We start from the raw sequence: 105,708 nt of genomic DNA, 5'->3' as shown, positions 1-105,708 counted from the left end.
TGCTGGATTAACCAGATCGTTTTATATTTAGTTACCTGGTTAAAATATGTGATGCAATATTTATTATTATTTAGATAAATCGTCCAGCTCACAGCTTTGTAGGGGTATGAGGCGGGACCATCATCATCATCATCATAATAATTCGATCATTGAAACTCATCATCTAGATACTCGATTTTCCCATATTCAATATCAGAGTCCGAATAATCATTGATTTCGTCATTGTTGGCCTTTTGGTACAGTCTTATGTTCATAGGATCGAATACACCTTCAAAACGACGGTTAGATACTTGGTATCCATCTAAATCGGAAATTACATATCTATTGTGATCAAGAACCTTCTTGACAACGTATGGGCCTTTAAACTTTGGCATTAATTTTCCTCTAATTCCTACTTGCTTCACGTTACGGATCGAGAGAAGATCTCCTTCGTTGTAACGAGTACGAACTTTGAATTGTTTATCATACTGCTGTTTATTATAATCTTGCAGCTTACTAATCGATCGCGATGCTTTCTCACGAATTTCAGTTAAGTTCCGATCGTCATTCGAATTCAACTCAATCACGTATTTTGTTAAATCATCTTCAACGTAGCGCTTCTGCAGTACACCAAAAAGCAAACGTGAAGGTACACAACTAATAGCGCGGTTAACTGTATTATTAAGCAAAAATTCAACATCAATGAGAACTGTATCCCATTGTCGGTTACGAATTTCTACTATCTTACTAAGTAAAGGAATGAGAGTTCGATTGTAACGTTCTATTCGACCGTTAGCCTGCGGACACGCAGTCGCCACGAGCTGATGTCGAAAATCGTTATCTTTACTGAAAGCTTTAAACAAATCTGAAGTAAAAGCTGCTCCTCTATCCGAAACTACAATGTCTGGCGTTGAATACGTAATAAAATATGATTTCAAGTGCTTCATCGTTTCGCGTGAATTCGTTGTCTTCGTCAGGTACAATTTTAGAAATTTTGTAAATGCATCAACTACTGCTAGAATATGCTCGTTCTTCCCGTTAGTTTTTTCTAATGATCCTAAATGATCAATATAGATTGTAACGAATGGTTTATTAGGTTTGTTAACAATATTCAACGGTCCGTCTAGTTTTCTCTGTTTCGGGTTAAATGATATACACGTTACACATTTCGCGATATGTTCCTTTAGTTTGCTACGTAAACAAGGAAACCAATAAGTACGTTTGATAAGCTCTTCGACCTTGTCAATACCAAAATGACCTAAATGATCGTGGTATTTGAAGATCACTGAATTTTCCATATTTTCGGGAACGTATAACAGAAGACGATACTTGTATTTGCGGAAAAGTATGTTATCGGGTATCTCGTAATCCTTACTCTCCGTTAATTCTAATTCATTTTTATTTTCACTATTTTTGGATCCTTTAGCTGGTTCACATATAACGCGTTTTCAAAAATACTATTCGATTCACACGCTTTATCCACAACGAGACAATACATACGCGATAAAGCATCCACGTGTTGCATTTTTGTTCCTGATCGATGCTCGATTGAATAATCGAATTGTTCGAGAAAAAGAGTCCAACGTGCCATTTTCGGGTTAACATCTTTTTTATCTAGAGTCGCTCTAAGAGAATTGCAATCGATCACAATCGTAATGTGAATCCCAAATAAATAAACACGAAAACGTTTGAGGCTGTATACGATAGCTAACGTTTCGAGTTCAAACGAATGAAGTACCGATTCGGCCGCAGTCGTTTTAAGCGAAAAAACATCGTTGGGTGAAACTTATTGTCATACGTTTGTCGCTGTACAAGTATTCCACCGAAACCGTTCGATGACGCATCCGTATGTAGCTGCGTTTCTAGTTTTGGACTGTAAATACTCAAAACTGGCCTAGATTTAATTTGAGAAATCTGTATAAAATCTGTATGCGTATGTAAAAATCTGTATAATACAGATAAATCTGTATAAATGGCATCTCTGCGTGGAAGCTCGAATGACAGATACACTTCAAACAAGATTAGGCAAAACTAGGTTGGATTAGTTTTAAATTACCCAAACTTATCTAGACTAGTTGGGATTAAATGAGATTAGAGAAAATTATTTTGGAATGACATGAGTTTATTAGTATGAGATTGACTAGAGTTTAGAGTGATTTGCCCCTTGCTCTAACGCTATATTAATAAAGTGACAGTTAACGCAAAATTTTATTGGAGGGGTAAAACTCTACTGGGAGATAGGATTTTTAACGTTGCTACAATATGCATGAGAAAATTTTATGGTTTGATTTGTTACGATACTTAACAACCTATACATTCTATTGTAAAAAGCATGTTCACAATTCATTGAATAGTGTATAACGGTTGTACGACTTTCTCCCGAAAACCATTTCCCAGAAAATAGAGCAACTAAGCGTTATCCCCAGAATATCCCGTTCTCCAGAAAAACATATTCACGAAGGTACTAATTAGTAGAAAGACATACAACAGAATGTACCATTTCCCAGAATGCCATCTCACAGAAGAAGCAAATACCTAGAAACTGTTTCCCCAAAATGGAAAATAATACATAAAGCCAAACATAGCTTCTTTAAATTGGGTATGTGTTTTCGCATATAGTATTGTTGTACTTCATTATAATTGAAGCAACCTTCGTATTCAAAAAAAAAATGGGTCTTTATTCATCCAGTTCAGAGTACAAAGTAAAAATTCTTTATTCCTGTTTCTACCTTGTTGCTAGGGTTAGCTATGGTAAGTCCAAAGGTTGTCTCAACAAACAGCAAATGTCGTCACTTGCTATGTTAGTGGCCAACATTCCTCCTTCGTTATTTCCAGAATACCAGAAAAGGTTCAAGTCTTGATGGCATCTTCATCATACGTTTCGGCCGGCTTGTACTTGGTTCCTGATTAGTATTCGACTAAACAATCGGCTGTTTCGTTTCGTTCAGATTGGAACCAGAAGCTCCTAAATCAAGATGAACTGAATCATTGGGATTTGGTTCGTCTTTGGATTCAGGATTTTCTTCAGGTTCTTGAGGTACTGGAATCGGGGTAACTTGCAATCCAAACTCATCGACGAAAATGTTGAGAGGAGATTTTTTTTTGAGATTCGTCTTCTTGCTCACTATAGCGATGCTTAATTTGATTTGCATGTGATCTAATGAGTTTCCTTCTCCCATGCCAGTCATTCAGAAGAACGTTAAAGTTTACTTTGCCGATAGCTTCAATGATAACCTCAGAAGCCCATTTCCACTTGAGTTACTTTGGTAGACATTTGCATAAACTTTGTTACCGGTCCGAAGTACTGCACCATGCCTGCGGTACTTCGGCTTATTGTACGTGTACTAACAATTTTGTTCCAAAATGGTCCAGTTTCTGATTGGCTGATTTTGATGTTGCTACTCGCACTTTGCGAAAAGAAAAAAACTTTTGCAGGGTACGCGAACAATGATGCCAAGTATAAAGAAAATCAGAAAACAAGTTTATTAAAATGTATAATTTCAGCTCACCAATGAAAATAAAAATTTTCAGAGAATGTTGCACTTTTTTCAATCTCATTTGTAATAAATGTTTATAGTGGCAGCACTGTGTAATTAAAATCATCATCAAGCCGTTTTTCTTTTTAGTGAATTAAAGTGTAACCAAAAAAGTTTTGTTAAATTAGTGTAAACTCGAAAGTGTGTTTAGTTTTACGAGAAGAATGAACTGTTGTGTTCCACACTGTGGTCGCACTAAGCATTTCTATACAAACTTGACTTTTCCGGTTTACAAAAGATCCGGTAATACGTCAACAATGGAATCGATTTTGAGTTCAACATGAGATATTTCGTGTTTTGTCATCTAATTGTTTTTAAGCATCAATATATAATGAAAAATGCATTCACCAAAACATTTTTCATGTTTATTACAAATCAAAAACCAAGTCTAAAAATTTAAATCAAATAAATATTTTTTCTTAGCATAAAATTATTAAAAATCTGTAAATATGGCTACACTGTAGCCGATACGTTGGTATTTATTCCACAGGGCGAAAATGACGAGAAGGATGATTCGAAAGAAGAATAAGAAGCCAGTGTTCGGTTGATTTTTCATTAGGGCGTATAAGCAAGTGACAGTTTCCTTTAATCACTCTCTTTTTCGATTATTGTGATGTGATTAATTAGATTTTTTTTAATATCACTATTCTGTTAGAAGGTCGAAAGTTTCGGGTATCATTTCATGCAAAGAGTTGAGTGATAAACGTGGAAACCGCTTGGTAATTATTAGAAGAGAAAGTAAACAAAGAGAAACTGTCCCTTGCTTATACGCCCTTTTGAAAAATTAACCGAGAGTTGTCTGGTCTTGTCTTATGCGGCCCTTAAAGGAGCATTATTTTTGTCATTTTTAATTATGAATAAGTAATGATGTATTTCAAATTTGATAGCGGCCCTTACACGAGTCATTAAAAATGTCATTACTAAAAAAGAATATCATTTTAATGAATGTGTAATGGTGCAGTTATGACGAGATTTCTATCAAATTTGAAATACATCATTACTTAGTCATCATTAAAAATGCCAAAAATAATTCTCGTGTAAGGGCCGCTGATAGAAATCTCGTCCTCGCTTGTGAGGAATTCTGGCAACAGTCAGAAGGCTGGCTGCATTCGGGCTGCTGTTAAAATTGTCCAGGCGAAATTGCCTCATTTTTCCGCCGTACGTGTCTTGTTTATTTCCCTCCTCTTTTTTTTTATTCAACTTCATTTGATATTCGTCAATCCCGCATGTACGTACAAAAAAAAAAGAATCTTGAGACGAGGTAAAGGAGATTGAAATATGGGTATGTTTGGTAGTGAGAAAGCAATGTTATTGGCAATAACATTTTCCATGATTAGTACATATTGAGGGCAATAAATTATTGCCTCTAATAATCATCTTTTAATGAAAAAATAAAACCAAGACGCTTAAAATGTAGAACCGATTCAAAACAGTTCTGCCAATCTTGTATGGCAAGAATCCGACAGAAAAAAACCGTTTATAACCGCTAGGCGAAATTTTCTGCCGGAAACGGTTGTTGCATTGTTGCCAAAATTTTGCCGGATTTCTGGCAGAACTCCGGCAAAAATGGCTGGCAGACATAGCCAGCCGTCTGGGGGGAAATCTGCCCTCCGCGTGCAAGTGGGTCATTACTGCACCATACACGTTCATTAAAATGATATTATTTTTTAGTAATGGCATTTTTAATGACTCGTGTAAGGGCCGCTTTAGGGTAATTCATGAAAGCATACACTCAGAAAAATATTATGGTAGCAGTTACTATATAGAGGGCCAACCTGACCATGCGAGTATAGTGGTTTTCAGCCGACTATTAAATCAGATGATTTCAACAACAGTCAAGTTCATGTTTACTATAAATGGTATCGGCTCTAGAATAGTAATATTGAACTGTATATTGTATGAATAACTAATATGATTGAGATGGTTAAGCTAACCATGACCGAATCTTTATTTACATTGTAGTTTTCGCTATAACCAGAGCCATTGTATTTTTGACATTTCACTTCTAGTTATTTCGAAACTAAAGGCATTGGTTGATTCAACAATGCTGAAGATCAGCAACACACGAGCCAAGGGGCAAATCACTCTAAACTTTGTCTGAACTCAAACAAGTTTTACCGGGAGTAAAAAAGTTTAGCAGGGATCTCGTTGGATTAGAATGGGATTAGAGAAGTTTAGCCGAGATCTGGAAAAGCATTATTTTGACATAAGAAGCTGTAAACGTGGGAGCAGAGATGCCAGATATTTTCATAGAAAATCTGTATTGCTTTGTATAAAAAACTGTATTTATCTGTATTCAGTAATGAAAGGAAATTTCGGAAATAAAATGATGTTTAAAGATGTTATTCCATTAGATTATTGTTATAGAATGGCAGATGCAAGGAGCATTCCTTTATATCGTAAGTCCTTACCGCACTGACAAGAACATTCAACGACGAAATTTAATTGTTTTTGTTATCAACCACAATTGAATTTTAAATCCATATACTTTTTTCGTTTGAAAATGATGACTTGGAATTCAAGCAAGGAATTCAAACGCCCAATACGCAACGTCAAGTCAGGTCATACAACTTTTCAGTCTGACAATAAAGTTCCATGACGCCATGACTTCCTTGAACATCAGTTCAAATTGGTTTCAAATTATGATATAAATGTATTTCAGCGTTCATCATTAAACAGCTGCACGAAAATTTTTTCATTTTAATATGGGCAATCAAACACGCTCAGACGGAAAAGTTTCATTATTTCTTTCTTACTTTTTGTGGTATCTGTATAAATTTGTATTTAATTTGAAAAATCTGTTTAAAATCTGTACTCTGTATTAAATCTGTATGCGTATGTAAAAATCTGTATAATACAGATAAATCTGTATAAATGGCATCTCTGCGTGCGAGCTCGAATGACAGATACACTTGAAACAAGATTAGGCAAAACTAGGTTGGATTAGTTTTAAATTACCCAAACTTATCTAGACTAGTTGGGATTAAATGAGATTAGAGAAGATTATTTTGGAATTACATGAGTTTATTAGTATGAGATTGTCTAGAGTTTAGAGTGATTTGCCCCTTAACATGAGCTAATGTTAAAAAGTTTTATGAATTTGAATTCTAGAACAATACCCACCTGCCATATATTGTTATTTTTTCCGTCGGATTCGAGCGATTTGAATCCGCGAATCGGATGATGTTCGTCGTTTTCATCAATCGATTGATGTTGTTTCTACAGCGACCGATAACGAATAATAAAAATTATACAGGACATCGATTTCACTAGAAAACAGCCGTTACCCGTTACCGGCAAAATTGTTGAAAAATTAATTTCAACGGCGGAAACTAGTAAGGCTACAAAATGTACTCACCTGCAAGACCTTCCAAATTGCACAATATAAGTCATAATATACATTTCTTTTCAAATCAATCACTGATGTGTTACGAAATCGTCTGCTGTATTGTAACTTTATGTGACAATAACAAAGTACATCCGTTTATTGACAATTTGTATAGTCAGCACAGATGAAAAACATAGTCGGTTAAAAAACACTATACGATAATGTGCTTACTACATAAATTCTGTTGATATGGACTACATGAATAGTGTTTTCAAACTTCATGATTTTTTTTAAACCATGTATATATTTATAGTAACATTATTATACTGTGGACATATTTACTTGGTAGCAATAACTATTTAGCTCCTCATATATATTAAGGCTCGAGAGCAATTTCACCTTACTAGAAATTGTGATTTTAACTATTTCGATGTCAACATTTCATAAGGGCACATAAACCAATGAGAGTTTCTCTTTGTTTACTTTCTCTTTTGTGAATATCTCCTTAATTTTCACGTGTACCTACAAAGTATTCGTGTAGAATGAAGGAAAAATTCCCATGTTTCCAACAGTACCAAATATGTAACGAACGTTTTTATAATAACGCAGATATAGTCGAAAGAGGAAGTAAACAGAGAGAATCTGTCAATTGATTTTAGGCCCTTTTGAAATGTTGACGTCGATTTGTTCTTATATTTGAGATGACTACCATTGTCGGGATGACCATGCCAGAAAAGTCATAAATACAAATAGTTTAGTCAAGTCGTAGTCTTTGTTGTCTAGTAATTTATACAATACAGATGGTGAATAGTCATATATTATTGCTACTATCATAAATGAAATAAACATAGATTTCCCAGTGTAATAGTAATGTAGTTGAGCAACCCGTGACAGCAAAAGAACCGTCTGGTGGAGAATGGGTGCGTAAATGTGCCCGCAAATATTGTTTAACATTTATAGCATTCCCTGCTCTTTTTAATAGCAAATGGCATTGTCATGGACACAGGTATGATTTGTTTTGTTTCTCTTCAGAATGTAAATACGAATGGAACGATTAATCAAAGAATGGTGACCGCAGTCTCAGTGCTAAGCTTGTAATAATTTCTCTACGCTTGTGGAAAGGGAAAGTAATCAGCTGGAAAATACAATTACAATTTAAACTAAAATAGATATATGATATTAATTGCAATACCATAGAGTGCTTTTCGGGAAAATTTGACTTGATCTAATTGAGAAGCCCTCTTCTCAATAAGTTCAAGGTACAACATTTCGTAGTCTAATTATTCTTTTGTATTGACAGCCAAATAAAATTTTTTTATGTGATAAGTCAGTTATTGTATTTCAAATTTATTTGCTTCGTGATTATATTGCACTTCAAATCAACTCTCAATCATTTGTTATAAGTTATTAAAAGATTTATAATTCTATTTTCTGTGTGATTTTGAAGAAACATCACAAGTAACAAATTTCTAGTCTAATGAAAATATTGTTATAACAGCTTTTTTTAAATTTACGAGGGTGTGAAAATTTATCCAAGGGAGGTTAATTTATAATTCAATTCCAAGAGCTGTTGAGCCATGAACACGTATCGTGTAGGGTTCGGGAGGTAGTCGTGATCGTTTTTAATTGAACTTATTGTTAAATTCTCGGTGTTTCTTTTACCATGTAATTCTATTTCATCTTCTGATTCATGATTCTGATCGTTGTGATTTCCTGAATCATCCCAAACAATTTCACCTGCTATTTCCAACTCGCATCTATCGGTCACAATGCTTTCTGTTTCCATAGGCTCTTCTGAAGAAACGCTTTCGGTTGTTAAATTTTTTTCGTATGGAGGGGTTAAATTTTCTCGTATGAAGGGGAGGGCAGATTTCTTCAATCTATCATTAGTATAAAATTATTGAAAAATGATATACTTCAATTTTAATCTCGTGTTCTCACCCTTGTCTTCTATTGAGATAATTTTTGAAATCATTTTCGGTAAAGTGAGCGGAACACACATAGTCCTCATTAGTGAACTGGGAGACTCCACATAACTTTTTCCATGCCTCTATATTGCGTGTCCTTTAGACCCAAAATTTTATTACCTTGAAATCCTATAGATAAACATTACCTTACTTGTTCTTTATCAGCACTTTAAAAAACGAAATTCGCGACGGCCCAGTTGGAATATCCCCACAATTTCGCACTGCACATCTTCGGTAGACAATTTTGGAAAATCGACACCCGACGTATTTTTTGTTGATTACATTTTGTCAGATTGTCATAGCTATAATCATAGTAGACGCATGGATATGTAAGACTTAAGGCAAAGAATGCGCACGGTGCATCATTATTAACGCACTCATTTGCCGCCTTCAGAAAATGATTGCGCTGATTCAGTGTCATCAGCACTTCCTCATTATGAGGCCTCTAGGTTTATTTTCTTTATGCTACTATTTAAGCGTATAGTTGAAATGACAATTAAAAAAAACAGGCTACGTTTACTATGGTATTTTGCTCAGTGTAAAATGTCATTTGCAGTTAGGCCCTTTATTCGTGAGACAACAGAATCATGATTGTTTCGCCAAATAATCGATTAGTGTTGAATTTATCGAATAAAATTACATCACCACACATATTCGTAGCAGCGATGTCAGATCTACGGAAATCTCCGTAGATCTACGGATTCGAACATTTTCTACGGATCTACGGATCCGTAGACAAAATCTACGGAAATTGGATTTTTTCTACGGAAAAAAAGCTTTCTACCGCGAGAGCTTCCGAGGAAAATGCCAATCTACGGAAATGATACTACTACAATCTGGTATCACTGATTCGTAGCTTGTTCAGTCTTCAGTCATTCACTCATTCATTTGTTGTGTAGTTGAACCGGGCATAAATGTGAATAATAATCTTCGTACCAAGAGTAGTTAAAGTTTCATAAAATATTTGCTGTGATAATTGGAAATATTGGTGATTCCGAATTACTGAACTGATTATTAAAGGAAATAGGTTGATCACTAAATTTTTCGATTTACAAGTATCAAAATAATAAAAATATCGTTCTACTTCGTGAAACATTCGCAGTAGGACGTGGAAACAAGGAAAACCTGCTCCGCTTACTGTGACTGTAATTATTGTTCCTAAATTAGCAAGTTTGGATTCAAGAAAATAATTTCAGTTTATTCCTGTGTATATGTCAGTTATTAACTAGAATTGAATAAGAATGTCGAAGTTTCTGTTGGCGAGAAAATGTCTCGAAGTTTTGACAACACTCGGAGGAACTATTCCCGAAGGAGCCGCACAATCTACAAAACTTGTTCGAGCCCTTGCAACTCAAGCCGGCAAAGTGCGACAGACAACGGGTGGCATCGAGCAGCAACAAACAAGTGATCCAGAAACAATTCATGCTCGCTTACATCAACGATTAACATCATTGTTTGAGGATGAATGCAGGCGGGACTTGATTGTGCCGTCCTTCAAGCGAGCATTGCTATACGGTGAAAAATCTGCTATAAGAGATCAGACCAGAGACTACAGTTTCATCCAAATCTACGAAGCAGTTAAGCGACTTGCTTTGCAAATTTCCAATAGTTGTGGTAAGAGCATAAAACAATATTTTTATATTTTTTCCTACATTAAAAAATGACGCAATTCGTGTCACAATAGAGTTGAAGGACGTTTGTGGTATAACCGGTTTTTGGATGTGCGATTTTTTACACAGGCATTTCGGGTGTTGATTGACAGCGTTTATTTTTCCACATTTTCGTTAAATACCTGCAAATGCATCTAATTAGATGCGTCAAAATAAAAAAAAAATGTCCGGACAATACGGCACCTTGATACCACAAGCTTGACAACGATTGTTTTTGATTTGCGTTCAATCTGCACCTCTAAAATAGATACAATAATTATGTTCGGTAGTTTGTCAGCTACGACTTTAGAGTTTTACTAGCAGCAAAAGAAGTGGCGTAAATAATTTTGTTTACAGCTTGCTGTTCGTTGGGAGGGAGTATTGAGAAGAAATCTAAAAATATCATGCTTGGAACAATGTTTGCTAGTGTAAGATTCAGTTTTTGTTGTTGGCTACAGAAGATTGTACACTGCATGACATATGATATACTTGGTTCTTAGATGCTCGTTTTTGTTTTGTTTTTGAAACGTTTTCCATGTTACAAATTGTTTTGTATATTGCTGTTTTTTTAGCGATTTAATATTCATCTAACATTTTAAATAATATATTTATAAGATTTCTACTTTGTGAGTTTGTTTCTGTGGAACAGGACTACCTATAGTTGTTATGGATTCAACTTAAATTGTACATAATCTGAACATTTTTTGCATCCGTTAATTAATTATTTCAAATCGAATTTGATTATGTGATAAAGGTACTTATTTTTCTCGTAAATATGTTTATTTCAAAGGCAATATACATAAGTTTTTCCCCGCCGTGGCATCCACAATACATAGTACTTTAAACCTAATACATATCGAATATCATATTAGTCTGTTGGTATTAATTTGTTAATCTAAACACTGTTTTTATCAAGCAATTTGCTATTATAAATTACAATAAATAAAATACATTTATTTTCCACATGATCCTATAACTATTTCAGGTTTGTTTGTATCAGTTCATCACTTTTATTCAATATAAGATAGCTGGCTATTGGTTGAACTTATGGAAGAGAAAGTAGTCTAACATAAAATAAAATTTAAATTGGAACTCCAATGGACTTAATGAAATGATAAATAAGTTTCATGTAAGGAGGGTCACGACAAGCAATAATGTCGCGAACTGGGACATTGGATAGTCTACCTTGAGTACTCAAGGAATTATTAAGTTGAGATCTGACATCACGATACTCCACGCAAACGACATGATCAATATCGCGATAAGCTTCGCCACAAGCACAATCATTAGTTTCGGAAAGTCCAATCCGAAGAAGATGTGTATCTAACGTGTAGTGATAGGACATGAGTCTGGACATCACACGAATGAAGTCCCTACTCACATCCAGTCCCCTGAACCAGGCCATTGTCGATATTTTGAGAATAATTGAGTGCATCCACCGACCCATATTATCTTCATCCCATGAAGCTTGGCAAGTGTTCTTTGGCGAGAGGCGCTATAGAAAGCTTTGAAAGTAATCGATCTCTCATAAATTTCACCCTCAAAAGCACCACGTTTGGCTAAAATATCGGCTCTTTCATTGCCTGGAATGGAGCAATGAGCCGGGACCCAAACTATTGTGATTTGATAATTATTATTCAATATGTCGTTCTAGCACTGTTTTTTTTTGCCCGAAAAAATGGTTCCTTTTTGCCAGCAGTGTTTGAGCGAATGGCTTCAATTGCATTCAGACTAGACTGTCTGTAAAGAGAAAATAATGGTTTGGAGATAATGTGACGATTATACTCATATACAGACACCATTTGTTGTTTTTGAGCGAAGCCAATTTAGATGTCAGACGAAAGTAATGCAAGGCAATCATTCGTCCCTTTATTTGTTCGGAAGCCAAACTGAGTATCTGACAACAAACCGTTTATCGATCAATAATTTTTTCGAACGATTTTCTGATGTAGGACAACATTGGTCTATATGAGTTGTGATTGGAATCTGGTTTCCCCGGCTTTTGAATGGCGATAACTTTCACTTGCCTCCAGTCAGGTGGAATAATATTTTGCTCAAGAAACTTGTTGAACAATACCAACAAACGTATTTTTGCGAGGTCGGGCAGATTCTTCACCAAGTTGAATTGAATTCTGCCCAACCCAGGAGCGTTATTGTTACAAGACATGAGTGCTATGGAAAATTCCATCATTGAAAAGGGGCTGTGAATTGAACCATTATTTGGAGAAGACTCCCTAATAATGCTATGCGTAGGAACAGAATCTGGACAAACTTTCCTCGCAAAATCAAATATCCATCGGTTCGAGTATTTCTCACTCTTATTTCCTACATTACGATTCCTCAATCGTCTGGCCGTATTCCAAAGTGTGCCCATTGAGGTTTCTCTTGACAAACCTTCGACAAAATGTCTCCAATAGCTAGCTGGTCCGAAGTATGCTCTTGTATTTGGTATCTGAAGTCAAGAATTTTTCAAAATTCTGCAGAGTTCCTCCTTCTCGTTTTAAAAACGTCTTGAAAGCATTTTGTTTCGAGTGTTTAGCATCTGAGCACTCTTTGTCCCACCAAGAGTTTGGAGGCCTTCTGTTAGACGATGGACCAATGGGGGGGTACCTCTTTCTCTTAATAGAACCTTGAGGAGTGACTTCACTATTTTCATCAGAGCCAGATTCCTCTGGCTCTAGATTTGAAAAATCTTTTTTTGTTTCGAGTGGGGGACATCAATAATTGTTTTAAGCAATTCTGCATATGTGCGGTTAGACCGTGCTTTTAAAGAAAGCTTAATTTTATCTACGCAACTTAAATGCAGCGCATACTGAAAGATCATGAGGACTCTCCCCACAATAAACACATTTTTCAATATCTTTGTCGCAAAGATTATCTTGATGGAGTCCTTGACATTTGATACATTTAGACTTATTACTGCAATAAGTAGCTGTATACCCGATTTTTTTACAGTTCGTGCAATTCATAACATGCGGTACGATAAGCCGAACAGGAAGACAAGTTTTATCGATATAGACATGGCTAGGCAACGTAGATCCGTCACTCGAAACGAATCTGAGGAACGATGAGACTTATTTCCATCAACAATAGATGCTAAGTACAATTGCTTGCACTCGAGTATCTTAACTCCTTCAAGCATGGAGTTTTTGAAACGACCAACTCCATTTTAAAGTAAATCATCGTCTGTCAGACTTGCTTCAGTGACAACACCGTCAATTTCCACCTCCTTTGATGGAATGTAAACTCTATATTCAATAACGGATAATTTATAGGTAACAATTTCGTTTGCCTGTTTTAAATCGTTAACAACAACTCGAATTTTATCTCTATAACTTTAGAGATTTCTACAACTACAGAGAAATGCGATGTCAAATCCTTTATAATTGGCGTCAAATTTAATGCCTTTTCTTTGCATCTAAAATAGACTATCCATGGCCCTGTGGTACCCTCTAGATAATGTTTAGTCCTTGGAGTATTTAAGCTCTTACTAGTATCCGAAATCGGATTATGATGATCTTCCATGAGATCATCCATTACATTAACTGTTTTTTTTGTAAGCTAATGATATCAAAATGAAAACTTAAAAAAGCAAAGCCTTGGTATTACATTCCTGTAGTGGAATTTGACCTTCTGTTTCAGCAGACTTCGCAGCCGATTCAGAGTGTACAGAACCATTGCATGGCTGGTGCTACGATACTACTGACACTACGAATCCTTCCAGGTCGGGGCTCGATCATACGACAACTAGTTTGTAAGACCAGTACCCTATGCATTGATCCGCCAACCAAGGGACCTTATGTATAGTAAAATTTCAGTTATAAGAGAAAAAAAAATTAAATTAAATCTATCTTGTTACTCTTGTCTCTGTACCTCTGTCGTGAAGAACGACGTGAAGCGCTCCCAACGATTTCGAATTGGCAGTCTTTTGGTATCGTTTCTGCTATCTCAGTTGCTCTGCCGTCGTTGTGATCACCACTGAATTTGGTGTGCTGCCATGTACAGTGCTATTTCTCTTCATGGCGATCAAATGTGATGCTTGCAGTGTAGCACTTCGCGATATATGTCGTTTCTTTCGATCCTACGCACCGTACATATTCTGGTACCTGGTAGATCAGCACTGGGTTGCTTTAGCACCTCTGTGCCTTTGTACCCCTTCGTCTTCGCACCTTTATGCGATGGTACATCTGTGACTCGTCACTTCTATGCGCTCGCACCTCTGTGTTTCTATACCTCTGTGCGTATAAACTGGATGGCCTTCGTTGCTAGCCTTCCAATCGGGAAACGCCCCGAATATTGCTTTTGCGATTAGCACAAGCAGTTTTAACTACCTGCAGCTTAGAGTAGCAGTCGTTAACTCACAAGTCAATATAATCGCAACACAACCTCGTTGCTTGAATGGTTTTTATTTAATGAAAGGTACTTATATTTGAAATTAAAAAATCAACAATGTATAAATTATGTACAACTAAAGATGTAAGGATAAAAAAAATTCTCAAAATAATTTGATAAACATTCCTAAACAAGGTAAATAGTAAATGGAAATAAAAAAAAAAATCAACATTTTTTGACATGATTATGCAAGTATTCCAACTCAAAACTCATGGATAATGTTCAATGATCATATTGGAATAAATGAAATAAATACTCGTATCATTGAAGTGGTGTAATCGAAGATTTTAACTCAGAATATATTTGTTTTTGTTTCAGGAAGTGCATCGCAGTCACGTGTAGCATTTATTTGTCCTAATGATGTGACATATGTTATCAGTCAATGGGCATGTTGGTTTTCGGGACAAATTGGTAAATGTGTACATATCTATCTATTTAACTGCATAATACTAAACACTTGTATATCTTATATTTCAGCCGTCCCATTGAATCCTAGCTATCCATTAAATTTGTTGGAATATTATATAAAAGATTCGGATGCATCACTGCTAATAGCTACACCAGAATTACAAAATATTGCTCAACCATTGGCAACAAAGCTAGATAAACGTCTTCTTCTTGTTAATCACGATTTGCTGAATTCTAGCAAACCGTATACGCAAGAACCGGAAATTTCGCATCTAGATCCTAGGAAGGAGCATCTTCTACAACTTCACGATACCATGGTAGTGGAAGGTTGCCTAAACGGAGAGTTCTATCGTGATGCGAATGCACTAATTCTCTATACTTCCGGCACAACTGGAAATCCGAAAGGAGTGGTTTTAAGCTATGCCAACTTGGACGCACAATTTAATGCCCTTTCTCATGCTTGGCAAGTTACCGGGGTAGACTCAGTACTACATACACTTCCGTTGAACCACGTTCATGGTACAGTGGTTGCACTTAATTTGCCATTGTCAGTGGGAGCCAAGTGTGTAATGCTACCAAAGTTCGACAGTAGTAGCGTGTGGAGTTATCTATTAAATGTGAACATGACTACGAAGGAAAGAGTAAACATCTTCTTTGGTGTTCCAACTATGTACAGTTTGTTGATCAAAGAATATGATAGTGTTTTTGGTAAAAATGCGAGAATGTGTGATTATGTGAAAACACATTGCAAGAATAAGATCAAATTGATGGTATCTGGATCCGCTCCACTGCCGGGAAGTATTTTCAATCGCTGGCATAGTATTAGCGGTCATCATTTATTGGAACGGTATGGAATGACCGAAACGGGAATGATTATTTCAAATCCATATATTCAAGATAAGTCCCGTACTCGCGAACCAGGTTGCGTCGGAATGCCTCTTCCTGGCGTTAGTGTGAAAATTGTGGAGACGGAATCTCGCAAGGAACATATCTTCGAAGGAACTACAAATCAAGGATTTTGGGACAATTCGGTAGATGCGAATTTACACAATTCAGCAGAATGTCTACCACCAGCGTCTGGTGAAATTTACGTTAAAGGTCGTTCCGTGTTTCAACAGTACTGGCAAAAGTTGGACGAAACAAAGGCAGCGTTTGAAAATGAATGGTTCAAAACAGGGGATACGGCTGAATACGTCAATGGTACTTTCAAACTACTGGGTCGCGCTTCTGTAGACATCATCAAATCAGGTGGATACAAATTGTCTGCTCTCGAAATCGAAACCGCGCTTCACGAATATCCAGAGATCACAGATGCCGCTGTGGTGGGAGTACCAGACGAAACATGGGGAGCCAAAGTAGTTGCAGTAGTTAGTGTGAAAGACATCGAAACATTCAGTATACCACAACTATTAACGTGGTTAGAGCAAAAGTTACCTAAACAGGCAATTCCGAGAGAGATAAAAGCGATTACAGAAGTTCCACGGAACGCAATGGGTAAAATCAACAAAAAAGACTTAATTCAGAAGTTGTTCAGCGATGTCAAGCCTGAGCAAGAAAAAGTTGTGAAGTAAAATGAAACATGATACCGAAACTTGGTATGTCATGTGTTCGATGTTATTAAAGTTTCACTTATTACTAGTGAGGCAACATTAATATTAGGTTCTTGTGAAAATTGAAAGATAGTGGCAAGCAGATTACTAGTCATAGTTTTTCGACTGTTTTGCAGCCATCACTAAAATAGTTATTCGACTAATATTGACTGTTTGTACTATTTCCTCAAACGTATCGGAGTGAGTGTTAAACTCTGTGTTAAACAGCAACTGGCAATGGCGAATAAAATTCGGATCAACTTCATAAAGTAAAATAAAACTATTTGATTTTTTTCGTTTCTTAGAAAAAAAGAAAACCTATTCGAAATCTGCATAAAATGTTCAAAACGACGAATGTAACAATGAGAGATTCTCTTTGTTTACTCTCTCTTTCGATTGTTACGGTACTCTTAGCAATCCTTCTCTCTAACTATATATCGTTAATAATAACTAAGGCTATCATCTTTCAATCTGCACTGAAGAAATTACCGGAAAAGCAGGAATATTTCGCAATAATTGAAAGAGAAAGTAAACAAAGAGAGTCTCTCATTGTTACATTCGTCATTTTGCGTAGAACGGTAGTGCGCCACTTAAGATATATGTCACACAGAATAGAAATTTTATGTCTTTTCAAACATTTCCGAACGTGTCTGTGCACGGATGTCAATAGTGCGTGTATTTACACTTGTCCGGAGCCGTTTAGAGTAGTTTGCATTACAAATGTTTCGTGAAAAATGTTAAAATATACAATGCGAAGCATTATAAATGATTGCACAGCATTCGATTGTAAACATACAATTTGACATTCAATGAAAGCTCTACACAATTACCGCCTGTGACGAAACCCAGTAAATCCGAACATCGGACGCATCGTGCAAGAAAGCTTTTGATTGCGTTTCGAGCTTGCATAGTGTATCGGTAGAACAAAAGAGTGAAGATATACCAAAGCAGAGAGCGGATGTCTGATTACTCAGGTGATGAGATATATCGGGGTTGGATTTCCAACCTCGAACATAGGGTCAGAGTTTTTCTGGCCCTAAGAGGCGAATGACCTAAAGGTTAAAGCCTCTATGATCGAAACAAAAGAATGTTTAACACTCTTTCACACCCTATCGGGAAGATGTCGGCTCGAAAATGCCTTGTTTGATATTCCTTCGCTCTGTTTCTCTAGCGATGCATAATGTAAACATAAAGCTTTTTTTTATGTCGACGCGGTTGTTGCAAATGGTGCAGAATTGTCCGATGACGGGCCGATTGAAGCGCTACGATCGGCCCTATATCGTGCTCAATCGGTCCGATAATCGGACCGATGATCGGACTTATGCGGGTCTACAAATTTCACTGGGAACAATGTTATGAAAGCTTTATAGTGAAAGCTTCAATGTGACATTCGCCTTCCCAGTAAATCCGAGCATCGGACGCATCGTGCAAGAAAGCTTTTGACTGCGTTTCAAGCTTACATAGTGTATCGATAGAACAAAAGAGTGAAGAAATACCAAAGCAGAGAGCGGATGTCTGATACGCAGAGGATGGGATATATCGGGGTTGGATTTTCAACTCCGAACATAGGGCCAGAGTTTTTCTGGCCCTAAGAGGCAAATGACCTTAAGGTTAAAGCCTCTATGATCGAAACAAAAGAATGTATTTCACACCCTATCGGGGATACGTCGGCTCGAAAATGCCTTGTTTGATGTTACTTCGCTCTGTTTCTATAGCGATACATAATGTAAACATAAAACTATTTTAGGTCGACGCGGTTGATGCAAATGGTGCAGAATTGTCCGATGACGGGCCGATCGAAGCGCTACAATCGGCCCCATATCGTGCTCAATCGGTCCGATAATCGGACCGATGATCGGACTTATGCGGGTCTACAAATTTCACTGGGTTTGGGTAGACTTACACGCTGCATGTAAACACATTAATATAGGGTATATATTAATGTCAAGTAGGACGGTGTACATTGTATCATAAGTAGGGCAGTGTTAATATAATGCATGAAATGAATTATATATCGATAATGTACTTTGTTAGTAGTTAGAGACTTGACGAATTGAATTCGAATAAAATTACCTTTTAACTTCAAACCTGTTACCAAAAGCGTTTTCGATATTCATTTGGTAATTTTCAACAGGTTATGGGCCCAGAGCTTTACTGGAGCAGCATTGTGTAGATTGTTAGATAAACAATCTCTTGAATCAGCGCTTCGGTTAGAAGTAGCGAGCAGCGACGTTTCGGGAAGAAACGAATTGTTGTAACATCCGGTTAGGATGGATCCAGTGTTTCACTGGAACAGCTAAATCGAGATTGTTGGATAAACAATTATTCTTGATTTAGTAGTGGCGCTTCGGTTAGAAGCAACGTTTCGGAAAGAAACGAATAGTTGTAACATCCGGTTAGGATGAACCCAGTGTTTTACTGGAGAAACTATATACAGATTGTTTTAGAAATAATAGTTAGCAGCTGAACTTCAGTTAGAAGTGGGATATAGTAGTTTCGGACAGAAACTAAGATCGCCGAACAAAGAAGTTTCGGACAGAAACTGGTAGTCGCAGTATCCGGTTAGGATGAATGTAGGTTTTTCCTGGTATTGACCACATTGATTGTTGGAAAAACAATCGGTCGTATTATTAACTTCAGTTAGAAGTGGAAGGAAGCACCAGTACTTCGGTTAGAAGGGGGATCCAGTAGTTTCGGACAGAAACTAAGATCGGCGAACAAAGAAGTTTCGGACAGAAACTGGTAGTCGAAGTATCCGGCTAGGATAAATGTAGGTTTTTCCTGGTATTGACCACATTGATTGTTGGAAAAACAATCGGTCGTACTATTAACTTCGGTTAGAAGTGGAAGGAAGCACCAGTACTTCGGTTAGAAGGGGGATCCGGTAGTTTTGGATAGAAACAGAATCCAAGGAAAAACGTTTCGGACAGAAACGGGAATTGGCCAGCAGTGACGTTTCGGACAGAAACGGGGTTCGTCAACAGTAACGTTTCGGACAGAAACGGGAATTGGTCAGTAGTAACGTTTCGGACAGAAACGGCGAGAAGTAAAAGTTTCGGATAGAAACAGAATTTAAGATGCAAGGTTTCGGACAGAAGCGGAATCGCCAAGAGACGGAGTCTCAAATGGAAAATGAGCTCGATCGGTGTTGTCGCAACAAGTTTGGAATTCAGTTATGATAAGCCCAGAGTTTTACTGGCAATAAATAGATTGTTGGATAAGCAATCGGCGATAATAATATTGATTCGGTTAGAAGTGGGATCCAGTAGGAAACAACAAAGCTTCGGTTAGAAGTGTGAACCGGCAGAAAGCAGCAGAAACGTTTCGGACAAGAAGCAGGTGCAATGAGCAATGACGAGCTGCGGGATGTACAAGTTTTGGACTGAAACAGAATTACTCTTAGTGTTGGTGATATGGCGAATCAACAGCAGGTCAGTGGATCTGACCTAGCGAAAAGCAGTAGTGGCTACGAGAGGGGAACTCTCGAGCGCACCGATCCGATAATAGTGGTAGCTGCGAAAGATTCTTCGATGTTTCGAAGAGTACATTTGCTGCATGAAATGACGGAGGAGCACCATTCAACAAAAATGCAGCTGATTCGCACACCAACAGAAGAAGACTTCTACGAACCAATAGAAGGGGTCTCGAAACAACAAGAAAATGCGAGAAAGGTCATCATGAAGAAAAGGCTGGATATCGAAGCCTTAAACGAAAACTTTATGCTTGTGAAGAACGACGTCTTAAACAAGTTGGTTGGCTTAGAGTATGCTAAGCAACCCATGGATACTCTGGTAAAAGTGTACCAGGAGATGGTAACAACGACAACGAAGATGAGAAAGCAGATCTTCACGATAAAACATGGGATTTTCGGATCAATTGAGATTTTTGATGAATATGATAAAATCATTCGAGATCTAGAATAGATGGGATACATCGTAGGCAGCGAGAATACACGCTCTAATCATCGCTATACCAGAAAGGTACAATAACGTTGAAGGAGCCTATCTGATACTTTCCAACGAAGAGTTGTATGTAAAACAGAAATCTGAAATCAAAAGAATGTTCCTGAATATAGAAGCCGGGGAAGAGAAGCAGATTGAGCAGAAGAATATCTATCTAGCTTCTAAGTACGCAACAAAACGACGAGTTGCACGGTGCTTTGGATGCAACAAGATCAGAGACTTCAAAAACAAATATATTTTTAATAGAAATGTTTCTGGAAAAAGGAGAAGGAGGAATTCTTGAAGCAGAAGAATTGTGCAATGACTACCAGCGTGAATCCCAACAAAAGGATTAGAAAGGATTCAAAAGTGAGCAATGATGTTGTCAACTATTACAGAATGCTGGATGACGTCAGATTCAAAGAAACAGATCAACATCTCTACTGCATAACCGGCTGAGAATCTTCGGGTTACGAAGATTGGTAAAACGAAACTAAAGTGCTGTCGATAGCAGTACGATTAGAGTTTCGATTTTGTGCAACATTTTCTTTACTTTTGATGTTGTATTTACTTTCGGTTAGAAGGGTAGGAAAACACTATAAAAAAAAAAAAAAAATCTCATTTATCGATGAAAAGGTCATTTTCATGTACACAGGCGAAATTATCGCTTCGAGAAGTCTCGTGGATGAGTTGTTCCACTTGGTTTATCTCGGGAAGAAAAGTCTAAGAAAAATGCTACAACTTCTGCATTTTTGGGAAACAAGTTAGTTTTGACACTTGGCATAGAAGGCTCGGACATTTGAGCAAAGTTTAGAGAAACAAGAATGGTTGAGGGAATCAATCTAACTTCGAAAGATATACGTACGAAAAACAACCGAAACTGAATCATTAAAGAGTCTTTGAATGCCTACCAACAAATATTATATTTGTAGGTTATCCAATTAATAGTTTCGTGGAATGGAACCAGCATACACGTTTAATGAGAGAAAACTATCTGGTGAACATTTAACATTATTTAAGTAGTTATTGTAAAAAAAAAAAAAAATACAAAAATCGCATAGTGAAGATATGAAGTTGTGTCACTAGGACTAATGTTGAATATTTAGTCAGCGATGATTGAGAAGATGATGGAACACTCATCAAAGAAGATCAATGAGAAACACTTGGAAAAAGTGATTTTGAAAGCAGATGTAAAATTCAAACTGAAAGCCGAGATGACGAAAATGGAGGGAATTCATTACGTGGAATCAAGAGAAAGAAGAAGTTCCCTACTTAGTACTGGAATTACTCAGCAGAAGTAGCTATACTTTGTGAAGAAGAAATTCCTCGCAACATTTAAAGTTTAATGAAAACTGAAAATTTGAAGCATGCGATTCAAAATGAATTTGACGCATTGCAATAAAATATCTCTTGGACAGTGGTAAACTGTGTATTCGAGGGACTGGAAGCAATATATTAAAAATGGTTTTTCTTAAACAAGAATTCCAAATGAATGATATGTTAGAAGTAAAACGATTTCTAGAAATGGAAATAAATCGTGATTTTAGGAATCAGATGAATGAAATTTTTCTGAATCACATACATAGAAAACTATGAGCGGTTTGGAGTGAGTGATTGTTACCGCTACTAAATGGTCGAAATCTGAGGCAAAAATTACAGAAGAACCATTTAGGGAATTGCTAGGATGTCTACAATACCTTTCGTGGACATCCTGGCCAGATATGTGCGTTGCGGTAAACAGATTGAGTAAATATTCCAATAAAGTTACTGACTGGAATTGGTCAGGTTTAAACCGAATATTGCGATATTTTCGAGGAACGATTAATACAAAAATCATTTATTTAATTAAAAATGGTTATCATGACTTCATAGGATTTGTGAATGCAGACTATGAAATGATCCTAATGAGAGGAAATCTGTTTCAGGATACGTGTTTCGATTATACGGTAATTTAGTTTCGTGGTTAACGAAACGGCAACCAACAGTCAGCTTATCTACAACCCGAACTGATAGCGCTTTGTTCAGATACGAAAGAAGTTGCGTGGTTAACTCAACTTCTCTACGAATTGGATGTAGTCATAGAGCCATTCGTTATAATGGAGGACAGTATTCCATGTATAAACATCGGGCAGGAGTCAAGATCACATCAAAGGATAAAAGAACTTGGACATCAAATGCTTCTTCATTTGTGAACTCATCAAGAAAAGGAAACTGAAATTCATCGCGAAAGTCGAGCAGCCATCAGGTGCTTTCATTTAGGGGTTACCTAAAACCATAGGAAGTTTTTAAGTGTATTGAATGTTCAAATTGCGGGGAAGTGTTAAAATATACAATGCGAAGCATTATAAATGATTGCACAGCATTCGATTGTAAACATACAATTTGACATTCAATGAAAGCTCTACACAATTACCGCCTGTGACGAAACAATGTTATGAAAGCTTTATAGTGAAAGCTTCAATGTGACATTCGCCTTTGGGTAGACTTACACGCTGCATGTAAACACATTAATATAGGGTATATATTAATGTCAAGTAGGACGGTGTACATTGTATCATAAGTAGGGCAGTGTTAATATAATGCATGAAATGAATTATATATCGATAATGTACTTTGTTAGTAGTTAGAGACTTGACGAATTGAATTCGAATAAAATTACCTTTTAACTTCAAACCTGTTACCAAAAGCGTTTTCGATATTCATTTGGTAATTTTCAACAAAAAAGTGATATGATGTAGTGCTCGTTGCTCAAAAAAATGACAAGAAAAATTGAAACGTCTTTTTCTCAACATACCGAATTTGCAAAGAATAAATTACAGATAGGTCTTAATGTTTCACAAAATGAAAAGTTGTGATCAATGCAGCGAAAACTCAGGTTTCCACATTTGCAAACATAGCTTTGGTTCAAGAACCATATTTCCAAAAGGGAAACTTCTACGTTGGAAAATTGTTAAACCCAGTCTTTGTTGCCTTCAACAAGAACGGTGTGACTAATCCACGTGAAATGCCTCGAGCATGCATACTTGCAAATAGTGCTCTCGATGTTTCTCTCATATCGGAGCTCACAACTCGGGATATTTGTGCTGTCACAGTTGGTATGACTATTGATGGCATAGACAGAAAATATGTCTATTGTTCGGCATATTTGCCGCATAACCAACCTTCGCCAAGCGATGATTCAAAAAGGTTGTATCATACTGCTGCAAAAGTGATTTACCGCTTGTAATCGGCAGTGACATAAATGCTCACCATATCATTTGGGGCAGCACATATAAATTTGAGAGGATCTGATATGATGGAATTTGTGAGCAGTACAAACCTGCACATAGTCAATTCAGGAAACCGTCCAACTTTTGCGAGATCTGGTTTTGGACGTAACTCTCTGCTCTGATAGAATTTCGCATGAGTTGGTGAATTGGCTCGTCTCCGACGAGCTCGAACCTTCATTATCTGATCATAAGTACATCTTTTTTGATCATTCAAACGTTAAATTTGATATTATCACATATCGTAATCCCAAATCTACAAACTGGGACTGGGACTGAAGAGGGCTTGGTGACTAGATTTTACGGGTACCAACCAACAATTGTAACCCCAATTGATTTGGAAAATGTTGTCGACGAGACAAACTCACTCATAGTTGCAGAGGCTTGTCCACTTCGGATTGTGCGAGCTACTAGAGGAACTTCTTGGTGGAATGCTGAACTTGCTAGACTAGGAAAACTATGCAGAAGAGCTTGGAACCACCGGCGCAGAGATGGGTCGGGGGCATTCGTGTCGGCTCGAAGGGCTTACAAAAATGCTCTTCGATCGTCTGAGCAAAGTGGTTGGAAAAGCCTCTGCACAAATGTCTCTAGTCTCAACGAGGCTAGCAGATTAAATAAGTTACTTTCGAAGTCTAAGGACTTTAATGTCAGTTTCTTGAGAACTTCAGATGGTGAACACTTGTCTGATGAAGGTGATGTACTTCACTATCTTTTTAACACTCACTTTCCAGGATGTATGGATCCATCACCGACAGCTCTTCCCAGGCTTTTCAGGTAGTTACGATTCTTGGGCCCTTGCTCGAAGCGTTGTGACGATTGAATCGGTCAAATGGGCAGTTGAGAGTTTTGCTCCGTACAAGTCTCCTGGAAAGGATGAAGTTTTCCCAGTGTTACTGCAGAAAGGGTAGGAACATTTCAAACATGTTTTGAAGAAAATACTTACTTTTAGTCTTGCGACAGGATATATTCCAAGAGCCTGGCAGGAAATAATTGTCAAATTTATTCCCAAAGGCGGTCGCTACACTTATGAGGAAGCGAAGAGTTTCAGGCCTATCAGTCTTAGCTCATTTCTTCTTAAAACAGTGGAACGCATAGTCGATCACTATATCAGGAATGTTAGTCTGGGCGTGCATCCGCTACATGGAATGTAACATGCTTACCAGTGTGGAAAGTCCACTACAACCCTGTTACATGATGTTGTGTACAACATTGAAGAAGCTTTCTCACAAAAGCAATCTTGCTTGGGTGTTTTCCTAGATATTGAAGGTACCTTTGATAACGTGTCTTTCAGTTCAATTCTGGAAGCAGCCCATGGTCATGGCATACCTTCAAGTATCACAAATTGTATACACGCGATGCTTAGTAATCGACTTCTTTGTTCATCGTTTCGGCAAGCAGAGATTAAAAAGCTGAGTGTCTGTGGGTGTCCTTAAGGTGGTGTACTATCCCCACTTTTATGGAACCTAGTCGCTGATGGTTTGTTAAGGAAACTTAATAACCTTGAATTTCCGACTTATGGTTTTGCCGACGATTATCATATATTGATGACCGGTATAAGCATTAACACTCTCTTTATTTAATGCAGCAAGACCTGCGATCTGTTGAACAATGGTGTTGTCAGGTTGGATTATCTGTAATTATTCTTGATTCAAAACCGAATTGGTCTGCTCACATTGACTTCAGGATTAAACGAGCTTGCATGGCTTTCGGATACTTTCATTGGATCTATTGTTAGACCAATTTTAGCATATGGATGTCTTGTGTGGTGGCAGAAAGGAGAAGTCGCGACAGTTCAGTCAAAGCTAAATCATCTCCAAAGGATGGTCCTAATGGAGATGACAGGAGCATTCACGACAACTCCTACTGCCGCTCTAGAGGCGCTACTGTGCATTAAACCACTACATGTGTTCCTAAAACAAGAAGCATTATCTTGTGCATACCGTCTTAAGGTTACAGGGCTTTGGAACAGTAACCCTATAGACTATGCTACTAGCCACACTCGCTTGTGGTCTCAAATGGTTACGTGGGATGAGTATTTACTCGCTCCTTGTGACCTAACTCTCACATGCAGTTTTCCTTTCAAAACATTCAATGTGAGCTATCCTTTAGGAATGGTTGTCTGGTTGTTTGGAACGACAACTTGATGAACACATAGTTTGTTATACGGACGGTTCTCTGTTAAATGGTCGTGCTGGTGCTGGTGTCTACTGTCAGGCTGGAGCAGTCTCATTCACTTGGTAGATACTGTACTGTGTTCCAAGCAGAAATCTACACGATTCTGTGTGGAGTACAATCGGCACTTCAGCAGAAGATCTGTGGTAAACGAATTTATTTTTGTTCCAACAGTCAGGCTGCTTTAAAAGCACTTAGTTCGAATGACTCACGGTCGAATCTAGTGATCGCATGTCGAACTCAAATTGAAGACCTCAGCATTTCAAATGCTGTTTACTTCTTATGGGTACCCGGCCATTCTGGTACTACTGGAAATGAATGGGCAGATGAGTTGCTAGAGCTGGTGCAACGAATGATTTCGTTGGTCCTGAACCAGCTTTACCACTTTCAACTGGTTGGATGAAGCACAAGATTCGTTCTTGGGCTGCATCCAAACATGCCAGCTACTGGCTACCAGATTTAAATCTGAAAATGTCAAAGTGTCTACTGCATTTCTCCAAGCATCATTGCAGTATTTTGGTCAGAGCTCTGACTGGACATTGCAAACTCAATTATCACATGGCTACTATTCAACGTGCTGAGTATTATTTGTGTGAATGCGATTATGGTACTTCATTTCATCTGATATGTGACTGTCCCGCATTGACGCAACTACGTATCCGGGTTTTTGGTTCTCCATACATGGTTGAGTCTGTGTATGCGGAGCGAAAATTAAAGGATATTCTTTCCTTTCTCACCCAATGTGGTAAGGAGCTGTAGTCAGAAGGGTTCATCGTTCTTCCTGGAGTGAATGCATCCTTTCTGTATTCACCTTAAAAAGGGTTTAGCAAATTGTTTGGCATCCTTTAGGGGGTACCGAATTTACTTCTGCTCGTACATACTGCGAATCGTTCTGCATTCTTCCGGGAGTGCAGAATGGTGTCGCTTTTGTAAGATCTCTAAATCCTCTCGGGGGTTAAAGGTTTTATTAACAGCAGACTGCTTCCACTAAATGTGATCCCTAGCAGATTGTTCAGCATCCCTTAGGGGTACAGAATTTACTTCTGCTGTTATGTGTTTTTGTGTCCTAGTCCAACCCTTACCATTTCCTTTCAACCTTTCCCTCTTATATATCGGAAAAATGATGCTAAAACAAATTGATGGCAAGGCACAAATCTCCAAATATCAAGGGGAACGTGACATTTGAGCCAATTTGTTCTGATTCCTGATTCCAACATACCGAATTTGCATAGAATAACATGTCGGCTGAAAAGTTCGTATCGTTTAATAGAAACACACATTTTTTTACCAAAATTCGTTTTTATTATTCAACATAATTGCCATCAGAGGCGATACAGCGATTATAGCGATCTTCCAACTTTTCGATACCATTTTTGTAGTACGATTTGTCCTTTGCCTCAAAACAGGCCTCAGTTTCAGCGATTACCTCTTCATTGCTTCTAATTTTTTTACCAGCGAGCATTCTCTTGAGGTCTGAGAACAGGAAAAAGTCACTGGGGGCCAAATCTGGAGAATACGGTGGATGAGGGAGCAATTCGAAGCCCAATTCGTTCAATTTCAGCATGGTTTTCATCGACTTGTAACATTGCGATTGTGTGCTCACGCGGCACCCATTTTGCACAAAGCTTTCTCATATCCAAATATTCGTGAATAATATATCCAACACGTTCCTTTGATATCTTTAGGGTGTCAGCTATCTCGATCCACTTCATTTAAAATCATTTTGTGGATTTTTGTCACGTTTTCATCGGTAACAGCCTCTTTTGGACGTCCACTGCGTTCATCGTCTTTGGTGCTCATATGACTAGTACGAAATTTTGCAAACCACTTACGAATTGTTGCTTCGCCCGGTGCAGAGTCTGGATAACACTCATCAAGCCATTTTTTGGTATCGGCGGCACTTATTTTCATCAAAAAGTAGTGTTTCATCAACACACGAAATTCCTTTTTTCCATTTTTTTCACAATAACAAAAGTAGCTTCACTCAAAATGCAATATCTCACATACTAATAATCAGACAGCTGTCAAATTTATACACGTATCTTTTGAAGGTTGGTACTAACTGAAAATGGTATGGATTTAATTCTAATGGTGCCCTCTCATAGAAACGATACGAACTTTTCAGCCGATCTGTTAAATTACAGATAGGTCTTAATGTTTCACAAAATGAAAAGTTGTGATCAATGCAGCGAAAACTCAGGTTTCCACATTTGCAAACATGTTTCCACATTTGAGATCTCCAAAACTCATACAATCAGACGAATGTCGAATTCGATTCGGTGATGCGATCATTCAATGGTCCGACGAAGTTATCTATCTAGGACTCACCTTTGACAGGTAACTGATTGTCTGGCCACATGTTGACAAAAATTAAAAAAAAATGCACCATATTCATTAGGTCTCTGTTTCTGCTGATTTGCAGAACATCTAAAGTGTACCTGAACGCAGTTCCTGTTTGCCGATGTTGTGCACGAGTGCGCTTCTGTAACAAGATCCTAAAGCTGAATGTGAATCTGCCCTCTTGGACAAGGACTAGCGAGGTACATGAGAGGTGATTATAACCTAATATATTTGGTTTCTTTTAGTTGTTGTATGATAAATTCTGGAGATGGAATGTACATGATTCTAATAGATAATGGTAAGAGTAGTACAAATCAATCTCCAGTATAAATTTACAGCTACTATGAATCTATCAAGACTTCTGCAAGAAGGTAAAGCTTCTATAGCTTTGGTTTAAGAATCATATTTCTAAAAGGGTAACTTCTACGTTGGAAAGTTATTAACCCATTATAACCCATGGGTTACCAAATTGACCCAAATGAGCAAATATCATCAATACCATCATATTTTGTGTTGAAGATGTTGGGAAATGTCAAATCACTATTAAAAATCTTTTCCAAACGAAATTAACCTATGTATGATATATCATACGCTGGGACAATACAGCAACAAAATTATAAGAGATATGTCTATATTTTGAGAGTGGTATTTATATATACGATTCAGTGTTTTTTAAATAGTAGAAGTACTATCGGAGATGAAGGCATAATATAAAAAGAAATATTTGGTGCATTTCGTCCAAAATATACCTTCGTTTCGGTTTTTAGCGGATTGTTATTGATAATATAATTATTTTTAAGTTCCACGGTAACTATCGGGCTGATCGGACGTAAATGCGTGTTTCTCCAATAGTGCGGTGAATTGTTTTAATCCGTTTTCAAGGTCATTCCCTATTCTATTGTCTGCAGTGCGGTCGAGTGATAATTCGAATTAATCCATCCTCAAGGTCGATTGTGATCTTGTGTAAAGAAGCACTGTGTGTGGTACCGTTAGCCAGCGTATAGTAAAAAAAGTGTAAGGTTTCATTGTACAGTGCACTTTATTGAACAGAATATTCACCGATTTCCCAGGACCGGACCTTGACGGCCGTTCGCCGTTTGAGAACTAAAGCTAAGTATTTTTTTTTCTTTCTCTTCTCTTTTTCCCAGTTGTTCACTACCACTACCTTTGACCTTCAATCTCTACCCGCACGGACACTTTTCCGTGCCATGACCACAGGCTTTCAATTGCCTGACCTCCCTTCAGATGGAATGGAGTCATCTGATAGTAATAATCTGATACGTATAAAAAATTATCCCAATGGGCTTGCACTTCCGGCCGGTCCGTACGCGGTTTACATCCGGGCCAAGGAAACGGAAAAAAATTGAACATCCTTAGATTATCTGACCTCGCGATATTCTACAACACAAAAGATTGAAAAAGTACGCCCAGACAAGCTTAGGGTCTTGTTAACCAGTGCAAAACAGGCAAACGAGACGAGATCGTTCAATGTGAGCTCTTCACGCGGGAGTATCGCGTTTACATTCCAGCTCACGAAGTCGAGATAGACGGCGGGATCACCGATCCGAGTCTGATTTGCAATTGGGACATACAGCATCCCATTGTTGCAATAAATCCCGTTGTATCAAATCTGGAGGAAGTCATGCGAATAACTCCTGCGGCGGAAACATTGAAAAGTGTCTCTACTGTAAGGAGGGACCGCATGACCTCTCTGATTGTCCCGCGTACAAACTGCGCAAAGACAAGATGAGGCGTTCACTTAAGCAACATTCGAAGCATTCCTTTGCTGAAATGTTGAAGAGTGCTACGCCTCCAGAGAATGTTTTCGCTTGTTTGTCAGCTGACGAGAGCAAAGCTGATGATCCCCTTGAAGGTACTTCTTCGGCGGTCCCTCATAGCTTCAGAAAGAGAAGAAATAAATAGACTCTCACGGTACGGAATGACAATCTTGAATACGGGAGAAATGACACAAATTCCTGCACCACCAGCAAGACCAAGTGCGCTAGACTTATTCCTTTGCTCGACATCGCTACGGTTGGACTGCATGTGGAACACACTTAAAACCATTTCTTGAGCTCGTCATAGTAAAATGCCGAAACTGATCAGCAACACGTAAATTTGCTGATTGCTCAGTAATCAATACGCATGTTTCTGAACTTCGTTAAATGCAATCACTGATATTTCGGTAAAATGCTTCACTCTGCCGAAATTTGGGATAATTGCTTGCTGAATTTATCAGTAAACAACAGATATGCCGACATCAGCAGAGACGTTTGCCGAGATTTCGGAATATGCGCTAGCTGTTGCCGAGATTCAGCACAACAGCTGTCATATATTGCCGCGTAACATTATTTTCTGATGGAATTCTCTAGTGAAAAAATAAATAATCTTCGAAGAAGCGTGGAACTACTTGCAAGTAAAAATATTGAATAAATAGCTTGAATGTTTCGCTTTATAAAAAGCGACTTTATCAGAGCACTCGCGATTATAAGGAAAAAAACACCCAACTCGGGGCTCAAAGCGTCCTTGAGACAAAACTTTGGGGGATATGTGAAAAAATAACCCGATGCATGGAATAATTCAATGGATCAAAGTAAGTTTATTTGAACAATACCGTATATGCATAATTCAATATTGAAAATTTTTGTAATATATATATATATATATATATATATATATATATATATATATATATATATATATATATATATATATATATATATATATATATATATATATATATATATATATATATATATATATATATATATATATATATATATATATATATATATATATATATACTAGCTGACCCGTCGTCTCGCCCACAAATTATTTGTTCGAATTTATGTTTTCGGACAGCAGAATTGTCAAACGACTTAACGGTTAATGTTTCTCTTCATTATTTTTCTGATTACTTAACCTACAATCAACGGAATTCGACACACATTCGCTTTAGCTCAAAACGAAATATCACCAAAAATTTATGCTTATTTCATACTGCGAAGAAGTGAGAGTTCGACGCACAGGTCCATTATTTCTGCTTCGATTGACCTAAAAACTTTACAAAACATTCTTGATATGTTTCATTATAACAAATTAACAAATTATAAAAGAAAAATCATGATTTTTGGAAAATGTTAGACCCTACGGGATCCCTAGAGTAATAGTTTTTCTCGAAAGCAGGTTTTGAAAATTCGTGTCCATGGTCATTCAAAAACTACTGCACCATATTTTTCCAAATTTTGCACACATTTTCTACATATGAAAAACCAGACCCCAACGTTTTCCTGTTCGTTTTTTGTTATTTTTGGGAGGTTTTACAGCTGCAAAATGGTGGATTTTCTCGTTAAAAATCATACTTTTCGTACGTTTTCCACGAAAAAATTACAAAATGTTGTTCGAATGAAATTTTTTATCAAGCAAAACATTTGAATTTATTTTGATGCACGATAATTCTGAAAAAAAATTCTCAAATATAATTATTTTTTGCATCATTCAAATTCGAAATGAAGAACCACATGAATCAAGTTTTCACACGCACACAACTCGTTGCGCGCCAAAAGATTCTTTCAACGATCTAGTATTCTTTCCTTCGACGGCCAAACACTTATGCAACTCGTTGCGCGCAAAACACCAATTGTAGATCTAGCAATCATTGGCGACTTTTTCAGTGGAAAATTCCATTGTCCATACAAAATAATTTTATTGGTTTTTCCCACTTTTCCCGTAAGTTTTCCTAATTTTTTTGATGTACGAACCCGGTGGGGGTAAAAACTGATCAAACAAAAAAAAAGCATCTCAATCCGTCCATCCGTTCTTACGTGATGCGATTACAAAGAATGATCTCTGCATTTATATACCGAGAAAAAATATTACTAGCTCACATATGAGTAACAGCTGTTAGCATAATGATTTTTTTTAAGCAAGTGAAAAGTAGGAGACAACACCCTATTTTGCGTTTGAGCGAGATGTTCAGTAAAAGTGTTGAAACAACTTATTGTTTCATACTTGTGCTATGCTGAACATTCCATTGGAAATTGAACCAACACCCCATATCTCGTCCAACGATTTTCAAGGGTTTAACAGCAGTTTTAAATCAATCAGGAAACATCAGAGCTTTCTTAGTTCGATAACAACACAAATAATGCGCATTTTGAAAAATAAGGATAATTTGGATGCTTGTGTTGGATTTTTATTATGTCTTGGAATAAGTATTCAACACACTTGCAAAATTGTTGGCCAAGTCTCAAGGTGCATAGGGAAATTTTTTAATAAAATTATAAAACTTTCTTAGAAGTCATTATGTTTTTAAGTTTGCTAATGATTGCTCTTGTTTCAATACAATTCGTCTCAGTAACGTCATCTTGAAACAATACTTGTCTTATGCTAATATTTCTGTGAGATGTCAATAGGACTCACAAAATTTCAAGAGTTGTCGGCTTTGATCTTATCCACTGTTTGCACGGAGTATTTGGGTTCCTTGATTTGAGAGCTGAAAATGGTTTCTGAGGAACAGTACACTCAGAAAAATCCACACGTTAACCTTATATGAAAAATCACGTAGATTCCCGTAGATAGCTATGGAAACGAATTTAAAAGTAAAATTTGCAGAATTTCTGCGTGCAAACAAAATTTATCGCAATGTTGTGTCCAACAGACTATGTAATCTATTAGTTTTTAGTACCAATATACATTATTAAGATTCAATATAGAACTTTATAGTAACAATTACATGAAAATAAAATTACGTGATACAAATGTGGACTAAGAGTTCATGAGGTCATTTTGTGCTATCTATACTTCACATAAGTATTACGAGAAAAGTTCGATGGATAAAAATCACATACATTTTCACGTAGCATTGAAGTGAGGATTTTTCTGAGTGTATAGAAGCTTATAGATTCAGAATATGGTTTGATTTGTTCAGTGAATGTTTAATTTCCTTTTAAAGGTCCTCAACTGTTCCATAGTAGGATTACAAGAACGCTGATATTGATGTAGATGAAGGTGAATGGAATTTAGTTTGAGCTTTTGGAACTTCAATAATGTAATAATTTAAATTATTTATGGCTGTAAAGAATGTAAGCATGTTGGCATAAAATGAAGACTATATTTCAAATAAATCGTTATTATAGCTTTAAGCTGCCACTAATAAAAAAAACCTGTTTTAATCCTCCTAGTGGTGTAATGATGCCTTTACCATATCGATCATTCTATCATATATAATACTGTGGTAATCTTCAAAATAATTTTCTTCGATTCTTGAAGGAATAACCGTAATCGCTTTGTTTGGTCGTCTACTGATAATGACTGCCGATTGGAGTAGTTTTTATATCGATTTAGAATTTTTTTTGAGTCATTTGTTTCGCCCCTTTAAGTGTTGGTATAAAATTTTCAACACACTTTACCCTATAATTCCGAAACCGAAAGTCGGATCCAAATAAAATTAAGGAATTTGGTATGTGAATACAAGACCTTCCATTTGAATCTGAGTTTCTGATAATCGGTTCATCCACTTTTAAGAAATTGGAGCGATTTCCGGTTTGGAGTACACGATCACTTTTTTTATACTTCCGAAAACTGAAACGAAGATCCGGTATACCCAAAATCAATGTATTTGGTCATAAACTAATAAAATCTGTCCACGTCATGAATTATACGGCTATTTGAATGTATTTGATAGGATTTCTCCGTGTTGTGTATAAGAACACGCCTCAGAAAATAAAATTTTTATACCCATCAATTTGTAATTCCGGAACCGGAAGTCGTATACGAATGAAATTTGGTAGGATTATATGGAGTTATAAGACCTTTCATTTGAAACTGCGCTAGTGTAAATTGGATGAGCGGTCTCTGAAAAAATCGATGAAACGTTTTTAGTTCATTTTGCACATTTTACCCCGTAACTTTCGAACCGGAAGTCGGATCCAGATGAAATTCAATAGCAACCCATGGAACCATAAGACCTTTAATTTGAATCTTCGTTGAAGAGAATCTGTTGAGCGGTCTCTGAGGTAATCGAGTGCATTTTTTCTTCATTTTTTTTGCACATTTTATCCCGTTACTCCCGTACCGGAAGTCCGATCCGAGTAAAATTCAATAGCAACCTATGGGACCAATAGACCTTTCATTTGAATCTAAGTTTGTGAAAATCGGTGCAGCAGAGTCGAATGGTATATGACATTCGGCCCTCCGTGCCTCGGTTAAAAAGGCGGTTTTCACAGTGATTGCATAACCTTCCTATATGAGAGAGGCAAAAAGGGCTGCTATAAGAATTGTTTGTCCGAAAATCCGAACAACTACAAGTGTTACATTGATCTGCCAGAATCAGATCAATTGTAGAAGATTTCTCGTATAAGATGAATTATTTGAGCTGTCTACAGGGTCCATGTAACTTTTTTAAACATGCAATAAAACACAAACGGTTCATCCGAATTCAAAATTTATTTTTTTCATATTAAAGTACCATCCTTCCGGTTAATTGTGGAATATAATTTCATTCAAATGGCTGCTTCGACTGATAATTCGATCTTTGAAGACCGTGCGCAGAAGATCGATCGTAGTGTTGGCTGTGTGGCACGGAGCGCCGTCTTGTTGGAACCAAATGATGTCTAAGTCTACCTCTTCAAGTAACGGGAAGAACCAATCGCTAATCATTGCGCGGAAGCGCTCGCCATTGACTCATTTTCGAAGAAAAATTGCCCAATGATGCCGCCAGACCAAAATCCGCACCAAACCGTCACTCTCTGAGGATGCATCGGCTTCTCCATGATAACGTGCGGGTTTTTCGTCCCCCAGATGTGACAATTTTGCTTATTAACATACCCGCCGAGATGAAAATGTGCCTCATCCGAGAAGATAATTTTTTGGCAAAAATCGGCGTCTTCTTCGTCTGATTTTCAAAGTAAAACTGCACTATTTTCACGCGTTCCTCAAGCGTATACACAACCATTTTCGTTCAGCGAAAGGATAAAACAAAGTTTCTGTCAAATTAGAAGTGACATACGGGTTACCAATGTCAAAATAACCGCTAGTTCAAAAAATAAATTAGATGGCGGACCCTGTATATATAAAAATCATGTTCTACTGAACGGATTGCCACCAAACTTGGCACAAGTACTTCTTGCATTTCAGATATGGTTTCAGGAGTATTTTTATAGGGGAAGGAGCGCAGCAAGTGTCTTAAACAAGGGGGGGGTCATGGAAAAATTCATATAACTTGACAAGAATCGATACATTTTGAAGACCGTAGAAACATTTTGCATACCTTATATATGGCTATACGGAGGGTGGATGTAGTAATTGCCTTTAAAAAGGGGGGTGCAATGTTTTTTGGCACATATACTTATTGCTCTTCAGAGATAATCATTAAGACATTTTCAGGGGGAGAGTGTGTAGCAAGTGTCCTTTGCATGGGGGGAGGGGGTCAATAACAAAATTTATATAATTTGAAGAAAATCGTTGTCTAAATGACAAGAAGGAGAGATTTTTGAAAATGAATTTTCATCTCCTTTTTTTTGTAAAACAAGAGTGTGGCAAGAATAGTCTGCTAGGACATGGTTAATAATTAGTTTCACAATCGCAGCATGACAATTCATCTGAGGGTATCGTTCATTGAACAGCACATCCAGCAAGCGAATTACCACAATTTAAAAATTGTTTGTCCTTATGACAATATGTTGTACCTTGGCCGAAGACCTGGCAATGACGATATTGTGTTCGGTTCGCTGTGCCATCATGCCGTTTATAATTATCCCACCGAACTGATACTTCCACTTTCTCTTCCGGAAGGAGCCAAGAAAGCTTTGTACAAATTGCTTTGAAATTGCAGCTATAGATTGTTGTTGTTTTTTTCAAAGTAGCAAGCGTCCGTTTTTGGGATTGTTGTTCCTTATTGATTTATTTGCAATCATATGTATACAAAAAAAATAAAATAAAAACACTCATGTGCACTCGAAAGAAATCCCTTCAAGGCTAGAGAAGGCTTTACGCTTTTCTTATATGCTCATGTAATAATGAGTATTTCCTATTTATACTTCGAGATGCCTGAAAGTTCTTCAATCCTCAATTGGTTGATCGTTTTTGGACACGGGATATCTGTTTAAAGTTTGAATTAAAGAATATAAAAAACTACTGAACAGGGGCGATTTGAGCCTTTTTCAAAAACCGGGAATTTTTATTTTAAAAAACCTGGAAAACCGGAAAAAAATCGGAAAATTGAAATCGGCAATTCACTTGCCACCCTGAAAAAAGTATGTCCTGACTCTGTTCCGGAACAGACGATCATGCGCGTCGCCTCATCTAACAGAAACGAAACACCTTTTTCGATGGTCGAGTTCTTACTTGCGCTTTTATCGTGTAACAATAACGCTCCGGGGTAAGACAAAATTAAATTCAACTTGTTGAAAAATTTGCATGACTCTGCCAAAAGGTGCTTATTGAATGTATTCAATAGGCTTCTTGAAGATAATATTGTCCCACATGACTGGAGACAAGTAAGAGTTATCGCCATTCAAAAACCAGGGAAACCAGCCTCCGACCACAATTCGTATCGGCCGATTGCTATGCTTTCCTGTATCCGGAAATTGTTCGAAAAAATGATTCTGTTTCGTCTAGACAATTGGGTCGAGACTAATGGCTTACTTTCAGATACACAATTCGGCTTCCGCAGGGGCAAAGGAGCGAACGATTGTCTTGCGTTGCTCTCAACCGAAATTCAAATGGCATTTGCTCGTAAAGAACAAACTTCCCTGTCTCTTCACCATCTCGATGGCATCTAATTAGATCTCTGTCGTTTTCAGACATTTTGTTCCCACATTCCCTTTTTACCCCGTTTCCACAATATTTACTTTCTTTTTCATTCTCTTCCGTAACCGCCCACGGAAGACCGCTCCAGTCGAAAACCATCATGCGGGTAACCCGCCGGGCCTTCGTAGCCTGGGGGTGTTTCCCGCGGACCCACACGAACCGAAGGATGCGGTCAGCATAGATATTTACCAACGCCATCTGGAAGACTCATGCAACACTCAATTCATCGACCACTGCCGATCGACAGCTGAAAGCTGGATTTACGAGAACCCGAGATGACATAGTCTAATGATACTATTCTAGTTTTAAGTTAGTCGTTAATTAAAATTAGAAAATACCCTTGGCATCTTAGAGCTTAAGCAGTGTGCCTAAAATTATATTACATTATTGAATAAAAAAAAATATAATTATTTGTATATATTGTATTGTAAGCTGCAATGAACAACTTAATTTAGTCGAAGCCTTCTATTCAGCCTACCTGGGCTTCGATTCCCAACCCCGCACACAGGGTCAGGAGGTTTTTATGGTCCGACGTGGTGAATGACTAAGGTTAAAACCTGTGTAATCGAAAATAAAAATAACTATTTGTTTCCATTATGAAGAAATTTTGGAAAATGGATAACTTATTTGTATTTGTATGATATTTGAGATGTTTGTACAATTTGTTGGGAGAAACGTAAGCTCATTTGATAGTTTTTCAATGTTTAAAGTTTTAGAGGTATTCATACTTTCTTTTCTAATTATTATGAATCATGTTTTTGAATATTTCACATTTCGAAGATATAACAAAATGGATTTGGTCTTACTATGCATGGAATAGATAGGAAATATGCCTACTGTTCGGCATATTTGCCGCATAACCAACCTTCACTGAATGATGACATAGACTAACAGACATGACACTAAGTAAATACTTCTAAAAATAAATGTTCATGGAGCACTAGTTCCACCTATATTGAACTGCGCGCACTATTTACTATCGGTACACCCTTTGTGTTATGAAAATTTTTCTTTACTAGTTGGTTCCCTCCCGCACTCAGAAAAATCCTCACTTCAATGCTACGTGAAAACGTATGTGATTTTTATCCATAGAACTTTTCTTGTAATACTTATGTGAAGTATAGATAGCACAGAATGAACTCATGAACTCTTAGTCCACATTTGTATCACGTCATATCTACGTAACTTTTTTCGTAGATTCTATAGAATACTTTTGTGAAATTTATACAAAGCTCATTTAAATTGTGCTGTAAAATTTATTTCATCTGAACTTACTTTTTACCAGAACTTTACTTAATAGTCACATTATTTTCATGTAATTGTTACTAAAAAGTTCTAAATTGAATCTTAATAATTTATATTGGTACTAAAAACTCATAGATTACATAGTCTGTTGGACATAACATTGCGATAAATTTTGTTCGCACGCAGATATTCTGAAAATTTTACTTTTTAAATTCGTTTCTGTTGAATCACTGGTGAAAAATATCAAAAATACAGAATGCATTGTTCTAAATCCTTTCTCCGAAGTAGCTAAACTGAAGCAAACATTGTTCCCTTTAAGGAATGCATTCAGCTGGAACTAGTAGTTCAAGATGTGATTGATGTGCTGGAACACAATCTAGAGGTTTTGCCTTTTGAACTCCGCTATAGAGAAATACAAAATTGAATTGTTTTTCAGTTTTGTATTTTTGGAGCAGTTTTTGTGTTCCAGTTCCGTATTTTGTTTACCCTAAAATCACTGTGATAAATACCTTAGAAGGGTCGAAAGGGATTTGTCCTATATTGTATGCTCTAGGTTTTTTCAACTGACGCCATATTGCGAGCACAAAATGAACATGACAGAATAAATTCAAGTAAGTGCGTGACACATAAAATATATGTGACAACAGCAATAATTCTGACATATGGTTCATTTCATGTTCAATCATGATCCGCTGGTTGTTAAGAAGATCACGTAAACTCCGATGACAAAGCCATTTTTGGAATCTACGTGTTTTTTCACATAAGGTTAACGTATGGATTTTTTTGAGTGCGTTTATCAACACAGATCAGCTGCTTGCAGGGATGCTTGATTTCATCAGGCATGGTACAATATTTGAACGGAATGACGCTATCTGTTTTCTGTCAAAAGTTACGGTGGGGTGTCGGCAACCGAACACCTTACCCTAGTACATTGATAAATCTTGCTGTAATATATAAGAGGTAATGGATAATATGAGAAAGGAATCATTACACCACTAGGTGTATTAAAACAGGTTTGAGTCCTGATAAAAGGAATACAGAATTGGCGAAACATCGACAGAATATTTTTTTTGGTTCGAAGTTTGCTGGGTATGTGATAGTTTAATAAAACTGTCACTAGCAAGTGTCAAATTGCTTTGTAAATTTTGAAGCATTTATCGATACTCCGTAATTGTTGCTTGCACGATAATTTGTTCTTGAAAATTTTCTTGACGTTTAACGCAGACACAAAATAAATTACGAATAACTATTGAACGAATGAGATCGAAAGCTTACTGGTAGCAGAACGAAAGAGATAGGCAAAGAGAATGTGCTGGACTGACGGACAACGTACATGAGAGAAAATAACACCATTTATCCGATTGCAAAAATTTCTGCTGTCTCTGTGCTCTTGCCAAGAGTCTCGAGAAGCGAGTCGTGTAGTTCGTCGGAAGAAAAATTGAATTTTCCGCTTGTTCATCTAGTACGAATTGCTGAAAGTTACTCGCGTTTGACGGTAGAAGGTACGAAAAAGTGGTTACTATTAGATCTGGCCTATTATTTTCACCGTTTCGGGCTCAAAAATTTGAAACTTGTACAGCTTTGCCCAAGTAATCTAGTTACTTTGTGTGTGCGGGTGTGCGAGAAATGGTAGATCAAAATCGGTTCTGGTAGGAAGTGATTTTTGGTACCTATTGGTCTCAATCTTCGTGAAATTAGATCAAACGTTGGTTAAACTAATTTTACAAATGATTGCAGTTTGTCGGTGTTTCCTTATGTGAGCAGTGAAAAGTGAAAAATAAGCCAAAAGGGTGTGTAATTTTTTCTTGCTTCTGCTTGTCCTCTGTGGTAAAGCTTCTGTCAATATTGAAAGTAGTCTTTTTTCACTGTCTGAAGACGAAAATGATGAACGACTTCATTTTTTTGATCACTTAGAGAAGTGTTTTCCCCTCAATAATAAGATTGGTAAAGAATAGGATCGCCTTGGTACTCAAACCTAAAGTAGGATATCGCCTGTACCTGACAAGTGGATCAAGTTGAAAATTGTGGAATGAAATTGGGAAAATGGAAAATTCATAATATAGCGATATTGAAATATTAATACAAATACCTATGGATAAAGGTTCACACTAATACAATTTCAACCTGTTCCATGTATCAACTATGCTCGCCTGAGCTATGCACACATCTATCTCAATCTCTCCAATATCGAAGACGTACACAAATGACCAGAGAGAACATCGATTCCTAGGCTACAATCTGAAGTGTATGGAAACCACGATGCAGTACGATGAGAAAAGTGATATTTGTAATTCAAGCGACTGTGCCAAAACTATACTCATACATGCACACGATGTTATTTTTTCTATTTTATTCCTGCTACTCTTGTTCTCGTTAGCTCTTCTACTTCATCTATCTTTTTCTGCTACTTGGTTTCTCGTACAATGGTCATCCATACTATATGGAAATCTTTTAAAAATAGAGTGTCAAAAATTGGTTATCCATTCGTCACCGATGGTTATGACCAGTTTCACAGCAGTAGAAATAACAATAACAAGAAAGGATTTGACCAGTACAGCTGACTGACAAATCCAAGGTCCTCGTTGCAACCTTAATATTCGTGATGTGCGACGATAGAGTAGAAAAACATTAAACATTGGGTCATCGCAAGGTAAAACTCTTGAGTGAGACGCTGCGCACGGCGAATATTCAGCGAGAAGAAGGTCATCGCCGCAACGATGTATTCATTTTGCAGGGAATAGATTGGATCCGCTTCTCGATTATCTATATTTGCCGGATTAGTCTGAACCGCCCTTCTGTCTCACCTACTCGACTAACTCAGTATATAGAAGATAGTCAATTGAGATGATTTGTAAAAATATTCGCTTGTTTCTATATTCATATGAACTTGTACGTTCAGCTTCTGAACTAACCCTGAATGATGAGTTACTTGTATATTCAATTGTTAATCAATTTCACACACAAAAAATTCCCATCAACCAATAAATTGTAGAGTCTCATGAGTGATTAAGATCACTTTTCTTATCTATCCCACTGTATAGCGTTTGTCGTTTCGTTCGTGTTTGTTATTAGCTTAGTTGCTAACGTCTACCACTACTAATTCGTTTGTTTTCGTTAAGAAAATCGAGCTTCCTGCAGATATCTTGGGATTGCTCCTTAAAGTTGATGTCCGGAAAGTAATCCGCTTCTAATCAACCAGAATGATGGTATTCCACAATATTTTTTTTTAGTATTGCTTGATGTAATCGTCAGTTACGCAATCTACAAAACCACAAAAAATGAATTGAATGGTCCAGTGTATAGATGAAAGTTAAAAATTTAGCAGTGTCCACAGTAGTCACATACGAGACTTTAGTTAATGTTTGTAAAGTACACTACAAGACTGATTCCATATTAGACAGTATCTGCATGTGTAGATATAGGAATAGGGAAGAAAGTGACATTCGCTTGTCCTGAATCAGAAGCATTGTACTCAGTTGATCGTGGAAAGAGACGAAGAAAATGAGCGAGAGAAAAAAACGCCTTCATTTAACACTGAGCGAATGATAGAGAGATTGAGCGGTAACTAGTTAGACATAATTGCTTTCTCAAACAATTAGAGAGTGGATTTTGTCGGTAGAAGCTCTAGGTGATAGAGTTTCTGAAAAGAATTCTATATGGTACCGTTTGACCAGCAACTTAACGAAATTTTGTTAACAGCACTTATCCTGCACAAGGAAGCTCCAAAAGTCAGCACCGGTTGAATGTGTTCATTTGTTAGTAACTAGAAAATGTAATGGTAAGGAGTGTGAATAAACAAATCAAATATGTGTACTTGTTTCGAAAGATAAGTGAAAACAGTGATTAAGATAAAAGTAAAATATGCGAATTGAAATGTATAAAAGATACCAAAGAGTAATCCAATGAATATATTAGCTGAAAGTTTCAAAAAAGTGAATTCAAATAATTTTCGAATTGGTTTAGTGTAACAGTGAAAAATCAAGACTCATATGGTTACTAAAAATTGACTTTGACTGTTTGTGCGTGATATATAGTACCATGATTATGCAGCAGGTTAAATTATCGTCCAATACTTCTGTCATTATGAAAAAGCGGAATACGCTCAGTTTGGATACAGTAGCAGTTTACGAATAACAGCAAGTGAAATCTTTGATACCATGAAGAACTGTATTCTACAATTGGTAGACAGAGAGAGAGAGAGAGAGAGAGAGAAAGAGAGAGAAAATAGAGCCATAAACAGGTGGTGTACAAACGTCTCCACCCACGCATTACTAGAGTTCTACCCAACACATAATTCAAAGTTATAGATAACGTTATACCAGATGATGAAGGTTGTTATGCCAAATAATTGTCAACATTCATTTTCTAGTCAGAGTGATAGAAGGAATGAACAAATTGAAATGCAAATCTTTTGTGTAGAAATTTGATGATCAACACTGAAATACATGAATTTCATCATGAAACTTCATCGTCAGACTGAGAATTATATGACCTAATATGAGAATGCATATTTGGCGTTAGAGTTCCATGTCAACTTATGAAGTCAACATTTTCACACTAAACATACTACTGTGGGTAATAAGATTTTTTAATAATATTTCGCGCGGGAACCTTATTCGTCGAAATATATTTTTTTTATAGATTGGTATGACTGTCAATAACATCTGTGCCAAGTGTCACGTCAAAATATTCATTATCGTTTAGTATACGTTTGTCTTTCTGAAGTATTAAACGTGCAATGAGTGAAATTATTCAACAAAGATGTTTAATTAAATTTCGTGTGCGGAATCAAATTTCTGGTGCCGAAACGTTCAGAATGTTGCAAAAGACCTTCGGTGATTATTGTATGTCGCAAGCAAGTGATTATTGTATGTCGAGAACGCGTCATTATGCGTTATTTGCGCGAAGTTATTCTCTTGGTTATTGCACCACGATAATGCACCGTCGCATACTGCATTGATTATTCGTGATTTTTTGCCAAAAATTCAGCTAATATCGTTCCGCTCCCACCGTATTCTGATTTAGCTCCGTGTAACTTCTGGCTCTTCAGCAAACTTAAACGACCGCTCCAGGGAAACCGTTTTGAGTCAATTGAAGACATCAAACGTGAATCGTGAATATGAATATGTGATCCGTAGTGGAGCGAGCCTCAGTTAATTCCGCTTGATGCGCCCCTACGAATCACTTAGTTATCGGTGATAGACGACGGCAAAGGATTTGGTCGATTACCTTGTAGGCGATGTTCAGTAATGTGATTGCTTGGTAGTTTCAATAGCAAAGGTTATCACCCTTTCTGTAGATTGGGCATACAATTCCTTCGGTAGAATCTCCTCCACCAAACTTTTTGAAATATTCCAGTGCAGCGCTCTATCCAGTGGCTATCCTCCAGGTTTTAGCAGCTCGCCTGCCAATTGGTCGTTCACCGCGGCTTTGTTGTTCCTCAGCTTACCGATCTCTTTACATATCGCCGATAGATCAGGTGCTGGGAGTCTGTCGTCGGCTGAGCGAGCACCCAGATTGATTCCTGTGTCGTTATCTTTAGCTTGCGTTTCGTCTCGTCGTACATCGTAACTCGACGAACTGAGTCGTACAGTATATGACATTTGGTCCTCCGGCCCGATTTTTATTTGGTCATCAACCATGTGAAAGCGCATCAGTTTGACAGTGACGAAGGGAACAAACATGTGTTCATATGTGCGTTTATTCGAAATATTTTCTTTGGTTTCTAAATATTTTTGTCAACTATCTGGAAATTTGTGGATGTCTTGCCAGAAGAATTGTCGCCTTTTGTGTTGATCCCTTGGATGAGCCATTCTAGCAAATTTGCGAAATAATCGAAGCTGGTCCAACGAGATGAAGAAGTGGTAGGCGGATGGAACCAGGTTCGAAGAGTAAGCTACATGATGAAGCACTTCCCACTGGAGACTTCCTAGCGTATCCGTGAACGCCTTTAGATTTGTGCGATGGTACACTATTATCTAACAAAATCTTATTCTGACTACCTCTATATTCTTGTTGGTTTTGCCTTTCTCATATAGAAAGGTTATGCAATCGCTTGAAAAACCGACCAGTGAAAATTGGCCAAGTGTGAGGGTCAAGTGTCATATACCATTCGACTCAGTTCATCGAGCTGAGTAATGTCTGTGTGTGTATGTGTCAAATAATCTCACCAGGTTTTCTCGGAGATGGCTGAACCGATTTTGACAAACTAGGATTCAAATGAAAGGTCTCGTGGTCCCATACGGAATTCCTGAATTTCATCCGGATCCGACTTCCGGTCCCGGAATTATAGGGTAAAGTGTGTTCAATATTGTACACCGTCACTTAAACCGGCGAAACAAAAAACGTAAAAAAATTTCTAAACTGGTCTCAAAACTACACAAATGGATAGTCATTATCAGTAGGCAACTAAACAAACCGATTCCGGCTATCCTGGTTCCCGGTATCCGGTTCCGGAAGTACCGGAAATAGTGGTCATATATACCAAAATGGGTCTCACTCACTTTTCTCAGCGATGGTTTGACCGATTCCCACAAACTTAGATTCAAATGAAAGGTCTCTTGGTCCCATTCGGAATTCCTGAATTTCATCCGGATCCGACTTCCGGTTCCGGAATTATAGTGTAAAGTGTGTTCAATATTGTACACCGTCACTTAAACCGGCGAAACAAAAAACGTAAAAAATGTTTTAAACTGGTCTCAGAGCTACACAAATCGACAGTCATTATCAGTAGACAACTAAAAAATCCGATTACGGCTATCCTGGTTCCCGGTATCCGGTTCCGGAAGTACCGGAAATAGTGGTCATATATACCAAAATAGATCTCACTCACTTTTCTCAGTGATGGTTTGACCGATTTCCACTAACTTAGATTCAAATGAAAGGTCTCGTGGTCACATACGGAATTCCTGAATTTCATCTGGATCCGACTTCCGGTTCCGGAATTATAGGGTAAAGTGTGTTCAATATTGTACACCGTCACTTAAACCGGCGAAACAAAAAACGTAAAAAATGTTTTAAACTGGTCTCAAAACTACTCAATAGGCAACTAAACAAACCGATTCCGGCTATCCTGGTTTCCGGTATCCGGTTCCGGAGGTACCAGAAATAGTGGTCATATATACCAAAATGGATCTCACTCACTTTTCTCATTTTCACGATGGTTTGACCGATTTCCACTAACTTAGATTCAAAGGTCTTCCGATCCTCTACGAAATTCCTGAAATCCGACGTCCGATTCCGGAGTTATAGGGTGCGTATTAGAAGAGTTTGTGTGTCATGATTATACCGGTTCTCGAGTTCTGGTGCCGGAAGTGCATATAATAGTGAACCCATTTCGTTTTCTTAAGGATGGCTTACGCAATCAAAGCACTGTTTTATTCTGTATGTTATGCATCAACAATCTCTTGGTTTCTTTCAAAAATCGAAGAGAAAATTTTTGAATAGAATACCACAATATTATATGTACATGAGAAAGGCATCATTACACCACTAGGTGGATTAAAACAGGTTTTTCCTAATTGCTTGGCTCAAACCGTTACCTGTTATTGGTAGTTATTGGTCTGTTCATCTTAAACTGCTAGGCAGATTCATAGGTACCGACTAGCCAATTGCAGTTATACGATTTATTTTATGCGGTTTCTTTTTACGTGTTTTTTTCGAGTTTTCGGATTATAGAAATGGCACGATTTTTACGCGAATTTCGGAAGCTTCTCGTTTTTTACGCGGTTTTCTGAAGTGGTGTGTTTTTTCTTCGCGTAAAAAGAGCGCAGTTATTTCATTTGTAATACTTACAGCGACGATTTTCTTATTCTCAATGCTTGAACAATGGTGTTTGCGTTGCGTCAATATTTTTGTTTATTTTGGTTCTACCCATGTACGTTTGAAATCTCATCTCATAGTGCATAGTAATTATGAAAGTAACAGAATTGTTTTTATATTAGTTTCAGGGTTATTAACAATTTGGACACGTTTCCGAGCATTTCAACTTCTCTATGCTGCATGAACAAAAAATTAAAGCTTTTATTTTATGAACATGATCACGATTAATCGTTTTTTATGTGGGCCGAAGTCCACCTGCCAATATTGCAACGCAATTTACATTCGAGAAACATATTCGTTTTTCCATTGACTTCAATTCAATTTCAATGCACATGACCAATACGCCATGCTATTCGAGTATGTAGTGTCAGCATACATATGCATGGCGATGAAAGTCTAGCGCAACGATACGTTTCGCGTGCTTTTCAATTAAATATGTAGTGAAAAACTTATCACGATGTTATTGTCGCCAAACCGTTCTGTCACTGAATATCGATAATATTCTTCTATTGAAGATGACCTAAGAAGCAGCCAATTGACCACATAGTTATTATAGTTGTTGGAAGTATTTGCTAATTACATGCATGCATAGAAAATAGTTAATTTAACGAAACATTCAAATACGGCGTAAGTTTGAAGCGAGATTATTGTTCATTCTAGAATGTTTTATCGGATATTTGTATCGTATTGGGGTAATTGCCGTAAAAGAGAAGCAGAAATTTTTCGAGACTGAAAAATTTACTCTATAATAATTTCTACCTTTAGCCTTTTCCGCTTAGAATTGCTATTCAATAACTGAGAAACCTGACATTCTAGATGAATGCCAGATGAATACCATTCAATTCAGTTTGTCGAGTTCAAAAATGTGTGTGTATGAGAGACCCGGAGAACCGACTAACATATCGAATCAGTTCGTCGAGTATGTGAATATGAAACATTTTTGTGCACTCACTTTTCTAGGAAATGGCTGAGCCGATTTTTACAAACATAGATTCAAATGAAAGGTCTTGTAATCTCATACAAAATTCCTGAAAATTATTTGAAATTGACTTCCAGTTCCGGAATTGCAGGGTGATATGCACAAAAAATTAAAATATGTGCACTAACCTACGGCTTGAAGACGGCTGAACCGATTTTTACAAATTATGATTCAAACGAAAAGTCTTAAGACCCCATAGAAAATTCCTGAATTTCATATTGACAAATTACACGATTATAAGTGAAATTTCAAAAATATATATCTAAAGTGGCCATTCTAATTTTTGCGAGGTAACCGATTTTTCAATAACTGTTCCTATTTGATAGCCCATGTTTTCATAAACATGTTCGTAAAATGTTTAGTCAATATTCATAATATTTATAACATTTATAATATTTATTTGTTACATAAACATATAAGCAAGATTTAATTGTTAGGCTTCCTGAAGCTTGAGTTGAAATTTTTCAAATAGGTAAAAAATTGTTTCTTTTATAAAAAGAAACGAACTTTTTTATGGAACGTCAAATATTGATAAATTTTATCGACTCAATTCTATCAATTCGCTCAATTTTATCGACGACGGCCAAACCGAATTTTAAACTCGTTCGAGACTAATATTGGGGTCATTTAGGGGTTATCAAGGGGTGTTGATCAAGTTCGAAAGTCATATGGATAATACTTCCTAATTCGGATATATAATCGAAGAAGTTACCTACTCGACAAACCGCACACATTTTTCAATACTCTCAATTTACTCGAAGAAGAATGAACCGATTTCAACAAGTTTAGGCTCGCTTGAAAGCTACTATTAGGTCATTTTTTATTTAACAATATATTCAATAAAGACTGTCCCAGAAAGTATGGACACACTTTGATTTCGCTATAAATAATTCACAAGTGTTAGATATCCAAATTTTATTCGATATACTGATAATAATAGACTACAACAACAGAATATTATTCTAAACATTTGCTACTTAGCCATAGTAGACTAGCTGGCGCACCTTCTTGCGAACGTTTCTCATAAAATTCCGTAAGACTTCTTGGCGACAAGTTTTGACACTTTTTTCCAATCTTTTTCAAACTGTTGAATGGTTTCGGCTGCCGAGACATGTTTCCTAAGATGTGCCATCGTTAATGCCTAAAATTCCTCTATTGGTCGAAGTTGTGGGCAATTTGGTGGATTCATGTCTTTTGGGGTGAAAGTGACATTTTTGGTAGTATACCATTCTACCGTTGATATCGAGTAGTGGCAAGAAGCAAGATCTGGCCAGAAGACAACAGGATCCTTGTGGCTTCGAATCATGGGTAGAAGTCGTTTTTGTAAACATTCCTTGATGTATATTTCGCTGTTCATTGAAGCAGTGGTGAAGAAGGGTTTCGAAATCTTACCGCAGCTACAAATTGCTTGCCAGACCATAGCTTTCTTACCAACTTTTTCGACTTCAATCGATGTCTCGGACTGGTTTAACACTTGCCCTTCTCGCAGCGTATAATATTGTGGTCCCGGCAAGGATTTGTAATCGAGTTTCACGTAGGTTTCGTCGTCCATGATTATGCAGTTCAAATTTCCAGCAAGAATCGTATTGTATAGCTTTCGAACCCTCGGCCTGATTGATGCTTCTTGTTTCGGACTACGTTTTGGTTGTTTCTGCTTCTTATAGGTTCGAAGATTCAAACGTTCTTGAGCACGAAGAACATTTGACTTCGAAGTGCCCACTTTTTTGGCCACATCCCGAACTTAAACCTCCTTCTTTTGCTCGAACGCCTTCAGTATACGTTTATCCAACTGAGGGTTAGCAAGACCTTTTTTTCGACCCGTTTTCGGTTTATCCTCAAAGGTGTTATCCTCACCGAACTTCCTGATTGCATTTCGCAAGGCTTTTTCACTTACTCCGTCCATTTTTGCTATCCTTCTCAGTGACAGTCCGCGTTCTGTGCACCATTTGTACACAATTTTTCGACGTTATTCTGCTGAAAGTCAACAAATTTCGAAACAAACTAATTAAAACGAATAAACAACTGCACAAGTGGTTAGAGAAGAGTGTAAACAACAGTACGCAGCCATAAAAATAGACAGATTATGAACCATTGCGAAATGGCAGCGGTTTTTGGTTGCGTCCATACTTTCTAGGACAGCCTTTAAGACATACTGCTTTAGCTCTAAGATACCGAGGGCACTATTAAATCATTGATCAAGCTCGAAGATCAAATTACTGATACTTCCGTTTCCGGAGATATAATCGAATAAATGACGTAACCGAAAATAGAATTTTTTTCTCACCGCACGATTTTTTCAGAAAGTGACCAATAATCAAATTATAATGTATTATTGCTGATACATTTGGTTGCAGAAAAGTTGTCAAATATGCGGCGTAAGCGGTGAAGCACGCTTTTTTAAACTACCCGAATCAATCTAAGTGTATTTGTGGCAAATATCAGCCCAAATTCGTGCCAGAAATTATCTTAATGAACACAAGAATGAGGAGTTTTACTGAGACTGTTTTATGACAAGAGACTTTTCTCTTGTTATTCAAACAGTCACATCACACTTCTACGTGGATCAAAAAGAGTTTTTCTTTCATTAAAATGCTACAGTCGCGAGCCCGTACATTGTATATTTCAGTCTAAATTGAATAGATTATTTCATGGAGTTTCATTGTATTTTAACTTCCTAGAAATGTACATTTCAATAAGTTCATCATCAAATATCGACTATTTTGAAATTGTTTACTACCGTAAGGTTTCCTGGAAAAAGGTTTTCCACGTTTGTTTTTTATATTCTAAATGATTCAATTGTGTGTGATTTTTGCTTTCTAAATCGAAATCTCATGTGGAGGAGATTTTCATAATATAGGGGAGACCAGGGTTAAATCGGACACTTTTTAGGAATTGTAAAAACATCGCTTATTGGGTTTTTTCCTAAGTCACCTACCTCGTCATCTTTAAGCGCGTTTACAAAGTCAATCAATGAATCGAAATAATTGAAGTATTATAAGATATTTAAGTTGTCCACTTCAACCCCGTGTGCGGTCTAGCCTCTGTCTCCCCTAATAATTTCTTGCGTTGAGGGGGGGGGGGGGTGTTGAACACCCAAAAACCCCTTATGTATACGCGCCTGGGTATCACTGGTCAATATAATGAGACAGAACGACATAGAAGGATAGCTCAGTACAACGACACAAGAGGTCGATTAAATTTTGTTAGGTAGTCCAGTCACATAATCGAACGTTTTTGGTCACTCGAACAAATTGCAGTGTTGAATTTATTTCATGCTATCCCATCCACAGTGCTGCTCAGAGAATTTACAGGTTGAGAATAGAGTGGTGTATTTCGAAGCTACGAGAATGGCGAAAGAATGAGTGGCGAAGACAAATCAAGAAAATGGAAGGTGTGTGAGTGAAATTAAGAAAATCATTGGAAGTAGACAGAATGTGATTATAATCGAATAAGAGTGAAATACACAACAATATGAAGAAACAGTGAAACAAAATCCCGATTTCAACAATGCTAATCAAGATACGTGTATGGGCGACCTGATGTTATTTGTGTAGTGAAAACGTGCAATTTGCAAAGCTGTGGGGTATGCAAAAGTAATTCCTGTGAGGGGACGGACGAAGTAGTGTGTACTAGTGTTTCGTAGATTGTATAGTAATCAACTGAACAGTTCTTCATTCGATGCGGTAGGAGTGATGGAGATGCAATGAAGGAAAACTTGTCACGATAAGTTTTGTTCTGGTCTATTTTCCACGAGTAGTCATTAAAAGCAATTAGATGTTCGATTGTATATATGTAGAGCTCGAAGATTTCACGTTTCAATGAGCGCTGGCCAGAAATTACAATATGTTGCTTGGAAACAGTCGCTCGGGTATCATTAAGCTATAGGAAGTTCGTATTCGTGAGACATTGGAGTGGGAGTCAGTATCAATTTACAATTCTTATTAAACTAATAGAACTATTTCTATATATTTTTGGTTGAATCTTGATAATTTTTTTTTAGTTTTTTGAACTAGAACAAATATTTTAATTGTTTTTTGTTGTATGTGTAAATATTGGAATGAAATTTTGAAGGGGGCACTATATGAAACGCTAAAAATTGCTCTTTATTTTCCTGGCGAACGGTAGAGAATGGCAGAAGCGTCTTTAGGTTTAAATTTGAAGAGTATTCCATATTCTTGGATCATCTCTCGAGGCAGGTTTTATCAAATTTGTCTTCCCATTCACACGATGTCGTCCGAAGTTGAGCTCTAAATTATGCAACAAAAAATATATATCAGGAGAATTTTTTCAAGTGTGTGCACCTCAAACCATATGAATTATCAAAATATAGCAAAAATATCTAGAAACATATATAAAAAATTGCATTTATTTGAAAAATATTCAGTAAATTTTTTGAACATAGGTTCATACACTTGTTCATGTTCGATATCTAAATAACTACTTTATAACCTCGTATTGAAAATTCCATAGAAAACTAAAATAGTTTTGCCTTGATATCTGTACTTATCAATCCCATGGGAAAAGATATACGATCTCCCCCTACCGTGTATACCGTGTTAAATAAACCGTGTAAAACAAAACCGTATTAATTGCGGAAAACGTGCAAAAAAAACGCGTGGGAAATTGGATGTAGTGATCCCAAAAACCGTAGATTTGCTTATTTGTTTGTTTTTTTTTTTGTCTAAATGTAAGTGTTATTTAAATTGAAATCTAAAAACCAGCCTGAAGTTACGAAAAGGGTCTAGTCATCCTAGATAAAACACATTGGATTGTCCGGTAGGCAAATTAATCAAATGCTTCATGCCTTCTGTATAATGCATTGCGAGTTTTCAAAAGAACGAGAATACGTTGGTACAAAGTAGAAGGTTCGAGTAGAGAAGTGCTGATAACACCACCCACTTTTACTACAAATAAAGCTTGAGAAAAAGTTCTGAATGGGAAGACATAGGTTAGCGACAGAATTAGATTTTTTGTCGTTACGTCACAAGTGAACAAGAATTTATCATTGACATTTCAGCGGTACTGTTTACGAACAATCTATAAAAAAATTGAGGAACACATATCAAACAATCATCGTTTACACTTCGCAACTAGTAACTTTTATTAAATAAATCCAAACAGAATCGAATCATCCACAAATGTGTTATGCTGAAGTAACTCGTTTCATCGGTGTTATTCATAATACTGATAGAGCTATATCATTTTTAAAATAGTATAAAATACTGTACTGCTCGATATGATGAAGAGTTGAAGAGGCTAGTTCTTCAACTCTACGAAATTCTCAATGATATCAATGACGATGCTGAGAATATATCATAAGACAACATTGAGCGAAGGAGCCGTTGTCGTGTAATTTACGTCAAGGATTGAAGATCTGAAGACACCAGTTTATGGAACGACATTCAGTACTACCGTGAATTGTTGAATGAATGATTTTTGTTAACTTTGAAACTTTTTATTAAATTTGCTCGTTTTCCATTTTTTTTAAATTTCCAATTCCAACCTATTCTATTTTTTTTAAATAAAAAAAAATAGTGGTTTTTTAAATTCTCACCAGAAACCGTTTTGATTGCTAAAACCGTGCTGAGCTGAGCTGAAGTAGATCGCCCGTAGTTGCACTTCGTGATTGACCGAATGAGTGGAAATGTACTAAACTAAACTAATCAAGAAAATGAAGCTTGGGAGAAGCAAATCATTTTCACTGTACATACCCACTCACTCCTAACTTTTCATTAAATGATCAATATCGACGCCGACTACGACCAAAGGCTGTGCTACTGAGGAAAAGGAAGGAATGTTAGTCCGATACTCGTTGTTTCTAGAGACCGCGGGTACCACTGTATCTTCACGAGCATCACGGGATAGGAGATGTGTTAGTAGAGAGGGAAAGAAATCCGGATATGTTTTGGTAAACAATATGATCTCAACAAAATCTGATTTTCGATACTCAGGAGAAATATAATAAGACATTGTAAGTAAAAAAATATAAAATATCTCTAAGGAACGATCTCACCAGTATCCTTCTTCTCCTATTCGCGTTGCTGTTGACAACGCGAGGTGAAACACGCCTCCTAAAAAAATTAAATGAAACAAACACTCGCGAATGGCCTAGCTGCAGATCAATTTTAGATTTTCAGCCCGAATAACACAATTGACTGGCAAATTTTTACATATTCCATAGAAATATGATAACGCCGACAATGATATGCATATGATTCCGCCGCTTGAGCATTTTTAGTTTCGCGAATCAATATTATTCATTAAATAGCACTCTCACTACTAAACACACACTTGCCACACCTGCACTATCACTCAAAGTAACCAAATTTTTAACTATTCGTATCAAACAACACATTGAAATTAGACTTTTTTGAGAGCAGCACTCAGACACCGCATCGTACTCCCTGTGATCAGTAGGGATGGTACTCGGAAGGCAAAGTATCGATACCTAGGGTATCGGGATACCGAAATTTTGGGGTATCGATATAAGGTATCGAAAGACAATAATGTATCGATACCTGTAAGTATCAATTGATACTTGTGCAGCCGTTATTTCAAAATAAAATAAAATTGTCAGCTGTGTCGTTATTTTATGATGTACAGAAAGGTGTTTCCATAAATGTGCTGTGCCACCAGTATACGCGTATTCCTTGCCACATTGATTGCTCTTCGCCTTTCGCGACTTTTGGTCCTCGTCAAAGTTTTGTTGCAGCCATGATGATATCAAATTTCACTTATTTATATTGATACACGAATACTACACTAAAAGCCAATTTCTATTGCTATCACGACGCGGACGGCCGAAACGGAAGAACCAGACTCGCACAGAGAGTGCAATGGGTGTCGCCGGTTTGATTGCGAAAACCGTGTTAATTCCGTGCGAAAAAAAAACATGTAAAAATATTATCTTAGTGTATTTTGCAACATAGAGTTGTTCTTCAAATGCTTTTACAGTTCCATAGAATGTCTTTCTTCCAAGAACTAAAATCGTTTCGCAGTATCTGGTCTGAAACTATGTTGACGACAGTGATTGTTTCGGAAGTTTGACTCATTTTAATGATATGATTTGAAAGTTTTCTTTCCACTACTTAATAATCTTGTTCTGAAAGAAAACCTGAGTGTGTTTAGAATTGAGTAGAGAACTTTTGCATGAGCAATTTCAAAGATAAATGCCTGATAGTACCTATCATCAAAAACATCATATTACAAAGATTTTCATCACCAAATGCCCACCAACTCTGATTGCCCACCAAATGCCCCAGATGTTGGCTTCGCTAGCACTTGGTGGAGCGCCCTATCCTTGCCACCGGGCTGGGTACGATCATAAAAGTTCAATTGTTAAATGAGTACGGGTCGGATTCGAGTTTAAAAATTTGCAAATATCTGGAGGCAAAAAAGCCAAAAGCACTTTTGACAGAATTTCCAAGTTTTTAAAGAGCCATCAATTATTTTTTATCATTGATAAATAGTACTTAAATAAATGTATTTGTTAAAAAAATAGTACTTAAATAAATAGTTTTGTTAAAAAAATAAAGTGGATGTCGTTACCCGTTTCTGTTGATAGAATTTACTATAAAGCTTGAAGTGGTTTTATTTGCTTTGAGTTGCTGTAATCTGTATACAGTATGAAGTGTGAAAACAAGTAACAACTATCAAATTTCTATCAATTGGATAAATGACAAGTAGCCGTCAAACATCCACCACTTTGTAAATTATAAAAGCGGGAAATTTGTGAGAATCAGGTGGGAATGGTAATTAATTTTTCTGAGTAGTTCAACAGAACAGCTGATTGCTATTATTAAGTATTTTATTCGGATTCGAAGTAAGTATTTTTGACGTGGGAATACGTCTTTGTTTTTCATATAGGGGTGCATGTAGTCTGAATACGAAAAATAAACCCATACAAACAGTGATCAGATTTTGAACACCTGCATCTTATCCAATTTTTTCGATATCATTATACCCCTACCAGTGCTGTAAAACTTCATTCAATTCAATTGAAACCGAATGTGGAACACATTGACGATCTCTCGAATGCAGTAAACTTCACTCTCTGACACACACAATGTTTGCTGACGGCCCGAACGGGCAGCATTCGGTCATCAATCGTTTCTCTTCAATCGAGGCTCAGTTTAACCACCGTCAGTTGATCTCTTGAAGTAACAAAATATCTCTTTCAATAGTGTGAGAGCGGCCTTCAAATGAGGTTCATGTAAACATTCCAATTGGTTCAAGATAATAGATGAAAGACAAACCAGATTGCTGAAATATCAATCACAGAATACACATAAATTAATTGTTTCCTCCTTCAGTTTTCATTTTTTATACTTTACTCCATTTATAATTCTATTCGTTCGAATTCGCTTACTACCAAGAGCGAAGGCAATGAAGAAGTTACACTACTCCGCACTTGAAACTGAGCAAGCAAAACTTCAAATGACTATCAACGATTATTCAACTGACGATGAATTCCGGGAGCTTCACTTGAAAATGGCAGCAAAAGTCAAATGAATTAGTAGGGATATGCTGATGATCAGCGGCAATAAATTTCGTTTTCATCTTATATTATTCGATTGAAAATGAAATTTTACCGCACTGACCCCTACTGCTTTGAAATATTCCTACGCATCGAATCGAGTAGATAAAACTATATATTTTAGATAATTAAAAGTTGAAACTTACATAGCGAATGACGTTTAATTTTCCTTGTTTTTCAATCCATTATCATGGGCTATCCTAACACAGACAACAACTTCGTATACATTAGATAATTTTGGATTTACTGTTTAAACAGAGCCACTATACAATCAGAATTAGTATTGAATCGACTTGGTTTTTTAATGCCGTAGAGAAAGTTGATGTGCTCATCAGCAAGTTTGCTGTGAATTTATTTTATGCGCTGTTCGCATCGCAAGAGAGGCAATCAATTCCATAGATTTGTCCCACTCGAGGTAAAGTAGATGGTTTTGATCAGCACATCCCAGCACCAACAAACGGAAGGTCTGAAGACTTATACATTTTTTAAAGCTTTATTTTTGAAAGTGAATCTCATATATATATATATATATATATATATATATATATATATATATATATATATATATATATATATATATATATATATATATATATATATATATATATATATATATATATAAACAAATTAAAGATGCTGCCTAAATAACAGTTGCTTAATCCTACGTCAACAGCTCTAATAAATATAAGTATAAATTTGTCATATTGTAATATGTTTTCATTGCCAGAAGCACATCTCGGATATGGATCTGGATTAAATAGACAATTTGCAGCATCACATATTTTTTTATCAGTGTTGGTGATTGCCGAAAATTTGACAGAAGCTGCTCGATGTATATCTATATTGTATACAACATTTTCAATCCGGTAGAAGATGCTACCAGAAGTCATGTCTTTCAATGCATGGACCGTGAGAGAATTTTTCTACTTTTCTTCGCTCCATTTCATACTCTGACTATTTCACGGCTCCCCAAAAAAAAAATTACAGTCTGATAATGATTGGTGCTGTGTGGAATTTACCAAGAAAGAATCGCAAATTGACAATTATCGCAGAAAATCGAATCGAATATTCCACTTGATGATTCTCATACTAGGTTGCAATATATCAAAAACTCTTGTGTAGAGCATTCACATATATTTTCATAGACACAACTTATACAAAGGTTATATGCACATAGTTAGAATAAGCGACAATAGTAAAATGATTCTATTGCAATTATCCACTGCCCATACAGAATGGGATCGCGAAACGAGAATAAACGGCCGTTTGTTGCTTCAGAGAGAATCCCCACAGCAGTGAGCTAACCTTTGATTCGCAGACAAGTCATCGAGAGAAATTCGCTCTCGCACTTGTGTCTATTCTATGTTAAATTAGCCATGCCGGTTTTTTGTTGCTGCGATGACATACCTACGGCTCTCTTTGATGGCACTGATTGAATCGTGTGAAGAGTTGCTAGTGAGCGTTCTTTGATACGATAAAAGCCATCCTTGTTTTTGATTACAAGTTTTAGCAATGAAGAGGAAAAACTAAGGCGACATGCATCAAAAAATCAAATATATAATCAAAATGGACATAAAATTTTCCGTATCATTCGTAGGAGTTCACAACGTTTACTTAACTGCTTGGTTGTTTTTGACAGATCGACGAAAATTTTATTAACGCAACCTTCGAAATCAATTCAATTATCGATGGCCGGACAGTAAGCTGTTTAAAATCCGATAAAAAATTGCGAATTCTGTAAAAGTAAGTAGAATTTTTGCTACAATTCGTCATTTTCTAATCCATGGTGGCTAAAGTCATTACATTTTTTAAAAAGACGATAACCACAACTATCTCGACCGGGAATGGCGACATTGATGACGCTTTGGTCACTGGGGAAGGGTTTGGTGAGAGGTGAGTACACATGTTTGAAATAAAGAAAAGGTGTCTATCCTCGTTAATTGTTTTAGAACGATTTTAAAGTTTTTTTTTAATTGAATAATATTTACGTGTGAAACTATAGAGTCACAGTTTCACATGCAAAGAGCTTCATGTTACCGACTCCTGGCATATAGAGATTAGGGTTCAATTTTTCCGAGCCTCATCCCGAAAAAGAGCTCAACGGGTTTAGAGTTTATTATGTTTAATCGGGTTCAGGCTTGAGAAAGAAAATTTATCAGGTTTGGGTCGGGTATGAGTAAATCGTCTTATTTTCAATCGGATACGAGTCGGGTTCGATTTTGAGAATTTGCATACCAGACCATCTCTAGTGGTCAACCATAAAAAAAGTGGCCACAGCCGTTTCGTAACGAATAACATAACTGATTTTTACAAAGCACTTTCACTTTTAGATCACTTTTTTTGTGAGAACTGTAGGTTTATAAGTTGGGTACATAACTTGTGGAACCCGGAATAAAGACTGATTTTCTTCTCGCTTCAATTACAATAATCGTTTGTAACAACAACTGCTAGCCTGATGACTTCCAATTATAGTGAAACTGATAATTTCTGACACGTATTTGGGCTCATTTTTGACACAAATTTATTCACATTGATTCGGTTAGTTCACAAGGCATGCTTGCCTCAGCATTTATGTCACATATTTGGAAACATTTCTCAGACCAAGCGTATCAGCAAAAAAACATTTGAACAAGATCATAGATCACTATCTGAAATTATTATACGGATAGAAAAAAATTATCTTGTCGATACGTCACGAACAATTATATCTCCGAAACATGAAATCTCAGACATACGTCGAAATCGACCTTCAGCTTAATTTTAGTCTCAAACGAGACTATGATTATTCATATCGGTTGATCCATATACAAAAAAAATGAGCGGTGAGAATGTATGACGTTTACGTCACTAATGCCATTAGATTATCGGAAGCGCAAGTGACAGCCATTTGCACTTGAAAACTGTTCAATGAACCAATATTACTTTCCAAACGAGCCTAAATTTGTTGAATTCGGCTTAGACATCACGAGGAAATTAAACGGAGCGAAAAAGCGTGTTTAGTTGGTTACGTCACTTATACCATTATATCTCCGGAATCAGAAATCACAGCCGTTTCATCTTCGAACTTGATCAATGGCCCAATATCAGCTTTCAAACGAGTCTAAATTTTTTTTTAAATCGCTTCAGCCATCTTCGAGAAAATTGAGGGCGAAGCAAACAAAGCGTTTTGTCGGTTACGTCACTTATACTAATATATCTCCGGAACCAGAAATCACAGCCAACTTAATCAATGGCCCAATAACAGCTTTCACCGGAACCCTAAGTGACAGCCATATGAACTTCAAACCTGTTTAATGAATCAATAGTAGTTTCCAAGCGAGCCTAAGTTTGTTGAAATCGGCTTAGATATCTTCCATGAAAATTGAGCGAAATCATAATTAGAATGAATGCCGAATCTAAAGGATTGGAAAGACTATACCAACAACCAAATATGAAGGGTTTTTCATATAAAGCTTATTCAAGTAAGATACAGTCTAAAGTGCAACTTAAAACATGATTAAGTTTCATCTTCGAATCCTCATAGCATAGCAGTTTAAATTGCTAGTACAGCATAGTAGTTTAGCTAAAATCTACTTTTTCCACTGTTCCGCAATTTGTTGGTTTAGGGATTTTGATTACAAAACAATATCAAACCGAAGCGAATTCGACTACATATTATAAATAGCATGAGATTTGTAACGAAATGTTAATTTTATGTTATTGAATTCCAAAATGCTAATCATGCGATAGACAATTACCTTTAGCCCGGTGCTGTGCGTTCCTAATCGTTTCTCGTGTACGGTTCATGCGCTTTAGTAGCGGATTCCACTGGAAAATTTTTAATGCATCTAAACTAGCTGCAATAGTTATGCCAGTAGTCGAAAACATTTGGCATATTACTCACTCGAGATAAATAACGCAGCTCGACTTGTTGTGGTAATTGATATCACCGTCGATGTTACAACCTGATTGAAAAATTGAGCGGAAAATGAGCGGAGAGCCCTGAAGAGAAAAAAGAACTAGTGGGAGGAAAAACTCCATCAAAGGAAGCAGAATTTTCTCACATTGACGTATAAATGCAATGCCCATTTTTTTTTTTGAAAGTGTGGGGGTCTCGTTCAAATGTAGTTTCGTTCGAGCTGTGCCTATGTTCACAATATTGATAGGATTCAATGGAACGTCATTTGGTGGCAGTTTGCCATACCTCTAGTGAAGGCAATTAAACGAAAGGGGTAGTTAATTCAAAGTCGAAATGTACATTCAACTGTGAGTATATCTTGTCTACCCGTAAGCGAATGTTGATTTTAACATGTGATGTGGTGTTGCTCAGTTTGTTGTGTTGTATATAGTCATTCGAGCAAGAGAGCGAAAAACATTTGGAAATACGCACGGAAACACAAGCACAAGCGCAACGAGTGTGGCTAAAAATAGATCAGTACCGTGCAGTTCTAAAGTAGTGAGAATAAATGGTTAAACATGTATAATTAAACCGATTAGCTTCAAGAGCTCTCACTTGTAAAGAATTGAAGAGCGTTAATGTTGAATAGATTTTATTGAACAAAAATATTGTGTTTATTTTCTCTCGGCAGGTGGCAACACGTAACAGTAGCAGTTATAATAGAAGCCACCAACTACAAGGTGCGTGTGTGCTGTGCGCGCGCCCGTGAGCGTGTGTTCGGAAAACGAACGTATGTGGGTGTAAAACGAGGACTACACAGAGCAGAGCACACGCCTCACTCTTCACTGTGATCAAATTTGTTTCGAACAAGAACGTAGATGTGTGTATCAAAATTAGTTACATGTAGAGGAATCCGTACTTGTGTTTTGTGTTAAACTCTGTAATCGAAACAACAATAATAATTAGGCAGCACGGTGAGAATTGGAAACGTTACACGGAACCGACAGCACGGTGTTATAGCGACGGGGTGGTGGCGGCATTAAACAAGTTCGTAAACACGGATTCTGTAAAATAATTGCACCGCAGCTAGACTGGCTCGGAACGGTGAAGCACGGGGGGCAGAGTCTCCCGATACATCACCGGAAGGCGGAGCCACCTGCTGGTGGTCCCCCTGGTCAGCGATGGGTTGCTTCGGATCGGCCGGATCGAAACAATCGGACTCTAACAGCTCTGAGGATACCAAAAGTCAAAAACGACGGAGTGATGCCATTACGCGACAGCTGCAGAAAGATAAACAGGTAAGTATCGATTAAAGAGAATTTCTTTCCGCTGGCGGCTGTTACTGCTTAGTGGTTTCGACTATACAGTCGGAATGTCAGTAGCTATGTTTGAAAGTCAATAGCAAATAGCGATCTGTTGTTTGCTGATCGATTTGCTAGTTGATTGGTTGAGAATCAATTACATTTATGTTTTTGTTAAACACTGAAATAGCTGTCTAGGCTATCCTAAATTGACCACATCGTTCGAGTTTTGGCTGTATGTAGGATACAGTTTTATTAGAACTAATTTCTTTTTCTTACTGTGTATTGTTCTTTTTCAATTTTACCAGGTTTACAGAGCCACTCATAGACTGTTATTGCTGGGTGCTGGAGAGTCCGGTAAATCAACAATCGTTAAACAAATGAGAATTTTGCATGTTAACGGATTTTCCGATACTGAACGGAAACAGAAAATAGAGGATATAAAAAAGAATATCAGAGATGCCATATTGGTGAGTGTTTTGATGTATTTAGTACCACGTGTATATTTCACAATACGTAAACATCAATATTATTATCAGTACCGAATTTTATTTATTTGATGTCCTTATCTCTATGTTCGCTTCATATGAAATAAGTAAAGGGAAGTTCACCGAACAAATCATTTTTTCGTCATTCGCCTCTCAGATCAGAAAAGCTTCCTACCTGGATCTGCAGGTTTGGTAATCGAGCTTAGGTCTTACCCAGCACACTATGCCTGCTCCTGGTCATATGAAGCATGATCAAAGTATATCCTATATCGGCTCTTCAACCATACTGGCATATAAGGTCGAAAGTCGATTAGCGATCGAATATTAACGAAACAAATATGTCAGCCGGCTTTGCTTAAAAATGAAGGCAACACTGAATAAATAACTATCCAGAGCCATGAATCAATCTGCAACCTCATCCAAACCATAAAATCGTCCTGTCAGTCAGTATCAGTGTATCTATTTCGAAAAATCTATTATGTGAGGACTGGGTTTTCGAGCAAAAAAAAAAAGAGGTCGTTCCACCTGTTGAACCCTATGGAACCAAACACAAAAACTGAAAATCGGTATTTATCTGTATGAAAATAGAATTATCGGTATTTTAAGCGAGCATATCTGTATTCCTGTTTCGAGTACAAAAATCGGTATATTTGGCAGCGCTGCTGTCAGTTGAACTAATATACACGCTTAGAAAAAGTTACTCAAAGTTTGAGTACTAGTTACTCATTTTCAAATGATACATGGAAACGTCAAAAATTGAGTAGTTATCATCAATGATATTGAGTAACTCCTACTCTAAATTTGAGTTTAACGCAAAATCTCGTTTTATAGTTACTATTCGCATTCGCGATAAGTCTAAAAGTTGTAATAACCATTTGTAGCAACAGGTTGTATTTTTTGTTAGTGAGACGTGTATTTCGAGGGTGAGTCGATCAACACAAACGGTGTTGTGTCTGCAAAAACCGGAATGATCAGCTTCGTGTTGTGCTTTAAAATGGAAACGAATATGCTCAAATGTCATTTATGAGGAATAAGTGTATGATTGGTGCCTGAGCATAACACACTACTCCAAGCGACCACCACTTGATATAGTATTGAGTTCAATTATTTAACATTTTAATACAATACACTCAGAAAAGGAGCAATTTTTTTTGCAAATTTGGTATATGTGAAATAAAATTTCACACAAAATTTGAGTGATAGTTACTCTGTTTTTGTACATGTACGAATAAAGTATTACTCAGTAAATGAGTAGATTTTACCCAAATATCGTTTCCAGTGGAAGAACTCAAATTTGAGTAACTTCGGAGTTACTCTAAATTAGAGTTGTTCCACTTTTTCTGTAGATGAGTGTGATCTTACTCTTTTTTGAGTAACTATTTTTAAGCGTGTAATATACGCTGCTGTCAGTTGAACTAAACTAATATACGACAGAACCTGACAACTGTTAATCCACTTCGAGAGCCAGACCAGCTCGTGATTGGTTGGAATTGACATAAGCAAGTACAAGTTGTTGAAATTAATATCAAAGATAAACTCAAGATAAGCGGCCCTTACACGAGTCATTAAAAATATCATTACTAAAAAATAATATCATTTTAATGAACGTGTATGGTGCAGTAGTGACGAGTTTTCTATGCAAATTTGAAATAAATCATTACTTAGTCATCATTAAAAATGTCAAAAATAATTCTCTTGTAAAGGCCGCTATAGAATGGTCTGCAATTTCTCATGTATCATTTGAATAGGACCCCTCGATGAGCTCGATTCACTGTCAGTTATAGTTAAATCAACATTTGAAGCAAAACAACAAGCGCCTGATCGCTACATGCGTCGTAACTATGACAATGATTGTTTATGTTTGAAAAAAATATCAAGTTACAGTATGAACGATATTGAGCAATTTTGCTGCATATACAGTGATTCTTAAATCAAGAAATTTTTAACAAGAAATAATTTTTAGATTTTATTCAGTTTGTTATTGTCTTATCCACGAAGCACGACTTTAATTAATGAAAGCAACAAATTATTTTGTATGCATACGTTTGCTTCTTTTCTAACTTGTATTGTTTCCATGGCATTTGGTAGGCATTTGTCGACGCTTATTAACGAAGGGTCAATAAAATTATACTATTGCTGAGCCTACTGGTTCACGAACAGAGATGGCATTTCACCAGAGAGATACACGCTAGAGTCAGATTTTTGCAACACCGAGGATGCAAAAAACGAAGCACCGCACAAAGAGGAAAGCGCACTTCTTCTCAGTGTCGAATAGACAGCATTTGAGTGTGTGCTTGTGGTTAAAGCAACTGGCGCGAGTGAAACACATTCTCTTCGCATGAATCGCTCACACGCGCTCTCGTCTAAATACACCCAAGTGACCACTGGCGCGTGATGGTGAGCGAACACTTCTGTGAACTTCAATTAATAGAGAGTAGATTTGGCCTTGCTATGAAAAATTTGCAAGGAAAACCGAAAATTTTACGATAAATTGTTTTATTTTGCTGATTTTGCGTGTCCACGCTTCTTCTATGCAAACCATACAGCAGAGTGCTCACCGGCGTGTACACCGCTGTGAAAGTATCTGCATCCACCTCAGAGAATTTATTAGCTAATGCTCTAGCACTTTGGTGCGATTCAGTGGAAGAGGTAAAAGGAAATAAACAAACGCACTCATGATGCGTGTACACTTTACACAACAGTGGTGTATAAATGTGAAAGAGAAGAGCTCTCGTTGAAGTTGTCAGTGCGAGGGGAGAAATTTTGCTTGCTCTTCGTCACACAGAGGAGATAGACATCTCTGTTCACGAATACTGAGCCAACCAGTGGCGTACCGAGGAAATTCGGCGCCCGGGGCAAAATCAGAGTTTTGCCGCCCCCATCGTTGGATTAGTGAGCAAAAAACAAAAATCCGGAAATCCGCAAAGATCTTCGGAAGAGCAAAAAAAAGGTGAACCAAAATCCGGAAATCCTCAAAGATCTTCGACGAGCAAAAAAAAAGGTCCCATAGATGACTTTACCGCCCCCTTCAAATGTTGCGCCCGGGGCGAATCAATTACTTAAAAATGTGTTTTAGATAAATTTTATTAATCTGTTTTTTGTGTCAATCCAATTTTCCCTTATACTCCACTGGGTTACGATACGTCAGGTTTTGATTATGTCTCGTTTGCTGCTTGGATACAAAAGAGATACAAATATGTATTAGCAAAAATGAAATTCGAAGAAATAAAAAACAAAAAAATCGAAAACGACTGAGACTTGCACCGAGGATTATTAGATCATAAAGTTCGTCCGATAATCAACTGATCCACCGAAGCACTTTCGCGTCCATACAGTTGCACTTGCTAACCAAGTGCAAATTACAATCGTAAATTAAAAATTTTCCGGCAAGTTGTATCATATGTTGAATTGTGTCATATTATTCAATCGAATAATTTTTTTAACTGACAAGGAAACACGAAACAATGTTATTGTTAATCCAAAGTGTATTTATTATATTAGAAATGTACACGGAACGACCGAAATCAGCATTTTCGCGAAAAATTTAGTTGATTTGCTGATTTTAGTTAGTTATTTTTTGAGACAACTAAAAAAATCTTACTTTTGCTGATTTAGATTTTTTATTCTCATTCCCTTAATAATAATAAAATATTTGTTGAAATGACTATTTTTTTTAGTTGAATTCACAAATTAAACATACTGTCATTTCTTAGCTAAGGCACACTTCATATCCAGTCAACTAATTTTTTAGTTGAATTAAAGAAATATAATGTTGTTTTCAACCAATATGAATGGTTGAATTGGCTTCTGCAATCTGCAGCTATATGGCGCCCTGTCACCGAAACGGTAACACCTTAATGACTACTAGCCACTAGATGGCACACTACTGCCGAAAAAAATTCAGACGCGGTTGTCTTTTCTATATTGGCAGGTATAAATACGATGTTGTGTTGGAGAAAAAGACATAAACGAAACGTAAACATCTTTTTGAATTTTTTTTCTTCTAAATCACTGTTTTCTTCATTCTCACTGAAAACTTTGAGCACTCGGAAAACAAAAACCGAATACAAATAGTACACCGGACGGCGCAGCTCGGAAGGTTTGAAGATACAAAAAAACTTCATCACAATTAGAGTGAAACATTCGAAATTCACTTCACTGTTCCGCGTAAAAACATTATTACGCACAATCGCTTCAAGTGCGCACAACTTCTAAATAAATACGATTTCCACTAACAGTTTACGACACATTTGCATATCGGTTTAGAAATTTAAATAAAGATATATCGAACACATGCGAAAAACATCAAAACAATATTCAAGCAGTTTCAATAAGACTGTCCTTTTTAGCTTTTTAATGGATTGTTTTGCTTTGACACTTCTCATGAGTTTTTGGCTAATAAACTTGTTAATAATACCCATTTCAGTTTTGGTTTTTTTGTGCTGTCCTTCAGTAATGATGGTGATAGATAAATAGAAACAAATTTTCTGATTTTAATAACAAAATTAGTTGTCAATGAGAATTTCGTGTTGGATTGAAATATTGCTGGTTTGAGTCCAGGATATTCACCAACTAAACACATTCTCTAAAACTAAGAGTTTTTTCAGCAAAGTAAATTCTCAATTTTAACTAATTTTATAGTTATTTTGGAAATTTTGTTGTTAAAATCAACTAATTCAAAAACAGTAATACGAATTAGGCGCAGAGCTAATTTCGGTCGTTCCGTGTATAAACTGAATACCGGAGATCTGATCTCTGCAATTAGAAAATATTACTAACCCAGAAAAAAATATTCAAGTTAATCTACCCTGCTTCATTTCGAGTTTTTCATACAAAAGCATCACTCGATCTAATGCAAATTTTCACATTTGATCGAAATATTCCGATTCGATCGAAACACAGACTATGGGTAATAATGACATCGTGTAAAATGGTAGTTCTAATGAACCTTGCTACAATTTATTGTTTAAATATGTATTGAAATATATAAATTTAAATCTTTTTTTCTGTTAATTTTCTGTTCCATAAAATAGTTTTTGCAATTTCAATATAAAAGTAGCAAATTTAGTGCAAGAATAAAACCAATTACACTTTTTCAGACAATTACTGGTGCAATGAGCACACTTACACCTCCTATTCCATTAGAAAAACCAGAAAACCAGTCAAGAGTGGATTATATTCAAGATTATGCATCAGGTAAATTTGATAGTTTATATGGACATATGTTTGTGATATAACATTCTTCTATTAACTCTACTTAACCCTGCCGCCTACTTTCCATCTCCACAGGTCCCGACTTCAATTATCCACCAGAGTTCTACGAAAACACTGAAGAATTGTGGAAAGATCGTGGCGTGCAGCAAACCTATGAGCGATCGAATGAATACCAATTAATTGATTGTGCTAAATAGTAAGTGATCTTCTGTCGGCGACTGTGTAACTGTGCGCGATGTAACTCTAATCAATATTTCTTTGCTATTTGTAGCTTTCTGGATCGTGTTAGTGAAATCAAGCAGCCTAATTATACTCCAACCGAACAGGATATACTGAGATGTCGTGTTTTGACGTCGGGTATATTCGAAACTAGGTTTCAAGTTGATAAGGTTAACTTTCAGTAAGTTTCTGCTAGCGTTGTAATGAACAATCATTTGAAAATAATCTCTGTTTGCTCATTACACAGCATGTTCGATGTCGGAGGTCAGCGGGATGAACGACGAAAGTGGATTCAGTGTTTTAACGATGTCACTGCAATTATTTTCGTGACAGCGTGCTCTAGTTATAATATGGTCCTGCGAGAGGATCCAACACAAAATCGGCTGAGAGAATCGCTGGAACTGTTCAAAAGTATTTGGAATAATCGGTAAGACAAAAATTTACAAGTATCGAGACTGATATTGCATCTAGTAAATTATCTTATGTTTTTAAACTTCACAGATGGTTGCGAACAATATCTGTAATATTGTTTCTGAATAAACAAGACTTGTTAGCCGAGAAAATCAAAGCCGGCAAAAGTAAACTTTCCGACTACTTTAGCGAATTTAATCGTTACCAGACGCCGGGTGAGTTACTTTTAATGATTGGTTCAAAAAATTTAGTCCTTTATATACTTTTTTCAATTTCAATCATGTCGCAGCTGATGCCGTTTGTGAAATGGGAGAGGAACCTGAAGTGATTAGGGCGAAATATTTCATAAGAGATGAATTTCTGGTAACTGTTATTATAAATGTAAACATAAGTGCATTCAATAATTTTGTAAATCAATTTCAGCGTATATCCACAGCCAGTGGTGATGGCAAACACTATTGCTATCCTCACTTTACCTGTGCGGTGGACACCGAAAACATAAAAAGAGTTTTCAACGATTGTCGAGACATCATTCAAAGAATGCATCTGCGACAATACGAGTTGTTATAGGTGAGTTTTGCGTATGTTTAGCCCTTTTATTGAAAATTTTTAAAAAACTTAATAACCAATAGTCGAAGAACAACTTTTTCCTAAAGATTGTCATCAAATTAGTTTTCCAAGTTCGCCAATACTTTTCACTTTCTGAAAAAGTATCACGCCCATTGAAACTACTCTGCTTTTCATTGATTCGAACCTGAATTATTGCAAATCATTTTTTGTTCAAATATTTTCTAGTATAGAAAAATATCGTAACCGTTTTTGAAGCTTCTCTACCATTTTCTTAGTTATTGATGATATACGACGACATAGTCAGGGCCGGACATTTTCAGGGGCCCCGAAAATCATGATCCAAAATTGTTTACTGCATTTCGTTGATATGCACGGAACCACCCGCGATCCCATTTCAACCAGAATATTAGTTGATTTTCTGAATTCGATTGGTGAAAATTTGGTACAACTAATCGATTGTTGTTTTAACTAAACTGTCATTTTTGTTTTTCGATTAGCAGAAACGATGGTTGAAACAACTAATTTAACTGTTTAAAAAAAAGGCTGTCAATTAGTGAGGACACATACCTTTCAATTTCAACAAATATTTTAGTTGAAATAACTGGTGTTGTTATTGAAACAAAATTCTGTTAGTTGAAAAATAAATCGGTTTTATTTGTTTTAGACATTGCAAATAGTTGAATCCATTCGAACAATGTTATTGATTTGCGAAAATTTTAGTCAATTTATATGAGCTTGGGTGCATCAACCGCTGGGAATTGGAATTTTGCGACGGCAATTCAAACGCGCCATTCAATCGCAGCGCGTTCTGTGTGTTTGAAACCCTTCGCTCCTGTTACTTTCATAAATTAAAATCATGTCAAAAAGCGTTTTATTGCTAATGCATGAACATCATCATCGGTATCAAACAGCTGGAAGTAAAACAGTCTGCTGAAAGTAAATCAATGATCGAATTTGAAGCATAAAATTTTTGCGCATACCTGAAAGATTACGAGATGATCATTCATTAACATTTTCTAATTTGTCACCAAATCTTCTTCATCTTAAACAAGGTGAACTTTATCACAATACCGCTGTTAGATAAACACTTGTTATCATACATTTCTCAAATCGAATGAACACAATTTCACCAAACGCTTTAACCATCGATGTTGTTTTCATTGACATTTTGAAGCGATGCGAACAGATTTCTAAAAAAGTTGTTGATTTTGCACTGCAATTATTGTTTTGCTTTCAACTGTCTCCGGCATTTGACAGCATTCAAAACAACATATTTTTCAACTATTTGAATATATGCAAATCAAAAACCATATTGGTTGAATCAAAAAGAAACTAGTTAAATCAACTATCGCAAAAATCAAAAACTGCGATATCGCAATTTTATGATCGAAGGGTTCTCCGTGTGACTCCTAGGTACCTTTATACAAACTTAAAAGTCACCGTGTCGAGCTACTATTCCATTTCTGGCACTGTATACGTATCCCAAACAGCAACTATAGGTATTTTTCGCTCGTAGGATCGCAACTATTGGCATATCATGTTCGTACGATCGCTTCGAAATATCGTTAGATTTTGAGGGGTCCGAACTTCTTGCACTGCGGAAGTTTGTGATATCTACGATGAATTTTACTTCGATCACCAAGAGGCCTTGGGAATATCAAGACCAGTGGCATAGAAGACGCATCGTTTTTCGTTTTCATAATCCGACTAGAGTATACCTGTAAGTTGTAGGTTCCGACTAAAACGACGTCAAATGATTTTTATTTTTCATTGTAGTTTTTCTTCTATAGTTTTTCCTCCTTTATTATGCCGTACCTGAAGAAAATATTGCTTACTTGTCATACACTCACGCGTTAGCGCGGTTTGCCCTGAACTAGGAAGTCCATTCCGGAAGGTACGTTCCGGAAGGTTCTGTTTTAAAAAAAGTAGTCGTTCGTACTCGTCATGCAGTATTCGATCATACCCGGGTTGGTCAAGCGATTTCCTATGCCATGTTCTGGGTTTCCAATCGTAGTCCGTCTACCATTGTATCGTCTAGATCGTTGGCGATTCTTCCGACTCGTTATGCGGTTTTCTGAATAACAAAACACACCGGCACTGCCGGCAGTAACTTTTTCAGAAACTTTGCAGAAGGAAAAATACCACTTGGCATAAATATAGTACAAGAGTTGTAGTTGAACAAATTTAATGAGACAGTTCGTGCTCGCAGGTCATCCGACACAGTCAAAAATTGTTTACGGCCGAGACGACAGAAGCAAAGACAATACAGTGTAGTGAACAATAGATTGTACGAAATGGGCAAATACGATTTAACAAAGCCTGAAATTGGGCCTACAAGTCCAAATTCAATAATGTAACTGAGATTCAATTCAACGAGCCGTTTAACTGTGTGTACATTATGTTTAAACGTGAAAGAGGTGCAATTGCATTCGCTGCAGTTAACAACGAGGTGCACACCGTTGAGTGTGACAATATTAAATACAATATCCCTGTGTACATGATGAACAATGCCATAGAAGTACGCGTGCGTGACCTTACCCCGCAGGCCAGCGATCAGTTCGTTCGGGATAATATATCGCAGTACGGTGAAGTTCTTTCCATCGAAAGAGAAGTATGGTGGAATTTTGTCCCCAGGATCCGGAAAGGCAGCTCAAATCTTACATGATTTGTGGTCAAGGTGGGATGCATCCGGGAAACGCGCTGATTACCTATGAAAATTAGCTGATTACACGTCAGTTTTGTGAACAACCTGCACACTACGGCAAACCTTGCACTAAAACTACGAAAAGGACAACCAAAGACAAGTACAACTAAATACAAGGACAACCGTTCAGCAACGGTAACTAGTGAATGCTTTCACCTTCGAACCAACCACCAACTGCAGTCAACGTACAGCAATTAACTACGGACTTAACTACCCCGGACACCGACGATGAAGCAATGGATGATGAAATGAGCTACGGAGAAATTGACCCTCAATTCATGCTAGATGTAAATAGAAGCTCCTCTCCCCCTAGAAAAAAGAGTGACAACGAGATCCAATAATAATTTTATTTTACCTAACAAAAACATGGGTCAATCGGCCACATAAAGCTTGTACGCGAATGGTCCTGAATAAAAATTTAAAAAATCTTATGAAATATCGTACAATTCCTTCTCTAATACGAAGCGGAGGTAGCCAAATTCGTGGTTAAACATAATAAGTTCCACTCCGTTGAATATAACCATGTCAAGTAGAATATGGACAAAATAACATCTACACCCTCAGAGGTATCGAAAGTTTATCGAAATCGGTTCCAAGCAACTTCAGAACTAGTTAGACAAAACTTGAAAATACTAGAATAAGGTACGTCTGGTACGGTTAACAGTGGCATTAAAAATACAAAAACAAATAAAGACGAAAATAATATAACGATAGTACCAACAATGACGATGAATCTCTGGACGAGGGTTTTTTCGTCCACCAAAAGCGCATTCAAGCACTGTTTGATGTGCCTCTTTTGATAAGTAATACCCGAATAGTTAAAACTTTCTAAAACCTTTTACCTTTTTGCCTTTCTCATATAGAAAGGTTATGCAATCACTTGAAAAAACGACTAGTAAAAATTGGACCGGAGGGAATTTGCAGAACTGATATTCCCAATCTTAGGGTCAAATGAAAGGTCTTATGGTCCTACCGAAAATTACTGCATATTTTCGGGTTCAACAAAAATTTAAACCGTCGTTCAGAGTACGATGGCGTAAAAAAGTGTAATTTGTGAAGGAAAATTTCATGCCCGCCATTTTGATGATCTATACCAGGGGTTCCCCAACTATTTTGGGTCATGGACCCCTTTACTGAAATTAACTTAGGCCTCAGACCCCCATCAACAAATTACTTTGAAAATTCAATTTCTTGCTTTTTTTTAATATTGATTTAAAATACTTACCAATTTCTGCGAATGGTAAAAACAACACAACTTTTTAGTGTCAATATTTCAAATAACAACTTATATTAAACAATAGGGGGTCGATTTCTAGACCTCGTCGACCCCCATAGTCAGTTTTTGTTTACGTCGACCCCCGCAAAAAGGATATCGACCCCAAGGGGTCTATATCGACCACTTTGGGAACCCCTGATCTATACCGTAGCATTTATTGACATCAAATAATATGATAGAGTTTTGAGATACATTTTCAGAACGTATGCACAAGTCAAATCTTACGGATTATTTCAAGTCCGCCGCCACACCCCTCATACAGGTTGTAGTGCACTGACCCACTCGCATCCACTTTGTTGATAGCTCAATGATTTGATAAATGATTTACTTATGTTCTATTTCTTTTTTCAGATATACTTAACGATTTCGATGCAACCTGGTCGTCTCATTTTAGTTGTGTCTACCGTAAAAATATCAAACCTAGCCAAACTTTACTAATTTTATAAAAAAATAAAAATATAGATTATTTATTAATCGCAAAAAAAACTATACATACTAAACAAAAAAAAAACATCAGCTAAGCAAAGAAAAAAAAAACAACCAACCAAAAGTGATTTGCACCTGAAATCACACGTTCATACAATCGCATCAAGACACACCCTCGCTGAAGGCAGAAGTGTTGGAATATATAGCTTCTAGAGGTGACATCTTTACTAGAGTCAAATACAGTAAGTTTGTAGTCAAACCAAAACACTACCCACATGCACACAAGTAATAACGATTGTATTATCGACCGATGTGTAAGCAGATCATTCTCTGGACAAAATCAGTGCTGGAGATCTTAAGTTGATCAGAGAAATGATAAAAAATCTAATGAACAAAAGGAAAAACAAAATAACACAGTAGTCGTCGTCGTTACTATTAATTGCAAACAAACAAATATGATTACAAAAAAAAAACCTAACGTTTGATAGAAAAGCAACTAAACAGTGTGTTTATATAATGAATGAAGGAAACATCCTAAAAGAACAACAATGATTCACCGCCATATGACGAAATTAAAAAGAAATAGTAAAAGAACAATCGAAAAAAATATAAAGCAAATTACTTGGGAGAAATTTGGCGAGTATCAGAAAATCAGAAAACATATGTATGTGGTATAAGCATAAATAAAAAAAAATGTAGCAGAAGGAAGCCGCAATCACAGTAGTGGCGAGGAAAAAACTAAGTCTTAGTCTGTGAACCGTTCTTAATTTTTGATCAATTCTAGTTTTTGATGGAGTGCATAAACTGAGAACAAATTAAACAATCGACACACAAACACTTGCAGAATACCTACAAACAAAGATATATGTATACATTTAGGTTACAGTTACGCTTCGCATACAGCAAAAATCAAGAAACAAAGGTTAACTGAACAGGTTAATCATTACTAGCGTAGTTTCATTTCGTTTAGGAGAAAGTGGCTTCTAAATTCGTCCAAAAATTAATATGCGCTATTGTAGTAGAACTTTTTTCCAGTATTTTTTAATTATTGTAACTTGTATACATATTTTATTAAAAATATATATATATATATTTTGTTTTAGAGAATTTTACCATCTCTGTTGAAGGCGTGATGAAGATCGAAAGAAATATAAGGAATCGTTTTTGTTTATGTATTTAATAATTTATAATGTATATGTTTTATGTTTATCCTGTGACATATATAGTAAATAAATGGTAAAAAGGTAAACAATACAAAAAACCATAAGCATACTGTAGGGTAAATTTTCAAATTAGCAGCTTAACAACAAGTGAACTGAGAATTAGTGTTGTTCTGTGCGAATGTTCTAGGAACGGCAGCAGCACATTAGGCTTTTTATAGTCGCAGTGATCAATTTTTCGACGAATCAGTAGGACTGTTTATATCCTCTCAAGGTAATTTAATTCAACATGAGGCAGAGCATATGTAAACAGCTCTACTGAACTGTCAAAGAAAAATCCAGTTCATTTGTGATGTTACGATAAAAAACCTTATAGAGAATGAAATGTTTCTGAAAATGTTTATTTTTTTCAGGATACGAGCGGGATTGAATCTCGAAATATTTCAAAGGTATAGCAAAAACTGAACCGACGCAAATTGCATTTTATTTCCGATGTATTATTTAGAAATACGCAATGATAATAGTGATGATATATCACTTGTTTTAAGTTGGTTTGAAAAATGTATATTAACCCATCATACTGTGCGGAAGGCACTGATAGATTCGTTGATATATTGTGACAGCTGAAATCAGAAATCTTTAAAAATGCACGTTCTTCCGGAACTAACCCATTTTTGGAGGATACACCGTTACTACATAAAATGTCACACTTTCAGCATATATCGGCCCTTATTATTGGTATCACTTCACGGTGAAAATCGAGTGAAGTGAATTTAAGTTCTTAGCACGGAAGTCGCTTCAAAGACAAAAGTAATTATTTGTATGAACTTGATGTCATTATGAACATCACGCCACCAACATTTCGTTGAAAAACTGAGTTTTTTGCACTACAGTGATCACTTCACTATGCGTGATACTGGTAATAGGGAAAATCAAGTGAAGTGACATGTAAGTGAAGTGAATGTGAAAGTGAAAGTGAGAACGGTAATAAGGGTCATCAATGAGTGACTGCTAAATTGCAATTTACAAATGAAACAAACAGTCGTGCTTCGCTATAAACACAAAGTACATCACAAGTTGCGTAATACGTACCACCCAAAAATTTTAACACATGAACGTCACCTTTCACTAAAACCGTGTCATACATATATATATTTGAATTATTATAGCTTAGGAAATTTTGTTGCAATATGTTATTTACTCTTTGTGTTATACTACTTTTAGCTATCGGATGTCATCCAAAAACATTTGTTGCATCATAAAATTTTAATCTCTAAATTTCATCCAACGTGGAATGAAACTAGGTATCGCTATTGTTAATAAGTTTCACACTTATGCCAGCAAACAAAAACACAAACACAACCTAAGTAGACTAGAGCGAATCTTAGCGCAAAATGAGAGACGAGATCAGAGATACAGCAGAATACTATGTACATTATACTGTTATTTATTTTAATCCGTTTGCGGAAAACGCTAAACCTTGTTGAATTCATGAAATATGAATCACACACTCTCTCCGCCCCTCCCAGAGATAACCAGATTTTATTGTTAACTATCCTATATAATATATTTTAGTCGAGATTGATAGGCAGTATAGAGAAAATAAAACACAGACACAAATACAGACACAATAGAAAACAAACGGAATGGATACAGATATGCGGGAATCGTGTATAACTTTTTACATAGTTGTTTAGATTATATGAGAAATATTAATGAAAAAATACAAAAATAAGAAAAGAATATAGTCATAACCCTAAAGAATGAGAGATACAAAGTCGCACAAATAGAGGAGAAAATCGATCCAAAAACTGTGAGAAATAAAGCAAGCAGAAATGTAACCAAGTTTTATTTGTTTGGTTTGTTGTACTTTGTTTATTTTATTTTTATTTTGACAGTCCATTGCATCGATTGAATTTTTAAAAAACTATAAAAGCCTAAAAAGCTGTTTCAATATTATTTTGAGTTTTTTTTCCTGCAAATATCCCATTGCTAATAGAAAACTTCAATTTATTTTTCATGATTACATCAACAAAAACATTATCAATTCTATCTTTATTAATTACATTTGCACTCCTATTCGGCTTTCATTCGAGTGAAAATTACCGCCCTTATTCTGAATAACGACGTATTGATTTTTCGATCGAATGTGGTTCGATCGAATCATAGCTACCTTTGATTTTGCTAGCGTTATGGGGAATACAAATGAAATACGAGCGAAAAAAGGATACGACGTTATTCAGAATAAAAGCGTACAACCCTGTTGTAAAATTTTATACAGAATAGTCACGAAATTCCACAATAAAACTGTGGAAATCATTCAAGTGATCATTCGTAACAAATATTCGTTGTGTTCGTAATTTCTCATGCATGCATTACTCTTTGTATGATAGTTTGTACGCTGGTGTGAATAAGCCTTTGCGGGACTGATCGGAGTGCGATAGGCTGAATGATAGTGTTGTATTTCAAACAGACAATTGAATCTCTTACATTAACTGATTGCTTGACTTGAATATCTGTGTTAAATGTGCTCCTTTATCACCAGAATAAGAATTACTGACTTTCTCAGCTCTATAAAAGCTATGAATATGAAGATTTTATTGAATATCTGTCGAAACAAGAATTTGTTTTCTATTTGAACCCAATTACAAGATATTTTATTACATAAAAATTTATCGGCATGGCGTTTACGTTCTTCTTGATCATTCCTAACATTCATAAGGTTTGTGAGAAAAGCTTTTAATTCGTGAGATTATCAAACCAGTGAAAATGTTTTATTTTAGTGATTCTATGTAATGCCTAATTTGAAATCAAAAGGTGCATTGTTTTTTCTCTTATGTAACTGTGTCCACTACTGACATCCGCTATGTCTGCTATCTCTGTGAAACTATCATAAAGAATAAGAAGAAAATCGGTATATAAAATTAGAATATTTGCCTGATTAAAAAAAAAGGATTCCACACATTTAGCTTCATCCCGGCATGGCGAGATGGTCTTTCAAGCAAGTTTTGTCTTATATGCAGGTCCTGGCCTTAAAGGATTCTTGGTGTCAATAAGATCGAAGCGCTAGCCATGCAATGGTTATGTACGTTAAGAATCGACTGAAAATTCGGTTGAAACAGAAGGTCAAAATCCACAAGTGGATGTTGAATCAAGACTTTTAAGTTTCGATGTATAATTGTTTTTTCGGCCACGCAAAGAAGATATTACTGATAACAGCGCCGTCTATTGATTGTAGATTGATATTGATATTCAACAAAAACGAGAAATGCAATGAATATGTTCGGATGAGAAGAATATAGAGAAGAAATTTATGAAGAAAGATCTTCGTATAACTTCATATTGTATAGAATATTTTTTCTCTATAAACATTAAAAAAAGAATTACAAAAATTGGATCGGAAATTCAATGTGCATTCTTGGAGTGATGGACTTCTCACACTACGATTTCACGTGTGCCTAGTTTGGCATGGTGTTATCTGAACTGACATTCAGAATAGAACGTCAAATTGAGATTCTGAAAAATTATAATATATTTTATCATCAACAAACAAGGATATAAACCAATCAAAAGAGATATACAGTGTTTAAGAAGAAAACACCATTCAACAGAAACTTAAGAAATTTTTCTTAAAACGTGAATTAAAGTTTTTTATTTCAAGTGACGATTATCGTTGTATAATCTCATTCATGTCTTCCTCTTTTAAGTAAATTGAGAACTGTTACTTAACCGCTTACTTACCGCTTTTTTATTTTTGTTGATAAGTATCAAGTTAAGAACAACAAAAATTATGGGCATTTACAAGCTCGCGATATATTTATTCTATTTGAAAAAGACAGTAGTTATTTTCCCGTTAATGGAGGGAAATTTTTTATTCGTAAATTTAGTTAAATCATTGCCAGTTGTTCTGATGACAGCTTCTTTACAGTACTAGCATACTAAATTTTACAACCCAAAAATAAAACAAAAATTGTATCTTTGATTTACTGATTTCGGTAAAATGGTCGATTGCTGTTAAGTGCGATTATTTACGATACCATATATCGGTGTAACATTTCGAATTGCTGAGAATTTTTAATCAACCGAATGTTTAGACAAAAGCAATTTTGGCTAAAGTATTCACTGAAAATCATTTCTACCTATTTTTTGAGAAAAAATCACTCATTGTCGAGCTCTTCAAGCTACCTAAAATTAGGTCGTTATCTACTCAAACTTTAAGTTGATAAAAATGGGTAGCGTGCTTTGTTATGGCATAACACTTTGGGAAAACTTACATTTACCCAAAATTTGAGGTCATCACTCGTTACCTTAAATTGGGGAGATACACTTTAGTTGATTTTGGATAGGTTTTGACCCAAAATTAGGTAGTGGCTGATAAGTGGTATCGACATTGTGAGTACACACTAAATTATTATTGCCGCGTTTCAGTGAAATTGTGCTGAAGTTTGCCGAGCTGGAATTCAAGCAAGTACATCCTGCAAAAACTGTTAACTGACGTTTCAGCAACTCACAACTGTTTAAATTTCACTGAAAAATCAGTAAATAATTATCTTCTTTGCTAAACATTTCAATGTTTCACTGAATTAGTTACAGCAAGTCGTTTTGCTGAAACAAAATACGAAAAATGTGTATGTGCATCGTTCAAACAGACGTATGTTTGCGAGTCAAAGAAAACAAGTTTATTCGTAAAATCGTGAAGGAAAGCTTTATTAATTTTTTTATATTAAAATAAATCTATTACCAGATACATCGCATTACTGAGACATTCAGATTGTCGAATAGATTATTAGCTACAAACTATTTGCATGCATGCCGCCCCCTGTCGAGTTCGTATCGTGCACCAATATGCCATATTACCATACGCTTGTTACTCATCAGTGAAAACCAATTTGTTTCAGAACAAAAATCAAATTTTAGCTCATATATGCATCATTTGCGGATCTTCTTTTAATGTCATCAGGGATAAACTTGGAATCATCATTCTCACACACGGAGAAGAACAAAATTCTGCGTGAAAGGTTCACCGTACCTGTCATTCTGAGGGAGTGAGTGGTAATCCAGTAAATTCCAAAACACTGTTTGAAAAAATCATTTTGTACCGCAGCAGGAGAGAACGAATGCTGAGTAGCTTGTGTGATAAAAACTAACTTTAAAGCGTTTCATTCTTTGAATGTGAAAACAAAAAGAAATTCCTAGTTAAAAATTTAATATTCGAAGTCATTTACTAGTTTACAGTCATTCGAAATCCTCACCCACAGATGTTATCTATCTGTAGTAATTGATTATTCGTTTTAGTATCCGTATTTACTTCATATTTAAGTAGTATACATATTTTTTATTTGGAGCAAATGTTGAGTCAAACTGTCATATTAGTTAAACAGAGTAAGAATGCAAAGGATTTAAAAAGTATTGTTAGTAACACATATATACAATCCCAGTTTTACTAATGTGACTTGGTTAATTTTTTTGTTGATACTTTCGCATTTAGATAAATTTACTTTTGTCGGTGTAACATAATAAAAATACATGTCATATTTTTGTATTTTTAGTGTTTCAAGAAAATAAATCATCTGTATTCATGTAAAAACAAAAAAATGTAAATGATCTAATATTTTTTTCAAATACTTGAACAAGCTTGTTTAGCCATATTTTGGAATTCTTACTTCGGTTGGTTTGATAATCTTTTCGTTAAGTTTAATAGTATTCTTGTGTCCAAATTTTCACGCTTGAGAAAAAAATGTTTAGATAAGAATCAACAAAGACTTGCAAAAATGAGCATTTGAAGCTACATTCTAGGTGGATGAATATGGATTTTTAATTCAATGTCAACTTAATTCGCACACTCAACAGAAACTTGTGTGCAATGGAAGTCAGTATCCATCTAATGTTGAAACAGCATTACAATGTAAAAACATTTTTGCGCAAAAGCAATAATTAAACCTAAATAATTCAGATAATGGGCGTAAAGATTGCATGTATGCATAATATGGTAAATCCGTGTGTACTAGAGAAAAGTATAAAATGTGATTAGTATTGATATATTTTATACTGATTGTATGTGGACATGCTGAATATCAAATAGTGAAACTATCCAAAAAGGCAACCTATAATAGAAACCAGACCCTATTCTCAAACCCTGAATATACAATTTGTATAAAAACAGAAGCTATATTTACAAATTCCCATGTTCTATTTAGTGAAAAACAAAAATCTTTCGATCGCCTATATCCCGTGAAACAAAAATCATTCTCACCAAGAAAACTTAAATACAACCTAATAAGACAAAATGGGTATCTACAATGGTTTAAAGTTTAAATTTTAAACTGTGCATAAATGGCGTCGTCTGAATAACTGATGCCAGTCAAATCTTTCGTACTGGAGACAAAAATGCTAGTAGGTTCACTGAAGCAGTGAATAAACAATAATATATGATATAAAGGAAACGAAACAGTAAAGAAAAACAATTATGAATGTTTAGATAAAAAGCTGGACAACTGTTTAGAGTCTTAACTTACTGAAGCATAAGTACTATCTGACAATGGAAAAAATCCCAAATGTGAGATTCATTTAGCTTTACGATTAATGAAGAATGAAGCGAACTCAATTTAACACTAAATCAAACATATTTAGGTATTGAAATAATCGACTAAAACTAACAAACAACACATAAATCGAGTACAGCATAATATAAATGTTTGTAAATACAGAAATCAAACCCATAGATAAGGCCGGTAGTATTCAAAATAAATCAAAATCCTTAGAATCCAAATGACTTGAATGGAAAAATACTCACACACACTCAAACAAACAAAACTTAGCATACTGCCTCTCGTAAATGTCGGCACTACATTGAACGAGAGAATGTCGTAACAATCGGAACCACGCTGATCGCTGCAATGGGAAACTAACATCAGAGCATATAGAACAACAATGATTAGAAAAATCAATTAGCAGAGAGAATAAGAAATCATAATAATTAGTAAGACAACAACACTGAAAAGACAGAAACAGAACTTTGAACAACTAGTGTTTCAAAATAAAAGGAAACTGTATTTTTGTTTGTTTATATAACAGAAGAGAAATAAAAAGAGCTATTAATTTTTATTAACTATATGTAAATGAAAGCTTGGGAAAATAAATATGAAAGAAAGTTTGGCATTTCAATGTAATATACGTATTTGACTCGGAGAATTTTGGTTCATGTTGGGAACGCTTTTCAACAAATTAGAATCAGTACGGGAGATTATTATTAATAGTTATTAACATGTATGAATGTAAACCAGTGATCATGTATGAATGGAAACATTGCGTTTATTGAATTTGGTGAAACTCAACTACATATAATATTTGTAAGCATAAATACATAATTGGTTACAGAAAGAAATATGTTTGAGAAACTCTGTAACATATCTAAATACTGTTACCAGAGTTTTCTATGCAACGGATGAAAATTTGACTGATTTTTATTTAATATTGTAGTAATAGTTTTATTTGTTTTCTATTTATTATTAATATAAAAGTTGTATGCCGTGTAAGTATGAATTAAACTGAAATTGAGAATTTTACTTCTTTTTTAAACAATTAGCATCAAAGAGACAACGGGTATTCAAAAATGGGGGACATTGGGATTATTACCTCAATCTATATATATATATTATAAGTAGAGATCATTCTTTGTAATCGCATCACGTAAGAATTTACATGAATTTTTTGTTTGAGCAGTTTTCACCCCCACCGGCTTCGTACATTAAAAAAATTAGGAAAACTTGCTGGAAAAGTGGGCAAAATCCATAAAGTTGTTTTGTATGGACAATGGAATTTTCCATGGGAAAAGTCGCCTATGCTAGCTAGATCATCGATAGGTATTTGGCGCATAACGAGTTGGCCGTCGAAAGAAAGAATACTAGATCGTTAAAAAAATTGTTTGGCGCGCAACGAGTGGTTTTGTGTGGATATTTCACATGCCACGTGCTTAGTTGAGTTTAACTAATCAGAATATTTTTGAATGAATCAATGAAAAGATTGTGCTTTCCATGCATCTTGCTTTCGAATGATTTAGGTTACACTAAACGAACATAATAGGTGACAATTAGATCAATGTTCAATATGATTGCCATACTGGAACGAGACTGCCATTTTATATTTAAGTGAACGTACAGAACAAGTTCTGAGAAAACTTTCTCACTGCTTTAAAGGTAAGATTTTTATCGATTACCGAAAGCAAGAATCACATCTGAAAGTCGAAGTTACTAGAGAGGGATCTCTGTTCAGTGCTTTGGTTCAAAGGATGAGATGATAATCTGTACATTTGCTGATTTTTTTCTTAACAGAAGTATTTCACATTTTCACATTAATTTTTGGCGATACCGTTGATTGTAGGTAATTAGACACTTAGTCGTTTGACAATTCTGCTGTCCGAAAACATAAATTCGAACCAATAATTTTTGGTCGAGACGAAGTTCGACGGGTCAGCTAGTAAGCTAATATTTTTTTGTATTCCTTAAATTTTCAACACTCTTCACCCTATGATTCTGGAACCGGAAGTAGAATCTGAGTAAAATTTCGTTCCAACGTATGAGACCATAATAATAATGTGTGAAAATATGTTTAATTATCCCAGAGAAACTGTAGTGAGTTTCGTTTTTTGGATTTTTAGGGCATCGTTTCTGATATTTCATGAATCGAAAACCAGGAACAAGGATAGCCAAATCCGTTTTGCTTGACCATCAACTGCAAAGCATTGGTGTTACATCCCTTATGTGGAATTTGACCTTCTGTGTCAACGGGAGTACCTCAAAAGGCCGAGTTACATAAGGCCGAATCACAAATAGCCGAAACCTACAAAAAGCCGAAGCACAAAAGGCCGAAAACTACAAAAGCTTTCATTTTAAAAAGAGAAGGCAAACACGTGGATTACAGATTTTTCCATTGGTGGACATCGTTCCCGATTAGTGATTGGACGACTCGGACTGCGTTACATCAGCGGCTTGGCGATAGAGATGGTACTCGGAAGCAAATCGATACCTACACGGAAAATAAAATCTACCTATTATTTGAGTTCTTTTTACTTAATTTTGAGTTCTTTTGAATCTTTTCTTCCGTTCTCTCCTTCCATTGTTGTCAAAATACAAAGAGCAAAACCACCCAACAGCGAGAATTTCGTTCAATAAGCCAAAATTAAGTAAACCGTACCAACTTGAAATTGAGTCAATACGACTCAACTGTAGAGTAAATATAACTTACCATTGAGTAGATATAACTAATCTTTAAGTATTTTTTTCCACGTGCTTTACGGAAACTACCTAGAGCCACTTTACCAAAAAATAGGTTATTGAACGGAACCCCTAAATTGGGTGGAATGTACTTAAAATTAGGTTGTTTTGCGGTTCCGTGTAGGATATCGGAATACCGAATGTTTAGGTATTGATCACCTCCCTGCTATGGAAGTTGGTTCCTAAAACCAACGTATTTTGTCTTGGTGGCGTTGTTGTCAACAGTATGTTAAGCTACGTTCATACCATTTTGATGGGCACCGGATATAGTTATAGAAATTCGATCTTATACTGAAAATCATGAAATTTTTAATCCGGAGCAGAGAAATCAAAAGTCGAAAGTTTTTTATCGGAAACCGTTGAGTGATATTATGTTATTATTATGTTGTAAAAAAGTATTTAGTTGTAATTACATCTTTGAAATAGAAATGATATTCTATAAAATATCTCTGAAATCATCAGTCATTCCAAAAAAGGCCCTGTGCTTCGTTTGTTTGTATTTTTAATAAGTATGAGTAAATATAGAAAGAATGGAAAGAATATTAAGAAATATTTTTAGGACTTAGATATTGCAAACACACTTAAATTCTTCCATGCTACGAGAAGATCATCAATTTTCAGTCAGTTTTATTGCATATGAACAGTGCTATTGTAACAGTAGTCATTTAATTAGTGCATATATCAAAATATTTATATAAATGAGATTTTAATTTGAAACCATACTTTACAAAAACTGTTTTTTTATGCATTGAGACCTGTTACTTGAGTTATCACCGTAGCTAGGGAATAAAAGTTACATACGTTTCACAGGGATTCGTATTTTTTAAACCATTATATCGAACATTTGAACAATTGTAATTGATTTCCAACTACATTGAAATTATAATTTCAAATATATCAGACAGGGTTTCATAGTCTGTAAATTCAAAAAAATGTCCACAGGCTTTTTCTTTCTAAAGTATGATACACAAAATTGACTTGGTGACCAAAAAATAAACCGTCGCGGAAAGTTCAAAATTCTGACGACGAAAGTCTGCAGTACTATATGAGAAATCTGCTGAAAATTCAAGCAAGAGGAAACAAAATATAAAGCGTATCGTGCGCATCCGACATTACCCTGCGTCCAAAAGTTAATACAATCAAACCACACTGGTGCCAAAAGGTAATTTCGTCAAACTCAATATAAGCATAATTCTAGTCTTGTAGTCACCGGGGTGGTACCGATACAAGGTATCAAAAAGCAATAAAGTATCGATACCTGTGAATATCAATAGATACTTGCGTAGCCATTATTTCAAAATAAAATAAAATTGTAAACTTAGGTATTATTTTATGATGTACAGAAAGGTGTTTGTGTTTGTGCCCTCCTATAAACGCATATTCCTTGTCACATAGATTGCACTTTCGCGACTTTTGGTCAACGTCAAAGAATTTCCGTTCGCCACTTTGTGTTGATTTCACATTTCACTTATTTTCTCAACAATTTTCATGTCATAACCTTTATGTCGATACAAGAATACTACACTAAGGCTGTGAACCATTTCGCGGTTAATATTAACTTTTGGTTAAAATCTGACACTCGAGCGGTTAATTTGATATTGTCAAAAAATTTTTGACAGATAGATGGTTATTTCCCAACACTGAAAAAAATCTTGCTATGAAAATTCTAATATTATTTCTTTAGTTGAAATTATTTCCAGTGGAAAATAAACCCAAATAACTTTCCGTCTGTCAAATTTTGAAATGGCCGCAGTTTTAGTTAAATTTAACTACTCGACACAAAATAATCACTCAATTGTCAGATTTCAACCGAAAGTTAAAATTAATCGCCAAATGGTTCTTAGCCTAAATGCCCATTCCTATTGCTATTATTCCATCGCTATTGGGCGCACTGAAAGAGAGTGATGGTTTTCTCTCATTGCACTCTCCTGGGACGAAGCGAGATTGTCGAGAACGAATTTCAACGACGCCCTCTCAGCAGGCCGTTCTATTTTGTTGGTCGTTGAACGCTTGATGAACGACAGACTGCACGAAATATTCGTTCAGTTTGCTGGAACGATTTGCTGTTATTTTTTATTTTTCAAAAATAGTGTGAAAATAAGATGTTACCTTTATATACAAAGAAAATTTGTTGTTATTCTACGTGAAGTAGAAGTATTGTATAGATATGTAGTGTTAGTTTAAAAATATAAGTGGAAAAAACTTCGGACATTCTCCAGTAAAACTAGTCCAACGGGGCTCCAACTCCTCATATTAAAAACGGTTCAACGATGGACCTCTGTCTGCCGGGTTTGTCGAACGAAAAAAATGGCATTCGGTTCAACGGTCTGTTTCAAAATCGAAGGTCCCGTGTTGGCCTACCGTTGAACGATTGATTGGACTTTCATTGGACCAACGATCCAACGTATTGGACTAACGATGGACCACCGTTGAGCTTTTTTTTTCTATGAGGGCGGCTAGTCACCATCATACCATTCTATGCGTGAGCTTGGCGCTTCGTCGAAGCCGAAGAAATAAAAAAATTTCCATTGGGAACGGGTATATAGCGTGATGCCTTTCACGCAGCCCACCTAGGTTTCTCAACTCCTCACATAGGGCTAGAAAGTTTTTCTGGCCCGAGGAGGCGAATGACCTTAAGGTTAAATCCTCTATAATTAAAATAAAAAACATGTTCCGTCGTTATGGTAATTGATTTCAATCTGTTGCGATACTTTAAGCACAGACTAACAGACATGACAGTATGAGTAAATTCTTATAAAAAATAATTTTTCGTGATGCACTAGCTCCACCTATATTGTACTGCGCGAACTATTTACTATCTGTACACCCCTTGTGTTATGTAAAAGTTTTTTTACTATTTGGTTTCCCCTCGTTTGTCAACACCGATCAGCTGCTTGCAGGGATGCCTGATTTCATCAAAATATATGAAAATGAATCGTCACAATAAATTATTGGATTACGTTGATAATATATTTAACTTTTTCGCGATATTGGAAGGTAACCATTTATTTGACTCAACGTTGTTCATCTAGACTATTTTTATTGTGTTGGTAGTTTTCACCCGAAATTAAGTGGCGGCAGACCAGAAGCAAGTAAATAATGTAACAAAACGGGTTCGATTTTGTCTTGCGTTGGAGGATGAGAAATAGGCACAATTATGTAAATAGTTTTGGCAATATGTATTAAATCTGTATCCTGCATGAAATTCGCATGGACGTATACAAATCAATACATTACAGGTAATTCTGTATGAATGGCCACTCTGTTGGTAAATGAAAAAAATAAACACAGTCTAGATGACAGACAGGATGTTTTTGATAGGGTAGCGTGGCGCCATCATGACACATGTGAGTACTGTCCCAAATAAAGGAATATTCGAAATGACCGTTAAAATGATTGAAGAATCTAATTTGAGTGTCCTGTCTGTTAGTCTGTGCTTTAAGTATCGAGACCAATAGTATCTGTTATATATACTGCATTAGAAATGATACTGGCAACAGGGCCATGAGGAGTACGGAAAAGAAGAAGAATAAATAAATTGAAACCAAATGGTTGAACGTGTTTTCTGGTAAAAAGAAATCAAATGAATTACAAACGTTAACGGGTTATAACATTTGGCGACGATGGTAAATCCATGCTGATTAAATTCGGATGCTGATTAAATTCGAGTAAGAATAAACGGAAACAGCAGTTTAAAACTGTACGGGAATTCGTGAACAGCAGTTTGAATAGTAGCTACTACTCAGAAAAAAGTGCGCGAAAAAAACAGTTTCATCGGATAAGTATGGAAAATCAAAGCGGTCCCAGCTTTCAAAAGTTTGACCCGACGGATACCTCTACCGTGTCAAGTCGATGGAAAAAGTGGAAGCGAGGCTTCAATATCTTTCTGGAAGTAAACAATGTGGTAAACACAGCTCGAAAGCGCTCCTATCTGTTGCACTATGCTGGTAGTGATGTACAAGATATATTTTTCAATTTGCGAGGAGAGGCTGAGGTGGCAATTCCAGAGGGTTCGGATATTTACCAACAGTCGGTCAAACTACTCGACGAATACTTTCTCCCACTCAAATGCTTACCGAGAGAACGTCACATATTCCGGAATCTTGAACAAGGCCCAGAGGAAACAATCGAAAAATTTGTCCTGCGACTACGGGAGCAAGGCAGTGTCTGTGAGTATGGCGATTGGCTTGAGGAGAACATAAAGGAGCAAATTTTTGAAAAAGGGTACTCAGATGAACTACGAGCAAAGATTCTAACCAAGGGAAATATGACATTAGCACAAACGGTGGAGGAGGGTCGTTCTCTGGAAACGATTGCGAAGCACCGTAAGAATCTGCAGCGAACGGAAGAAATCAAGCGCATTACGAAGTCTAACGGGGAATGTTACAGATGTGGTCATACTGGGCATTACGCTAACGATGATGATTGTCCAGCACGGGACAAAAAGTGTGAGAAATGTCACTTAATCGGACACTTCAAACGATGTTGCAAAACAAAAGACATTGAAGCACGAAAAAAATTGGACGGGAAAATCCAGCTGCGTCAAAAGCATAAACTAAGACAAGTAACTACAAATGATTCTGATAGTGACGAAAGCGAGCGAAATAATTACGAAACAGATGATGAGAGTATCCATTATGTGTTCGCGATTAATCTAACTAACAGTGAGAAGGCAACGTGCAAAGTGGGTGGCGTGCAACTCGATTGGATAATCGACTCCGGTGCGAGCGCTAATGTGATAAGTGCTGATGTCTGGGAGTTTTTAAAAAGTAGAAAAGTCCAAATAGATTTTCAGACAAATACGGTTTCCAAGAAATTATTCACTTACGGCGGCCACAAACTTTCGATCAAGGGAATGTTCATCGCAGATATATCGACTAAGAAATCTTCTATAAGTGATAAGGTGTACGTTGTGAAGGAGTCAGGAGCTAATCTTCTTAGAAAACGAGCGGCTGTTGAGCTTGGAATTCTGAAAATAGACACGTCCGTTTGTGCTGTAGAATTAAACGACGAGAGAATCGGAAAAGTTAAAGGTGTCATAGTGAACATTCAACTGGATCCTACTGTAAAACCCATTCAACACACTCAGAGTCGTGTTCCGATTCCATTGCAACCGAAAGTGGAAAGGGAACTTGCGAAATTGTTAAAACAGGATATTATTGAGCCCGCTCCTCGAGATTCCCCATGGATATCACGATTAGTTGTTCGACCAAAGGTGGGTAATACCGATGAGATACGCATCTGCGTTGATATGCGGGACGCCAACAAAGCAATCATTCCACAACACCATCCTTTACCAACCTTCGACGACATTATTCCACATTTGCACAACTGCAAATATTTTTCTAAGATAGATCTTATCAAGGCATTTCATCAAATCGAGCTCCCGAGCAATCAAGACCGATTACGACTTTTGCTACACACAATGGTTACATTCGATATAAACGCCTTACATTTGGAATGAGTTGTGCGTCAGAAGTTTTTCAAAACATCATAGAACGTGTACTAGCAGGAATTAAAGATGTAAAAGTGTTTATCGACGATATGCTTGTGTTTGGACGCAATAAGGTTGAACACTATCGTACACTGCGAGCCGTCATTGACCGTCTGAAAGAGTATGACATAACAATTAACGAGAAGAAGTGTGAGATTGGGCACAAAGAATGGAATCAGTCCGGCTGAAGAGAAGGTGGATGCCATTCGGCGATGTCGTAACCCTGAAACGGTAGAAGAATTGAGAAGCTTCCTGGGGCTTATTAATTATCTTGGGAAATTCATACCGAATTTGTCGACGTTAACTGCACCACTTAGAGAACTGTTACACAAAGATGTTCGATTCAAATGGGAACGAAAGCACATGGCTGCCTTCGAAGAGGCAAAGAAAGTACTAGTAGATCCTAAAAACCTTGGATACTACTCACCCTACGATGAGACAATACTTATAGCAGATGCCAGTCCGGTAGGGATCGGAGCGGTGCTGTTGCAGGAGAAAGATGGCAAAAAGAGGGCGATTTGCTACGTGAGTAAAGGGTTATCGACAGCCGAACGAGCGTACGCACAGAATGAAAGAGAGGCGCTAGCGCTTGTTTGGGCAACATAACGACTGGAACCATATTTGAGAGGCTTAGAATTCAAGTTGGTTACCGATCATGAGCCACTTAAGGTAATGTTTGGCTCTCAACGAAAGCAGTGCCCGAGAATTGAGCGCTGGGTATTGCGGCTCCAGTCATTCAGGTACAAAATAGTTCATGTATCGGGAAAAGCTAATATCGCTGATCCGTTATCACGACTGCCGAGATTCGAAGAGTGCTCCACTTACGATCAAAATGGAGAATCAATGTTGCTTACTGTTTTGGAATCAGCTACACCATCTGCCTTGCGTATTGAAGAGATCGTTGAAGCTACAGTGCAAGATAGTGAGTTAGCCGCAGTCAAAGAGGCGTTGAATACTGGTCGATGGATGGACAAACTGAAACATTTTTTGCCGTTTCGAGAAGAGTTGAGTACAGTGAACGAAATTGTTATGAGGAACGATCGGATAGTAGCACCGATTAATCTTCGTAAACGAATAATGAAATTGGCTCACATCGGTCATCCAGGAATCGAGAGAACGAAGCAACGCATCCGGAGCAAGGTTTGGTGGCCAAACGTTGACAGAGAAGTAGAGAAGACAGTGAAATCGTGTCTGGAATGCCAGTTGGTCAGCAATTCAGTACGTCCTGAACCTTTGTGTGTTAGGACCACTTCCATCAGGTGATTCCATTTTAGTAGTGATTGACCTTTACAACCGTTACCGTATTACCGAAGTTTTAAGGTCAATTAAAACCGAGGACATCATTGAAAGACTGGATAAAGTGTTCATGACAATGGGACTACCTGTCGAATTAGTCTCGGACAACGCACGGAACTTTGCAAGTAGGAAAATGAATGAATTTTGTGCCACCTTTGGAATTGAATGTCGTCATACTACTCCGTACTGGCCACAAAGTAACGGAGAAGTTGAGCGTCAAAATCGTTCCATATTGAAAACGCTGAAAATAGCTGAGTTGAACGGGACTGACTGGAGGAAGGACTTGCAAGAGGCCAACTACGATTATTCGATATTGCGTCATCCGGCAACGGGTTGCTCACCAGCTGAACTGATTTTCGGCAAAAAACTACGGGATTGGATTCCTGATTTAGCGGCAAACAACACTGAAGTAAGTGGCATACGTGATCATGACAAAATATATAAGCAATCTGCGAAATCATACTACGATACTAAAAACAATGCACAACATTCGGATCTACAAATTCAGGATCGAGTTTTGATGAGGAACTTGGTACCGCAGAATAAACTATCATCGGCATTCATTCCCGAGTCAGCAGTAGTGGTGAACAAGCAGGGAAATAGGGTAACAGTACAGATGGATGATGTGCGCAGATACCGTAGAAACTCTGCGCATCTGAAGAAACTAGTCGAAAACCAGGAGGATGATACCATTAATCGAGAGATACCAAACGAGCCTATCTGCAACGACTGGGATACACCAAATTCTACATTGACAGCAAACGGTAGTAAATTGGTCACTGAAAACTGCAAGGGAACTAACGACGTAGGGATTGGACGTCCAAAACGAGAAATAAAACGACCATTGCGATTTGAGGACTTCGAGCTAGAAGCATGAAGGAGTGTAACAATCAATTAAATCGAAGAAAGAGAAATGTGTTATATATACTGAATTAGAAATGATACTGGCAACAGGGCCATGAGGAGTACGGAAAAGAAGAAGAATAAATAAATTGAAACCAAATGGTTGAACGTGTTTTCTGGTAAAAAGAAATCAAATGAATTACAAACGTTAACGGGTTATAACAGTATCGATACTAACTGTATCGCTCTGATGTGATATCGATACCAAAAATACCCAATTCTTGAAAAAAAATATCGATACCTCAAAGTATCGACTCGGTATCGGACATACCTACTTGGCGTTATCTTGTCCTCGCATGACAGAATAAAAGGACATAAATAAAAAATGCGGCCTTCGCCGCCTTGCGACCTTCTTATTGGGGGCCAAGGGATAGCCCCTAGCTTTGGGCAGACCGGGCAAACAGGTGTCTTGCAGGTTCATGAGCGGCCATTTCGATTATAAAAAGCGATTAGTGCAAAACATTTCAGCAAACTGTAGTGTATTTATTAAACAAGCTATTTTTTAGTGGATTTAATTAAATGAAATGAAGATACGATGATTGGAACACGAATAAAACTGCTAGATCTCAAAATTTATTTTTTTCAATGAGACTATTTTACAGGTCATAACAATGACTAGTGCATTCGGAAAGTCAGCTTTTAATAAGCTTTAGAACCACTATTTTATGAACAAGATTCCATATTGAACAAAGACAGCAAAATATCCACACGGCTTCAACTATATCGTTAATACTTCTCAAACTCATAATCACCCTGATAATTAGAGGTGGACAACATCTAGAATCTAATATGCAACGGCTAGAAAGTCAAAATGGTATAAAACTGTGCAAAGAGGCTAAAATTTTATATCATAACTAAAATAAATCCAAAATATATTTGTAAGGGCCTGTTCAGAAGTGTTCTAGTTCTAGATGCACAATTTATGCAAGTTTTAAAATTTAAAATGTATAATTTGAAACAAAACAAACTGGCAGCCCCAGCAGCGCTTTATCTGTGTTTCAAATATAGAAAAAATAGAACTGCAGCGTATACCAGTTTCAAATTTGACAGTAGAACTGTTCGAATAAATAAAACAAAAACGGCTTGCTGGAGATACGTTTGTTTCAGTTTCAGTTATATTATAGACCACCCATATGAATCTTGTAGCTGCTGAATTTGCTTTAAGGGCATGTTCAGGAGTGTTTTAGTTCTAGATGCATAATTTATGTCAGTTTTAAATTTTAAATCTACAAGTTATTACAAAATAAACTGGCAGCCCCAGCAACGTTTTATCCGTGTTTCAAATATAGAAAAAATAGAACGGCAGCGTACACCAGTTTTAAATTTGACAGAAGAACTGGTCGAATAAATAAAACTAAAAAGGCTTGCTGGGGATACGTTTGTTTCAGTTTCAGTTATATTATAGACCACCCATATGAATCTTGCAGCTGCTGAATTTGCTCTAATGTTGGATAGTTCATGAATAGTTCTTAGTATGCACGGCTATACCTTAAATATAATTTAATATAATTTAAATAGACCAACAACAGGTTTAGCGGTGCACGAGTAAATCGAGAGCACTTTTAGGCATTAGAAAAGTCCTACACTGCACTATACGGGGCTGGGTGTCAATCAAAATATGCAAAACTAGCCGCATAACCGTCGTAATTTTGAACGCTTATAACTCAGTCATTTGTTGAAGGGTTTATGAAATTTATCTACCAATCGATTTGGAAACATTTAATCTTAACATGAATTGCAGCAGCGCCAATGAAGCAATGTGATATAAACAGGTGGGGTGAACCACATGGCTTGCTTGCGTAGGTAACCAAAAGAGTTGTGTTTGCCCCACCTGTTTCTACTACATTGATATTGAGGATCTCGGAGGCTCTCGTGTAAGATTTCCTAAAACAGGTGTTTTCGAAAACATTTTCTATTAGATACCAATAAGGGCGTTCTAGAAAAAAGCTTTCCAGGGGCCCGTCTGAAAAAAAGTCAAACCAATTTCTTACAATGTTACTAAAACGCCATTAAAGCTCATTCCAAAGTAATTTTCTAAAAAAAAACTTTGGGGCCCCTCAGAATCGAGGCCCTTGTACGACACATCGCCACCCGCACAGTGTTTTGGCTACCTGGGCAGCCATGGTCACCAGGCGGCTAACAAAACTGTTTCAGTGACGGCAGTCAAATCAAATTTGGCAAAACATGGTCGTCTGTATCTTAGTTAGCCGAGCGTTTTCATCTTTTCACCTTCGCTGAAAATATCAATGAATTCCATCGGTATGACAAACGGCTGGTAGCCACGTCTACCTCAGAAATCCTGGTGGATACTATTGTATCGTTTAAGTTGTATGTCTGGTAACGGTAACGGTAACGGCATAGTGTTTTGGCTACCTGGGCAGCCATGGTCACCAGGCGGCTACCAAAACTGTTTCAGTGACGGCAGTCAAATCAAATTTGGCAAAACATGGTCGTCTGTATCTTAGTTACCCGAGCGTTTTCATCTTTTCACCTTCGCTGAAAATATCAATGAATTCCATCGGTATGACAAACGGCTGGTAGCCACGTCTACCTCAGAAATCCTGGTGGATACTATTGTATCGTTTAAGTTGTATGTCTGGTAACGGTGAGGCAGCCGGACACCAAAATTGCTGCCAGCCATATTGTGCCCGCTGGCATCCGTTAGTCACCCGCCTAGCCAATAAGGGCAGTTGCGGCACTGCTTATGTTTTCACGAGCCAATCACAGCACGCGTTCGACTGTTTTGACTGTTGCTTTCCACCTTGAATTTTATTCAGTAGCAGCTCTGCTTCGTTCGGTGTAGGGAGGCTATGCGTCATGCATTAAAATATACCGCACCGTTCTGGACAACATAAATTTTTACACGTAACTCAATTTATAAATAGATGCAGTGGTGTACTTAGTGAAATTTACGCCCGGAGCAAAATAAGATTTGTCGTTCCCGTCGTTAGTTTAGTGAAAAAAGGTGCAGTTCTATTTCTGAAAGGAACGATTTGGCAAGCAAAATAAGCTCACTTAGGACTACGTACGTACTCTGGAATTATGTCTCGAACAGGCGGGTTTGCATTGGTGTAGCGGTGGCGTGCACGTGGTATAAATTTAGACTGGTGGCGAGAAACGTCGTTTTTGGTTGTATTGGTGATTTTCCCACGAAATGAGATATGGCACCCATGAGATCCATGCTTGTAAACGTCGGATCAAAATACGGATCGGAATCTTATTGCTGATTTACTGTGAGGTGTTTCCGGGTATTTAGTTCAAATTTATTAGTTATGAAGTTATGAAATATTGTGATAAATGTAAAATAAAACTTTGTGTTCGGTAATTGCAAATGGACGTGATTCGACGCCTGACCCTACGACGGCTTCCTCGTATCTTCTTGTTTTTCAAAGAAAACGACAACGCACACAAACAATCTCTGAATTTCACTATTACAATCAGAAATAAATTACTTCGACCAACAAAAATGGAAATGTGGAAATGTAAAAATTCACATACGTAGTGTCGCTGCACGCAATGTTGCACATATTCTTCGTGTAACTAATTCATTCATCCATCTTCGGTGCGCACATCCTTATATTACTCACACCCGTCTCGAACAACGTTGAACTATACACTGCACGAAAGAGAGAAGGGTGAAAATTAATAAGCAATAATCGTAGAGAACCCGAATCTACTAATACATTATTTGCTGCTGGTATACACCGTGCATATTCGTGTTATACATTCGTTTGTCATTCGTTCATTTACTTTGCTCTTCGAATTGGTTCGAATAGCGTCACCGCGATGATCGTTGGATTCCATCCTTCGCGAAGCATTCTTCATCTAATAAATTCATCATATCCCGTGGGGTAGCAGTAATGGGGGAGTGCTGGGAAATGGTTCATCTCACACATAAGAATATGGTACTAATACAGAGAAAATCGATGATTGCTGCATGAATATTCATTCCACATTCGCGTTAAGTCATTCGGGGGTATGTTCAATGCGAATAACAACTGCAAGGAATAGATCTTCATGCGAGCAACGAAGCAGCGTCGGCTTCGTTCGCACCCGAATATACGGACAAGTCCGAATATCAGAGCGATTATCGAACAAAGGCGAAGGGAAGCGAACGATGATCATTGGTGTTCGCAGCATTTTTGATATTTGAGCAACATTGGCATCATAACACCCGACCTGGAAGGATTCTTAGTGTCAGTAGGATCAAGATAAACTCAAGATTACGAAGTCCCATATAAATAAAAAAAAACTTGTTCAGTAATCGTGAACCCGAGAACTCTGTAATAATATACTTTTATTCGCCCCTTGTTAAAAAGCGTCGCAAAAATACCATGGTTACGCTACAATACCGAAAGAAAATAAACAAAAGTTTACAAGTTTTGCGTAAAAGATATTTTGATCTGCTTGCTTCTGAAGTGAAATAAACTGTCTTACACTAATTAAATATTAGGCTAGATGAATATAATAAATTAATTTTAAATTCGAATACAAAGAACCTCGAAACTGCTGCGAGATTGTTCGATATCATGCATATTTGAATATGATTTGTTACTAATATGAAAACAAACATCATCATAGTTACGGCTCATAGAGCGACTGGACGTTTATTGTTTCGATTCAACTAATCATTGAACTGCGACTTACGGTGAATCGAGTTCATCGAGGGGTCCTATATGAATGATACATGCAAAATCATTGACTATTTCATCTTGAGTTTATCTTTACCAGAAAGTGATATCTATGAAAGACCAATCTGCAATGAATTTTTCAGTTGCTGTCGTCAGAAAACTCTAGCCAGCTGGCAGAATACATGGAATAGTGTAACTCTGGGACGATGATTACAATCAATAATTTCACAGGTATCGACGAAAGCTTGGTTCCGGGGGTGAGCCGAGACTTGGTTCCGGGGGTGAGCCGAGACGTCTTGGCAACTCGAAATCTTCCTTATATAATTCTCATCTACAACTTGAAAACTATTAATGCTCAAATTTAGTGCTCTCCCTATTTATTTCTCGTCTACAGCTCTATCGTACTCTTCTGTCTTGAACTGACTGAGCTGCTGAAAACTACCCAAAAACGCCACATCAGCGTCAGAGCACACCAACAACGCATCCCAGCTAAGGATAATGTTTCAAACTTAGAAAATTTCGCAGAATTCGGTATTTGTTTACCGAATTTTCAACAGCTGAACGTTCGGTAATATAATTGATTACCGATCGTTCGGTAATTGCTGAACTGTCAAACAACTACCGTAAACAGTTAACCAAATAAATCTAACTGATTGTTCGGTAATATTTTGTTTGTTTGTTTTCGTTTGGTTAAAATTCTTGATTTTCGGAATTTAAAAAAACAAAACAAATTCACAAAAACGAATGAAGTAAATTCCAACCTGTTGTGGCTATTGTTTTATTCTACGAAAAAAGGGTCAAATGTTCCGGCTGACCGGAATTATGAGCGCCTTCCAAAACACTGCACAAGTGATGCAAAATTTTTTTTCTGCATGTAAGTGAACAAAAAGCTTTTAGTGGTTCAAATGTTTTAAAAATTTTAGCACCTGTACCTCAATCCATTCGATGAACTCTTCAAGATGTTTTTCGTTTGTTTAATATAAAGACACTTACTGAAAATTTTAATAACTGTTTGACAGTTAGTTTTACGACAATCAGTTTTGACGAGAAAAAAAACAAAAAGGTCGCGATAATATCATAAGTCTGTAAATTTTGACAAAACTCGATTTTCAAAAGTCTGCAAAAGTCTGCACATCAACAAATGTCTGCAGCACTGTGTACGAAATCTGCAAATTTACAGACAAATCTGGAGATCTGGCATCTCTGGGTATCAGGTTTAAAATACTACATATTTTTTCTCAGTGTGTATATAATTTTGACGTTTATGTTTTCGCAATAATTTAGTTATGAAACTTGTTATTTCTATCTTCAAAAGCACTCATAGTATTCGCACAGTTATTAATGCAAGTTTGCTATTATGTTCTCCATAAAAATATTACAACTTCGGTCAACGAGAAAACTACCCGCTTTGTATCACAGATCCCTCAGTAACCAGGCAAAAATAAGCGAAAAAACTGTAGATCTCTACCAGCAGCAGTATGCTCGTGATTCCTGGACAAATATCACTCCGAAGATCTTGTCTCACCTGGATCGGAATCTACATTTGCAGTCAAACCATCCACTTGCCATTATCCGCAAAAAAATTGTAAAATATTTTTACGGAGCATATCTTAATCCCAGAGGAAATCCTTTATTTAGTGTTTACGAGAATCTTAGTCCAGTTGTTTCTGTTGAACAAAATTTCGATAATCTGCTAATACCAAAAGATCACCCGAGTAGAACAAAAAGTGATTGTTATTACATTAATAAGGATTATCTTTTAAGAGCTCATACGACAGCACACCAGGTCAGTTCTCATCGTATTGATAACGAAACAAACTAACTTTTTTTAAGATTCAAGGTCGAACTTATCCAAGCTGGCTTAGACAATTTTCTGGTGGTTGGAGATGTATACCGAAGGGATGAAATTGACGCGACCCATTACCCGGTGTTCCATCAAATGGATGGTGTTAGGATAATTCATCAAGATAAATTGTTCGAGAAAACACCAGAATTGAAGGTATTTGAGCGATACTACAAGACCTATCTAACCAATGATACTAGTACAATATCGGACTGCATCGATCAGCATAAGCAACCCTGCCACACGTTAGAATCTGTAAAACTTTGCGAACATGAGATGAAACGGGTACTCGTTGGAATGGTAAAACACTTGTTTGGAGAAAAAGTTGAATATCGATGGGTCGAGACGTATTTTCCTTTCACTCAACCATCCTGGGAGTTGGAAATATTTTTCAACGGAAGGTGGTTGGAAATTCTTGGTTGTGGAATAAGTCGAAACGAAATTCTTGATAAAGCTGGGGTAGACAATTCAATTGCGTACGCTTTTGGAGTTGGACTCGAGCGGTTAGCAATGGTGCTTTTCGATATACCAGATATCAGATTGTTCTGGAGTACAGATAGCGGCTTTCTAAATCAATTCAAGGACGAAAGAATAGTTAAATACAAACCTATATCAGTTTACCCCCAGTGTACAAATGACATCTCTTTCTGGCTACCGGATAATTTGTCCCTTGAAACTTTCTCAGTGAACGATTTCTATGATTTAGTACGAACAATCGGAGAGGATATAGTAGAACAGGTATATACAATTTATGCTACATATAAGTTATCACGAATTAAATGGCATGTTTTCACAGGTCACCCTCATAGACAAATTCAAGCATCCAAAGACTGGCAGATCTAGTTTATGTTTCCGGATTGTTTACCGTCACATGTCGAAAACGCTTACTCAGTTAGAGGTAACCACAATTCACTCAAAAATAGGAGATGAGATGGTCAAAGAATTTAATGTGAGCATTCGGTAGGAAAATGTATTCCCATATAACCAAAATACCGATTAGATTTGTGCTACATTAATGTGATATATCACATCCGGGTAGATTAATCAGACTATGTTTAAATAGACACCCTAGCACGTTTTTATCCGGTATGTTTTTAACAAATCCATTGAATTTTACTCGGTATTTTCATTTTGCACATTGGTATGTCATGTGTTCCAAAAGAAGCGGAACAACTGCATTAGCAATTCTAATACTATTGAAATTACACAAATCTTTAATGAGGATTTAAGAGATAATTGAAAAAGAGAGGAGGAGAATGAATTAGTTTGTTCTATGACAAGAGGTCCCTGCAAATGAGAACCAGATACATTTAAAATTTGACGCTTTTTTTTTTTTTTTTTTTTTAAATAACTATTTATTGGAATATGAGTTAAAATTAAATTATTAAGATTTAAATTGGGTGTTCAGCCACAAGTGGTGACTTTTCAGCCCTGTTATATATATATGATTTGGTTATTACCATGAAGACATCATTTGCTTCCGCAATTCTGAGATTTTTGTGTAGGGAAAATTCTAAACCTACTTGTATTGTGTAATGGGGAAAAGGAACTTATATACTAACTTACTAACTAATACAGAGAGCGAATCGATTCAATTGAAGATTGCATCGATTTTTGTCGGAATTTGCTTATAATATTATGTGACATTACATCTAATGGTTCTATATTTGTGAGTCTGTGTAACTCATTTGTACTAAACCAGGGAGGACGCTTCAGAATCATTTTCAGAATTTTATTCTGAATCCTTTGAAGCGTTTTCTTCCTGGTGGAACAACAACTTGACCAAATTGGTACCGCATAAAGCATGGCTGGTCTGAAAATTTGTTTATAAATTAACAGTTTGTTTTTTAGACAGAGCTTAGAATTTCTGTTTATAAGAGGATATAAACATTTAATATATTTATTACACTTTGCCTGGATTCCTTCAATGTGATCCTTGAAAGTGAGTTTTTTGTCATACGTTAAACCTAAGTATTTAGCTTGATCAGACCATGTCAATTCCAAGTCATTCAATTTGAGAATGTGATTATTGTTTGGTTTAAGAAAAGAAGCTCTTGGCTTGTGAGGAAAGATAATTAATTGCGTTTTTGCTGCATTTGGTTTAATTTTCCATTTTGACAGATAATCACTGAAAATATTTAAACTTCTTTGTAGGCGACTGCAGATCACTCTTAGATTTCTACCTGTGGCTAACAGACTCGTGTCGTCACAGAATAGCGATTTCTGACAACCAACGGGTAGATTTGGAAGATCAGAAGTGAAAATATTATACAAGATTGGAGCTACACTCGAACCCTGCGGAACACCGGCTCGTACGGGTAGCAATTCAGATTTACAATTCTGATAGCTAACCTGAAGATAAAATTTGACGCTTAACTCTTCGAATTACTCAATCAAGCCAAATCAGCACAAGTACAAACTTTCGGATAATATTGGAACTTAGGAACTTGCTGGCCCTTATTACCGGTGTCACTACACGGTGAATACCAAGTGAAGTGACTGTGACCCTTATTATGGGTATCACTTCACGGTGGAAATCAAAAGAAGTTAATTTAGGTCCTTATTACTGAAGTCGCTTCAGAGACAAAAGTAATTACTTGGATTAACTTGATGTCATTATGAACATCACGCCACCAAAATTTTGTTGAAAAAATTAGTTTTTTCCACCACAGCGATTACTTCACTATGCGTGATACTGGTAATAGGTAAAATCAAGTGAAGTGACGTGTAAGTGAAGATAATGTGAAAGTGGAAGTGAGAACGGTAATAAGGGCCGCTATAATAGCTATGTCATAATCGAAAGAGAAAGTAAACTAAACGAAGGTCACATTTGCAGATATATCATTTTGTCGTGATACGAACGAATTGAATGTGACCAACCGATTAGTTTTCAAACTGTACGAGTTTTGACGTGGACTCCACTAAGTGCAACATACTCGCAAGAAAGTATATAGCTTATGATTCGTTCGGAAAATTTTGATCTGAGTATCTTGGTAATACGATATCTTTGCATCAAGATCCGAGCAATGAACATTACATTTTGTAACTTTCAAAAGAGCCTCGTACGATCTGCCCTGTTGAATTGTGCTTCTTATTTTCGGTTGCTAAAATTCTCCACCTCAGCTGATGTTCAGAAACCACTATGGATATTTTATATTCAATTCAAATTGTTCGATGATATGAAATCCCTCCCATTAATTGGTGGGCTTGACGGTATTGCAAACATCATCACTTACAATCAATTAGTGTTACAATTTGATAAAGATACGCGTTACAGCTTTTAGTTCCACAATTGAATTAAATGAATAAGATCCCTGGGCTTTGGATGATGAGCTACAGGGCGCGTACCCTCGCTTGGCGGATGGGGGTGAGAGTCAATTTACACTTCGCGTATTGACAAAGTCGGACCATACCGAGATCGATCGTTCGCTTATAAATGTAAAAGATGAAAATTATTATGTTGTCTGGATCGATCACGGAGTGGACAGGACTAATAATGCTTGAAATTGACAATAGGTCATTAGGTGATTTCGAACATTCTTATGCCTGGAATTGGTCATCAATTTGAATTATTTTGATCCAGTTGGGATGAATATTAATATATCATATTCTTCCTGAACTTGATGAATTGATTTCTAAAAGAAGGACTATTGTTATCAGGAATAGGAGTAAATTGATTTCTTATGAACCGTTTAGGAACTTTCAAACCTTTCCGATCCGGCTCGGTATCGGTAATGTTTACAAATTGCAATGACGGCAAAACTGATTAATCAGGTGTAAATACACTCTCAAATCGGGAAAGGTTTGAATGTACTTAGATTTCTCCAACTTGGACACAGATGTCACCTTCTAACTAAGAGTGTGAGATGTGTGTTTCTGGAAGAGAACGGTTCACGTGGACCATTTCATCCAATCACACCTAGTATTTCTTCACGAAATACATGTAGTTCTTGTTTCCCGGATGCGTGCTCAACACTAGAAGGCCCAAAACTTAGTTTAGACCTAAATTGCTCCAAAGCAGTCAAAATGATTGAAAGAGAGAAAGTCAATAATATAAACTGTGACATAATAAATAAAATGTAGTGCAGTGAGCCTAAGTGCATATATCGTTAAATAAAGAATTAAAAAAAAGATCACAGAATTTCAAGCAATTCTTCTATTGTTTACATATTGTGACTTTCCTGGGCAATCTAGTGTTAAATGCGCATCCTTACATTATATAATTTAACAAGCTTACTAACACCTGATTTTATTTTATTTTTATCACGAGAAACTATCAAAATAAAAGATAGACAAAAACGATATGGAGCGGAAAAATCCTAGGATGCCACAGGAATACTAAAAGTAAATTGAAAACAAATCAAGAGCCCCAGTAAAACGACGAAAAATTGGTATTTTCATGTAATAACTCATTTGATGACAAATTAACTTTTGGTAAGTCACAATATTTCTATTTTTATTATTATCATTATTATTGTTGTTGTTGTTGTATTACTATAAATATTATTGTTATTATTATTGTTGTGATTGTCACTTTTATTGTTTCTTATTGATATTATTATTGTTATAGTAATTATTATTATTTCTTTATTCTTGATAAATTATCACATTGAAATATTAACAGGTTTCTCCGGCATAGTCAAAAAAGCGATGCAATGGGGAAAAGGAAATGTAACGTAACTTCGACAAAGATAGAAACAATCAGAGCAGATTAGAATGGATAATGTTAGTAGACCAAACATATCTACATCTATTTAGGAATTTTAAAGTAATAATCGTTTGTACCGCTTCAGACATAAAAGACTATATAGGAAAGCAGGGCCAGGACCGAAGCGGATACAAAGGGAAATTTTCCAAAGTCTCATCGACGAGGACATTTAAGACACAGAAGCAGTTGGTAGGATGGCAAAATACCAATACGATACAGACGCACGACTCAATGATTGAATGGTTACAGGGTGAAGCACACATTTCCTGCCCAAGTGACAAACTCTCTGGTGAACTTGCAATAGAAGATATTCGTATCTTTCGTTGCAAATTATATGATAACCGTAAAGGAATCTGTCGCTTGGGTTACATGCTGGAGGGAACCTATCAATGATAGGCTGGAGGAAACCTATCAACGATCGACCATTAGAAGAGATAGAAATTAGGTAAAGGTACCCCCATTCATCTCAAATCCATTAGTCATTTCATATACGAGAATCATTAGTTATAGTGAGATCTATTATCTCTGTTTGATAGATTAATTTCAGAAGTATCATGAAATTTGGAACATTTTGCTTTGCTAAAACAGCAATATTGAACATCTTCCGAACTACTGCTATGCGTTATTGCTTCTTAGAGACTAGGCAAAGACTTCGTATTCGATTGTATCACAATTCATTTATTGAAAGTCGAGTGATTGCTAAAATAACATGGTGACTCTACTAATGAGATGACTATTGGCACACTAGTTTTAGTTAGGATCTATTAGAGTAGAAATAGTAACTAAATGTTGAAATACTTGCGTGTGGAATACATGTAGGTATGTATACATGTGTGTATGTGTGTGTGCCTGTGTGTATGTATGTATGTATATGTTTTTGTGTGTATGTACGATATACATTTTACCCAAGGCTAGGAGTCCTTGAGTTAAGGCCGAACGAGCTGCAGTTTGGCATAAAAAGACGTTGTTTCCTTTGGCATAATTTAAATTGTGTCTGTATCGTTTTTATATTCGATTTTATTTTTAAATTGCGTGATTCTTCTTGTGGACTCATCGCATATTGTTTCCGTAGTCATTAAAAACAAGTAAGTACATTGAAAACGAAACAAATTTTCTTTTATGGCCGAGAGTAGTTTGAATGTCTGAAATATATAGATGCATAACAACCGAAAATACGGATTACAGGTTTTCTTACTAGAAACCATCGCTATCGATTCGTGATTGTGCAACTCGGACTGCATTACGCTTCCGACGGTGGGTCGTTTATGTTCATCTATCAATGTGACACAGCCATATAAACGAAGCCAATGAGGCTCAGTGGCACTAAGCCGCCGTCGGAATCGGTGGCCTTCCTGTTATCCCGGTCTACCCAAAACTGAGGCTATCCCTTAGCCCCGCATGAGAAGGTCGCAAGGCGGTGAAGTGAACTTTTATATCACGACGAGGGCAAGGCAACCGAGGTAACGCAGTCCGAATCGTTCAATCACTAATCGGAAGCGATTGCCTCTAGCAAGAAAACCTGTAATCAACGTGTTTTCGGCTTTTTGAGCTTTAACTTTTTGTGGTGTTCGGGCTTTTCTAGTTTTGGGCTGTACTCCCGACCATAAAAGACAATTCGTTTCGATTTAATTGATTACGAAAACAAGATGCGGCGAGCCCGCAATAAGGATGACGCAATTGTAACGAATCGAAAATAAAAGTATATAGGCACAGTTAAAATTATGCCCAATTAAATTTATGCCAAATGAAACCATATGCCCTTTTGGTTTATTCCAAATGACATTATGCCAAACAATTTTATGTCAAATAAAAGTTATGACAAACGAGTTCATGCCAATCAAACTTAAGCCAAATAACATACAGCCGGCTTAACCTAGGTTTAAACTATGTTAAAATACACGGAATACATAATTTCAAATGGATTTTCCTGGCGCGTACTTAGTATTACTGATATGCATGATTTCAACTAATAATACAATCGATGATAAGAGTACCGAAAATCTTTCAAAGGCAGTATCAAAGTCTTTTTATGCCGAAAAACCGCCAAATGACAAAAAAGCAAAATCTTGGTATTACATTCCTTTTGTGAAAGGGTGTAGCCAGGTTTTCATATCAAAACTATCCCCAAACACCCTCCCATTGGTTGGTGGGCTTGACGGTATTGTGAACATCATCACATACAATCAATTAGCGTTACAATTTGATAAAGATATGTGTTACAGCTTCATAATTGAATTAAATGAATAAGATGTTGATTGCATTACGCTCCAACATCCGGGGTTAAAGAGGCCGGTAGGGCTTAACCAAGCTCTTTTTTATGTTTTATTTTCATACTACCGGCCCTTATTACCAGTGTGAAGTGAAAATTAAGTAGAGTAAACGTATCCCAATTGGGTTTCACACGATGACAATAAATGAATGGTAAATCGAGTCCATCTTTGAAGTTTATTGGTAGTTTGTGTACCATGGAATACTGTGGAATGAAATAGAATACTGTAGAATAGAATAAAATAATAATGACCGAACCAATGAGCAAACCACTGATAGCTGTCAAACGTGAGGATGTGTCGTTTGGGACCTTATGGGTGAGATGATGTGTGTGAATGAAATGTAAGAGTAAGTGCATGCATGAACGGTAATAAAGGCCACCGTTTCAGCTCAGGACTAACGATCGACCAATAGAAGAGATAGAAATTAGGTAACGGTACCCCCATTCATCTCAAATCCATTAGTCATTTCATGTACGAAAACCATTAGTTAGAGTGAGATCTGTTATCTCTGTTTGATAGATTAACTTCAAGAGTAACATAAAACTTAGAGCATTTTGCGTCGCTAAAACCATTGTAACCATGTATTGAAATCGGTAAAATAACATGGTGACTCTACTAATGAGATGACTATTGGCACACTAATTTTAGTTAGAATCTATTAGAATAGAAATAGTAAATCAATGTTGTGATGCTTGCTTGTGGAATACATGTAGGTATGTATGCATGTGTGTATGCGTGTGTGCCTGTGTGTATGCATGTGTTTTTGTGTGTACAATATACATTATACCGTTCCCTCGGGTGCGTTATATCAAATTGGTCGTGATACATTTCGATTGTGAGTCAGTGTACACCAGATGTTCAAAAGTGCTTGAGCGGATGGTAATACTGTCAAGGTTCAATTGAAGATAATGAAATGTGAACATGCTGTAGTAATACTAATTAAACCCAAGTGTTAATATCATTTAAATAAAAACGCATGCCCTCAGTTCTTATCCGTCAAGCCATGATGAGCGGCTCCACAAAAATCAAAGAAACACTAATCCTTTTTTTTTTGGAAACGGATGACTGGATGAGGAAAAAGAATTTCACGAACTAACGAACTAAAAACAACAAGAACAAGAAATACGAAAAAGCTGAAAGAATTAGAAAGGAATATTGGTAAGAACATAAACACCACTGCATACAACCAACTTTTACATTTAAGGAAACAACATAACATGCCAGCAAAAGTACGGAGTGGAAAAATGAAACCACTAGAATTAAGGTAAAACAGAATATAAACTATGACCAAAGGTAAGAAAACATGAATAAATAATAGAAACTGTTGGGTAATAATATAATTTCCTCATATTGAAAGAGGCGTTTATATGGCGCGCATGCGCTAATTCAGCCCGATACAAATTAACGGGGAGGGCAATACATTTTGGACAGGGCTGTAAAGCTGATTGGAACCCTTTCCTAACCAAAATGTAATATAAGGAAACTATAAGGATTTCTCGCGGCTTGTCGATTTCAGCTACCACGATGTTATCAGTTGCTTTTTTATTTTCAGCCATTGCAATTCCATGCTAATTTTCTGAAATAAATGTTTTATTTTTCATAGTATTTTTCATTTCATAGATTTATATGAAAATCTGAAATAGCTCCCTTTTTGACCTCAACAAATATAAAAATATTAATTTTCAG

The 105,708-nt window shown here is 36.5% G+C and overlaps 4 protein-coding genes across 7 annotated transcripts; all 4 read left to right on the top strand.

Annotated features, from left to right (window-relative positions):
- The first annotated feature begins 9,671 nt into the window (after positions 1-9,671).
- Positions 9,672-17,128, top strand: LOC131434931 (malonate--CoA ligase ACSF3, mitochondrial). The gene is made up of 4 exons (XM_058602224.1): positions 9,672-9,955; positions 10,029-10,424; positions 15,170-15,262; positions 15,329-17,128. The coding sequence occupies exons 2-4, from the start codon at positions 10,052-10,054 to the stop codon at positions 16,828-16,830; spliced, it is 1,968 nt and encodes a 655-aa protein (XP_058458207.1). The 5' UTR covers positions 9,672-9,955; positions 10,029-10,051; the 3' UTR covers positions 16,831-17,128.
- Positions 17,129-39,968: 22,840 nt separating this feature from the next.
- Positions 39,969-75,474, top strand: LOC131434933 (guanine nucleotide-binding protein G(s) subunit alpha). Of its 4 annotated transcripts, none has more exons than XM_058602229.1 (12): positions 40,256-40,272; positions 40,361-40,413; positions 60,528-61,134; positions 61,446-61,607; positions 66,725-66,821; positions 66,915-67,035; positions 67,111-67,239; positions 67,306-67,485; positions 67,560-67,684; positions 67,759-67,832; positions 67,893-68,039; positions 72,371-75,474. In XM_058602229.1, the coding sequence occupies exons 3-11, from the start codon at positions 61,018-61,020 to the stop codon at positions 68,037-68,039; spliced, it is 1,152 nt and encodes a 383-aa protein (XP_058458212.1). In that variant the 5' UTR covers positions 40,256-40,272; positions 40,361-40,413; positions 60,528-61,017; the 3' UTR covers positions 72,371-75,474. The 4 variants fall into 4 exon arrangements, with proteins under 4 accessions (XP_058458209.1, XP_058458212.1, XP_058458210.1 ...); XM_058602227.1 differs by lacking the exon at positions 40,256-40,272 and adding an exon at positions 40,273-40,289; XM_058602226.1 differs by lacking the exons at positions 40,256-40,272; positions 40,361-40,413 and adding an exon at positions 39,969-40,125.
- Positions 75,475-86,661: 11,187 nt separating this feature from the next.
- LOC131433919 (uncharacterized) lies at positions 86,662-88,341 on the top strand. Its single transcript, XM_058600534.1, has one exon. The coding sequence runs from the start codon at positions 86,662-86,664 to the stop codon at positions 88,339-88,341; it is 1,680 nt and encodes a 559-aa protein (XP_058456517.1).
- Positions 88,342-96,456: 8,115 nt separating this feature from the next.
- LOC131434932 (probable phenylalanine--tRNA ligase, mitochondrial) lies at positions 96,457-98,034 on the top strand. The gene is made up of 3 exons (XM_058602225.1): positions 96,457-96,987; positions 97,042-97,782; positions 97,841-98,034. Exons 1-3 carry the CDS (start codon positions 96,559-96,561, stop codon positions 98,006-98,008), a joined length of 1,338 nt encoding a protein of 445 aa, XP_058458208.1. The 5' UTR covers positions 96,457-96,558; the 3' UTR covers positions 98,009-98,034.
- The last annotated feature ends 7,674 nt before the right edge of the window (positions 98,035-105,708 follow it).

This window comes from Malaya genurostris, chromosome 3 (genome assembly GCF_030247185.1).
Source record: "Malaya genurostris strain Urasoe2022 chromosome 3, Malgen_1.1, whole genome shotgun sequence".
Lineage (NCBI taxonomy): Eukaryota > Metazoa > Arthropoda > Insecta > Diptera > Culicidae > Malaya > Malaya genurostris.
The sequence above is the reverse complement of the archived record's forward strand: the minus strand, read 5'-3'. Positions and strand labels throughout refer to the sequence as shown.

Bases quoted from the DNA above. Each gene is read 5' to 3' on its own strand.
- LOC131434931 (XM_058602224.1), top strand. From the start codon at position 10,052: ATGTCGAAGTTTCTGTTGGCGAGAAAATGTCTCGAAGTTTTGACAACA. The intron at 10,425-15,169 runs GTAAGAGCATAA...TTTTTGTTTCAG, and splicing joins GCAAATTTCCAATAGTTGTG to GAAGTGCATCGCAGTCACGT. The intron at 15,263-15,328 runs GTAAATGTGTAC...CTTATATTTCAG, and splicing joins TTGGTTTTCGGGACAAATTG to CCGTCCCATTGAATCCTAGC.
- LOC131434933 (XM_058602226.1), top strand. From the start codon at position 61,018: ATGGGTTGCTTCGGATCGGCCGGATCGAAACAATCGGACTCTAACAGC. The intron at 66,822-66,914 runs GTAAATTTGATA...CCATCTCCACAG, and splicing joins TATTCAAGATTATGCATCAG to GTCCCGACTTCAATTATCCA. The intron at 67,240-67,305 runs GTAAGTTTCTGC...CTCATTACACAG, and splicing joins GTTGATAAGGTTAACTTTCA to CATGTTCGATGTCGGAGGTC.
- LOC131433919 (XM_058600534.1), top strand. From the start codon at position 86,662: ATGGAAAATCAAAGCGGTCCCAGCTTTCAAAAGTTTGACCCGACGGAT.
- LOC131434932 (XM_058602225.1), top strand. From the start codon at position 96,559: ATGTTCTCCATAAAAATATTACAACTTCGGTCAACGAGAAAACTACCC. The intron at 96,988-97,041 runs GTCAGTTCTCAT...TTAAGATTCAAG, and splicing joins CTCATACGACAGCACACCAG to GTCGAACTTATCCAAGCTGG. The intron at 97,783-97,840 runs GTATATACAATT...ATGTTTTCACAG, and splicing joins GAGAGGATATAGTAGAACAG to GTCACCCTCATAGACAAATT.